Source organism: Cricetulus griseus, assembly GCF_003668045.3.
Source record: "Cricetulus griseus strain 17A/GY chromosome 1 unlocalized genomic scaffold, alternate assembly CriGri-PICRH-1.0 chr1_0, whole genome shotgun sequence".
NCBI lineage: Eukaryota > Metazoa > Chordata > Mammalia > Rodentia > Cricetidae > Cricetulus > Cricetulus griseus.
The window spans coordinates 100,986,651-101,130,829 of NW_023276806.1; the positions used below are offsets into that span (position 1 = coordinate 100,986,651).

Sequence of the window (144,179 nt, forward strand, 5' to 3'; positions counted from 1 at the left end):
GGGTGACTGAGGACGTGTGTCATTGCCATTTTGTTTCTCTCCTATGAATAAGGTTGAGTATGTTTTCATAGGTATAAGTGCTAATTTTCTATTGTGTTGTTTGTCGTTTACTTATTGCCTTGTGTCTGTATTATAACTGTCAACTTGACACAGCCTAGAGTCATCTGAGAAGGTTAACTCATTTGAGGAATTGTCTGGTTTAGGTCAGAATATGACACCTTTGTGAGGGACAGTCTGGGTTCTTAACTGATAGAGTATGTCCATCTCACTGTGGGAAGCATCACTCTCTGGATGGGTGATACAGGACTGTATAAGAAAACTGTCTAAGCATGAAGCTATAAGCAAGCCAGCAAGCAGCAATTCCCCATGGTTTCTGCTTCAAGCTCCTGCCTTGACTTTCTTGTCTCAATGTTAAACTATATCTTGTAAGCAAAATAAGATTTAAAAATAATATGTTTCCTTCCCCTCACCTACTTTTTGCCATGGTATTTGCCATAACAGCAGAATGGAATGAGAACACTTTGTGTGACTTAAAGAGACTAGAAACTTTTGACTGTGTTTCTAAGTGTATCATTCCTGTTTTATATCTTACTTGTTTTGTTATATGGATTTAGAATAAAACATGGCAAACTTACTTTTTCTGAGAGTTTGTTGGTTAGATAAATCTGCACTATATATTCTAAGAGGACACCACCATGTTTTATGATTTCATTTTTAAATTGATATACCATGATTTTATGTCTATTGTATATGTGCATTGATTCAATTTTATTTTTACATCAAAGCTCATCCATGTTTCTCCACATCATTACATTTTCATGCTTTAGTTCTATTGTTTAATTTAAATGGCTAGTCAGTGAACACATATACTATGTTTAAGGACAATATTGACCGTGGATTTGTCTTACTGCTGATATTAAAGGCATTGCCTTTAGTACTCCCAAATAAAGGGACTTCACACAGGCATACATCCTGTGTAAGTCAATTCTGTTCTCATTCTTTCTAGGTGAAAGTCTTTGAAATAGTAACACCACAGCCTATCAAGAGCTGGCAACAATCCTTTGTGAGTCGGGCATGATTGCCAAGTGACCAGAATGTGAGTAAACCTGTGCCCCTTACCTTAGCAGATGCATTTTCAACAATCCCAATAGCAACTACCTTGAACAGTATTCTCTATGAAAAGACAATAAGATGAGGAATCAAATAAAAAAAGATTTGCTTAGGAAAATCTTCCAGGATTGCCAGTTAGGAGTGGAGGAACCAGGAGAGGCAGGAGAGAGAATGGAGAGGGTAAAAGGAGACAAAAAAAATGTCTAATTACATCAGTGAGATTCTGCAAGATGAACTCACATAGTAAAGGTTGTCTTAAATTTTATCTCCATTCAAGAGTATTAGATTTTCCCAACCTCAGGTCAGGAAATCATTGGCTAGTGTTTTCCTAGCTATTTTGAAATTCTACTTCCATAGGAATAATGGCTCCAACAGTCCAAGTTGGTCCTCAGAGAAGATCTAACATATGGCAGGGGCAAAGCAGACCATAAATTAGAGAATAAGAAGAAAAGGGTGGGGCTGGATGAGAAGAGATGTGGTGCAGACAAGAACTTTGCTGCAATCCATAACTGTTTTTCTCATTGTTTTAATGAATGTGAGGGCAATGTAAGGAGTGCTGTAGTTGTAATCATGAACCACTTGTAATTCTGTCATGTTTGTTCCTTAATGCGTAAAGATTTTTTTCTGACTCTTTTCCTCCCTGACAATTTTTGACGAGATTACCTTGTTTAACTTCATGGTTTTTTTTTTTTTTAACTAGAACCTAGGTGGATAATGGAAAAAAAAAAACATGTAGTTTATTCCTTATACTGGGTGAATGTAACTCATTTAACTATACTAGTATATGATTTATATATTTGGCTACTGGTTTGAGTAATTTTAAATCTTGCTTTGCTTTTTTCTAACCTCTTTTATTAACATTCCTGATTATAAATTAGAATTATTGAGGTTTTTAGTATTATTTTTTCTTTTTTATGGCTTAGGAGTCATGAATTTCTTTGGTTTACTTTTTTCTTCTTTCTTCCCTCCTCCTTCTCTTTTTCTTTTCCTCCCCATCTCCCCCCCTTTTCCTCCTTCCACTGCTTTTTCTTTTTCTTTCATCTGCCTTCTCTCCCCCTCTCATTTCTTGGGCTCTTCTTTCTGTCCCTCCCTCCTTCCCTCCCTCCTTCCCTCCCTCTCTCCCTCCTTCCCTCCCTCTCTCCCTCTCTCCCTCCCTCCCTCCTCCTCCCTCCCTCCCTCCCTCCCTCCCTCCCTTTTCTGTCATTCTTTTCCTCTCATTCCTTATTGCTCCTTCCCCCTTACACCCTTCCTCCTCCCCTGCCCTCCTCTTTCCCTTCCTTTCCGCGGCATCTTCTGTCCCTCTCTCCTCTCTCCCTTTTTCTTTCCATTTAGTGATTTATCTTCAATTGTTAATGCAGATAAATAACCTCACCTCTCATTTCTCCAAATAAAAGGGCCTTAGAAACCACCATGACCACTTTTTAGTTTTATGTTATTTTGTCTTACTTTCCAGCACACTCTGTTTTTGTGTTATTTGTTGTCAATCAGTTAGAACATGGTATTCTAATAGGATTAAGAAATGAACAGATGTCCTTGCTTTTTATCATTCCCCAGGAGTGCTCCTTCTTGTTCCTCAGGGACAAAAGTTTTTCTTCCTGGGTTGATATTACCCCTCCTGATGTTTATCTCCAAATCTCTAAATAATATTCTTCTATATTTATAGTTTTCATTTCTGTGTATTACATATCAACCTTTTAGCACGGCCAGTTATAACTTAGCTCTTTCACTTCCCCACCCTGTCCCAGAGTCCCACATTTTCCTTTCCCATTATAGACACATCCCATTTCCACTTTGGGGTCCACTCATCTCTTTTGCAATGGGCCAGCTGTTGAGACATGAAAGAAGCTTTAGAAATAGATTAGTGAGTGGCTATGGTGTATTTTGATAAAACTTTGTCTACAAAAACTCTTACTACAAGCCATTTTAATGGCTTTGTATCGTTTCATCTTAATAACAGTAAGATGCTGAAAACTATAGAGAAGCTAAAAATGAGCTTTACCTTTTTAAAACATTATAACACCTGTGCACACATACATGCATACATATGTGAGAAGCGACATATAGAGACAAAGAGTGAGCATAAAGCCTAAAATATTTATTAATTGTCTGTTACAGGGAAAAATTATTAGCTTCTGTACTAAGGTTAGATGTATGTGAATTAGTTGAGCTTTTCTCTCTGCTCAGCACACTCATTTTTTTAGTCTTTGAAGTATCAAGAGTGGTTTTTTGTTCCAAACATAACAAAACAAATATATGTCTCATCTATCTTATATTGAAGACTGTCCAAACTTTCACCAACTATATAATCTCTTTCTTATGGAAGTCATTTTATAGAGCATTAGATTTAAACACATTTCCAGAACTGGTAACAACATTGGGCTAATGGCTATCACAAGGGGCAACCAGCTTCTAGAATCTTTAATGAGGAGCTTTCACATTCATTCCCACCATCCATGTGTGACTGATATTCGTGTGGAGTACCAGTTAGCACTCCTAGTAAGGCACCCCAGTAGCTAATAGGATCAATGGGAGATCTTCAGGTCCAGCACCAATCTGGTCTTCTTGGTCATGAAGACATAGTACCGTGATACTGGGACTGTAAATATATCCATGGGGGTCTTTTCAACACAGCCAGAGACATGTCTGCCAGTTGATGTCCTTGTCATTACAACTGCCAACAAATAAGAAATGGTAATTCTAGTTCTATTTAGAAATATGGTAGCTCAGATTGAATTCTAATACACTGCAACTGGAAAAATAATTATGTGTTTGGCTATGCCTAGGTTTTTACAGCTATATTTATACACATGGGGCTGACATCTTTAGTGTAACCTGTTAGCTACCATAATACATGAGAAGATTTTAGGGACTAGGGCCATCCTTGAGCAGAGTAAACATTAAGTAAGTGTTAATGAACAGTCTCTAAAATGCTCAGAATAACACCAAAAGCAGGAGAAAGACAATAAACCTATTTGCTTTGAATTTATTTTTATGATGTACACATACTTGAAAACCAACCAAATTCTTGGATTATAAGGTTAACTCTGATAATTAAAGGTAATTCACCACTTTCTTTGAAACCTGTAGTTTTTTGTAAATTTGTGAGTGGTTCAAAGAGATATACTGAGGTTTTTATTAACTGTGTGCAGTTTTGAAGAAAACTTCAGTCTTAGTCCCATGTGGGAGAGTACCCTCTTCTTGGCTATTAGGATAACTTCAGAATTTTTTCTCCATGAATACCTATTAAAATTGCTAAGGAGCAGAATGTTATTTAAAATTTGAAGAATACTTTTTCTTCCTTTAAAATACTTCCAACATCCTGTCTGAATAGTACCCTAGTTTTACTAGTCCAATCATTTATAATTTAGTCACCAAAGTGTGGTGGCTTGGCAGGGACAGAACACAGTTGCCCCGGGGCTTTGTGCTTTATTTTAAACTCTTATTTCTTTAGAATTAATGTTTCCCTTTGAGGAGACAATAGACTCCCCTCCCTGTTTCTGTTCATTAATCAGGAGAGTTATGGGAGTGGAGATCAGGGCAAGAACAGGAGAAGTGGAGCAGAGGGGAGGAGAGCCTTTCCTTTCTGAGGGATTTGTACAAGATTTAATGAGAACCATTTCCCATTTATTATGTTTTGAAATACATAATAGTATTTCAGCTGAGTAAAGGTATTAATGTCGGCTTTATAAAAATGCCAATTGGGATATCCAAAGCAAATTATACAGAACTTGGGTAGGTCATGTAAAAGGGAAATCATGTGGCCTCAGTTATTTGTGTGATAAGGCCATCATGTCATAAACATTTTCTCAGGTAAGGACCAACAGAGGGTTCTGGCACTTTCCAGAATTCCTTTCCAATGTTTATTTCCTGTTTCTGTCACCCGCCCAACCTCTCTCTCTTGCTCCTCCCTTCCCTCCCCTCTAGCCAGGTTATTTCCTGCCTCTGTTACCCCCCCACCCCTCTCCCCTTCTCTCACTCCCCTGCAGCCAACTTTCCTTCCACAGAGATTTTCTGTTTGTTTTTATTCTGAGATTCTAAAGCATATTTGATCATGGGTCTGAATGTAGCTTCAGGATAATGATGGCATGGGATTCTTCTCATTAAATTCAAACCACAGGGACCCAGAGCCAAAGATGATATAGTTGAGATTCCTTTTCTCTTGGTATTTATTTGGCTTTTATAAGACACTTGGTTAGAAGCAGAAACTTTCAGGTTTAAGTGTTTACTTTTGATCTTTTTAATGTAAAAATTTTAACCCTGGTTTGCAATCTTAATATACTTTTATATGTTTAAATTTCTTTTTAACTGACAGACCAAAAAGGAAAGCTGTGTATATAATAGGGTGTTAGGTTTCAGTACATGTGCACACTGTAGAGCACAAAATCAGATTAAATCCCTTCATCTCCTCAAAATTTCATTATTTCCTAATGTCAAAAAAAAAAAAATCCTGTGACTTTTATGAAATGGACACTGTACTTCTGTTACAGTCACTGAAAACTTATGGCTTTGAGCTAACTAAAACTTAGAATTTGTTGATTTTAATACATTTTAAATTATAATCATAATAGATTATAGATCCAAAAATATGCACCACATTCCCCTTCCTTTCTCCAACTATTACATTGTGAATTCCTTCTCAAGCTTTTGCTCTATGTGTACCTTCATGCCATTGTAAGTATTGCCTAAGATTCCAAGTAGAGTCTTTTTAATTTGATGGAGCAACATGCAAATGAAGGAGTCCTCTACTTAGTTCAGGAAACCACTCCGAGCTGACAAGAATCAGAAAAGGACTATTTTCTCCAGTCACTGGGATCTTTGAACTTCTCAAACGCAGATGGCGATCTTAAACACAGCATATTACAGGTCTTAAGAAACAATTACTCCCGTTCATGTGGAGCTGTGCAGTAGCCTCGGCTCTAGTGTGCAGAAACTTTCTAGCTTTGTAAATATTAGATTTGACAGTGTTGCTAGGAAACACCCGGGGAAGTAAGTAGAATACAAATTATAAAGTCTAAACTTTGCTGTTGAAAACAATGCAGCCCTAAGGCACTTTTCTATTCTCAAAACAGTTGTGCATACAACATTTTATGCACATGTTAAAGTTAAGAAGCAACTCCTTAAAATGAAATAATCGTTTCCTGTTTCATTTTCCATTTTCTTTCTCTCTGAGAGCTGAGTTGCTTACAGTCACCACGACGACAATATCTGTTCCTGTTTTACTTCTTTTGGATTGGTTAAGCCCCTCTTTAATTGTACGCTTTGTTCAGGGAAATGCTTTGGGTCAGTTGAGCAACACGCCCACTACTGTAAAAAAAAAAAAAAAAAAAAAAGCTGAGTAATGTTGGCGCTTTCCCAAGGTGGAGCTTTCTCATGTGGCTGATGCAAACCTGGAGAATTTGCATCATCATTGTAGCCCAGTAAGTTGGTGTGACAGGCGGTAGCATAAATACGAGCCCACGAGGAAGCTGAGCTGGTGTGTAATGATAGGGCAGCAGCTGCGGCTGCTGCAAACTGACTGCGCCTGGAGCCGGTGGCACACAGGTGCTCCGGAGGAGCAAGAGGAGTAGTTAGATAGCTGCTAAGGCTAAAGCACACCCCAGAGTTTTCACCTGTGGACAAAATAGTGCAGAGCCAGTCAGTGAAAGCAAAGAGAAAGCCGAGTCTGAACAGTGATCAGTCACGTCTAGAGAAACCAAAGTTGAAAGTTGTTTGTTTGTTTTTTCCCTGTTTTCTTTTTCACTCCCCTCGCTTGGTGGGACACTACCATGGTCAGAAAGCCAGTTGTGACCACCATCTCGAAAGGAGGTTACCTGCAGGGCAATGTGAGCGGGAGGCTGCCCTCCATGGGGGACCAAGAGGCACCTGGGCAGGAGAAAGTGGTTCTGAAAAAGAAGATCACTTTGCTGAGGGGGGTCTCCATCATCATCGGCACCGTCATCGGATCTGGCATCTTCATCTCCCCCAAGGGCATACTCCAGAACACAGGCAGCGTGGGCATGTCCCTGGTGTTCTGGTCTGCCTGTGGAGTACTGTCACTTTTTGGTGAGTGCACTTCTTCTCTGGGGGTGTGGCTGTGTGGCTCTCTGGGAAAGCAAAGGGTTATTTCTGAGGAGTAGATGAATGACAAATACTACAGGAAATGTTTTGAAGTTTTGTTGCTGTTGTTCAGGTATGTGCACAACCCAAACACACGGTCCACTGTTGGCATCAGACCGAATGCTCTCAGAGTCTTTCCTTGAGGCTATACTCTCCTTTCCTGCCGGGGACTCTTCTCTGACTTTTCTCTGGTGTGAGAAGAGCAAAAACTAACTTTGATGACCCCCAAAAGCCAGACAAGCCTTCTCTGCTGAGGGTTTGGGTTTTGCGAGGCATGCCTAGAGCATCGTGGCAGCTGGCTCGCTGGATGAAACACCTGTGAGGTGCAGCCTGCATGGCCTATTTACATGCAGAACCGGATGTTCAGAGCAGTATCGCTGACATTTTATTAGCTTAACAAATGGGTGGCACTCTCTGCCTTTTTTAATATTTTTAATTCATAGGCTTCTCTGTTCCTAATAGTATGCTTTCATAAGTCCTTGGAGAGACAAGTGTTTGATGTGATTCGGGCTCTGTGAGTGGCACAAAGGCAATGACTTGGACTTTCTCCCCTTATTATTCTGTTTTGTAACACCTTTGAGAACGTTTCTCAGTATGAGTTTCCAGGCTTCACTTGGGTGTCAGTCTTCTCTCCATGCCTGGATCTGTTTTCATCATCTGTGATTTACGTGGTCTCTGGGGAAACAGATCATTTCTCACTGAAGTTCCTCTGACCAGAACTGGTATTTACTATGGTTATTATTTTTTCTCTTCAGAATTTATGTTTCTCTGATTGGTTTGAGGATTAATACTGAAGAGGAAATAATTGATCCTTGATCAGGAGGGCAAATCAATATAAAATTCTTCATGTCCATTGTAAAGATGACAAAAACTGGTGAATGATCCATTTTTTTTTTTAAATTGGATTTATCCTTTGATCCCAAAGTAGACCACACTTTAAAGTTACTTCATTTACCTGAGACCAAGCTACTCTGGGTCCAAGTGCTCTAACTCTTGCTCCACTCATTCTTTCTGTTTAAGTCTTGTGATATTTGAAATCACTATTTGGGAAGAGTTACCTACCCAGAGAACTTAAATATCTGTTTTTAGGATGGAGACATTTCAAGTAATTTTGAAAGCACACTTATTATAGAAAGATCCATGGAGAAATTACTTGAATCTGGAAAACTTGGTGACATCATTTATGTGACTAGATTATGCTTTATGAAATGTTTGGTGACAGCTGTGTGTTACCCCTTTCCAGTTCTCTTCATTGTTTGGAGTAATGCAGTTATTGAAAGTTCCAGTAGAATCTTTACCATTGTTAATATTAAAGTGGTTCTGGCATATGCAGGTACTGATAAGCAAAGAGAAGCTCAATTGTTGATCTTAAGTGACAGCGTACTCCCAGGTTTTAAATGTCTTACAATACTTGATATATTTAGAATAAATCAATATCTAATCAGAAAAACTACAACCAGTTTCTTGGACTTCAAATACTTAAATACAGGCAGCTCCCACGGTATGATTTGATTTTCACACACAATCAATGGTTATTCAGATGCTCTAAAATAAATTACTTGGTTGAGCTAGTTAAAGACACACTGGCTTGTATGGAGGAAATATGTTTGTATGTAAGTCTGCCATCTTTGGTGGAAACTCAGGAAATTACAGAGAGCAACTGAGGGGGTGTGATGTGAGCCACAGTGGATGCTTGAGCTGTTAACTTCAGACATGTGCCCTCATAATATTTCCACCTAAATTACTGGGAACTTTCTGGACACAGAGTCTTCACAAATAGGAAGCAAGCAAGATACAAGGAGAAGATTCTTCTGTTACTTGAAGCTCTAGAACTCAGGGAATGTAAGTCAAGAATGTGGACCAACAGAGTCCCCAATTTAAGGTGGTTTGGCACATGATGTTTTAACCTTCCAGTGCTGGGTGATAAGAATTTGTTATTCAGTAAATTACTTGACATATTTTAACACTTGTAAAATGAACTTTTTGTAGGGTGCTTTTGTCTAACTCAAGGCAAATGTGCAGGACAGTCCCTAGGCTATGTATGGTCAGTGAAATTCTCACTGACTAGTGTTTTGAATGTTTTTTTTGGGGGGGGGTGGAGAGGAGCAAAGTCACAGTCTGTAAGGAGAGGAGCACCTGTATTTGATTTGTAACTTTTTGAATTCTAAGGTCAACATATGGACTTTTATAGCCAGCTTTGAACTTCTTTTCATCTGGGTACATAGTTATGGAGCTTGAGACCTTTAAATGAAAATTCCATTCTCTCAGAACTCAATTTAAACCTGGGGCAAAGTGTACAGGGGTCTGGCTGGGTATTGATTCCCGGACAGTAAATTGCAAGTTACTTAAGACTCTTTTTAATAACTAGGTCATATTGGTTGCTTTTCTGGATAACCTACCAACATGGTGATTACTTTTTCAAAAGAAGTTCACTATAACTAGTTACCTTTAGTTCTACATTAATGAAATACTCCAAACTTCTTTTGCAGCTAGCTACCTGCAAGCTCGTTTAACATTAAATAGCATCAGAGCTGCTTGGATTGTTCTTTGGGGTGAAGTCTGGACTCTGACAGAGTAGAGGGTGTGTTCCCAGAGTCTTTCCTCCTTTGTTCACTCTTAAAAAAATATTCTCCAAGTGACTCTGAGATAATCCTGGATTTGGGAATCAGAGAAGTGTACTCAGACTTCAGGAGACATTACTGATTAGTAATTACATTCCACACTTGGAGCCTCCTCAGGTGGTGTTTGGACAGAAACTTTGTTACCTTTGAGCACTGAGCAATGTCAGAGGCTTTTTTTGATAAAAATGTATTTTTTTATGTCCATCATGATTAACTATGAACTAGTAGGTGAGTATATTCATGTCATGTGGTGTTTACAGTGTCAGAATCAGTCCTACTCTTTATCACCTTTATATATGCAAGTCTTTTACGAGATGAAAGTTCATTTCTTTCACTTCAAATGGGGTGAAAAGTACCATTTGGGGAGTTTAAATAGCTTCCCCAATCCCATCTTAGTATTACTTCTAAACACAACTTAGTTTATAACTGATTTTACATTACATACATGACGGTACACATGGAATCTCATTGTAAAACAGCTCTTCTTTCAACTTCCTTAATGTACATTTTGAAAACATCCATAATAACAATTTCTAGCCACAGAACAACTGAATCGCGATTCATTTTGCTGACAAAACATATTCTACCAGTTAACTAACGTCTCACAAGATGTGTAATCCATTCTTCCCCAAGACAGATAACCCATATTTTGATATGCCACAGAAACAATATTTATTAAAATGTACTAAAATGCCGAAGTGAGGTAAGTTTGAGCGTATAACTTGTCTTAGCATGAAATGGTATTGTTATTCAAAGGCCAGGTCAGGACCTTTGATATCTGCTGCCTTGTCTTTTTCCTCTGCCCTCTGGTTTCTGACCACAGATTCTCAAGTATGTTTGTAGATACCATTCCAAACAAAATTTCTTTCCTTACATTTATTTTCATTTCATTTTATTTGGTTCTTATGTATATGGGTACTTTTCCTGTGTGCGCATGTCTATGCACAATGCACATGCCTGGTGCTCGAGGAGGCCAGAGGAGGGCACTGGATCACCTGGAACCAGAGATACAGATGGTTGTGAGTCACCACATGGAAGCTGAGAATCGAGTTTGGGTCTTCTGGAGAGCAGCCAGTGCTCTTAACTGCTGAGTCATCTTTCCAGTCCTTGGCTTGTATTTTTCTTTCTTTCTTTCTTCTTCCTTCCTTCCTTCCTTCCTTCCTTTCTTTCTTTCTTTCTTTCTTCCTTTCTTTCTTCATTTTTTCTTTCTTATTAGGCAGGTCTCAAGTGTAAGGAAGTTAAAAGAGGAACTTGGTAAATCTCAGTTATGAGATGACTGTTGTCATGAAGAAGGAAGGCCATTCTGGCTAAAAGAAGTAGCCATATGGCATGCAACCCAAACAATGCTATATGGATTCTGTTACAAGACAATTTGATTGTGTGTCAAATTTGTACCTTTTTTATTATAACCTTTCACAGGAGCCTTGTCCTATGCTGAATTGGGTACGAGCATAAAGAAATCTGGTGGTCATTACACATACATTCTGGAGGTCTTTGGTCCTTTGCTAGCTTTTGTCCGAGTCTGGGTGGAACTGCTCATAATACGGTAAGGATGTGGAAACAATTAAGGGAGAATAAGCCTATTCATTTCATCACTTCTCAGGATCTTCTTGACTCTTTTTAACTAATTACAAATGTGTGTCATGTGACTGTTGGAAACATGAAGACCCTGAGGTATGAAAGGTTTCCTTACACTTCAAGTTTAATTCATGTTTTTCTAGGGAGGGTATTTATTAGAGAGGAGGTGAAACTTCAAAATCCACCTTGATAAACTACACCTTTGACTGACCAGACACAATTATAATATGCCAGGAATTAGAGTTTTTTCTTATTATCGATTATGTCATCAGACCACTTAAGTTCCCTTTTGTGACTAAGAAATGTCTCTGCCAAACAACTTAGTGTATTATCAAGTCTTATGCTTTACAGAAAGAAAAAAAAAAGTAAGTTTACACACCACGAGTGATTCATTTCCTTACATTAAACAAACCAGCAATCTGCAGTTGCGAAAATCTTTTGATTGTGCTGCTGTGAGATTCCACCCCCCCCACCTTCCTGATTCTCTTGGCACTAAATAGCGCCAAGTCACTCTGAATAGCAAATTTCCTTCAGCATCGTGGGGCCTCTGTGATGTCACATGCATAGCTGGTGTCACAGGTGTTTTGTGCTAACTGCTTCGCAGGATGTGACTTGCACTTTCTGATCACAGAATTCAGTTGGAATCATCAGGGAACCTTGCTCCCCTGTAAATGTAAATGCTGAACTCTCAGGTGAGTTTTCATTCTGCCATTAACACGAGTGACAATGGCAGAGCTCTTAGGTGTTCATTAACAGGAATGATTGTTGTGGTGGTTAATAACAAACTTCAGAGTAGTGTATGATTCATTGGTGAAGACAGTTCTTTACTGCTTAGAAATTGATAGGATTAAATGATGATAAAAGACTATTTTTATTGTTTCCCTAAGATCTCCCTATCTGGGATGTACTTGTGACTTGTGTATCCTCTGTCAACTTAGTCATATGTACTCTTCCAAGTTTACCTTTACACTTCTTTTTTTTTCAGTTAATTTCTGGTTTATCCCCTCAATTTGTGGCATTTCTTTCATCTCTGTCTCTGTCTCTGTCTCTGTCTCTCTCTCTCTCTCTCTCTCTCTCTCTCTCTCTCTCTCTCTCTCTCTCTCTCTCTCTCTCTGGCTTTTCAAGACAGGCTTTCTCTGTGTAGCTTTGTAGACCAGGCTCACCTCAAACTTACAGAGATCTACCTGCCTCTGCCTCCCAGTGCTGGGATTAAAGGTGTGTGCCACCACTGCCCAGCTTTCTTTCATGTCTTAATTCTTTGGGAAAACAAAAGTAGCCTCTACATCCCATTTGACATTGAACTTATTACCATGTCTTTTATTTAATACTTTAGCTACCTGTGTTGTATTTTTCCCATTTCAAGTATATGAAAACAAGTCTTAACACCTTTTTATAACTTTCATACTATTTAGATCAGCACCCTGTATATCCTGGATATGAATTCTTATTTTGAATGTAACAAACTCAGCATTGAAATAGGAACACTTTGAATGCTGGCCTGTCAGGCTGTTGAGCTACCCAGACTGATGTCTTTCGACTTCACTCCATCTTCATCCATTCATTGGTTGTGTAACTTTATCTAATTACCAGTGTTTCTATGAGTGTGATCATTCCATTTGCAGTGGACAGATATGGTGCCCATTCATTAACTTATTCTTTCCACAAATTGTTGCAAATGGCAAATGCAAGATAAAGAGATCTAAATTGGAATGAACCACAATTCCTGCTCCTAAACAGCTGATAATCAGATGTTGCCTTAATTTAGGAAGAACTATTTTAGTGTGTGTGTGTGTGTGTGTGTGTGTGTGTGTGTGTGTGTGTGAGTGTGTGTGTGTAGCCAAATTACCTAAATAAATTCCAGAAACTTGTAAATACATTTGTATTCCTTTTTGTCATACTGGACTCACACTGTTGGAGTAGTCTTTCAAACACACAAAATAACATATGACATGAAAAAGGACATGATCCCCTAAGTACATAAATGTTTCTTTTCTATTAGTACTACTCATGACATCTAAATAGTAATAGATGCAGTCTCTAAGGTTAAAGGTGTACTTTCAAAATAAGTCTGTATTGCCAGAAATAACCTTCAAAATGAATTCAAACACAGTCACCCAACAGAACATGATGGGGGCTTCAAAGTTAAGTTCACTCATTCATAATATGTTCAATAACTATTGAATTTCTACTGTATGACAGATACTGTGCTAGCCAGTGCACTGGGATAAAATTCTGATTAGTGATAGACACAGTCTTGTTCTCATAGACTTCAAAGTCAAGTGGAAGTAGAGAGTTTCAATCTGGGAATCACCTTAAGAAGAATAAAAAAACTGCTGTGATAAGCAGTGTGGAAGGGACAAATGTGGTGCTGTGTAGGAAAACACTTGGACAGACTCAGGCAAAGGGTTGAAGACACTTCTCTGGACCAAGACTGAACCCAGATGCAAGGTATAAAAAGTAACTATTTGATGTTGCCCTACATGTGCCATTCATGGCAGAAGCAAAAGCAGCTATTTGAAAAAGCTCTGGGCAGAAGTGATTGAGATCTTGATCCTGAGAGAAAGGCAAAAGAATTAGGAGAAGCTTGGACCGGAGTGTCAAAGCATGGTTTAAGGGTACCGAAACCACACGACCAGACTTCATTTTACAAACCAAATGATAGAAAATGGCAAGAATATCCTCTTTGGAGAAAAGAGAAAGGGTTCTTTAGGAAGAGAAGAAAGTTACAATGTTTGTGGTGGTGACTGAAGGTAGGAGACCCAGGCTGGAGACAGGTGATGGTGGTTGGTTTCTGGTAATCCAGGGATGAGGCCTGGGTGTTAGGTAACCACAAGGAGGAAGAGAAGCTGTAAGAGACTCATGAGATGTTAAGCAATTCTGTGGGTTTCCTTGTGTGTGGCAACAATATGCACTCATATTGAAGATGAAATGAAACACTCTTTTTTTCCTTTGAAGAACTAAAGTGGGATGACTTATTGTCTGGGTTTTCTTCTCCTCAGGCTGGGATTTTTTGTCTTCTTATTTAGTGGTTCTCTCTATATAAATATTCTTAAGAAATTAAGAATATTCTTGTGGCTTAGAGATTTCTTTTTACTAGCAAATTAAGAGTCAACATTAAATATTTAGACACATTTTGGCAATGAACTCTTAGTAGTACTAATTTTCACAGAGATTTTTTTTTAAAAAATAGCCATTACTTATATAGACAATATTTCATTTGGAATGTATGGCAACTTAATGAAATATGAAGTTCTAAGACTTCCTTGTTAGTTAGGTTCCACCTGTCAGGTAGTAAGACCTAAAGATAAAAAGTTTTAGTGAAACTGTTACTTAGTGTTACCTGAAGTTAACCTTAATACATTATTTCTTAGCCCTGGAGCTACCGCTGTGATATCCCTGGCATTTGGACGATACATTCTGGAACCATTTTTTATTCAATGTGAAATTCCTGAACTTGCAATCAAGCTCGTAACAGCTGTGGGCATCAGTGAGTATTGTAGCTATAACAGAAAAGAAGAATGTAATGTAACAATGTGATTAGAGGCAAATTTTCTTTAGCATTTTTGGGGGGGGGACATAGTATTTCCCAAATTGTCTTCTCTGTGCTTATGGTTTCAAATCTGTGTAGGAAACTAGAGGCAAGAACAGAAGATTTGAAGTGGCCTCTTCTATTACAGTGTGTGCTAACTGTATACAGGGTTCACAAGTGTGGGGCCTGAGCTTTTAAAGTAGACAAAGACTCCTTCCTGGGTAAAATATTGAATGGATGGTGGATCAAAAGACAGTCTCACAGATGACGAATTCTGAGGAATTGCTTTTTAAACTAGAAATAACCCTATGCCAGTGATATGTGAAATTATTACTCACCAGTAGTCCTTGGGCTATGTTTATATGTTGGGTGTGCATATTGTGTTTGTATTGTTTATAGTGATATTGACTGTCACCCTCACTGTTATCATTTTTCTCTGCCTATTTTTGGTCATGATAAGAATTTTCTCTCAAGATTTGATAACCAGTAGCCTTTCTCAGCTGGAATATTTGTTTATGGGCTATAAATTAGGAAGTTGTTTATTTTTTTATTAATTGGCATAGACATTTGGAAATTGAAGAAACAGATAAAATGAAAAGAGGAACATATACAAGATTCCATAAGCAATTGTTGTTTGTTTTTTACTCTTTTCTCTTTGGGGGGCCCAACACCCAGTTTCTACATAAATCATACAAGCCTTACCTTGGCTTGTTTCTAGGCAACTTTTCTTAACTTAAACTATCCCAGTCTACCACCAGGCTTTTTCCTTTTCTTACTTCTGTGTATCTTTTTTTCTTTTACATTTGTTTTTTTTTTTTCATTTTTCATACCAACCACAGTTCCCCTCCCTCCCCTCCTCCTGCCCATGCCAACCTTCCCCTCAATCAACCCCCCACTCACTCCTTAGTAAGGGTGAGGCCTCCCATGGGAAGTCAACAAAGTATGGCATATCAAGTTTAGACAGGATCAAGCCCCTCCCTCCTGCATGGAGGCTGTGCAAGGTATCCCTCCCTAGGGAATGGGCTCCAAAAGTCAGTTCATACTTTAGGGATAAATCCTGGTCCTACCACCAGTGGCTCCACAGACAGCCCAAGTCACAGAACTGTCATCCATATTCAGAAGGCCTAGTTCAGTCCTATACAGATTCCCCAGGACCCTAAGAGAGACATGCAGGGATGCCCCTGGGAAGGGGAAATAGATAAGATCTTCTGAGTAAAATGGGAGGGGTGTGAAAACATGAGGGAATGAGATGGTTGAGTTTGAGGAGAGATAGAAAGAGCAAGGAAATAGAAATCCCCATAGAGGGAGCCATTATGGAGTTAGGGAGAGTTCTGTTGCTAGAGAAACTCCCAGGAATCCACAAGGAGGACCCCAGCTAAGACTCCTAGCAATAGTTGAGAGGGTGCCTGAACTGACCTTCTCTTGTGATCAAACTGATGACCACACTAACTGTCATCATAGCACCTTCGTCTAGAAACTGATGGAAGTAGATGTAGAGATCCACAGCTAAGCACTGGGCCAACCTCCTAGAGTCCAGCTGATGAGAGGGAAAAGGGATTATATGAGCAAAGGGTCAAGATCATGATGGGGAAACCCACAGAGACAGCTGACCTGAGCAAGTGGGAGCTCACTGACACTTCTGTTTATCTTACTTTCACTCTTACTCTGTGGCTGGCTAGAGGACTGGCTGGGGGCCTGGCTGGGGTCTGGCCCCTGCCATTCTCCTCCCTTGTTCTCTTGTTCCTTCCTCCATTTTTTTCTCCATCTCCTCCTATTTATTTTCTCTGCCTGCCAGCCCTGCTTATCCTTTCTCCTGCCTTGCTATTGGCCGTTCGGCTCTTTATTAGACCGTTAGGTGTTTTTGACAGGCAAAGAATCACAGCTTCACATAGTTAAACAAATGCAGCACAAAAGAATACAACACATCTTTGTATCATCAAAACAAATGTTCCACACATAAGCAAATGTAACACACCTTAAAATAATATTCTACAACAAGCCAAATCCGGTGGTCATTTTGTATAACATTCTAGAATATCATGGAAATGGATAATAATTGCTATTTAAATCATGTTTTGCTGAATCCTTACGATCATAGATAGTTGACTAAGTTAAACAACCCAGAGAATGGTACACAGGAATAACTGAATTGTATACTCCAGGAAGACTGCTTAGAGGGTTGCTCCACAGTGGCTTAATAGAATAACATAAAACTCAATGCACTTTTGACAGCAGATGCCCTAAGGACTTTTCTGTGACAGAGTGTGAGTGATTCTATGTAAAACCATCTCTGGTACGACATACATGGATTTCTTAACTAAACAGCTTAATCCTAAACACACAGTTGTTTTGTGACGTCTCTGGAAAGACAAAGAAAATGACTCAAAAGTAGACATTTTGGAGTTCTGGGAATTAAGATGTAGCTGCCTATGAAGTTCTTCATTTATAGACACTACAGACAGGAAACCTAGGAGCAATTGAACTTACATCACTGCACCTCAGTATTGTCATGAGATAATTATGCCAGTGTTGTGGGGGCTATGAGGACTCAATGTGTGTAGAGTATTTGTGATGATGCGTGCAACTTATTACGAATGCAGGGCAAGTGATGAATATTTATACTTCTGTGGAGAAATGCCACTGGAATTCCTCTGGGACCAGGGGGCCTGCACAAGGCTTCATCCCCAGACACCCAGCAGCTCTTAGGTTGCTTGTTCATGCTCAGAAGCTGTCTGTTACTGATTGACTTTATGAGAAAAAGTCTAAGGAAGTTTTCTTTTAAAACCTAGCAGAAATACTTGTAGTTTGTAACCTGTTAAACTTAAGTTTTAGGAAGCTTCAGTTCTCAGGAAGCAAGGAGATTAGTGGAGAGCAACCGTCTGCTAGCAAGATGTTCTGGCACCATGAGCTTTTGTGAGGTGAATCATCTTATACAATGGTTATAATTACTAGAGACCAACAAGCTGGAGTTGGGACAAAGTGTCCTGGTTTCTTGTTATTTGATCTTGGTTTAAACTTATTTATGCTTCTGTTTGTTGGTTGATAAAATGCCTTTGATATAACAATGTGTGTTGAATGGCTATAGAAATGTAAGATATTTAAGACTTTGAAGAGTTCCTCTAGCATGGAAAGTTCTTGATGCCTCTGATGTTACACTGAAGGGTTAGACTAGCAGACATTTTTACATCCGTCATATCCTTTTTCCCTGAATGAGACAAAATCACATGTTATTAACTAAAAAGCATAAGCCAAGATCTTAAAGCAAATCCTTATGTATAGATAGTTAAAAATTCACAGCTTGCTTTGACTATGAAATTAAATAAATGATGATGTTTGTATTTTTATTTTATGTCTGAATGACTTTTTTTTTTTTTTTTTTTTTTTTGGTTTTTCGAAACAGGGTTTCCCTGTGGCTTTGGAGGCTGTCCTGGAACTAGCTCTTGTAGACCAGGCTAGTCTCGAACTCACAGTGATCCGCCTGTTTCTGTCTCCTGAGTGCTGGCATTAAAGGCATGTGCCACCACTGCCCGGCTTGAATGACTCTTATTAATCCCAATTTTAAACTTTTTAAATGCAGACATTTATATTTTAGAGAATTCAAAATTTCAGATCTCCCCCCAAATTTAAAACAATTTCAAGAAAGGATCGGGCGGCTGTGTGTGGGCTCACAGATTTGTAGTTGAGTTTGGTGGAGGAATGGTTAGAGCCTGAAGGATTGATGGAACCTCGATATTTCATCTTATTTTTGATAGTAGCTACAGTATTAGTTTGTAAATTCTGACATAAACTACAGATGCTGATCAGGAACCAAGTTCCTAACCTCGGAGGTACTGAAAGAAAACTAGAATATGCTCATGAATCAGTGGGACGTAATTTAAGTCAAAGGCTTAATTGGAAAAGTCAAAGTGCCTTTAAAAGGAATTTAGCTTTAATGGAACAACAGGGGTGAAGACAAAGATAAAGAGTAATTTACCTGGGGGCAAATCTCTCAAATTATTTTTCAAAGTGAATATAGGTGATGTTCTGTCTGTTACAGGGGGAAGGTTGTGGAAATGTAGAAAGTGCAGTTTAATTGCATGAATTACCTCCCAAGTTCCTAGAGAGAAATGAGGAATCTAAATCTCTAGTTAAGTAGAGAAAAAGGTCAAACTTCAAAAGCATTTCAACTTTTGTGAAATATTAACCAACCATTTGAAAAATAATAGCAGAGCAGGGGAGGGATTTATTAAATCCTAATATACCCACAGTTTTCAAAGTACCCCACTTCTGGCAAATAATAAAGATGAGACACTTGTGTTTATCCAAAATCCTGTCCATTTTAGCAAAAATGTTAGGCACAGTGAAGTGTAATGGAAAATCTTTTAAGTTCACTTCAGCTTATGTCCCTAAGTTCAATTCTGACATGATCACTTATGAAAGATCACAAGTTCCACTTCTCTTACAGTTCAAAGGAACTAGGATGTGTGTTCAGTATACAAAATATCAAGCCGATGGCTCTGGTCCTTAAAGCTGCACCCTAAAGAAGCATGTTCTCAGGTGGAATATTATCATAACAGTGCTTTCTCCTTATGTTGTGGGTTGTACTCACATCCACCCTAACACATCTCTCTCAGTCTCAGAACCTTTGATGGTTTACTTTATATAGACGAGAGCCATGTTGTACACTTGAACCTTGTGGAAGTAACTGGGAGCGACAAAGAAAACAGTATTTCTACATGATTGTGAAGCATAGCTAGCGGCTGAGAAGATGATCCAGTAGGTAAAGAGTCTGCTGAGCGGGCATGAAGACCTGAGTTTCAGCCCCAGCCTGTAATTCTAGGACTGAAGAATTAGGAACTGGACGACCTCCAGGGATAAATCAGTGATCTTTGGGTTCAATGAGAAATCCCACTCAGAAATAAAGAGGACAGCAACTGAGAAAGATGGTCATCATCTGTCCCTGGCCTCTTAATGTGTATACACACATGCACACCTGCCCACACTCACGCAAACACAGGAAAACATGTACATACAGAGAAAGACAAAATCAAACCAGCCAGTGCTACAAATACAGTACTGTCATTTCTGTGTTTCTGGCACCTTCAACTTATATTGAAAATATATGAGTAGCCTGTGTTGGCATTTCAATCACAGTGTGTGTTTGTGGATCTCTTTAAATCTGAAGCCTAGGTATCCTTACTCCTTTTCTCCAGTAGCTAAACTACAGCACAATAAAGTTGACTCTTCCGTAGTTATGTGCAGCAAGATATACATATACCAAGGAACAGCAGCCATATCCTTCAGAAGGATGATACATAAAATGTGGAATTCAAGTGCCCTGAGATCCTAAGACAGACACGAACCCTCCCAGAGAACTAAGAAAAAGAGATGTCACAAGTTTGTCAAAAAACTGGTTGTATCAGTGAGTTCACACATTTCTTTTGAGCTATTTCCTCGTTGCTGCACCTGTGAGCTGGTGGTGAAGGCTTGAGCTCAGGAGTTTGCCTTCCTACCTTCTAATCTTATCTTACCACGCACTGCCTGTATATGAACACCAGCAAATTAAACAGAGCCTGGAGTTTTACCCGCTTATATGAAATACATGACTGATAATAGCAGCCATGTCATAGAAATGTGCAGATTAACAAGTGTTATCCATGGAAGTCTCTGCACTATGTCTGATATAAGATAATAGTTTACATTTTTGCGGTCCTGGCTCTGTTTATTCCCAACAGTGAGATCATAGATACAGAGTTGGCCATCTGCCTTCTAAAGGTACTTTCTGAGATCAGTGCATCTCGGAAATGGATGCTAAGAGATAAAGAAACTCAGCAGCTGCTGCAGGAAACAGTGGAGGCACCCACTTTATCTCATCATATAGCATTCATATATAGCATCTGTATGTTTTACGGGTTTAGCACAAAGTGCTCTAAAGGCAGAAGCCTGAAGGAATATGACTCTGAGAGACAATCCAATAATCTGTAACTTTTTTTCAAAATGAAAGACAGAGGTAAATGATGGAGTGTGCAGAAAGAAATACTTGCTAGTCCTTGAATCATAGATAGCATCAGTCCTCAAGATTTCCCTAAACATCCCTTTTAAATACAACTCCTTTCAAAAATGGGTTTCTTATCTGTAGGATTTATGGATATAGCTTTTCCTGCTACATATTGGTTTCTAGGAAACTGCAATAAATAAGTAAATAAAAGTCCATGTGTTGCTGAATTTTCATTTTGCTAAAAAGTTGAAGCCCCCCCCCCCCCAGTTTCCTCATGTGTGAAATTAACTGTTACTCAAAGGGGTTAAACCTCAGACCAGAGTGCTGGCTCAGACTCTTTTGTATGCGTAGATGGTACACATTTAAGAAGCAGCTAGGGTTTATGTCAGAAACTCAGAACACGCCTGTGTTTACTGAATCCCAAATCGCTATTCAATACTGTTGGGTAAGTAGCACACTTTGCAGCCTTAAATCCTTCTGTGTAGACACAGGATGAAGCAGCAGCTTTAGCAGCCTGAGAACATCTTCTGGCTGCCCCATAGGCAGCCTCGTTAGTCACTAGACTGTATTCCAGGGTCACTGAGGCACACCTGGAATGTGGTGTAGCTTCTACCAATGAGGGGATATTAGATGCTCAGATAAAGCTGACTTTGGAGAAGAGTTTGAGAGGGAATGCAGTCTCACTAAGCATTCTTCCTCAGCTAAGAGGAAGAAAGCAAGGTGAAAGGATCAATTCCTGATGTTTGTTTGATTGATTTGTGTCTTCCATTTGTCTCAGAAAAGTTTACAAAAAGGAATAATATTCCGATCCTCATTGTTTTCCATGTTCCAGGGGGCATCGAGCATTTAGAAGGCAGCGGACTCTCTCTTCTCAAATATGCAGTGGTCAGGTGTTCTTCAAAGGAGACTATTTCTTCTTTCCCAGTGTGTCTGTCTCTTTATTTCCCTCTTTCTCCCAGGGCCTCTCTTCTACTTTGTACCACCTGAGATAGGGCAAACACAGTGCTCCCTTGCTGCTGATGACACAACGGAGGCCAAGTTGTTTTTTTTTTTTCTCCACTTTCCTGTCAAAGTTGGGCCTCTTTAGTTAAAAAAATTATCATCATCATGTGATGATCCATTAATTATATAGGAATTTGCATAGAGAAATGCATATTCATTTGATAAAATGGAGAGAAGCAGGGTTGTGTCTGATTATTTCTGATATGTAACTTCTCTATGTATTGGAGACAGAAAATTACTTTATTTTTCATAATTCCTGATGAAACAATGTCTTTGAGCACTGACAGAAGACCTGTTTATTTCCTCATGTAGTCAGCTTCAAAGATAGCTGAATTATGATGTGTCCCCCCCCCTCGGGCCTTTCTGACCATTTGTATCATTATTTCTGTGACATACTTCGTTACTGCTCCATTACGCTTTTAGTGGACTCTTCTGATCCCTCATCTTTGTCTTTTTCTCAGCAAGACTTTACCTGCTGCTTTATTTACTTATTAAAATGTCTACGTTTACTGAGATATATTTTGCCAATAAAATTGCATTATTTTAGTATGTGTAATGTGGTGACAATCTGCCTATGCCATGTGAACTGTTTCCTAGTGAAAGTTTGCTCCTGTTGCTGTCACCTCACCCCAATACCTCTTTAGTTTGGGTTGTAAGCACATTTATGTGCATGGTTCATTCACTGACTGCTGTCATTAAAATTCTAATCTTCCACAAAATGTGGTGAAATGTTGCTGTAACCTAAATTTCAAATTTGAAAAATTTTGATGTTCTGTCTTTTTAGATACTGGATATTATTTTATAAATATTTCTTCAGGCATCCTGTTTTCCTCTATCTCTGAGTTTATCATCTCCTCATGCACACATTAATGACTGTTTAACCTACTGTGTGGGTCAGTAGCATGCCATAAACACCTTTTCATGTAATACATTATTGATTATATATTGATTTTAGATGGCTGTCCAAAACCATTAAAAGACTGTACATTAGTTAGGCTCTGTTTGGATATAGATTGTTTTAATTTTTCCCATTAGTTATTGTATATTGATTATACTTCAGCAATTCCTAATTAGGGAACTGAAGTAATGATTATATTATACAAGGGAAACATGGTGACAACTCCCGACTGCACAATTCCAATTTGAATGGTAAGAATTTTGCTAGTGGTTTTTTTTTTTAATTTTCTGAGATACATTTTTAAAATCTTTGCTTAGGGAGAACACATCTTTACAAAAAGAAAGATTATTGATGAAAACCATAGGTGTGTAATAGCTGCTACCTGCTTTTAGCTACACTGTGCCTATGTTTTTGTCAAGAATATAAAGTTGAAATTCACTGTGTAGAATAACCATATAAGAAAATGAAAGCCTACATTATCACCATTAAAACTGTTCCTTAGCATTTTTAAGAACCTACTTCACCCATTCATTTACTCACACAACAGAAATATGTTAGTTATCTCCCTAGCCAGGAATAGAGATGATAACTGCAATGCCCAAATGAACAGCCATTGTTCTGTCCTTGATGTGGCTGCTTGGGAAACTGTCAACAGTATCAGTAAGAAGAGGGAAGTCTCCTGGCTTCAGACCCACTATGCATACTGAGTTGAAAAGTCCAAGATTTTTATTTGATCAAATAGCCAAACACACATTGGAAGCTGACACTTGCATGGTAGTTAAAACTCACCCTTCATCATCTATTTGGAAAGCAGGGAGGAAGTCCAAGAAGAGCACTGAGTAGGGCTGGTCCTGATGGAGAAGAACAAGACCTCAGAATCAGCACTTCTTACCCTTTCCTGAGTCAAATGCAGCACCATCATGATCCACTAGATGACTTCAGGATTAATCCAACACTATCATGACCCATTAGATGACTTCAAGATGAAGATATTTTACTTTATTGTTATTGCACAGCAATGTATGTTCATTTCTTACCAATGTGCAAAGAACAAAACAGGCTCTCTGACTGTGCAGGAGCTTTATGTAAGCTTTTCAGGCTTGAATGTATATCAAAGAGCAGTCTTAATGGGGGAGAGACTAGATCTGGGGAAGAGCCTGGGATTCTGCACTGCTTTGGTCCTGGTAGTTCATGCCAGCACTGCAGGATTATAGATCACATTTCGACTGACAAGGACCTAAGACATCATTGTGCTCATGGGGGTTTGCCTTTTGTAACTTTGTCTGTTTGTTTACAGCTGTGGTGATGGTCCTGAATAGCATGAGTGTCAGCTGGAGTGCCCGGATCCAGATTTTCCTAACCTTCTGCAAGCTCACAGCAATCCTGATAATTATAGTCCCTGGAGTTATACAGCTAATTAAAGGTATGGACTGAAAAGTAAATGCGCTTTAAACTGCGTATCTGCTTCTGGTCTCTTCTAACACTGACTTTCGCTTGTCTAGCAGAATCCTTAATTAGTCTTTGCTTGTGGAACTTAAACTCTGTACTGTCATCTAATTGATTTGAAAGGCTACACTGAGGGTAAGTTAGTATTTATAGTTGAATGGCAGCAAGAGAATTAAGAGGAGACCAAGCAACAAAAATAAGGTATCTAAGAATTCTTTTGGTATAAATTAAAATTACTAGGAGTCAAAACCCAAAGTGAAAAAGAAAAAAACACCTCCCCACTACACACACACACACACACACACACACACACACACACACACACACACACACATGAATTTGCTATATAGCTTTAAGTACAGATCAATATATCCTTTGTTTGCACTGCAGAACTTTTCAATAATAGCAACAAATATGATAAAATAGTTCTTGAAAATAATGGAAAATGACTAACAAGTCTTTATTTTCTCATTTGCATTTCCTTATTCTGAGACAATTACCCCACAGAAGAGCAGTGGGGTTTAAGAATAACATTCCAAAAAACAGGATCCTTATGTGACAATAAAAGAGTTGAAAAAACTTAGCTCTAATTGTTACACTATTTTTCTCTGTAAAATTTGTATTTCTGAATGGGGAAGCTTCTGGATTTATCAGTCATGGAGCTTCCTATTTAATAAGATAAGAATGTGAGGGATGCTACCACAGAGTTAGGGTTGGCCTGGTAATGTGTGTTGGCTTAGATTTGGTGGAAATGGCTGGAAGAGACAGAGAGTCCAAGGGTTTACTGAATTTGCAACAGGAAATAACGAGAAATGATTAGAGCAAATCAATTAAAAACTGATATATCATGTGGGCATGGTAAATATATATTGTTTACATTGACATCGTCAGTTCCAAGAAAAGGAATTTATAGAGAAATTTAATGACTCCACAGGAGGAGAATTCCAATACACAAGGAAGTGACGAAGTTCAGGAAAACCCTTGCCATTGGTAGAGGCACCAAACACTGAGAACTTGGTTACTCTATCTGGGAGAGGGAACTGTTCTTGTCCATTTAATCAGCCTAGTGGGCAATCTTAGAGTCCTGCCAGTAAAATGCTTTCACCAAATCCCAAAACTTCAGTCTCTGAATAAACACAATGTGCCATTTGAACAGTAGAGCTGGTGTATGAGAAGATGTGGGCTTGCTGTCCCAATTCACCATGGTATCCACAGAGCTGGCCTGCTCACATTCCACTCTGAAAGGAGGCAAAATTGTTCACACTCTCAGAGCTTTCATCTCCTGAGCTGACTTTCTAGTCTTCTGTAGAGAGCCTTTGAGATTCTGGAAAGTAACGGAAGGGTGAATCCCTAGCCCTTCTAGACTTGGCTGTTTTCTGGCTTTTCCTGTTGGTATAATGCCGGCTATGATATGTAGTTATAGTCTGTAGCTGGTTCTGACCCCTCATCTATGTATGTTTAGCATGTAATGGAGCATGGTTAGCAGTTGCTATTGCATCACAAATTACTTGAGAACAGAGACCATGGTGAAACTCCTGAATCTTTCTTGTCAGTTACAATACAGTGCTATTTTAATTATTGCTTATGGTATCCAGAACATAAACCCACCCCAATTCTTGCTTCTCACACAACAGAGAAATTCCCTGAGGATATTACTGCATTTGGAGCATTTTTTAGTACTTTGGAGACCAGTCATATTTTCTTTATTACTATGAAATTTTATAAAATTGAGATTTTAAATTTGTAATACAACCATTTAATTTTTCCACATTTCTCTGAGACCCCAGGAAGAAAAAGACTTCACCAATAAGTGTGATGTGTTTAATTCTACTCTAATCAGATCCTAATTGTAGCTGGATATTGTGCATTTACTTATGAGGCTTGGAACTTCCCTTTGAATGTTACTTTCATCTTCCTAAGGCCTCTGTTATGCATCCAAAATGTTCCTGAAGTTCAGAAACAATGTGCCTCTTTGCAACACTCTCAAAGTGGCTCATTTGAAGAACTGTAGCCCAGTCTTTACAGTTTAGATATTTTCTCTTATTAATTACTAATTGCTACACTCTAAAGGATATTTTCTTTTTAGGCTAAGGAGACCACAGATCATAGAAGAACACTCGATAGGTGTTTTTTTTCTTTTAAACAATATTTTATTTTTAGATGTGTGTTTGTGTGTGTACATGTTTGTGTGTGTGTGTGTGTGTGTGTGTGTGTGTGTGTGTGTGTGTGTGTGTGTATGTGTGTGCGCGCACACACATTTGTATGCCTGCAAATGATGATGTGCACATAAGCACAGGTGCTTACAAAGGCAAGAAGAGGGCATCAGATACCCTGAAGCTGGAGCAACACATGGTTTGTATGGATGCTGGGAGCTGAACTCAGATCCTCTGTTTTTAGGTGCAGAGCATCCTCTCAAGTCCCAACAGATCTCAGTGTGCATAATTTCCTTCTATTAAGGCATAGAAATGTTTCAGGAAAATGGGCATTTTTGATTCACCTTGTCAAGTTTTCATAAAACTATATTTAGAAGTTGATTGCTTTGAGAAAAAAATATTGTTCTTTATGTAACACAACCATGTCCATCTTGGCTCCCATCCTCATATTCTATCACTATGAATACTTGGTCTCATGATGTGGGCAATAGCTGATATTTGACTTAAAAGAGAGTGTTGTATATACATCCTCTTCCTTTTCTCTTCTTGGCCCCCTTTTATTGAACTAAAGGTCAGTTTTAAAACATGTTCCTTTCCTATTTGAGTAATCTCATTTGCTGTTTTCCTTGGGGGTGGTGGATGACACAGATAATTTTTTGGTTAGTTTTGAATCTGTGCTTACTAACACAAATCTGGTTTTGTAATCTACCCAAAAGATTCAAAGGAAAAGATACCCGCTCTCCACAACATAGAGGGGGAGGGGGTGTGATGGACAAAAGTGTTCAGTCTGCATGTTGATGCCAACGTTGGTAAAACTTGGTTTGAGGTTTGGTACAATTTCTTATTCATATTTTTAGAAGAAAATGGTGGGATGGGCCAATACAGTGTCAATAAGTTACCTCTACAAAGAGTGGGCATGGGAACCTTGATATGAACCTTTATATGAACAAGCCTTTTGGGTTTTGACAGTGAGTTTTGTCTGCAGCCTTCCCTGCTTTAGGAGGCAGGTGTCCAATGTACTCCAGGGATAAACAGCAGGGTGTTAAGTGATGTGATGTGGGAGGCAGGACAAGCATTTCTTGATGCCTCCTCAGTCAAGGCAGACTCTGAGATTTCTTTTCATCCCTACTATGCCATTCATTATCTTCTAAGAATTTTGACAAACTTAAAACTTCAATTAATAGGAGAAGCTTTAGTCTACTATCCTGGTTAAAATAGAGGACACTCAAACAATGGAAATGATATCACCTATTTTAAGTGCCACTTTCATCCTGCTCGTCATCTACAAAAGAACTTTAAAATGGTCTAGGTGACAACAAGTGTGCATTTGAGACTCCTGCCCTAGCGTGGTTGCAGTATCAATAGAGTTGGCTGTGAACAGAGAGTCAGAACAGGGCAGCTCACCTCCCAACCATGTCAGGGTTGGAACAAATAATAGAAAATTCTTTGCAAAGCTCTAAAAATCCTTGCATCCTAATTGCAGGTCATACACAGCACTTTGAAGATGCATTTTCAGGAAGAGATGCAAATCTAATGGGGTTGCCCTTGGCTTTTTATTATGGGATGTATGCATATGCTGGTTGGTAAGTGGATATCTCCAGATACTTCATTAAATTGCTTCATTTGCCTTTTCTCTTGTTAATCTGTCTTTTATCATAGGAGTGTCAGCTTTGACCCCAGTAACGGATGAGGAAGCACATCACACATTTCTTCCCCAACTAGATTTTCATTATGTCAGGTACACAGTGATTATTTAGTCAAAGTTTCAAATAACATGGAATTCTCAGAAATGAAGACCTATAAAGCCAGGAAAAGTAATTTTCATGGCCAAAAGATATAGTGCAATGGTAATAGACTGGAGGGAAACTAAGTGACGTGTTGGTTCAGATTCTTCTTGACTTTTTTGTGTAACATTTCTTCCCCCTGGGAGAGAATAGAACCTCTCTCAACCAAGGCTCTTACGATGTATTATGAGACAAAGTGGAGCATAGAACAGTGCAGCTGCTTTCCACAGAAAGGCAGGAGGAAGTGTGAGACATATTTCTAGGTTTTACAGTTGCCTTTGTGGGAGATAGGTTCTAGTTTATGGGAACACTTAGGTAAGACTGATTATCTTCTGCAGCTTACCCTGGGAGAAAGAGAAGCATGAAGGGAAGGTGGGAGGATACTTGAAACTGATCCTTCTTCAGAGGTCCTTCCAGTTTCCTGCAGTGTGGCAAAGCTTCAAACTTATACAGTTAGGAGTCCCTGATGAGTCAGGGTTGTTATTAGATTCAGCTCAGTGGCATAAAAATAAACAAACAAACAGATGCTGGTTTTCAACAGTCAGTATACATTACTTCTAATTATTCATCAGTTAGGATGAAATAGTGCCATGGGATACTTGGATTAGTACCCTCCCTGTCAAAAGGCCTTTGTGCTAGAGTACCATGGATATTTATAAATAGTGGTTAATGACTTTTTGTCTACCCTGTTATGAGGAAGAAACAATTCAGATGTAGAAATGAGATGGTCTCAGGAGATCAAAATGGTTCGTATGATAAAGACAGGATAGGAGAAATCAAAGTAATAAAAATCAAATAGTATACAGCATATTCACGGGCCTTTACATATTTCATCTAAATGCTTCCAGTAGCTGAAAGCACAAACAGGCAGCAAATGTGATTGGCACCACGATGCCATGGATGCGTTTATTTCCTTCATGCTTGTCTGCCTGTGATTCCTCCCTGCCCTGGCGCAGCACTGTTTTGTTGAGGAGCATGAGTCACAGTAATCAAATATTAGAGAGGAACTTCCTGTAACTAAATTGTATTGACCTTCTAAGTTGAAATGACTATTTCAAGAGAGCCCACTAGGTGAAACGATATTGTTGAAACACTAAAATCATTGCAGGACGATTAATTTTCATTGTTTTGGAGTAAATAATGGTAATAGTTCTTTTTCCATATTTATAAAACCAATAGTTAAAGCTGTGACAATACTCCTAAAAATACTATCTAGAAACTTCAGTATCTCAACAATTATGTGAATGTGAATATGTATATAACATGAATACAATTTTTCTCTTCTTTATTCCTTCTTTTTTGTTTATGTTTTTGGATCTTATCTTTTAGGGAATATACAAATGCATTCCAAAATCAATAGAATATGTACCCTATTAATCTCACAAATTGTGAAAATACGGCATTAGAAGAGAATCAGCAGAGTGTAGCTACATGGGTTTAGCATAGCTTTGAAGCAAAATGTGTTTGAAGGCTGTTGGGTTATAGCATAAGAAGATCAGTGTAAAATATTTGTATACCCGAAGAAGATTTTCTTGCAGCCATTGTGTGCACGCTTTAGTTTTGAATCTCAATGGTTTTGAAGTCTTTTCACTTTTGTTCAAAGCACAATGTGGTGCTAAGCAGAGAAAAGAACTGAGTGTGATCACAGTGTTAGGAGCAGAATCAACTCCTCTATGTCTTTTGAGCCTGAATCAGGGCGCCATGCCCTGGGGCAGCAGCCAAGCCACAGTGAGGGTCCCTGGGAGCCCCAGAGCAAAGCAGGGGAGGGAACAAGAGCTTTCAGCTCCAGCTGGGTGCTGGGAGCCTGTTGTACTCTGTCAAGAATGTGGAATGTGGTGATCTTCACAAGGCAGATTTGATTAATTCTGTTGAATGGAGTTTCTTTTGCCTGGGAGCACCATGCATCTGTTCCCACGGAATATTAAAGCATTTCTACCCTCTCTCCACCACCACCCGGCACTGAATATTCAGGTCACCTGCTTCATGTACAGCCAATTTTCTCCACTTCTGAGGGTTTTGAGGAGTGCTGGAATTTTTTGTGGAAAAAGACTCTCTTCATCTTGACTTATCTTATTAATATTGTATTTTACTGATGCTGAGTCCGAAGTGCCACTGTTTTCACCTCTAATGGAGGTTTACCGAAAACTTGATATATACTCCCCGCCCTCTGCCCCCCCCCCCCAGTAATCCTTGTGTCTTAACCCTAGCTTGAAGAGCCAGGAACCATAATTTCATTTTTGTGTGTGTGTGTGTGTGTGTGTGTGTGTGTATGTGTGTTTGAGGGTTCAGTCACACTATTGGAAAGTAAGTCTAGGATTGTAAATGAGATGTTATCTGATCCAAGTGGCTTAGCTGGGGAATGATAGGGAACTATTTTGCTTCATGGGTTATTATGCTGGCTTAATGCTGCTTTGGAAAGAGGAGGAATGATCTGGTTATGAATCTATGGCCCTCGGTCTTAGAAAAAAAAGCACAAGTACAAGAAAGAATCTTTGGGCTCAGTACTCCATAGATGTAGATATTTCCATGTAAATGTATCAAGGTGGAGTCTGAAATGGGTCTCAAAGATGGGAGCATTGTAAGAAAAACCTTTGCTATCTGAATCCTCCATCTTTTACCTTGTGAGTGCAAAACTGGCTTGCACACTTGTAAATTGGGACTGTAAATGGCTACCATTCCCTGCATTGCTGTAGAATAATGTTTATTTAAGTGGGGAAAGAAAAGGAAGAAATAAACCCAATGTGGAGACATTGTAATGAGACAGAAACAAAGCAGTTATGGTCAGGAATTGCAAGCCAGGCTGCTACCTGTTTGGATGGGAAGCATGCTAGCCCTCTGTTGTCCTGGATACCTTACTCTAAGAGCAGTCACCTCCAGCTGTTAGGCTGAATAGGAAGAAGATACCAGCAACCCTTGGGGATCCTGAATGGAGTAAAGTTTTGGCTCCGAGGAGCACAGAACCTATCCAGAATGATGAAAACTCCTTCACTGAAACATGATTAGGGGGAAAGAAATCATTAACTCAGTCAGGTCACGGAGTCAGGTCAGAACAACTTTCATATTATTGCCAATGTCCGTATTCAGAGAAATACATCTGCCAGTCCTCTGGTGGCCTTGGGGAAGTCAACCAATTTCAATCCTGTATCTAGGTCCAGAGCTAAGCACAGTGTGGTGAGACTTTTTTTTTTTTTTTCTCTTTTTTCACTGTGTGATAGAAAATTGGTTTTCAGTGTCTTTTGTCGCCCTCTTTAATCGGATCCTCAATGGATTTAGTCTCCCTGAAGCACCAGCAAAGATTATTGTATGCCTTTGTGTCAAATCTCACCTAAAGAATCTGCTTCCTTTAAAAGTCATGTACAAGGTTGGGTGCTACAATGCAGGGCCAACCATAGCATTTTCTGCACAGTCATAGAAAATCTGGGACAATACACCTTGTGAGTGTTCTCCAGGGGCCTTCAGAAGTAAACCAGGGGAAAGGGACCGCTGTGGCCTTCATTCCATACTGAGACCAGACAACTGTCCCAGTTTATTTCCCACAGTGCATGGACTTTGGCTTTGAAATGATCTGCTGTCCTCTCCCCCCCAAAATTGTCCCCAAGCACTTTCTTTTTCTCTATTCTCTAAGAAAAAAATATTTGAAGTTGCATTCTTTTTCAGAAATAGTCCTCTCCTTGCCTTAAGGTTGTTGAGAAAGACCAGTTCATCAACTATTAAAAAGCAACTGGCTATCTCTGACATGCAAAACCAAGCACTATTCCTTAATTCACGTGATTTATTCAGTTTTGGTTGTTATTAATGTATTTGCTTACTTATTTTTATTTGTTCCCCATACTTCCTGTTGCCTCAGGCTTATAACGAACATGTCAAATCTGTCTCAAATAGCACATTCCACAGCACTGTCTCTGGTACATTTAATGCAAGAATAGTAGCTCATTTATAGTCCACACTTTCAATTCTTCCAGCTTGCATTATATGGTGAAAGATGGGGTGTGCACATAGCAAGGGTCACAATGACTGTTGCTTTTCCTATAATAACAACATTATATGCAGTCTGCTATATGTGCACCTTTCTAGGGCAACAACAACTGCTGTTTTTAGAAATTTAACTTTTTGGTTGTTAAAATGTATCACCAGTTTTATATGTATGTGTGTACACTTTTTATATCACCCTTATTGCTACCATATTTTCAGTCAATGAATTTCTAATATTGATTTATAACTTAGTTATTAAAGCTGTAGCCATCTTCTTCTTGAACATCAACTGACTAGTGAATTCAGTTAGGACCAGCTTCCTCTCCTTTCTTCTAGGGTGTGAGATGATTGAAGCATGTGGCAGGCGATGGGCTAATATTCTGGATATTTGTATTTAGAGAGAAGACAATTTGACTTTCAGACCTATGATTCCATGTGCCATTTTAGGTTATTTTAGCGTCTAAGGAACAATAAGATAACTGTAGAAGGGTTAGGGTTAAGGTTAGGGTTTAGGGTTAGGGTTTAGGGTTTAGGGTTTAGGGTTAGGGTTAGGGTTAGGGTTAGGGTTAGGGTTAGGGTTAGGGTTAGGGTTAGGGTTTCACTCTGGGAGAGTTCCCTGAGTTTATGGAATGAAGATATAGGTAGTTCTTGTTACTATGTTCAGTTGTTCTCATGAGAAATCTTAATTTTCTTCAACCTTTCTTTGAGGATACTTAGGAAGAACTTCATGGGGCTTAAAGGGCCTCCAGCAGCCCCTTTTAGTTGGAAAATGAAGTCCAGGATGAAAGGCATTAGCCATGTCTGTATGGGCTTGGTAGTAGCTCACTGTGAAGAAAGCAATAAGAATTTCTCAGGCCCTGACATTAGGGTAAGAATATGAGATCCCGTTGGCATTGAAAGTGAAATACTTTCTGCCTAAAATGCTTCTTTTCACGTATGATTTCCAGAAAAGTATTATGGACTTGAGAAGTGTTCAAAATTCCCTGCTTTTTTGTTCTTGATGGACAGTGTAGTAAGTAACAATGTGCTTACAGTTAACTACCTGAACATACCCGAGACCTCCTTCCCTGTAGGCTTGTGAATCAGGTTATAAAGGGTAAACACTGGCAGTGAATTTGAAGAAGAAGTGTGAATGGAAGGTTTAATACTTTTATTTTAGTTTGAAATTATAAATTGGCAAATCGTATACATTTCTGAGGTAAAAATATGAGGTTATGATTTATGAATGCAACATGAAATAATTAAACCAAAGTAATTAACATTCCATAACAAAGTATAGTTTTTATTTTTGTGGCAAAACATTTGAAACTTTATCTTCTTGAAAATTTGAGATATATAATAAATTATCATTCCTACAAGTTTTGGTCCCTGTTTATGCAGTGTGTTCTGTGTAGGAAATCGATAGCAGTTCCCTACAAGGTTGATCTCATATAATTTGGATTTTCCTGTTTCTAACTCTAAATTTAGAGTTACAGGAAACTCAGGCCACCTTCAACTTAATTTCTCCTTCCATACTTTCTTTCCCACTGGCAGAATACTATAGCATTCCTTCTTTCCCTGTATATAACCATTGTTTCACACCTCTGTGCTCTGGACCAACCTCAGCCTGGAATGGCAGCTCAATATGGGAAATGCTGTGCGTTCTTGAAGGTCCAGGTTGGGGGGAACTTCCTCTGGAAATGCTTCCCCCACCTTAGTTTGGGGCTGCCTCTACTCTTCTAGCTTCTGTGCCCTTTGCTGGCATTGCATCCTGTTGTTCTGAGCTGTCCTGTAAACTGTGAGCTTGGCATACAGATTATGCGGTTTCCACTCTCCTCGCCATTGTGTCTGACACATTTTAATGCCCCCACTACGATTTAGTAGAAAATGTGCTATTGAAGTTCTTACTGGTTTCCTATTTACATCTCCCTGCATGCACTTTTATGTAATTTTCACGATTCTTAGTTTGATTTTAAAATGTTTAACATGTGGTGGTAAAACATACTAATAGTTATTTTTTTTAATTTAAATTACAGGTTTTACCTCAACTTTATTACTGAAGAAGTAGAAAATCCTGAAAAGTAAGTAACCTCATTTCCTGTGAGATTTTCGTTAAAATAAAATTTGAACTTTCTAATTGAATAATAGGCTTGAAGAGGAAACCCAGTGTGTGCCAGTTAATTTCACTGTTGTTGCTATCATTGTTCTGTTAGATAAACCCACCTAAATTTTCACTATAAATGACCCCCCACAAATATATATTATATACTAATATATTAGATATATTATATATAATCATGTGCTATATTTAATCCTAAATTGCCTTACAGTCTCAACATAGGAAAGAATAATGATATGTTTTATATAACCTATTTTACATATATACATATAACCTAACACAGACTCTTTATAAGTGTAGTTTGAACTAAAAAAGTTAATTATTTCCACATGTACCTTAAAAAAACTATGCAATTAGAGAGAATAGTATAATGAATGGAAACTTGGTGAAGTAAATGAAAGATGTTATAGAAACTTGTAAATTTGGGAGCTCAGTTAATTTTTTTAACATTTTCTTCATTAAAATATTGATAGGAGATTTGATGTTAGTTAAACAATGGGTCAAAATAGGCTGCAAAATTAATTATTTTCATGATTTTTGAATAAAATTTTGACTTTACATAGAAAAAATAAATATCAATTAAAGAAGGAAAATTTAAGAAATATAAAATATAATGATATTTAACTCATTTTGCCTTTATTCAGCATAGGCTATCTTCTAACTATTGTGTAAGCACCTCTTTCAGGATGAATGAGTCTTATCTGCAACCATTTTATTGTGTTTTCCCTGAATGGAAGTATGGAAACAAAAGCTTAATAGTGTGACTGACACCACAGCAGAGTGTTATCTACCAAAGAGAAAATGGGATGTTCTTAACTTTATCCTAGGACATGTTGCTCATCAAGAGTGCCCCAAGGGAGAGAGAGAGAGAGAGAGAGAGAGAGAGAGAGAGAGAGAGAGAGAGAGAGAGAGAGAGAGAGAGAACTTTACCTGTGGGAAAAAGCAGAAGTATTGAAGTGAGAAAGTACATCATTGTGAAACAGGTTGGAATCAGAGAGTGTGCCTAAGGGCTGACTGTTGAAAGTAAGATGAACTATCAAATTATGGCCCCGGGTGTCTTTGGAGATGGTTAGCTGATTGCATTTGGCCAAATATCAGAGATATCAGAGTTTAGAACATAAGAGTCAACAATGGGAGTTAACGTGGTGCCTCATAGTATCTGATTAAACTGTTCTGTAAATCAATGTGTAATTTCAACATGAAGAAGACCAATTTATTAAGAAATATGGTCAATTTATAAGAATGTTTTCATATTTGTCACTGAAATTAAAGAGAAAGGGAATGTTTACAAGGAAGCAATTCTTACATTTCTTGGAAATGATAAGCAAACTACCTAGTGGCTGTAACCACACTGATAATAGAAATAAATAGGTGGAACTGTGATTTTAGTTTTGTAGACTCCTTAGTGTGGTGCGGTGACCCAGAGAAAGGGCATTTTATACTATATGTTATGTTAAACATTGATTGAATTCTGATTTTGGGAAATGAGTGACTAAGGCTAAGTATCGCATTTAAAGCTGAAATATTTTAAAGACACTGATTGCTAAATGCAATGTAAAAGAATATTTATTATGAAAAATAGTAAGTAATGGTTTATGGACATGTTCTAGATCACAATATCAGTGCTGTAGAAGCACTGTTCTAGGTGGAGTTGTTTAACAGTTTAGACAGATGTGTTTGCTAGATACATGCTGCTATTGTGTGCATATGTATGTGTGTCTGTCTTTAAGTGTTTCATACCGCTGTTACATGTTTCTGACACATGGCCCTGGAATGGCTCTTGGTTGAAGAAGTCTGTTCCTTAATGGTATTTCATCTCTTAGTTTCAGACACAGACTAAGCCCATGCTTCAGTGTTTATAAACACTAAGGAACAGTGACTGTGATATGTTGATTCAGTGAATTTTTTCACTGAAAAGAATTTTCTTTTTTTCAGACAGGGTTTCTCTGTGTAGCTTTGGAGCCTGTCCTGGAACTCTGTAGAGCAGGCTGGCCTCCAATTCACAGATATCCTCCTGCCTTTACCTCTGCCTCTGCAGTGCTGTGATGAAAGGCGTGTGCCACCACCACCCAGAAAGAGATTTTTTTTCTTAACTAAAAAGAAAAAGAAATGAAAATGGAGTTGCAGAGGACTGGAGTTCAATTCCCAGCACCCACATCACTTGCTTACAACTGTCTCTGACTCCAAATCCAAGGGATCCTGTGCTTTTGGCTTTCATAGGCACCTGTACCCATGTACACATACCACCACACAGAGATGCAAACACACACATAGTCTTCAAAGATAAATCTGAAAAGTGAAAATAATAATAGTATATGCCTTATTGGTGTGCTAAGGAGTTAGCACATATATTTAGATTAGTGATGATTATTTTTTAATCTCCACATAATTGATTGTTGCTACCATTATTGTTGTATCCTTACTTTAGAGCAAGGTAAACCGTTACTCATTTAAGAGTGTTTTTCTAGGTTTCAGCATCCCAAGCAAGTTTGTTTTCTCAGTCATTTTTGAAATGAGTATGAAAAATCACCACATCATATTGAATCCAGCTCCTGCAATTTTCAGGGCTGGAGTTGAATATTTGTTTCATGATTAGTCTTATTTGTGTGCAGAGAATTCATTGAGGTTTTATATTGATAGGTAGTAAGGCTACTTATAATGGAAAAAAACAAAATACAACTTTTATAATAAATAAAAACTCACTTGGTTCTGTAGAGATGGCTCAACAGTTAAGGTTACTTGTTGCTCTTCCAGAGGATGTGAGTGAGTTTCCCAACACCCACACCAGACAGCTCACAACCACCTGTAACTCCAAGCACCCTTAGTTTCTTTCAGCACCTACACACCAGTGGTATGCACGAACACACATAGACACATACACATAGAAAAAATAAATCTTTAAAAGCAATTATGAAACAGTCTTAGAATATTATTACATTATTGCATATGTATTACAATAAAAATTAGAGTTTTGAGGGACATGAATGTCTATAGTTTCAATCATGAAGCTCACAGGATCCTAAGTAATACTAGAATTTTAAAATATTGGATCGAATACTTTCAATTTCTGGAAGTGTTGATTTTGATACATTCTTCACTAAACTTATATAGAACACCTAATTCAATATCTAATTTTTGAGATTTTTATTTTATTGTTTAAAACTTTGTGTGTGTGTGTGTCCGTGTGTGTGTGTGTGTGTGTGTGTGTGTGTGTGTGTGTGTGTGTATGTGTGTACATGAGTGCAGGTGTCTGCAGAGGCCAATGTGTTAGATCCCCTTGAGTTATAGGTAGTTGAGAGCCTCCTGACTTGGGTGCTAGTATTGGAAATTGGATCCTTTGGAAAAACATGCTTTCTTTAAATTAAATTTTTTGTTATTTAGAAGCATTTTAAAATTTAAACATATTTTGATCATATTTTTCCTCTCCTCAAAGTCCCTTCATATCCTTTCTTCCTCCCTACCCACCGAAATTTAAGTTCTTCCTTAAAAAGAAACAAAACCGCTGGGCGTTGGTGGCATACACCTTTAATCCCAGCACTTGGGAGGTAGAGGCAGGCGGATCTCTTCAAGTTTGAGGCCAGCCTGGTCTACAGAGCGAGTTCCAGGGCAGGCTCAAAAGCAATACAGAGAAACCCTGTCTCAAAATAAAAGCAATAAATAAATAAATAAATAAGACAAAAAGAAACAAAAAAGAAAAGAAACAAAACCCCAGTATAACAACAAAACCCCTCAAAACCAAGAAAACAAAATAAAGCCAGTTCCCCCTGACGACCCCCCCCCCCCGCAACTGTAACAAAATAAAAGCACACACACACACAAAACAATGGCATTCGATCAGCTACTCCTGAACATCAGACCTGTCCTGGAGTGCTTGATATACTTACTATCACTCTATTTGAGAAAACTGATTTGCCCTCTCCCAGCAGGTATCATCACCAGTTCAGTTGTTAACCTTTACCCTAGTGGCTTGTTTTTCATTCATTCATTCATTCATTCATTCATTCATTCATTCATTCATTCACTTTTACATATAACAGAATAAAGTAAATAAGATAAAATAAAAAACTATCACATCAAAATTGGACAAGAGAAACCAATAGACAGAAAATAGAAGTCACCAGAGTCAGACCCACTTTGTTCACACAGTCAGGAATCTCATCAAAATGCTAAACTGGAAGCCATAATATATACGTAAAGGACTTTGTGCAGACCTGTGCAGGCCCTGTGCATGCTGCCTGAGTCTCTGTGAGTCCATATCAGCTTTGATCACGTTGATTTAGAGGGCCTTGTTTTCTTAGTGTCTTCCATTCCCTCTGGCTGATACACTCATTCTAACTCCTCTTCCATTGTGTTCCCTGAGCTCTGAATGGAGGAATTTGATGAAGACATCCCATCTAGGGCTGAGTGTTCCAAGGTCTCTCACTTTATATGAAATGTCTGGCTCTGGGTCTCTGTTTCTGTTGCAGGCGGAAGCTTCACTGATGATGACTGAGCAAGGCACACTGATTTATGAGGATAGCAGAATATCAATAGAAGTCATTTTATCAGTACATTTTGATTTTTATTTGGTTTTACTCTAGATTCCTGGACTATCTACCCTCAGGTTCTTGGTCACCAAAGTAGTTGGGTGTGGGTTCCATCTTGTGGAGTGGGCCTTAGGTTAAATTAGATGTTTCCTCCCACAAGCTTTGTGTGACCATTGCCCTCATGTATCCTGCAGTCAATACACCACTGTAGATAAAGGGTTTGTGAGTAGGTTGATGTTTTTGTTTCTCTTTTGACAGTGTGTAGAGTACCTTCCTGTCTTAAGGATGCTGTAATGTAGGGGTGAAGGCTCTGTGTAGGCACTGGCTTAACCTCTTCATGTTCGATTAATTGTGTAGGTGTTATCTTCAGCAATGGGCTTGCTGTCAGTGTGGAGAGCAACCTATATCTTGGCAACAACCTGGTTTGCTTGGGGATTCCCATAGGACCCCTTTGGTCAACAACTCAATTAGATGTAACCCAACATGCTATTAACTGCTATGAAATCTCTCTAGTCCCCTAATACAACATCCTACTTTAAGGTCTTAATATATGGGATTTCTCAGTATAGGTTAAGAGTCTCCAGAATTTTGAGGTCATTATAATGAGACAAGTTGAAGAACAAAAGCTTTGATTCCTTTTTCTTCTTTCACATGGGACACTTAAGTCAGTTCTCATTTAGAGGGCTCTGAAAAACTTAGCCAATATATTCATTTTCTCCAAATTAAAACATGATAAATCCACAGAATTTCCTAAGTACACAGTGAAGGTTAATGTCATGTTCTGTATTTATCAACCAAAGAAACTCTGAGTTTTGATCATTTTCATTAGTGTTAGGTTTTAAATTGATATCTTCTGACCATTTTAACAGTTAACGTAGGTCTTTTCAAACTGCATTTTATTTTTAGAACACAAGAGTGATTTGGGAAATATTTAGAGCTAAGTATCAAGAACAGATGGCACAATTACATGGATCGGGTCCAAAAGCGTACTTTCTATTATTTTGTAGGTGGACACAGGTTCCAGAATGCGTTTCATTACAGGGGAGAGTAATTACAGTTGTGTCTCCTTTGTGATGCACCAAGATAAATGTGTTTCCTAATCAGTCACTGGTGCATGTATCCAGGTGTGCCGAGACATGCAACTCGCTGGCAGCTGGTGCGATGAATCATCAGCCAAGGGTATAACCCTTTTACTGCCTCCTTCATGTGAGCAATCAGATCTTTCCCAAACTAATGGAAAGAAGGTGGTAATTAATTTAAGCCAGTGAAAATAGCCATGCGATTTTACGGAGGTGGAATGAAGAGTGAAATTTCATGACATCAACCAACTACTCTTCTCATGTAATCTCATTTTGAGGCATCTCCTAGATTACCTAACATGACACTATGAACTCATTTCTGAACTATCATAGGCATGCCTCATAAAATAGTTCTTAGGTGCTGTAACAAGGGAGAGAACAGCCTGACAATAATATCTATGCTTGCATTTACATTATGTTATAGTTAAGAAATTTTCTCATGACCTTTTTTCTTTAACCATACTTCCTCCTCTATAAATATTAGTGCTGGTGTGTATGCACCTGTGTGTATGCATGCATACGGAGACCAGAGATCCCTGTTGAATGTCTTCCCTAATCCCTCTCAACCTTCCCTAGTCCATCTCATCCTTGAGACAGGTCTCTCACTGAACCTGGGAGCTCACCAATTGGCTAGACTTCCTGGCTAGTGAGCTCTCTACCTTGTCAGCATTGCAATTACAAACACCACCACACAAGAATTTTATACAGATGCTGGGGATCTGAACTCAGCTCCTCAGGCTTGTGTGGCAGGCACTTTACCACCTGAGCCATCTATCAAACTCCACTAAATTTTATAACAACACAAGAAATACTTTTTTTTACATTGTCTTTAATAATTATCTATAGATTTAAATATAAATTTAAATCATCAACCAACTTCACAAATAAATGTATTAGAATAAGAGGACTATTTTCAGGGATGTTAGTGTGTAATATTTGTACTATGAAGGGCACAGAATTCCAAGGAATCTAGTTTGGAAATATAATCTCCCCAAATGGCATGTGGAGTAATAATGACAGATGACATATTCAGGGTTTTTTTTTAATGTGTTTTGGGAAATATAATGAGTTTTGCTCATGACATTACTTTTGTAGGGAATATATCACACAATCTATCTTTGTTCAAAAAGTTACACAGTACAAAGAACATATCATTTAGATGTATAATGTTTGAAACACTGTTCATCGATTGATAAATCATGTCTTGTGTTGATGAAAGCTAAGAAACAGATTGCTTTGGTTTGACCTTGGGGGTCTGAGATTAGTCAGTCTGTCTATTAGACTTGTTCTCATGTTCTTCTCACATCATTTGTTCCTTCTGTTCTGAAGTGTTGGAAACCACAGATATAGAGGGAGTCACTAAAGCTTGATGCCATCCATCATTTTTGAAGAACAAGCCATCACCGTGCTCTGAATGATCAACTTAAATAGAAGGTTTAAATAATCAGAGTGTCACGTTTAATTAATATCTCTCCTGCTCCCAATTTATATTAATTGGCATCTCAAAGTCATCACTCCTTGTATCACTGATAACTTAGAAGAGGAACTTGCTTTGGGGAAAGTACTCTGAGATCACTGAGGCAGTACAATCCCTCTAACTGGCTCACAGTGGCCCTCCAAACAATCTTGATGTTTAAATTTGGTTCAGATGTTACACTCTTAAATTTTTAAGATAGGCATTTAATTTCTCACCAACTGTTTTATTTCTTATTACACTTTTATATATGGCCTGTAAGTACAAGGTTATATAAAACCATCAATCTGATTAAAGATAGCAAAACAAAACAAGCAAGCAAAAAAAAAAATCTTGCCTTAATGTTTAATAATGAAATTGCATGAGCAAAGACTGAAGCTGGGCTTGGAATTAGTTTTATCTTTCATTTTGGCACTTTTAGATTCAGCCTTCCATGAGCTAAATCTTCCTCTTTATGTGTTCAATTAGAAGATTTCAACTCATTAGAAAATAACAGCATTTTGTGTGTGTGTGTGTGTGTGTGTGTGTGTGTGTGTGTGTGTGTGTGTGTGTGTGTTATGGTAATGTTTGTGAAACTATTTACTAAAAATTACTCTAATTTTATAATCCTAGAATATATTCAAATTTTTATTATATATACTCATGTTTGATGGTTTTTGGTTATATAAACTGTTTTTTTCATAGAAAATTAACTTACTCTAAATAAATTTATAGAAAAATCCTATATTATTAAACCAATTTAACTTACAAACATATTTGCCAAGTAATTCTCTTAAAATATGAAGTTTCTTAATAGAGGAGTTTAAGGACTCCACCCCATGATGAGACATTTTGAATCTTTGTTTACTACTTTTAAATGGATGGCAATTATCCCAATATTACAGTTCTCATAAGTAAGAAATACTTTAAAAATTTAAATTGTAATGAGCTTGAAAAGTAATACAAATTGCAAAACTGAATTTACATCCAAGTCTACAAAGGTCTTCCCTTTGGCAAAATGAAACTTTATTCTGTTTCAATATCAACATATATCATTAGATTTATCTTAAATCAGGACACTGCTGCTCTTCAGTTTTGAAATAACTAACATCTAAATTAAAATGTTCCCGTGTTGCGCTTTCCAGGGAATAAGCACAAAGTTTTGTAGCTGGTTCCACTGTGTTTCACAATAGAAATATAATGACATAGTTGGGGCCGCTGAGGCAGTCAGAGGCCAGCATGTGACCACAGGGCAAGAAGAGAAGGTTGTACCTTTGGTCAAAAGGTTGCTCTTCCTTGCTGTTGCTCAGTCTGAAACTTTCTCCCAATAACTTGGGATCAGAATTCTTGCATTTCTCAGCTTCACATATGCATAAAAATTACATTTGGCTCCAAGACCCATTGTTCATATAAGGCTGAAGTATCTAATAAGTGATGAAGAAATTAAAATTATAGGATTATATTATAATATTTTTGTCATGGGGTATTCAAGTGCTTTGTGGAAGGTACAGTACTTTTTTTTTTTTTTTATTCTAACCACATCAAAAGGCAGAGTTTTGAAGGGGAATGCTTTTGAATGTTCTTACTTCCTTTCAGTTCAGTCATTTCTGAGTTCTATTTTTAATCTCATTGAAGTTTATATTTGACATCTAGAATAAAAGAAGTCATGTTTTGAGATCAATAACAGTGGTTAATTTATCTTCACCCAGTTTCTGTTTCTTTTAGAGAAAGAAATAAGAGACCACGACTGGTAGAGTGGATAGAGTGACAGGATGGAAGGTCTTGGGATCATGGGGGAAGGTGGAGAGTTTCTGACTTAGCTTAGAAACCTAAGCATGAATCTATTCTATCTGAGACAGCAGCAAGCTGTAAGCGACAGAATGAGCAACTGACTATTGTGTCTTTAAAACAGTCTACCTTAATAATATTTATTATTATCAGAGTTGGGGGGGTCTCACAATGTAGCTCTGGTAGTGTGGAACTCATTATGCACACCAGGATGGCCATGAAGTCACAGAGATCCATCTATCCCTGTTTCCAGAGTTCTGGGAAGAAGGCCTGGGCCATCACATCTATGCCTTTTTGTTTTACATGTGCATGCTGAGTAGCAACTTTGTCATTTACAACCATTTCTAGTTTGGATAAATTATTGTGTGAATGGGATAAGCAGGGTGGTTGTTGATGTCTGATCACAGTAGATATTACCCAAGTGAGGAGCAAAATATCTCACACTTCCACAGACACTCATGCTATAATAACATTCAAGCATCTGCTCTGGTTCCCATCGACTCATCTACATGGATATTCCTTGCATATTTAGAAGTACAGAGTCAGCTATTAGTTTGTCTCCCAATTTTGAGGTCACATGTTCACAATACCCCTCATCCATATTTTCATTTATGCAGATAATCAACCCTTACTCTTTGCTCTGTCTGCACTTGAAATTCAAATAACTGTGCCAAAATATGACGTAGAAGTAAGTTTTACAGTCTGGTTTGTAGTCAATGAAAAACTCATTGGAACTGTAAGCTCCAGTCTATGGTCTGTTGCTGCTTAGGCAATCACACTGACCCACTTCTGCTTAAGATTCTCACTTGAGTAGAACAAACTTTCATGTGATTCTTTATGGGTAGATGCAAGATATGTTATCATGTCTCTAGGTCATGACATAAGAAAGTCTTTATGTCCACACACATCATGCCTCAAAATGTTTTGATCATTTTTTCCAGTCATTCAAACACTGACTCCGTTTATCATTCTACTTAGGAAAATTAACAACCCTTGTGTTTGTACAGGCACAACTGAGATCTAATCCTAGGTTAAATTTGAAAGAAACCAAAGGAAGTTAAGACTATCCAGGGAAGAAGAGGAATTCCTTTAATGTTAGGAACTGTATTTGCTTAGAGTCATTGCAAATAGTGCTGGTTCAGAAAATCAAAATTCAAGCCCTATCTGGCCTTAACCGGCTGTTTGACCTCATATATACCTCACATTGCTTGATTAGCTTTTGTTTGCCTCTTTAATATGGAAGTAATAATCCTCTATTTTGCTCTTCTTGGGGTTGTGGGAATGAATATGTAAGATTTGAAAATGTTAGTGAGCTCAACAAGTAATATGCAAACACCAGCTGCAACCCAAACCTATATTCTTGGAGGATTAGAATATTTTATAAGCATAAGCTCTGAAAAAATTAAAGGATTAACATAATTGTTTCATGAACAGGGGGTGCCTTTTCTGCTCATGTGACCCAATAATCAGCTTGGAATGTTGCCTGCACCACCAGCAAATCACCTACTTATTAGCAGTTAGAAGGCTGAGGGGAAGGCAACACCAGGCTCACCCAGATGAGTCAGAAGGAATTTCTTGGAAGACATTTTTTTTCCTTTTGTGATAAATGTTAGTATGATTTCATCTGGATGGCCATTGTCACACATTTGATTGATAATGCAGATAGAATGGGTAGACTGCTTATATTTTAACTAGAGTTACCTATTTTGAGATTGACTATCTTATCAAGAAATAGTTTTAAGAAATCTGTGAAATAAGGTCTTTGTCAGAGTGGCTTTCACCATGTATTTTAAACATTTTATTATGACTTTTTCCAGTAAAGAAGATAGTACAATGCATGAGAATGTAAGCTAAAGTCTTATGAGTTTTTATATAATTTAAAGATCTAAAATCTTGTTTTGTATATATAGTTTTATTTATTTATTTATTTATCATGTATATAGTATTCTACCTGCATGTATGACTACAGGCCAGAAGTGGGCACCAGATTTCATTATAGATGGTTGTGAGCCACCATGTGATTGCTGGGAATTGAACTCAGGACCTCTGGAAGAACAGCCAGTGCTCTTAAACATTGAGCTATCTCTCCAGCCCTCATATATAGGTTTATTTTGAGACAGGTCTCATTATATCATCTAGGCTGGCCTTGCATTCCCTTGGTAGCCCAGGTTGGCCTTGTATTCAGGGCAATACTTCTGCCTTAGTCTTCCAAGTTTAGGAATAATAGGTGTGTGCTACCATACCTGCTTGAAAAATAGTTCTTTATTAAATGTGTAAACAGCATTTTAATCTGGCTCATAGGTGGGTCTCAGGACTTAGTAGCTCAGATGACTTTTTCATAGCTTAATATGTGTCTGGTGCAGAGAAGAAAGATGAAGCTCAAAGGTGTGATGGAATTCATTCTAAGGTCTTGCAGTTGACCAGTGAGAAGATTAGGATGGTAATCCACATTTTTCTAGCACCAGAGCTCAGAGTCTTTCTAACACACTGCTAATCTTTGGGGGACAAAAGACAGAAGTGATCCTTGTCCTAAATAAGGATGAAATTTTGCTGAAAAAGAGGAAGTGAAAAGCAGAAGAGAGAAATGAAGGTGTGTGAGACAGTGACTAGGCAGGCACAAGGTTGTGGAAGAATGATGGATTTCAGAGAATAATGTGTAATACACTCTGCGTAGGACATAGTGTGGGTGTTGGGCTGCAATAAGCATAAGCTTCCTTTAGAAGGCTCTGGGACTGCATGACAGTGACCTTCACAGTCATGCTGTGTTCATAGATCCACATGGATCAGATGGCCAAGGTTCTAGATTTTTCTGCCTTTTTTTTTCCTTTTTTCTGGGATAGGGTCTCAGCATGTAACCCAGGATGGTCTTGAACTTACAGTGTAGCTGCTTCAGCCTCCCAGCACTGTGATTATAGACTCTGGGCTGCCATACCATCCAAAACACTATTCCGATTCTGGGGATATTTAGCTTTGTGGCTTAGCACTATCTATGTTCCTTATCCTTTCTCACCATCTTGCTTATTAGGGAAGGATGCTTGGTAGCTGACTGTGCCTGTCCTTTAAATCCTAGCATACCCTGTGTAGATGGCACATGATGCCAAGTGTGAGTAGAAGGGTAGGTCATCATGGGAGCTACACCAAGAGGTGAGATAGAAGAAACCTTACCACAGTGATCACAGCTTAGTTTCAGAAGACAGTTGAATGGAGAAAATGAACTAATCTATTAGAACTTAAAACAGAGGACCACATCCTGGAATCTAACTCAGTGAGGATACCTCAAAGCAGGGCTCATGATCTATGAGTGTGCCAGTAGGAACCACTTGTGAGGAAATTGATAATGCTGTGTGATGAGGAATCCCTGGTTATATTTACTTTATCATATATTCTCATAGGAGTCAAACAGTTCCTGGTAAACCTTGGTGGTCCAGAAGGCTTTTCGTTAGTATTTTTCTATGTGCTTTTTTGGATTTCTTCAAAGCATAATTATAAGCAGGTAAAGATCTTTGAAGAAGTCTCCTGAGTTACTGAAGATGTTTTCAATAACCCAGTTGGAATCTTATTATTTATTTGCATCAGGTGGCATAATAGAAGAAGAGAGCCCTTCGTCTTAATTTTCATAAGTATTTACAATCTTGACTTTTAAAAGTACTAACCTGCTAATTGTATGCTCTGACTCTCACCAAATACAGTTGTTATCGGAACTAAGGATAATATATCAGTATGTTTGACAGTGCCATTCTTTTTAAATTTTTTTTTGCATTCCAATCCCAGTTCCCCCTCCCTCCTCTTCTCTCACTCCCCCCACTCCTCCCCATCTCCCATCTGTTCCTCAGAGAGGGTAAGGCCTCCATTAGGAAGTCTATTAAGTCTGTCCCATCCCATCATCTCCTTGAGGTAGGACCAAGAAACCTCTCTACCCCACACACCCTATCTCTCTAAATAGAATGGGCTCTACTAAGTCAATTTGTGCATTAGTGTTGGATTTTGGACCCACTGCCAGTGGCCTCATATATTGTCCCTGTATATACCATTGTCCCCTATATAAAGGGAGTCTAGTTTGGTCTTATGCAGCCTCCTCATTTGTCAGACCTGAGACAGTGATCTCTCACTAGCTTAGGCCCACTGATTCTGTGGGTTTCCCTATCATGTTCTTGACTCCTTTGTTCATATTTTTGCTCCTTCTTTACTTTGATTGTACTCCAGGAGCTTGGTTCAATGGTTAGTTGTGGATTTCTGTATCTGCTTCCATCTGTTTCTGGAAGAGGGTTCTAGATTCTCTGGGGTTATGGATTGTAGGCTGTGTATCTTTTGCTTTATGTCTGGTATCCACTTATGAGTGAGTACATACTATATTTGTCTTTCTGGTTTTGGGTTACCTCACTCAGGATGATTTTTTTCTAGTTCTGTCTGACAGTGTCATTCTTAATGTAGACACTTACTTCTTGATACACTATCTGATTTTTCTTCTTTCTTTCTTTCTTTCTTTCTTTCTTTCTTTCTTTCTTTCTTTCTTTCTTTCTTTCTCTCTTCCTTTTTACTTCTTTTTTGGTGGGGGTGCTTTTGAGACAAGGTCTCCCTTGTATGCAGCCCTGCCTGCCCTAGAATTCAATCTGTAAACCAGGCTGTCCTATACTCACAGAGATTCACCTGCCTCTGCCTTCCAAATGCCAGGATTAAAGATGTGCATCATCACACCAGACTTGATTTTTACTTTTCTTCACAACATGATTCTGTTAGCTATTTACAACTCTCAGGGATTACCAGGTCTGTGGTTGTACACATGATGAGCCCTTTCTTTCTTTCTTCCTTCCTTCCTTCCTTCCTTCCTTCCTTCCTTCCTTCCTTCCTTCCTTCCTTCCTTCCTTCCTTTCTTTCTTTCTTTCTTTCTTTCTTTCTTTCTTTCTTCTCCTTTGCCTTAACTTAGTGTTCAATTTGCTCATTATCTTCAGGTAAATGCTACCCTTGTTTGAAACACCACTCTCTCTGAAGCAGAATTTATCTCATTTTGAGTTAAGCATTTGTAATCTTTGACATGGAGGCTATTTTACAAAATCGTAGCTTATTTTTGTGCTTGGTTTTCTAAGGAAATAGGTTTATGGTTCTTTGAATTTGCTGGCCATTGCTTCTGTGCTGTATTTTCTTTCTTTCATTTATGTTCTTTCTTTTTTCTTTATAGAGGTAAAGTAGATAGTTCTACCTACAAGAAAGGCCCACCAGCTCTCAGCCTTGGTATACATTAGTTGTGAATGCTATAATTAAACACCTTCGTATTTTGTAGAGGTGGGAAATTGGTTTTGAGTTTAATTTTAAAGCACAACATTCAAAGATGCATTAATATGTGAACAGCTGAAACTGAACTGATGTACTCTTCATGCACAAAATGAAGATAGCAGGTTAGAATGCATGATGCTGTAAGTGAAGTAGGCTTGAGTTGTCTATATATCACTGGGCTTCTATAAGCAGCCAGGTTCTGCCTTTCCAAAGTATCAGTTCTATTGATTTTTTCATGATGCCATTTCTCCTTCTGATTTTGGTGTGAAACTTTCCCTATTCTCTCTGGAAAAAAAAATAGCAATGTCTCAATTTTTTCATATTATCACCATGTACTAATAGTTCTATTCTTACTTATCTTTCTTTACATGTCTTTACATTATTTTCCATTGGCATGTCCTGCATGCCTTAGTTTATTAAATATCCCCTTGCTGTAGTTCAACCACAATAAATTTGACTTGAGAAAATAAGTCACACAGGTCTATAATATGGCTATGGCAAGACTTTTGTCTTGATATTAGTTGGTGAGGAAATATCACCATTAGACATGTCCTGTGCGGCATTTAATAGAACTGCTCTTAAAACAGTAAAATCAGCAGCTTTGTCATGCAGCTTTCTAAAATTAGTCTGCAAGTGGATAATGCATGTGGTTTCTAGACTAGTAGAAGTAACTAATCTATTCCAAGTCATTTAGGAAAGATTATGAGATTAGAAGATTAAAAAAGAAATATTATGAAGAGAAGATGGCGTAGTTTCAGGATATTGTAAAGGAATAGCTGCTTTTATTGTCTCTAGTATCTTCACATGTACCCTAGCTCTTAGATTCTTGGTATCTCTGAGTGGCTATATTTAATTTCTCTGTTATTGATACTGTCAAACAGTCAAACTTCCACTTTCTGTATTTTGTACTGGGAGAAGAAACAGATAAATTGATACAGAAGACACGGTTAACTTTTGTTGTCTGTCTGAAAATGACAAAAGCAGTAAGTGAGCTGAACAGTGAGTAGAGGTCTAAGATCTGAGGTGCTATTCAGTAGCTGTGTAGGCCTTTAGGTAAGAAAGGTTAAACATTTCCTTTCTTGATCATATGCAAGTTTTTATTTACTTGAACCCTCTGATACAGTATCCTCTTGTCACGGAGAGATGACCAAGTGATTGGGCTGTGAGAAAGCAAGTATGCACTAAACTCAGAGATGCAATGCTTTGAGTCATGGGGGTTTTCTATATATATTAATCACAAGCTGAGCTGTAAGTCAGCATGGTAGAAAGCTCCACTCTGGGTATCTAGGTGGTTTTTAAACCTTCAAGTTGATGATACAAATCCATGACTAAGCAGAGTAGCGGACTCCCTGTTCTCTAAAGGTGGTGTCAAATGAAGCCATTTCTACAGAGACAAATGTGTGGAAATTCCAGAACTCTAAACCCTGCCTGTCCACTCTACCCTTCTGAATAGAGACACTTAAATACCCAGATCACCCTGATTATCTTGTTTCTGAATTCTCCTAATGAGAACATGTTATTTATCTCATTTTAAAGTAGCTGGGACTCAAAAAAAGCAGTTGGAATCCAATAATCCACTTAGTGAGATGATGATCAATTTTTCATATATTTTATACTCTGCTAGAAGAGTGAAAGTAACATTTTCAATAGCAGTGAAAATGATTTTCATTGGATTTCCAAGATGGTAATATGCACTCTTTCTCTTTAATAATAACAGATGGCCAAATTTTAAAATTCCAACAAATTATGAAAGAGAAATGTAGAGCCACGAGTAGTCTGTGAATCACACTGAATCAAAATAGTACTCACTTGGATAATTTTGGTCCTCCGTTTTCCCATCCCTGTGTGTGTGTGTATCACATGTACTGGATTGTTTCACTTGGATAAAGATACATATAAATTTGTCTTTGAAACTTGGGCATTCTGTTATTTTTGTGTATTTATTGTCTCTTTCCCCAGGGTGTTGTTTACCTCCATTAATGTCCCATTCCCAGTCTCACCTCAGAGACCTCCTATGTCCCACACTCTGCTTTTTCTACTCATGTGGCTACCGATCTGCCCCAGTTTTTTTTTTTTTTTTAATCTCACACTATTCCATTTGATTTCTGTATCCTTCACTTCTTAGTGGGCACCATTTTAATGGTGGATGGTATACCTCTGTTTTCTCTTTTTCTTTTTGGATGGTGAAAACATTTCAATTTTTCTGTGATGCAATAATGCTAGATATAGATTTCCTATGTGTCTGTACATGAGATTAGGATTGACTACTGGGTCATGTCTACTTTTAGTATGCAATGAGCACTTAAAGGTCACTGTGTTGCCAAATGCCTTTTAAAGGAGAGTCACTGCTTCCCTGTTACCAGCACCAGGGGTCACTACTTTCTGTTATTGGTTCCACTGTTCTTCCTCTGCAGTTCTAGGGCCTGGACTCACAGCCTAGTGGTATAGTTATTTTGTCATTTTTCCCCCATGTCACTCTTGTTTTGTTTGTTTGAGTTGTCAGCTTGCAGAACTTTTGCAGTTGTATGTAAATACAATAAGCATTTTCATTTATGTATATTGCTTTTGTGGTCATAGCCTTTTGTATAGAGCATTTAAATCTCTCTTTCATACACACATTATTTTGGGAGTAAATCTATAGCACACATACATACATGTATACACATATTTATACACAAACACACACATACAGACACAGGCACACACACACACATATATATATGTAAAGTAATAATACCCCTAATTTTATGAAGCTGACAAATTATGGCACTTCTCATGATATGATAATATACATTAAATTTTATGTCCTATACTAAGATATTTTCAGGTAATTTATTCCACTTCATTTATCATTCTGTTGATATAACAGCCAATTACTATACAATTTTATTATTAAAAAATTTCAAAATCTCTTTCTATTTTGGAGAGAAAAGCTGCTTAAAATATTACTCAATTACTCTAAACAAATCCATATTGAGTATAACTTATGTTTGCATGAAATTTTCTGTTCAGCTTTTCCTATATATGGAAATAATATGAATAATGCTTTGGAATTTAAAGCCTATGACTTTTCAAGTTATCTTGAAGGCATTATTTCTTATAATAATGCCCCCACACTATAATTTTGTGGCAGATATATTTCTCCATATGTTTCTTTCTCCATGTGCCATGCTTAATTATTAAGCTTCCTTCTTTTTGTCCTTTCTGATTAAAAGAAAATTAATGAATGAAAGTAGTTGTGACTGGCATTAATCTTTTTTTCTTTTTGGCCTTCTTAAGTCTCTGAAATCACTAAAACAGCACTTTTAAAACATGATTTTCTATTTTCAGAATACTTTTAACAAGCTAACATGCTAAAATATTAACAGAAGTACCAATGGTAACACAAAGAAATATTGCTTATGATATTTACAATTACTAACATTGCTCACTGAGGATTAAATATTAGTTACGTTTATTATATATAAATACTTCAAAACTCTTTGGGTTCATAGTCATGAGAAGTAATATTTTGTCCCATGTTGGAAAAATAATAAATGTATTTTCTAAGTAATTACATAGATTCTATTCTACATTAAAAAGAATACTACATACTTTTCTTCTTGGCATATTTCTTTTCTTTTGAAGGAATGCACCCACCAAAGAAACATGGAAACCATATTTTTCAGTGTTTGCTACTTTTCTTACAAAGTGGTTGTTATGATAATGTGAGTGGGGGACCTTGGAGGATTCCATGGCAAGCCTGGGTGTCTGAGACAGGGGACAAGCATGCCAGACAGACAGAGCTTAGTGAGAAGTTTTATTAGAAAGGGAAATGGGAGGAAGAAAAGAGAAAAGAGGGAAAGAGACACTGAGACAGAGACAAAGACAGAAACAGAGATAGGACGGAAGAGAAGAGGGAGACAGTTAAAGGAAAATGGCCTGTCTGCCCCAGGGAACAGCTAGAAATAGAGAGGGAAAAAGAGAGAAGGGGGGGATGTCTTTCTTTTAAAGGGGTCCTTTGCACCTACGTGCATACTACTCAACCATTGAAGTCTGGGCTGACCAGGGTACTGCCTGAGTGCATACTGCCAGATGACAGGGGCAGGCCAGCATAATGCCTGAATCCTTACAGTGGTGATATTGGCTTATTTTATCACCAGCGTATTTCCCCGTGGTGGTTCCAGGGTATTTGGTATATGTAAATTATACATTAGAAAAAAATTAAACACAAACAAATGCAGTTGTGATGTCTATGCAATCGCACACTGTTTTGACAGGGAGCCTTGCAGAGGTGTAACATATCCTTGATCCAGCATTGGTTTCCAGGCAGTCTGTGTTTTAAGGAAAAATGTTTGTGTGTGACTGCTGCATGAATCCAGGAGGTTTCTGCTTTTTATTAAAATTGAGTGGTGTTATTCTGTTTATAAATCAGGTGTTCTGAGAGATTTTATAACTTGGGATCCACACAACACTTTGGTGGGATGAAAATTCCCCCGTTGCTTTCATTTACTTTTCTGGAATCTTCTTTTGGGATCTTTGCTGACTTATCACATGGTTGTGAAAGTCATGTAAGAAAGAGTATGAATTAAAAGAATGGCATCATTTTCTTGAAGTGACTTAAATTTGCTCTCTTTTGTGTCTTCTGGCTACTATAAAACTTAGTTTTATTTCAATTGATTAAAAAAAGTCTAAGTTTTAGCTTCTGATGGAGTAACTGTCTCTTCCTGTTTTAATAAGATTTTTTTTCTTATAGGAGATGTCCTAGAAAGAAAATACAAAAAAGTTTACAATTTAACACATACCAGGGTTGTAGAGATTACTTAGCAGTTAAGAACACCTATATACATAGAATATTTTTTAAAAATTAAGAGAAACCATAGAATACAAAAGTCTTTTTCATAAAAGTAAGTTATATTTGGGCTAGAGAAATAGCTCATCTTGGTTTGCAAATGTGAGAAACTAAACTTCATTCCTAGACTCCATGGTGTGTGACCTGGTCATAACGATTTGTCATTCTTAGGTTTCTATTGCTATGATGAACATATGACCAAAAGCAACTTTTTGAGAAGAAAGGGTTTAGTTTATTTTTTAGCTCTCAGGCCACACTCCATCACTGAGAGAAGTCAGGGCAGGAATTCAAGGCAATAATGGAAACTGAGGCTATAAAGGAATACTGCTTATTGGCTTGCTTTTTGTGTGTTGCTTAGTTTGCTTTCTAATACAGTCCAGTACCATGTGCCTAGGGGTAGAATCACCCACAACTATCCAGGCCCTCCCATATTATTCAGCAATCAATAATTCAATCAATTTTTCAGGTGTTGGTGGAGGTTTTTTTTTAGGGGGGAATCTCAATCAGCTGTGTTCCACCAACCCTTTCCAAACAACCACTCAGAGATTTATTATTAATTATAAATGTTTGGTTCATAGCCCAGGCTTATTACTAACTACTTCCTATAGCTTAAATTAGCCCATTTCTATCCATCTATGTGCTGCCCCAAGCTCATGGCTTTTACCTGTCCTGCATATGCTGCTTCCTTTTGGTCTGGCTGCTGGCTGGTGACTCCTGGCTTCACTCTTTTTCCCAGCATTCTCTCTGCCCAGAAAATTCTGCACAGCCATTGGCCAGTCAGCTTTTTATTAACAATGAGAGCAATGCATCTTTATAGTATACAAATATTGCTCCACAGCACACAGGCTTGTCTACCTACAGGTAATCTAATAGAAATGGTTTCTCAATCACATATAACTCTAGCTTGTGTTGGTCAAATTGCCCAAACAAACAAACAAACAAATAAAAAACAAACCCAAACCCCCAAAGGAAAACAGAACAGGAAAGAAACATACTCTTGTAGATGTAAGAGACAGACAGACCCCTGGCAGTTGGTTGGCTACTTGGAGAAGTTCCAGCCTAAGAGAGGCACCATATCAAATAAAAGATGGAAGGCACCTGTGAAACTACCCAAACTACCCAAGGCTGTCCTCTGGTCTTTGCAGGTACGAGCACGCACATGTGCAATTTCTCTCTCTCTCTCTCTCTCTCTCTCTCTCTCTCTCTCTCTCTCTCTCTCTCTCTCTCTCTCCATGTGTGTGTGTGAGATGAGAGATGAGAGATGAGAGATGAGAGAGAGAGAGAGAGAGAGAGAGAGAGAAGCACAAATCAGTTATACTTGAGAGGGACAAACTGTCCTGAAAATGCCCTTCAAAGATGTTTTCATTGGAGACTTAGAGGAAATCCTTGGGGTGCTTTAAAATACTCAGGAAACACTTATTTCCTTAGTGGAATTTGTCTAGTGCTAACTAACACATAAAGAAAGACTTCAAAACACTGTTCTGAGACCTACCTAGAAAAAGGGGGAAAGGGTCTCTGAGGGTGTGTGTGTGTGGGGGGGTATACTTTGATGAACCAGAATCTGAAAATCCAGGATAAACTGTCTTTTAAGGGGGATAGGCTCCTACCTCAGTCCTATTTGAATTTTAGATTCCACCACTGAATTTCTGTAAATTTGATATTTGAATCACTCTACTTATAATAATTAGCAAATAGAAGATATGTGGAAAAGTTGGTCAAGTCCATGAGCTTGGTGTCAGTTAGCTTGCTAGATACAGTTGGCAGTTACCTTTATAGTATTGTTGTGTATACTCTCCTGAAATTCAGGTGTTAATAATGGATACAATTAAGTTTTGATAAATGCCAACATTATAAAATCCAGTGACTTATGAAGCCTCACTGTGAGTGTTTATGGTGGTGTGATCCATGGTCCGTGATTTGATCACATAGAGTCTGTGTAGAATCAGGAGGGTGGACAACTCACTTATCCACTAAATTATCTTCTGTGATGGTCGTTTTTCTTTCAGTCAGGCTGGCACTTTTAGATGGTGATGATGGAAAGTGCTCTGATGTGCTGTGTGCCTGCTGAGGACAGCAACACATCTTTAGAGGACAGAGGAGATTGGAAAGTTGGTGCCTCTTCTGTCCTCTGAGAGACAAAAAAAGAAGAGGCAAAACTACATTCTGGTACTCTGGTTTAAGAGCAATTACTTCCCTGCCTCAGTGAATCCTCTAGGATGCTTTTTTCAAAAATTGTGGAGGAATGATCATTCTAGGAAGTGGGTTCTAGACTCCATCAATCCAATATTCTTGTGTTTCTGCTAGTGATGGACCTGTGACTGAGGCCCAACTTTCAGACTGGAATGTAGAGACTTCCTAATCATCCCATGAAATCAAGTTGACTAAATATCAAAGTAAGAGTTGGGGTGACATTTAAAGATCCTCCAAACTATTTACATTAAGATTGTATATTTGGAAATTTTTAGTTCTGGGGATATGAGAGAAAAGATGAGGGAAATTATGGAAGAGAAAGGGCATGAGGGATCAATGATTTTGTGCATCCCCCTCTGTTTCCTTTGGGTAGTGTGTCACCGAGTCATCAGGCAGTATGTTTGCCTTGATAATATTTTCCCTTCAGAGAGAGGTTTGCTTGTGCAACTGTGACCTAAGAAAAGATATTAGTAAATATAAGATGAATGCATGAAAGTGTAGTTTTCAAAAGGTTTACTTTTTGCTGAAAGAGAAAAGATCACAGCATTCCACTTCCTGTGGGAACATTAATCTTGATAGCTGGACAGCTTGAGAAGAGGAAAGGGAGGGCTTGACCAGGCTCGGCCATTCTGTGGGCCTCTGTGACCTTTTCAGGCAGCTGTCAACTCTTCTAGCCAGGAGTCTCCATCCTCACTTTCTTGACAATGACATATTATCTCTCCAAACTGGCAGGGTGCTTAGCCCATCAACTCTAGTTTTTCGCTTTCCCACATTCCCCTAAACTGCTATGTCATGTGCCCTGCAACAGGGGGTTTGCCACCTTGACTAAAGCCAGACCATAGCTACTGGCTCCTTCATCTACTTAATGCTTTTTTTCTTGCTCAGATTAGCTTTTTCTACTAAAATTTTCCTCAATTACTATAGTATTAAAATTATTTTGAACTTTACAGGCTCAGATATACACAAATTATGTAATTATCTATATACAGACACTTTTTAAGCCTAATTTTTATATTTAAGATATTCCTTAGAAAGTCATAGTTGAAACCAAAATATTAAGTAAGGCATAAAAGAACTTTTTAGGGCCATAATTGTAAAATTACCTTAAAATTCAGGATCACGGCATTCTTTTAAAGAGGGTTCTGCTAATTAAGTGACAAAAGTAGATTTAACTGGTTGAACTAACTTAAGAGTACTCCATCATTTTGTTCACTGTCTTCCTTATATCCTGATGCCTAGAGATCCAATTTGACTACCAGGTGTGAAAGTTAAAAAGATTGCTATTAATTTGACCTGACATCATTGGTCAGAGATATTGGAGGCAACTTTGGTGGCAGAAGCAATAGTTTGTTTGTCAAATTGAATGGCCATGTGTCTATCTGCACCATTTCTCATTGTCTGTCAGAAATGTGATTGGCCTAGTTTATGTGTGCAACATGTTGTCAGTTCCTACAAACTGTACATTACAGGTTGAAGATTTTTTTATCATTTTTTTATTTGAATTACAAACAAGATTGAATTACAGGAAAATCCCAGTTCCCTTCTCCCTCCCTTCCTCCCCTACCACCCCCCAACTCAGCTTGAAGATTTTTGACACCAATTCGTCTATATCACCCAGCAGTAGGCAGACACAGTACATGCCACCTTGCTTTCATCATTGGAGTTTGTTTAATTTTGCATCCTTGGGGAGAAAAGTGGATAATTGTGTTTTTCTCTTTGTTAGATTGGTGGAAATTTTCAGGAGTTCAAGAGACTCGTATTACTTAAAAATAGCAAACCATAAGAGGTGTCTGCTATTTCTGGGAAAATTGAATAATGATTGATTTTCTCTAATTTGTTTAGATAAATATCCACTTTGATTTGACATTGTCATTTAGTTCATAAAGAATTTTATGCCAATTGCTCATCTTTGGAACTCGATAATATATTATACAATATTACTTAATGAGGTTATGTTTTCAGCCTTATCTACACTAATTAAAATCTATAAATATAAAGAAATGGATACATACAAAGGAAGTCCTTTATTCTTTGATTATTTTGGTTAATGCTTCTTGAACTAACAGTCAATCCACATAATGCCTGTGGCTTTCAACCACCGAAAGGTTACTTCTTAAATTTTAGAGCTTCCTATTTTGGGTGTGTCTGGCTCCCTGGTAGGCTTTTGTCTGTGTTAATTCTGCAATTCAGATTTCCTCCCATGGTTTGGTTTTTTCAGGAAATAGTCTTGCTTCAGTTTTCAGGATAAATTCCTCTCCCCCACAATGGACAGAAATAAAGATGTGGTCCAAGTGTGGTACTATTAGGAGGTGATGTAATCATTAAGAGGTGTGGCTTTATTGTGAGACACTATTCCTGGGAAGACAAAATGTAGGGAACTGACAATAGACTAAAACGTGGATTCTAGCAGAGTATAACTTGATGAACCAATAAACTCATTGGGGTTACTTTTAGGAGTATAGGTAAGAGGTTAATTACAGGAGCAAAATGACTCAAAGACTAGCCTGTCACCAAAAGCCTCATTCTAGCTCAGGGTTTTCAGAAAACCTGGGAACCTGGCACAAGTACACTGCAGAATTTGCAGGCAGCTCAGCATTTGTAGAGGCATCTCAGCTGGTCTCTGTCTCTTAGAGGTAGCTGGACATGCTTGAGCATGTCTCTCAATAGTCCTTACTGGATATAGATGAAGACTGGAGGGACTTCCTGAAGCCTTGAGTTGTTTTCTTTCTGAGTTTTAAGGGATTTCCCTGAAGGATGGAATTTCCACCTCTCCTTAGAACATCCGGAGTCTTACTGGAGCTTCCCTTCAGGACAGAGCTCTTTATCTAGGAGAAAACTGCTCCACAGACCTCCTGGGAGGTCTTTGAGTCAATGGAAGTTTACCTTTGAAGGAGATTATGTGACCGTGTTCCCTTCTTTTACCTCAGTTTTGCTCTTTGGCCATAACATGAGAGGAAAGGTTTTGTCCTATTACACACTCCAGCCGTGTAGTGCAGCCTTGTCACAGCCTCAAGCAACAGGGTCAGGTGACATCAAAACAATGAGAGGACACTCATTTATTCAGATATTTACTCTCTTGGGGGCGGGCGGAGGTTTCACTACAGTGATGGAGCATTGACTAACAAAAACCAGCTCCCAGGTAGGACAGGGTAGTAGCCATCTTAGCTTTTAACTCACTCATCTACTCAGTTCCCATTGTTAAAAATGAGTCACATTCCCTCCTACATATGAGGAAGTCTGGTAACTGGGCTTTTCCCTAGGTGGCAACCTCTCAGGAATAATGTAGTTTTGAAAGAGGAACACAAACTGGTGTGTAGTTACATGCCTTATTCATAAATCTGAGTTTTTGGAACACTGTTGTAAAAAGTGGTTCACTGAGACCACAGTATACTTTGGGTCAGATAATGAGGAAAATAATGAAATGGTAAGAGAAATATTATAAGCATGTCATAACAAAATTAAGAACTAACCACTACTGTGGAATTTAATTTATTACTATTAAGATATTTCATCCTATGATTTAATTGCTAGCATTTAATTTAAAGCAGTTTTGTCTTAACTTGCCTAAAATATGCTTGTGTTTGTTCATGATAAATATAGATAACAATAATGTATCCAGAGGACACACACTAAATCTTCAGAAAATGAGAAAAAATGAGATGCACACAATGCGGAGTTTTTGAGACTGTATAAAGTGGAAACAAATGAAAATTTATGCTCATGCTACATTTTGCTGCATAATTTTATTTAGTCATGAGTTTATTTCAGGGAGTGGGACAAAAAATAAAGTGTTTGCAGGATAAAATGCTTATATTTATGTTTGTGCTTGCTTATTACCCTATGTTTCTGAGTTGTAAATTTATGTTTCTCTTCACTTGTCCTGTGAGGTTTTGGGGGAAACTTGATCCTTTTTTTTTTTTTGACCTTTTTCTTTGTCTTTTTTTCTGTGCTCCCCTTTAGGCATTCCTATATATGTGTGTTTTCTCCTGAGCCTCTTGTGGGCCTCCAATCTTAAGCTGTGTCTATTCATTTCTCACATCTCCTCCCAGGTCTGTCTGTCTTCTCTTTCTGTTTCTGGACCTCTTCATCTGTGGAGACAGAGAATGGTGAGATTTAGATGAGACAATGGTACTGTATTTGGAATGTGTCAGCACAACTACCCATAGTCTTGCTGTGCTCCGTGAGAAGTGGGGGATGGAGCCTGAACTCAGTGCTATCTTTGTTTGCACTTACGTCACAGTCACAATATGCTTCTTGTGTCAGTATGTTCAACTGTGCTCCAGAATGGTCATTAGGCACCAACACAGATCCTTTAAGAACTTTAAGAACGTTAAACAGGTTCATCTGGTTTTTCCTTCCTCTTAATATGTTTTTTTTTTCTTTTATTGTCAAACTACACCTTCTCCTCAGTTGCTTTCTGCATGTCCTCAAATGTGTTTCTTTTGTATGTTTTAATATCTTATTCCCACTCTTAATGGAAAACTAGAGATGTGGCAACACTACCATAAATGACACTGAGGCAAAAATCCCTGAAAACAAATAGGAGTTGCATATGAACAGAACCACAGAAAATTGTCACTAATAGTTATAACCTCCCTCCCATTGCTAAAAGTGAGTGAGTACATGACCACATGGGACAGTCCAACCTCTGGGATTGCTGAAGATAGTGCTATGAGCAAGGCTCAGGAAGCATGAATAACATGTGTGGACATAAAGTCATGTGCATAAAATGTGTGAAGCCTTTTTTTGAAATAAGCTTATTAATATTTGGTCTGTCATACACAACCATAGTCTGAAAATTTAAAAAATTAATAGCAGTGATAATGAAAGAAAGGAAGTTGTTGAATCCAAAAGAGAGAGTTAATGATGTTTGATTATTTCCTGGTCAAATTTGTGAAAAAAAAAAGATAAACCTTTCAAAGTCATTATAGAGAAAATCTGAAACATGTATGTCTCTAAAATAAATAGTTAGAATTGGAAGGTACTTAATATAATTATAGATACTTTATGCTGCAATGAAGCAAGGCTGCATTTCAGGAACATAATCCCTAAGCCCCCTGTTTCCCAGCAGACTTTTAAAAATCTTTGAAAAATGCTAGTTTTCCTTTACTTACTTACTTTTTGCTTTTTACATTAAGAAGTTTGCTGGGTTTTGTTCTTCTTGATCACAACATTTTTGTCCTTTCTTTCCCATTAATACATTGAAATAATAATGCATTCTAAATAGAAAGTTGAAACATGAACCACTTAGAAGGTTCCAGAGTATATAAGAGCAGGTTGTATGTGTGTTTATTTGTTTGTTTTGTTTTTTAATAGCTTAATTGTCTACTACTATGTCTGGGCTCATATCTCATTTCAAACATAAAGCACATCCCTAGGGTTTAGTGAGTTCTAGGTCCTCATCGTGACTGAGGAGATAACGGGGGATGATGAGTTCTAGATCATCATGGTGACTGAGGAGATAATATGGGGGGCAGTGAGTTCTAGGTCATCATGGTGACTGAGGGGATAAAATGGGGGCAATGATTTCTAAGTCATCATGGTGACTCAGGAGATTAAAAGGCTTGGGTCACAACAGTCTTCAGGCATTTTTTTCATGTTATAAACAATCTTGGACTATCCTAAATTCAAATGATTAGGGCTTTACTCTGGTCATCTGAGTTGCAAAACTCCCATTAATTTTGATGTTTCCTTGAAGGACTACAGCATCAAGCTGGGTTTACTCATTCTGATTTTACAACAGTAGCTCCTTCTGCCCAAACTGAAATTCTGGAAAAAATCTTTCTGGTGGTTAATACTAGCATACTTAGCAGATTCTCCACTTTGAGTGGCTGTTGGATTCATAGTCACACATGCATGGCATCAGATATGGAATAGAACAATTGGCCTGATAATGGATTTTTTTTTAACATAAACACCATGTGCATCTGTTGACATACCAGGACCTCATGGATCTTGAACTTGAGAAAAAAGTCAGCACTAAACAGTCAAGATGAGGAGTTCAAAGCACCTGGGAGGTTGGCTTTGAGTTCCAGCTCTCTACTCACTGCTTCTGGGCCTTTGATCCAGTTCACTAACCCCTGTCAGCCTGGGCTTCTCTGTTTAAAAAAATATGGGAGTTACCTCCTACTTAAACATATGATTGTGCATTTTATTTAATCATTTTATGTATCATTTCACAATGGTCGGAAATGCAGCACATCTACTTCAGTATCAAGTGTCTTTGTGGGGGCTAGGCAGATTCTTAAAAGACAAATACCCTTCCATCACTTTTGGAAAACAAGCCATCACCCATAACAAAAAGAAATGGAAAAGGAGCTCCTGAGCAGACATTTCAGACTTTCAGTTTAGTAGTTTCCAAGAATAAAACATTCTTCCTTGTGTGCCAGAATGGCTGGAGATGCCAATTTAAATTAAGAAGTAGGAAGACTATCTGAGACATTTTTGAAGACAATTTTCAGCTAATAAAAGTATCATACACACACTCATTACCTGTTAATCGGAAAAGGCATACGTAATGACGGAAGGCTCTTGAGGATGAGGGACCTCTTCTCACTAAATTTGTGTTTTGTTCATCATAGCAAACATATTCAAACACTTGAGAAAGAGGAGGGTTTACAGGTGTCTCATTTGTGTTCATCAAAAAGCTAATGCTTTTGTTACCATTTAGGATGGGTGTCTGCCTCTCAGTAATTTGAGAGCTTTGAAACACCCCTGGCCTCTGTGCTCCTTCCTCTAATTCCTTTCATTTCCTGTGCCACTGGCCTTCCTCTTGGGTTCCTAACAGTGCTTATCTGCCCTCTGTATATAAAGCATCCAGAAAGATCACTCTGGCATGGTCAAATAGCTTTTATCAGCTCACACAGTGTTTCATAGGCTTTGATACTTGTAAACAGAACTTAACCACATAGCGCCGAGCCCCGATCAGGCCAGCTACTTGCTTTAGAAAATTGATGCTGTTTACAGCAAGGCAACCACAGAATCTGCCCCATACTTTCCCCTTCCTTCAAATTGGAAAGGAACATGGAGATGGTCAGCAATGCTAGTGGCTCTGTAGCCACAGTGTCTCTTAATTCCTATGGCTTCATTTTATCTAATTAGAGAGGATCATGGCTTATTGTACTCCACAATATACCATCTCACTCTTCGGATTTCATATTTCAGTTGCCTGTGGTTGCCCCTCCCAAGGGCTACCTACCATATTTGGCTCCACAGCACATTTGTTAATAACTCATTACAATTTATTTGACAAGCATGTAGACTCTTTCCCCTTTTGTATACAAACATGTTTGGGGAAATTCATCAAGTGAACATTTTTTCTTTTAAATAATAGTAACAACCACAATAATAATAGCAATAAATAATCAGTTCCATAAAATGATAACATATCTGAGGACACCCTTCTGACACTACAATTTGTGCTGTACAGAAACATGATAAAAATCATTGAATGTTTCCCCTTCCTTTACACGTATTCTCCAAGAAATATAGTTTTGATGAGACTTCCCCAACTCACTTAATATTCTATGGCTTAATTTCCATGAACTTAATAGAGCTAAGGGAGCCACACTTGTGTGAGGGAGTACATACTTTAGGGTTAAAAATGCCCTGATTTCAGGTTAGGTCATGCACACTGGATTTCACTCACCAGCTAGGTATCCTTGAACAGTTATTTAAACTCAAAAGATGCTATTCTTCATCAATAAAATAGTGCTGATGTTTCCAGCTTACAGGAATTTCCAAGGACAAAATGAGGCAGATATGTAGAATATTTCATAGAATGTTGGGGCCAGTAACAGCCCAATAGCTATAACTGCTGCTGTTACGTTTGTTAGTGGCAACCTGAGAAAGAAGGACAATAACCTAGAAGGCTGGGTTAACTAAGCCTGCCCTCTGCAAAGATGGTAATGAAAGCCCCACTGAGATACATACTGAGAAATGGACCCTGCAGGGGTCTAGCTTTGAGATACAGGGCTAGGAAACTCAGTTTTTGCTGGGAGGACCATAGTCAAAAGTTTCAGATGTGTTTTTCTGTTATTTTTCTGCATTATATGGTATGACTTGTAGGCAGTTTTCCTGTCCTGACCGGCTGCTCCCAAATAAACAGCAGCCACTTGCTAAATAACTGACTGGGAGACTTCATATATATTATAAATGCTTGGTCGATAGCTCAGGCTTGTTACTAATCAGATCTTACATTAAATTAACCCATATTTCTTATCTATGCTTGTTACCTCATCTTCTACATGTCCTGCTTCCTTGGCAGCTGGCTTGTGTCTCCTCTGACTTCACGCTTCATTCTCCTAGTTTGGTTGTCCCTCCTATCATTCCTGCCTGGCTACCTGCCAATTGGCTTTTTATTAAACCAATCTGAGTGGCAAATCTTCACTGCACAAAAGGATTATTCCACATCGATGACCATATTCCTTATCTTGTGAAAGTTAGTCACCCCACTGCACTGAGCAATATCACCTCAGTTTTTTTAATAGAATCTTAACATATCTTAATCAGTCATGTGCTTGGAAGGAATGGAGGGTCTGTATCTCCCCTTCTTTGTATCTCCATCTTCCTTTACCCAAAGCATGTAGTCTCCAGGTGGGGCTATTATACCAGCTGAAATAACCCAAGTTCCACATAAGTCAATGAATGACTGAGAAGGGGAATATATAACTCATCTCTTCCTGCTTACCCCTTTGCAATGTCATCCAGACTTTCAGAGAAACAGAATTCATCTTTAATTGCACCACCCCCTTGTATTTCATTGGCCAGGTGGATTTTTTTTTTAATTTCGACTTAAATTTAGCACATATCAATTACAGCTAGCAAGGCCTGTCATGGTGCTCACAGGAAATTCCACGGGACCTTCTTCACACTGGGGATAGAGAACATCTGCTACTTTCATGTTCAGATGCCAGGATTTAGAGGTCAAGGCTGAAGGCTTTGGGGATCAGGGCAAGTGTCAGGCTGCAAGCAGCATAATGAATGGCAGTTGCTGACTAGCTCCTTTTGCCTGTTCTCGACAGGGAATATTGCCATTCAGTATAATGAGCTGGGACTCAGTGTGTTAAACACATCTAGCTTGGCCAGTAAGGCCGGCTATGCCTTTCCCCTCCTAGTTCAGAACAGCATTTTCATCTTGGAAAAAATTATATTGAGGTCTTCATTAGTGGCACCCAGCAGGGGGAAGCATCTATGAGGGCTGATAGCAGGATGGCTAGAAAAAAAAAATGACCAGCTTTTGTGCAGGGAGTTGAAGGTTTAAGTTGTCTGAACTGGAAAGGGTCTGAAGAGGCGATTATGTTAAGCAAGTAATGTGTATCGGTAACATGGAATCAAATTATGAGGGTCAGTAGCTTTCTGGCTTTCCCACTGCATTAAATGAAGACATAATATTGCATTTGTGCTGGGTACTTCTCGAGGCCACACAGTGTCAACACTGTCCAGTCGTCCATACTTCACAGCATGTCACCTCTAATTTCATGGGATTATCTGCACGGCTGCTTTATTAGATGCTTATGATCTTGAGAGTCCTCTGAACTCACAGCAGGGCCATGCAGAGTAGTCATTATTGTGAACACTTCTCTTACATACAAAACTCCTATTGCCATCATGTCATGAAGATAGATGCACCTCACTCTCTTGCTTCCGAAAGTCTTCACTTGTTGGCACCACAAGCTGCCTAAGGGGAAAACACTGAATATGAAAGATGCATTGGAGGACTCTGTTTAAAAAGCTGTCAGGAGACCTCAGAAATCTATGGGGCCCCTTGTAGTGTAGATTATTACTTAACCCTAGCATAGGAATGGACTTTGGGAGCCCATCCCACATAGAGGGATACTCCCTGAGCCTAGGCACAAGGGGGTGGGCCTAGGCCCTATCCCAAAGGATATGACAGACTCAGAAGACCCCCTTATGGAAGGCCTCACCCTTCCTGGGGAGCAGAAAGGGTACAGGATAGGTAGGGTGTTAGTTGGCAGGGGGAGGCCGTGGAGGAGGGGAGGGAGAAGGAATTGGAATTGGAATTGACATGTGAAACAATCTTGTTTCTAATTCAAATAAGAAAATTCAAAAATAAGGAGCTGTCAGTACAGTGGATTAATATCAGAAAGGTATGTGGTCCCCAGTGAGCAGCATCAGGGTCTCCTAGCAACATAGGAGTGATACTGATCCCATTGAATCAGAAACTCGGGGATAGGCTCAGTGGCCTGTGCTTTAACAAGCCTTCCAGGTGACTGTGAGGTTAGTAGAAGCATGGTGATCACATTCATGGAACAAAGAAAGGGACAGACCTATATATTTGGGGATGAGGCAATAGACAAGTTATACAAAATACCCGCCTCCATTGAATCTCATTAAATTGCAAAGATATTTTGTTCTGATAAAATGTCCCTCCATATGCCAGCAGAGCCTTCAATCATGGCCAAGGCCATGACATCCTTCACTGGAACCAGTCTTTTATATTCTTTGGTAGCAGAGAATTCATAATGTCTCATGAGTGATGTCTGTGTATTACAGAAACATCCCCCTTGCGATCTGCATTTCCATGGCCATCATCACAGTTGGCTATGTGTTAACAAATGTGGCCTATTTTACGACTATCAGTGCTGAGGAGTTGTTGCTATCCAATGCTGTGGCAGTGGTAAGTCCACATTAAAATCATGCCAGTTCAAATTTAGGTTAATGAGTTGATGGAGCTTTGTAGTGATTCCCTTGAGGAGAACGGGTTTTGGAAGTCAGTGATTTTTTCTTGACCTGAATGATAATATTCTGAAAATTTTGAGCACACCTTACTTAGGGTATATCCTATGATACAGCTAACCTCTGCCATAGATCCTCTTTGTTTTGATTTTAATCTCCTAGAAAACATTTCCACATATAGCTGCCTAAAACTCCACCAAGGCTTCCTTAGAATAAGGAATTATTTCCCCAGCATGTCTCTAAGGACAGGTGGACTGTTACTGAATGTAAATAAATGCAGGTTTTGATTTCCAAAGTGAGACCCACTCTTCTCATTTCTGGGTATAAACTTTTCAGATGTTGACTTGAATTCTCTCTTCAAATTATCATTCTTGAAATTTCAGGTGGACCATGGCTATCTATTTCTAGCATAACCTTGGAATAGTGGCGTTGGGGTACTCATAAATTTGGGAACAACTAGTCAATTAGATGTTAAAGACATGTTGCTGTAATACTTGAAGATGCCAGTGTGCATTGTAGCTCCATAAGAAATATATACATATAATTCTAAAGAATTCCCCCCAATTTATTTGACCACAGGATCATACTTGTTTCCGAAAATCATGTTATGAGACTGCTGTTATGTCACACAGACTTTTATTTTGCTCGAACGGTTTAGCTTGTAAGAAAGAATTCACTCATTAACTCAAAAGCAGGAAGGGTGAAAAAAAATAAAAGCATCCAATGACATTCCCATTCATGAATGTCAGTCAGTTCCTTTTAAAATAGGATCGCTTCCTATCAACACCACCCACAGGGGATAATTATCTCATTTTGTGTGAACCAATGTATGGGTTCACTGTATGAAAAGGGCTTTGTCCACTGCCAGGCGTACTATCGGGCAGTGACGTGTATAAAGCTTCTGGGTGTCTGGTCAGTTGCCTCACCTTTCTAGGCAAAGGGCAGCACTAATTTTTGGAGAGCATAATGGGGTCTGTTAATTGCATAGCCCCAGCTGCATCAAGAAATAATGAAAAAAATCATACATAAAAAAATATAAAGTGTATCCTTCATAGAAATGTACAGGGTGGCATGTGTGACAGCCCACAGGAAATCTCAGAACTTTTTCTACCTTTTATATTTCCTGTCACTTGTCAGGATTGGAATTGTGTTCTAGCTTTTTACAGGAAACCCTGGAAGGAAATGACAGCTTCCTAGGGTGGGGGAGGGCCAACTCCTTAAACAGGTTCAGCTGGTATGACTGTACTGGGGGAAAGAACGGTGCAGACGGGCTCATTCGCACGCCATAAATGATCAGCTTGTCGATTGTCTTGTTTTACCGTCTAGCACCAGGGTTGGTATGTGAAACAAATACCTGTAACTCTTGTGAGGGCGAATCTATACCCCGATCATAAATAGGAGGCTTTCTGGGCTAAAGGGCAGGTATTGTGCAGAACCATCTCTGTCTCTAAAAGTAGAATTCCCGAATTGAGCCTCTTCCTCTGATCAGAGCCAGAGACGTTATACATCATAGCTGATAAAGATTCAGTAAATGGATCGTTGCTTTGAGGAGAGAGAGGAGGCGACTGTTTAGACCTTTGTCCACAGGTCCGAGACAAGCAATGCCATGGTACCCGCTTCTGATGATTGTCTGTGGAGTCAGTTTGACCCTAACCAAAAAGCAGGATTATAAAACATTCACGTAGCACCAGGCTAATAGAAAGTCAAAGAGCAAGTTTGGCCTAAATTGTTTCATTTTATTCCACTTTCTGGGAAAGCATTAATTTGCTTCGTTCTTTCTTTCCCCAGACCTTCTCCGAGCGGCTGCTGGGAAATTTCTCATTAGCAGTCCCGATCTTTGTTGCCCTCTCCTGCTTCGGCTCCATGAACGGTGGCGTGTTCGCTGTCTCCAGGTGAGCGAGTTCATGTATTTTCAGAAACACATTTCTGTTTTAGAGATTGGATGTGATAAGGATAACTTTTAAAGAGAAAAGCAATAGTGCTTCCGAACCTGTTGTTTTTAAAGGGATATGCAAGTTTGTAGCAGATACAAGTGAAGCATGTTTGATTCTGTCCAGTAGAGGGCGCTGCGTGTCTACACATAGCTCACTCTGAGCATTTTTTAGAGTCTGTCTACAGAGTCTAATAACAGCTTTTATTTCTGGCGATAAAGTCTTTTGTTTTCCTGAAGGTGCCACGAAAAAGAGTAAAGTAGAAAGCAGAAATAACCACTCCGCAATCTGTAACCCTTTTGCTTTGTTTGATGGTACGAAAATCTCTTTTGTTTCCTTATGTTACAATCTAAATCAGATAGATATGAATGCCACATGCATGTACATGTGTGTGCAAAACACGTGTGCTAGATTGGATTGACACTAGCAATCTAGAACTGACTTTGCCAACAGCTCTTCGTTTGTAGGAAAAGCTCTACTCAGTGAGATGCTGCCATGCTTTTCCTCAAAGCATAAAAGGGTATGCCCCAGGTATTGTACGTCTTAAAATGAGACTTAGGATGAAATCTGCCCTTTGTCTGCAAATGACCAGCTAAGAATGCCAACATGTTGAGTGTGAGAAAGATGCATACATATTGCATTGGGGGTTTCAGCATATTACCTCTTTGAATGATTGATTCTATATAGTCAACACCTCCCATGTTTTTCTCCCACCAGGTTATTTTATGTTGCCTCCCGAGAAGGGCACCTTCCAGAAATCCTCTCCATGATTCATGTCCACAAGCACACTCCTCTGCCAGCTGTTATTGTTTTGGTAATGCACATTAACACGTATATTTAGACTGAGCCTCACAAAGCCTTTAGCAAAAGAGGGAATGGGAACAGGCATCTTAATTCAGCACTCAGTTGGTGCTCAGTGTAACTCAGGTGGTATCATGTTTGTAAGGCCAGAGATTTTGCCCTGGCTTCCTGTGACTCTGTGTTTCTGATGTGTATGGGATGCCCTGGGTATGCTTCATCTCACTTCTCTTTCACCTTGGAAAAAATTTGCAAGCTTTATAATGGGAAGTGAGGGATGTGGCTTCTTTCCTTGGCAGAGGAAAGGAAAGAAGGGGAAAACCGTAAGGACACAGTCTCACCTACTGACCAGAGCTCAGCTAAAAGCAGACTGTGCAGGCATTACCCGTTGTCTCCTCCTGGACCCGTCATAATGAAACACACACAACAGAATAAAAGCGTAGATGAAACACTAAGCAGTGAAATGGTTCTCTGATTGTAACTGAGACCTGTGAGAGTCAACCTTACAGAGAAGAAAGGGAAAGCCCACATGTAAATTGAAGCTGTGGAATTCTCTATGCCGGGAACAATATTTGTGAAATGTGGGATACAAAAGACTGTAAAAGGTGTAAGAGCCCTCAAATACCCATTGGCAATGCTATAGTCATTTTTATTTTAGTAACATTTTTTTTCTCAACTGGAATGTGCTGTCGAGAGTGCCCTAGGAAGCACTGAACACTTTTTTCTTCTCTGTGCATTTAATTTGTTTCAGAATGTCTCCCTGAAATTTCTTTTTAAAGTGTGCACACACTCAGGGAGGAATCTAGAGGCTAATGTCACTTGTGGCAACAGGATGTATTATTCCATGAAGAGGGCTTTCATTGAAGCCTCTGCTATCAGTCGAGCCATCCTTGGCTGTTTCACTGCAGAGGATTACTGGCCTACTCTCTAGGCTTCCTTCTTTCCTGGTCTTGAGGGTCACATGCAGTTAGCACAAGGGGAGAGTTGACCTGGAGCAGGAAAAGGTCAATGTTTTGCATTCAGTAACCAAAACATTCACCTCCACGTAGTTGTTTCCCGTGTATGGATCCCTAGAGCATCTCAGAAATCACCTCAGAGCATCCTTTAAGTTTTCTAGTGGAGTCCGCATTTAATATTTATGATGGGAACTTACTAATAATTGATTCTACATTGATCTTGAATGACTGAATGTCTTTTTTTCTCTTTTTATTCTTTGGAAACACATTGTCTAGAGTAAGGTGAAGCTTGTATACTGTGCTAGCCTTGACAGCTTGAGAACCTGAGTTTAGTCCCCCCAGAACCACATTTTTAAAATTGCTGGCATAGTGGCTTGTGTTCATAATCCCAGTGCTGGGGAGGCAGAGACAGGGAGATCCCTGGAGATCACTGGCCTGCCAGCCACCCTAGCCTATCTGGCCAGTTCTAGGCCAATGAGAGACCCCCATCTCACAGGGTAGTTACTTGAGGAATGACAGGCTGAGAACAATAGCCAAGTTTGTCCTCTGGCCTCCACATGCATTTATAAACATACCTGCATTTATGTACATGCATATAGATGAACACACATGTACACAAAACCTAAACAGCAACAGAAAATACTTTTGCTCCTTGTCAGTGAAAAGAAAGGAACTGACAAAGTAACAAAACAGCAGATTCACATAAAGTTCCAACTGAAACTGGGGTGATGACAGCACCCTCCAGCTGAGGCTTAGTTGCAGAACACAATATGGAAAAGAAGTTTGTGGAATCTAGGTTTCCATCAGGATGGTGACTTCTGTTATAAATAACCATTGGAAGGACACTTATAATGTTGTTGCTTGGAATTGCCGCCTCCTTCTCAGTTCTGGGCACTTACTTTGTCTCCTCTCCTCCACTGCCAGCATCCTTTGACGATGATAATGCTCTTCTCCGGAGATCTCTACAGTCTTCTGAATTTCCTCAGTTTTGCCAGGTGGCTTTTTATGGGGCTGGCAGTTGCTGGGTTGATTTATCTTCGATACAAACGTCCAGATATGCATCGTCCTTTCAAGGTAACCTCAACCATCTTGATGGGTTTACATAAATCTCTCTCTTAATACCTAGACCTCTTTTTGTCAGAACCTGGTGATGGGGAGGTTGGGGTGGGGTGGGGTCCTTCAGTGTAAAATATTTAACTCTTGCAGGAAGCACTTGCTAATATGCTTTGCTTACGGAAAGTATATGTATTTTGAAGTATGATATAGTGAACTCATCACAGATTTTTAACTGTTTAGAACAGTTAGTGTTAAGAGGTTTTTCATTGGGTTTTCATGCATGGCATTGTGTGTTCAGAGGGTGGGATACTCCTGTCTGTCTTCAGAACCAGTTGTTGACACAGCTGGGCTGTGAAAGAAAGTACTTCATTAGTTGTAACTGGGAAGGGGTGCTGCTTTACAGATTAGTAAGTGTTTTAACTTGTTAACCTTGTAGTAGAGCAGCTTCCCCCATATACTCTAAAGCAATGGTTCTCAACCTGGGGAACCTGGAGGCCGACTGACCTTTCACATGGGTCTCCTAAGACAGTCGGAAAACTCTGATAATTACATTACGAGTCATAACAGTAGCAAAATTACAGTTATGAAGTAGCAACGAAGAAACCTTATGGTTTGGGTCACCATAACGTGAGGAACTGTATAAAAGGGTCTCAGCATTGGGAAGGTTGAGAACCACTGAACTAAAAAATATGAAATAACAAAGGAAGAGCTTGCTTGTTGCCAAGCAGGACACCCATTTACCGTAACCACCATTTTCCTGTGGGAGGGCAAGAGAGCAGTCTTGTCATCTTCTTAGCCCCAGCTGTCCATGGGTCAGTGCTTGCTTTTAAGACATAGCACTGATAATGCTGCCAGCCATGTTACCAGGATCTGTTTCTAATTGCATTCATCGCCACATGCTTGCAGCATCTTTATTAGCTGTTGACTAGGAGTTGGCCTGTTTTATTCCCATCAGGTCAGAGTGTGAGTCTCAACAGGAAATCAATATTCACAGGGAGGTGTTAACATGGAGCATGGCCACTGGTGCTCTTGACTCCTTGTGAAAATGGGTTCTAATCATAATTATCAAACCACCAATCTTTTAAGATGACAACTGTAAATTATAAGGATACACTGCTAGTTAAAGAATTTGAATAGATGATCCACTAGCAAACACCTTTTCCTAGCCTGAGACTTAGTTCAAACATTCTAAACCAAGTTAAAGTTAAGAAACCACACCTAATATATGCTCTGTGCTGCTTGGAGAGGTTTTGCTGCTTAAATGAGTTGGGGCCTACTGGCTGGTAATGTAACTAATGCCCTCCATCCCTGGTCTCTTGAGCTTTATGTGAAGCTGTTTCTTTTGGCTGTGTTCCAGGTGCCTCTGTTCATCCCAGCATTGTTTTCCTTCACCTGCCTCTTCATGGTTGTCCTCTCCCTTTATTCAGACCCATTTAGCACCGGGGTCGGCTTCCTTATTACATTGACTGGAGTCCCTGCATATTATCTCTTCATTGTATGGGACAAGAAACCCAAGTGGTTCAGACAATTGTCAGGTAAGATGTTTAAGCATCTTGGACCCATCAAGAGACTATGTTATAGGAAACCCATAAAAGTGCACACATCCAATATGCAAACTCTTAAAGTTTAAAGCTACATGAGGTACAATTGTTATTAAAGTGAATTACAGCGTTTTAATTGCCGCTCCAAGGAGAAAGACAGGCAGGTCATTCAGAGTGCAGCCCCTATTGAATCCTGTTGGGTATTTAATTTGGGTGGTTGTAATCATGGACATTTTAGAGAATAACTTCTTTAGGCAGAGGGTTTTTTTTTTCAGAACTGTAAACAGCCTCAACTCCTCTTTTAAATCCCCTAGTGATACAATGATTGCTTTCCTGGGTTGAGTGAAGTCTAGTGCTCAATGATGTGAGATTTCTTGGTGAGTGAGATGGGTACCTTCAAATGTCTTAAACATCATGGCTACAATACTACCTTGTTAGGAAAAGGGAGCTGCAGAGGGTACTGGTAACAGCAAAAACCGTGAAGAGAATAACAGCTTTCATTTCTTGTTTAGTTTCTACATGCTTGCATGTGTGTGACCACTGTCAGTCCTAACAACCATCTGAAGTCATTGCCCCTATTATGTAGATATTGAGTTATGTCACCAGAGAATTCATGTCACTCTTACAAGTCATGTGGATGTAAGTAAAAGAGCAAGGGCTCAAACTCAGACGGTTGCCTTTGATGAAGCAATGCCTGCTACTGAGTATGGAGGAGAGAAGGTTGAGGCTGAAGACAGAGAACAGGACATGGGTGGTTTCTTCAGTGATAGTGATGAGGACATTAGCAGGACCAAGAGGAAGTTAAAAGCACTAAGGAGGAAAAGCTGGCTCAACTGGTAGTCAGTTAAGACGTGGAGGAGAAAATGCACAAGATCAACTGGCCAGAAGGGTGCTTTGGAAGAGCCTTGGGTTTAGGGGAGCTTGTGATCCCTTTCCCTGCTTCAGGCTCTCAGATCAATCACCAAGGACCCATGTCCAAGATTCTGTTTCCACCAGGTAAGGAAGCCAGGGCTCAGCAAGAGGGAGAATTTAGAAACAAGAATACAGAATCTTAAGCCTTACAGCCAGAATTTGAACTCTCATTTGCTGGACATCAATACCCACTGTGTTAGAATTTCATCACTATGACAAAATATAAGATCAGGAACAATTTAGAGGAAGAAAAACTTAGTTGGGCTCATGGCTTCAAAAGTTTCAGTCCACGTGCCTTCATGGTTTGTTGCCCTTTTCCGTTCTGGGACACTTCAGTCCTGGGACTGGCTTCATTCTGCTCTGATGGTGATGGTTCTATTGCTTCTAGAGGCCAGGGAGCACCTGATGAGGTGAAGCTACAGGTGGGATGCAGAGGACTCCATAGAACAAGAGACTAAGGTTAAAAAATACCTTTTTAAATGCAGTCCTCAGTCATATAATTGTTCCAAACAAACCCAGTTTCAAGTGACAAATTCAGCTAAATACCCATCAATGGATTAATCCCCGTGACCCTTGACACAGGAAAGGCACATTAGGGTAAATAAAATTTTCCTCATTTAAGTTGTTTTAAGTTTTGTGATACTGACATTGGTTAAGTCACATTAAATATATTTTCAAAACCAGAAATGCTGTTGTTTATATGTTCGGTGAGTTTAGAATACAAATTCCTTTTTTGTTTGTTTTCTATTTGGTCTTAATTTACTTAGTTTACCATGGCTAATCTTAAAAGTCAAAGGGAGGACAGGAATTTGAAGCTCTACATCTATGAAATCCCAACAATATGGTCACCTGAATAAGAACTGCAGAATGACAACACAGGGTGACATGCCAAAGTGATAGAGGAAATCTCACAAGGCCCCATCCACAGATGAAGAGCAACAGGCAAACAGTGACTGACCAGAGAGGGAGGATTGGTCTTCTCCCAGGCCAAGCCCCAATCCCAGGTGGCCATCCCAGCCCTATACACATCTACAAACCATCAATACACAATGGACTCAGCATGTTAACATACATGTGTATATAAAAAGAACAATTAAATAAATCATAAATTTAAAAGAGAATTGTGACATGGTAGGAGTTGGTGGTTAGAGAGGGAGAAATAATGTAAATACAATACTCATATATGAAGTTCCCAAAAATATAAAAACCCAAACTAGAAGTCTAGTGATTGATGGGAAATTTTTCAACAAGGGAGTGTTGGTACAAAATAACAAGAAAAACATTTATTTCTCTACTCTCTAATATATTCCAAGAATACATTCAGAAACCAGCCATTTTAAAGTATTGTCATGACTCCTTACCAACTGAATTGGCATTTGGCTACTTCAGATTTTCTACCACTCTTTCTATTCCGATTTAACTTTCTAGCTGGCAACACTATTCTGGAAAGAAATGCTGCTATGTAAATTAGGATTTCAAGGCTAAGGGAAATACGCTGATTCCCAGAGTACTTGTATAGTTCTGTATCCTGCAAAGCTGTATTTATTTTTCTGTAGGACATATTTAGTTAGGTTTTCTCTATTGGAGACACTGGACTATAGATCTGAAGGGAGACAAGTTCTGTTAAAATATTTAGGATTAGTGTCACTTGGCTTCTTGCTACAGTTGAGGATTGAGCTGGGAGACTGAAGTACACAAAGAGACCTTGAGCACGAAAGAAAGTCCAACCCCTAGAAGAAAGAGCCAGCAGCCTTTGAGAGGAAGAGAACATGGAGTGAAGAAAGGGCAAGTTCGCCATTTTGTCCCACCTAGAAGGTTTTCTGTCCTTCCCTGCTCAGTCAGCCAGTTCTAGCTGGTCTCTCTACCGCAGGTGTGCTAGCAGCCACTCGGTCAGTTTAGATGCATCATTTTCATACATGATTTTTCTTTGTTGCCATTCTGCTCCTGTCATTTTGGAGTTCTTGCTATTTTTTTTTCTGCCTCTAATATTGTTTTGAACATCTCCAAGGCCACTGAAGTTAGTGTCAGTCATTTGTGAAATGAACGGCGGTGGAGGAGACCCACAATGGTGGTTCGGTTCTCGGGGATGCTCTGACTTTTTGCCAGGAACACAGCCGTTCTACTTTAAACTGTAATCATCACTGCAAATCTTTATCTTTATAGACACCTTGAAAGGAAGTAGGAAAAAACAACAGTCCTCTGTAATTCTGTTTGATTTTCCTCTTAGGCAGCGTTCTTGTAGTAAAATAAAGAAAATTTATAATATTTATTGCTGTAGTGGCAAGTATTTTTGTAGCCGTTGGCCAAAACAAAATACACAGACTCGAAGCAAGAGCCTCTTGCAGCAGTACTAGACCCTTCCTCTAAAGACATACTTTCTGTTAGAGAGAAAACTGCATGTGAGCTTGGAGGCAGGAGAGCCTTGCTTGAAGCAATTTGTGCAGTCGTTTGATATCATGTTGCTTTGCTTGGTAAATTGTCTAGATTTTATGTTATGCTTTTTTATCTGATTACATGTGAATGGATTAACCCTGGGAAAATGTGACAGTCTAACAAAATGCACCTGGTCAGGACTATCTCCAGAAATTGCAACCAGACATCATTCAGAAACTGGTACAAGGCTAGTTGGCACAGATAGCCAGGGAATGTTTCTAGCTTCTTAGCCCAAGGATGTGAGATTTCTAGAGATTTGATGAATACCTCTGGCCACAGGATGCCAGTATTGAACCACTTTTTAGGTTATAGCATTTCCAGAGCTAGAATGAAGCATTCTCTTAAGGGGGTGGTCAGATATGCAGAAAGCTTTCTCCCTGTCTGGAAGACAGCAGTTAATTCTACTGCTTGGATGTTTATATGATTTATTTATCTACAGAAAGGCAAACTTCCCAGGGAAGGAAAAGGGAGGCAGGTTCTACCCCGATGTGTACAGATACACAGAGGTACTAGTACAGCCCTGGTAACCCAGGCCAGGGCTAATGACAGCCATTGAACTTGGTAGCCTCTAGCTATCCATTCAACCTGATCACAGCTGAGAGCCAGTGGGCTGCCTAACACCTGGCCCCTCTTGCTCAGGTAGAGATAGGGAGGCAGGTATATTTAAACAAAATCTTTGATTGTAAAAACAAGCAAACAACAAAACCCAATGTGGCTGACATGAGCCGAAAGCCTACAATCTGTCTTTGTGGACAGCAGGCTTGCAACTCCAGAGCTTAAAAGCATGTGTTGCCCAAAGTGTATCAAGATAGCTTTATCTGGGACAGACCATTGAAAGCTGGTTAATGCCTTTGCAGATTTTCCCAAAAGATTAGAGTGCACCTTTTTCATTCATTAAGTTTGCCTGTATTTCTTAGGGGCTCAGAAGATTCTCCACATAATAAATATTATGCATATGAAAGCTTTTAAAAACCCTTCTTAAGAAAACATACTATGATTTTTAATATAAGTGCTGGGGCAGAGTGGCTTGGCACTGCTTCCCAAGCTCACTCAATCTTGGCTGCTACTCCCCTATGGATACCAGGTGTGATGGGGTGAGTGAGATTTTGCCAAGTCAGTTGTTATTCCAGTTTATTTCAGGAATAGCAAGGGAACATGAAAAAATAAAACTGAAACCACACCATGGCATTGCTTTAAGTCCTGTAGGTTGTAATTATGGAAAACTCCAGCTGTAGGTCATTGGCTCACCTTTGTTTAGAGAGGCAGTAATATTATTATTGTAGGGCCACTAATCTTATCGTGAGTGTGAATAGAATATATGGCACTCCAAAGCCAAATGTTCTGCAGTGTTTTTAGAAGCTCCCTTGCCTCCACTGAACACCCTGTGCCAGACCCAGTGTTGTAGGACAGACAGCCTAGAAGGAAAAGTTGGGGAACCAATGAGTACCTGAGGCCAATGCCAATCTGTTTACTGAACACTCAACCATTATACAAATTATGCCACTCCCAGAATCCAAAAGGGAGAATTTAGAAATGCCAGGGGGGATAGTCAGCAGGGCTGAGGAGGCAGAACCTTATGATTTGGGCCTCTGCCTAGCCCTGCTGAAAGAAGAATACAAGCTGCGCTTTCAGAAGGACACATGCAAACATGGGCATCCCAGCTGCTTCCATGGCTCTGGAATGGTTGTAAGTTCCCACACCAGCAAGAGATCTAAGAAGGCAACAGTTGGAAACTCACATTATTGGAAGGTACTAGGAAAAGCTTTGCTGTCAGGTTTGGAGGACCAGGGATGAGTGAGAAGACAAGGATGTAGAGATTAACTTGGGGAGCTAAGCAGGGATGTGTTGAAACACGTACTTGAGGCCATGTTTCTTTAACTCCATTGATTTTCTTTACAACTCTTGTTTTTCTTTTACCTTGTAGCCTACTATCATATGGCTTGGCTCCTTGTCTGCCTGGAAAAGACACTTTCCCCATACTGTTGACAGATAATTTTTCCATAAGCCTAGTTTAATAGGATAATTCTGTAAATATGGCGTTTGATTGTTGCTCTCATGGCAGAGTGGACTGTTAAAAAATACAATTTATTTAAGAATTATATAAGGTTTAATTAATTTGAAAATACTATACATAAACCCTTTACAATAAACACAGGATTAAAAAATAATAATGTGCCCAGAAAACTTCCTTAGGGACTATGACTATATTTGTTACTTTTCTTTGTGCTGTGACAACATACTTGAGAAGAGGCAACTTAAGGGAGGAGGGGTTGCTCTGGCTCACAGTTTGAGTGACTACAGCCCATCATAGCAGAAAAGGCAAGACTGCAATGGTTTGTGAGTGGCTGATCACACTGTCTGCAGTGAGGGGGCAGAAACCATGTAACAACCTATAGAAGTAAGGCTGGGTTATAGAGTCTCCATGTCAGCCCTCACATTCTTCAGTGAAGCTGCACCCCTTAAACTTTTCACAGTTTTCCTAAACAGTACCAATGGATGGGAACTAGTGTTCAAATACATGAGCCTCTGGGGGACATTTAGCATTGAAACCACAAAAATCAGAGAACAAAAGGTGAAAACAGCTTTTTACAATATTGTTTGAAAGGCCTGTTAGAATAATGAGTCATTGGAAAGGAGAAAGAATACCTGGGCAAGAGATTATTTGCTTCTGAATCCTTTAAGAGGACAGAGCCTGGGGTTTCCAAGATTGGGGGGCTTCTGAAGATGTTCTATGGGGGTTGGTGACAATAACTAAGAAAGAATGTACCTGAAATCATCACCACAGAGCTTGGCACTCTAGGGCAGTGGGTAAAAAGTGTCCTTAGATGTAATACAACTCAGGTATTTTTATATTTTAGTGTCTGTTACAGTGACCTCTTGCTGGGTTAAGCCTTCAGCTTCTAAATTGGAGACTAATGATTAAAATTGGAGCAAATTTGGAATTGTGGACGATGCTTAATGTAACTTGTCTAAGGATCAGACCTTAATGACCCAGATAAATCCAAGGTTCTCAATCTATTTATGAGATAAACAAGGCCTTGATAAACATGGTAATTTGCTCAACAATACTACAAATTAGACACTGGAAATAATACTCTTCTCCTGACTGTCCTGAGAAATTGGTTATCATCTCCTATGTGAAAAAAGAACAAACCCATTTTGAGCTGAACATGAAGCATATTTGTAAACATCTATTTGTATCTTGGTCCCATTGTCTCAAAATATTTTCAGCCTCCTGGTTCATAAATAAGTGTTCTTATTTGAATACAAAATATTAATATATTCTTACTGAGGAAGCATCATGGGAAGTTGTAGAAGTGACAAGTAAATTAATTGAGCCTGATAAGATTGTAATGAAGTAAATAATTCTTGAAAGTGCACTACAAAGAAGGTGGCTGTGCACTCTCAGTATTCATCCCCAAATAATTCACATTTTGCTATTTTTATGCCGTTTTGATTTTCATGCATTTTAATCTTTCCTTATCTCTTTGTAGAGAGAATAACCAGAACATTACAGATTATACTAGAAGTTGTACCAGAAGACTCTAAAGAATTATGAACTTCATGAATCGAAATCTTGGCCATCTGCCCAGGACTGAGATACAAAATGGATCTTTATTTCAAGAAAACACAGCTTTGGTGATGGACTAGAGGAACCAGTTATTTCTATTCATATCTTCTAGTGTATTCAAACTAATTTCTGAGCAGTTTACTGGTAACTCAGTGTATTTATAGAAAGCTAATATGCAAATCACACAGTGAGGCAAGCTCAGTTCTTGAGTCTGGTGCTTACCCATTGAGGTAAGAGAAAAAGACAAAGGGCATTGGCAACTGGGATATGATTCTCTGCAACATTTCTTATAGTGACTGAGAACCTTCAAATGGAAGACCAAAGGGTTTTCTGTATATAGGGCATCTGTAAACATAGCTTTACCTACTGGGGCATCTATACTGTGAAAAGAGTTTTCTACTTTTCTGAAAAAAAGAAGTCATTATTGTGGCAAAGGGGCCAGAAATAACTTTATCTCACATAGACCTTGGATTGTTTTCCTTTAGTGACCAACATGGCTGTCACTTATCTTTCAATGAGTTATACTCAGAGCATCAGAACAAAAGATGGGGTAGTAGTGTGTGTGTGTGTGTGTGTGTGTGTGTGTGTGTGTGTGTGTGTGTGTAGGTTGAGATTGAACTCAGGGCTTTGCAAAAGCCAGGCAAGCACTCTACCATTGAGCTACATCCTCAAACCTTAATGTTCTTGATTGCTTTAAAGAAGCATTTCTTTTTTTTTTCTTTGTTGTTGTTTTCATTAGTTCAAATTAGGCACAAGCTTGTTTCACATGCCAATCCCTTCTCCCTCTCCCTCCCATCATCCCCACATCTCCTCCCCCACCCCTGACCTACCCCCCACCCCATCTACCCTCCACTCCCCAGGCAGGGTAGGGTCTTGAGGCTATTATTTATGAGGCAATCCTAGGAACTGAGTTTGAATAAAAATCATGGAGAATTTGTTAGGTTAAATATGATTTCACTTATTGTTGGGAGGTTTGGTGTTTGGAATGTCACTTTGTTTTCATCCTGGTTCCTTAGTTCTGGAAAATGTGTACTTTTTGGTATGACATCCATTGATGAGCTGCCTCTTCGGAAATTTTAATCTCTACAATACAATATGAACCTGGGAGAAATTGCCCAGGAAACTCTAAATATGGAGTTTTATCTCTATAACCACATTCATATACAGTGTTAGTAATTCTAATCACTTTTCCTTTTACTTTGTGGCTATTTTTACATGGTGATGATTTCTGACAATGTGTACATTCCCTTTACAGTTCTGCTAAAATATGTCTCTGAATAAAACTATCTGGATCAATTAGGAAAAGCACAGATTTACATAAAAACTATGGAAGAAATGTCACTGCTTAGTAAGATGTTCAACTGATCTCTTAAAACATTTCTACTTATAAATCTAGGCTTTTCCAATCATTTCTTCACTTTAGTTACAATTCAACTTGCAAAAGAGGTAATTGCGAACAAACCTATTAGAAGGGGAGTCTTCAGTATGTGTGTTCAGCTGGATGATGCAGGGTCAGAGTTAGAGAACACTGGACAATTTTTAATGGGGATTAATGTAATGATGGGATTTTTAAACTCTTATTTCTAACATCCAAAGATTAAATGCTCAGCATGGCCACAGTAAGTTTCATCCCTTACATTCTGACCACTTAAAAATGAGACATTTAAAAATTATCCAAATTAACAAAACCATTGAGTTCATAGTCAATTGCCCAAAGTACAAATGATGATTTTAATCCAGAACAGTTCACCAATCCAGGTTTTTAAAGCCCCAATGACATTTAATATATACCCAAAGTTGACTTTTTTTTTCAAAAGGCTAAACAAGTGTTTATTTTCCTAAGTGAACTTGTAACAATTCCTTCTGTTTTTCCTAACATGGGCTTTCCAAACCTTTTGTATGGTTTCTAGAACCAAAATAGTATTGCTTTGTTGCCATCTATATCTAGCAGATGTTGCTGGAGGTACATATTTTTATATTGTTATTTTTACACCAGACCCATAAGATTTAACATGGAGGAGTCTTCTTAGCTATGAGATGGAGTAAAGCCATGGAGAGGGTCCTGCGAGTCTTGGTTCTTCCTGAGACTAATGTGCTCTTGGGCTGGTTGGTCTCATAGCAATATCTATTTGTCTTTCCTTGTGTGAGCTAGTCAGGGTACACTTTATCATCCCTCCTCTCTTTACAAAGATTCTTTTTGTAGTATTAAATTTATAATGCCATTGTAATACATTTTAAACAAGCATAAAAAAATCAGTATTTCTTTAAAATACCGTCCATGGAGTTGCATTTTGTCTTATTTTGAAGTTATATTCTAAAAGAACACATTTCTTTAATCATGGAATTCATGTTCATAATTGTTTTATTGAGAACTTGTAAAACAGACTTTTTATTTAGAAATTCTCCTGCACACTTGTAATATATAGTTTTATACAAAGTAAAATTTTCTCATATTTTAGGATAATGTGTGTATATACACATTAGTGTTAGTGTGTTAGTGTTTGTGCTGGTGTACATATTTGAATGTTTATATAAAATTATGATTTGATTACTATAACCCAAAGCTGGATGCAGCCTGAACAGCTTAAGATATACAGTACTCTATTTTGAAATATTCTCTGTTTAGTATATAAAGCCTTGAACATGGAATTTTTAAAGCATGTTGATTTCTAAATTTTAGGTGCAATTTTATTCTCCTCACATAATTATATTTCCACTGATTGACATTCTAACAGTGCTATTTTGTCTCTTTTGAAGCATTCAATTCTCCCCTTTGACTTCAAGTGGCTCTTATAAATGGTGGGTTTGCTTAGCTTCAGGAAGACCACCATTTGTCTTTCTTCAGGCGATTGGCCATGTGTCCTAGCAAACATGGCTGCGCCCACTTCCACTTGTAAGATCACAGGTGTATACCCACAATCTGCATGTGTGTTTGGCTTCCCTGCCCCGCCTAGCTCTGTGGGTGCAGGGTCCGGCCAGTTGACAGAGTTTTGATCCCAGTGCTCTGCAGTCTCAATAACACTAAAGTATGCATTTAGAAACATTTTTTAATTTTTCAGTTTGCCTTATGTGTCTGCTTAAATTGTTTCCTCAACTGCCATTGGAACAACAACAGATGGTTTTCATGAAGACAATTGTGTAGCAGAAGTCCTCACAAGCTGGTATTAGCCTTTGGCAAACTTACTGTTTTCTCTCAATTTACAGGTGAATGGGATGCAAAGAAAGCAAGCATCTCTCACTTTTGTGGATGTCTTGTAACTGAGGTGTGAAAAGACAACTCAGGGACAGGATAAGAGGAGATTTCAGGGTGCCTGTGATTAGCAGTAACCATGGTTCACTGTCCTACAACAAAGTCAGAGAAACATCAAAGCTTATCTGTTGAATGTAAATGAGTACCCTGAGAAGCTAATTAAGCAGGAGCTTTGGTGTCTCCAGTACACCCAAGCTTCTTCCAAGGTCCCAGTGCTACTTTAGGAAGATTGTGATTTTTAAAAAGGAAGACCCAGAATTTGGGCTGGAGAATTTGGGCTTGGCTTCTGGGAACATTTACTGCTCCTGCAGAGGACCTGAGTTCAATTCCCATCTATGGTGACTCACAACCATGGGTGACTGCAGTTCCAGAGGATTCAATACCCTCTTCTGACATCCAATACCCTCTTCTGCTATTCCTTGCGTACTTGGTGTACAGATAAACATGCAGACAAAACACCCATATATTTAAAATAAAATAAATGTATGTAAAAATTTTAAAGACCAGGAAAATTGCATATATAATATACACTGTGGTATCCACATTTTTTTATGAATAAGATAGAAATTATTCTGAACCAAAGGTAAATAACCAGCATCTCCCTCATCACTTATAAACTTAGAAACTCTGGGAAATTGAATGTGCAAAATGGAAAGTTTTAGCTGTTCTGTACATTTTTAATTGGAATCTTAAATAGGAATAAAAGTTCTGAAAGGCCAGTTTAACCTCATGCCCTTTATCTGATTTGTGAACCTGCATTTAAAAACATGATTCAGGAAACAGTAAGAATATTTTAAAGAAAGTAATTTTCACTCTATGCCTATAAAATGAGTTTTCAGTTGACGACTTTATTTTTGATGGTATTATTTTTGTTGGTATAACAAAATTAATGTAAGAAAAATATTTTCCTTTTATTTGAATATTGAATACTAACAAATTATTAAAACATTAGAGGAAGTGAAAGGTTTTGAAGTTTAGCAAAATAGAGTATTCAAGTCTCTGAAATTTTAATATGGTGAGTCTTAGACCTTCAGACTTTAAGTGACAGTATCTAAATTATTCTTATTTGTCACACATGATGCTTCTGCTGGCCATAAGCAGATAACCTAAAATTAGAACTATTTATGTGACATGAATAGCCTGTGTTTTAAAAATTAAATATTTTATATAAAAATCATTCCTATTATTTTTCATTAAAATAGTCATAGAATATTGGTAAACCTATTTTAAAATATTTAAATGCTACATTAGTTGAAATGTACACATAAAGAATATTAGTGGCTTTCTCATAAGGTCTATGTGGTATGGAAGACAATGGTTTCCATTGTGTTTTGTTGTGAATAGTAGAAAAACCATGAATGAAGTTTTATTTGTAGCTCTTTTTCTTATTTTGGAAAGAAATAGATTTGAGATTCCAATGAAAATGACTCAAAAAAACTTGTTTTATTTGAATATCATTTGCTTTATAACAAGCCTTGTGTTGGTGCTGATTGAGTGCAGGATGGTGTTTTATGTCCCTAATCAATCAAGCCAGGAATTAAGTCATGCCATTGTGTAATGGCAAGAAGCTCATAGAAGATATAAATTAGAGAAGATAATGAGTCATCTGCATAGCTTCTGTTTACATTATATATGGGTAAAAGAATTACTGCCAGCATATGTAGTTTAGCTAAATTTTCCCATAAATAGTATTTCAAAAGTCTATCTCAAAATATTTAATAGTTGAAAGTGTGACCTCCAGGTAGGCCACCGATTGTTAATACTGTACTTTATAATAGGTGAGTTAACAGCCAATTTTTTATAAGCAATCCTTTATTTTTATCAAATTTTAAAATTATTTCTATCTAAAAATAAATGCTGATTTATGTCATGTATTAGTGCAAACCATATAGAAAGTTCACCATTTCTTTGTTTTATGAGACACTGCCCTTCTTTACCAACTCATGGCAATACTGTTAGTGTTACTTTTTCTTTCCTTTTCTAAAAACTATTTCTGTTTCATTTACATAAAGTAACAGTTCCATGTGTTTCAGTTTTTGAAACTATGCCTTCAAGATGATAACTATAGAAATATTCACTTCCCAAGATTTTCTTAGTGAAAAATCTGCCACTTTTATTTAATTTCTTGGGATTACCCCCTGCTTTTCCTTATTTCCACTTGACTGGAAATGTAGAGGGTGGTTTCAGCCTCCAAACAGCTGCCTGCTGTGTGTGTATTTAAGTCTGTTTGGATCAAAGGTACGTTTATAGTATCAATAACTGCCCACACATTTTATAGGTAATACTTCTAAAGAAATGGTGACTCATTAGGCGTCTGAGAGCCACGTGGATGGCTGCTGCCACTCAGCATTAAACACACTAGCTCACTTTAGCATACACGCTACTGATTTTTAAACTGAATTAATTGTTGTTTGAAAGACCTGCCTTGCTACATCCTTGTTACCTCTTGATGAAGCCAATAAAGGCAGTGTTGAAGGCCAGGGGTAGGAGAAGACTAAGGCTCAGTTACCTCTTTGCAGCAACAACTGTATTTTAATCTGTAGTGGTATTTTGCACAGCATCTTGTGGGAAAATGAGTTAGATCTTTCTGTGTTACAGCTCTAAGTGGATTTTGTGTGTTCTGACTAAAAGGCACAATTTGAAGGTAGACCTCACATGTCCTTACTAATGACCCTTAGTAACCACAGACTCAGAACAACAGTCATATATTCCAGGAGACAAGGCATTATGGGTTCCAGCTCCAAGGAATGAAGGGTCTTGTTTTAAGGAATTTACAAATTAATCTTTATTCTACTTACTAAATAATATAATCAAATATTATCTTCAAGTAGAAAAGTACTTTATAGAAATAAAACAAGAACCAACCACATTGTTTGCCATGGATGAATGTTTATAGCAACGAGAAATCGCTTCCTTTGCATTCTTATTATTTCAGATACTAGTCAACAGCACTTTTTATTACTCTGAAAGCAAAAAAAAATCCTGTATTATTAAACCTATATTTTCCTATATATATGTAGATATATGGTAGTGATTATTTGACAAACCATCAGAATTCTCTTATGATTCTGAGTTACTCACCCATCTTCTTGGAGAGACTTGCTAGCCAACCCTTGTCTCTGAGAATTTCATTACTGCTGCTGTAAAATCTGCAACTAAGTTATTAACTAGGTTCTTCTTGATATTATCCATGTTCAGAGGGTTTCACCTTTAAAAAGTTCCTACAATCAGTAGCAATAGCTTGTTTCAGAAGCTTGTGTACTTTGAATGCAGACATTGGCCCGGAATTCCTGTTTCTGTCCATGGGTTTTAGTACAATAGTAATGAGAGTCAACATGTGTTTTTCAACATGTGGGAATTTTCAGATATATTTTCTACCTGTGTCAAACAGGATGAAAAAATGAAGTTATGTCTCTCTAGTGCTGTGCTGGTTGCCTGTGGTTTTATACTAAACATATTCCAGAGAATGCACTATGACTGGCCTCTTGTGCTGGATGCTTGGAGAACTTAATTTGTCTTCTCTCTCTGATAAAACTCAATCCCTGAATTTCATAGTGCATAGTTTTTATCGTAGTGGGACTTACATGGTAGCCGTGCACTGGGAAGGGAAAGTTTTAGTTATTAATTCAGTATACTGTCGTTCTGCATGCCTCTTTATTTTAGTATATCTGGACTTACTTTGCTAAAATATGGGGTTATAAATTTTATCTAAATATTTTTTCATACTATCTTTTTCTTCTTTCATCAGGGAGTAGAGAAATTCTTATGTGTGTTGGTTTGTTCATATTAAGATATTAGACACTGTCGACAAATGTGTTTAACACCCCTTCCATTCTTCTGCAAACATCATCAAGTGGTTCTGGTGGAATAGCTTTAGTCTAGCAGTAGTCAGGGTAACAACTATAATTTGATCTGTGCTCCAGTTGTAATTTACAAGCACGCTAAGACCTATGTTGGATCTAGACTGTGTTTCTCATGGCCTTGGAGCACTGTCCACATGGCAGGAACATGGTAGCTTTGTTCTGGTGATATTAATACCAAATAAGAAGCATGCTGAGAAGACAGAATGGTGTCCTGTGTTCTTTGCACTCCTCATCTCTGGCAGAGTTCTTTACTCTGGCATTGTGATGATGAATCTTGGTGAAGGTGATGACTATAGTTTGCACAAACTTCACAAAATGCCTTATATTGAGTAGCAAATAAAGGGTACGATAGTTTTGCTACAAAATGCTGAATAATAAATTGTGAGCAGTGCAGAGGAACTATTTGTGGATCATGTGGTGTCTTTGAATTCCTTGGTGCTGGTGTTGTAACACGCGATATGTGAAATAAAGTGGGTTCCTCTACAGCTAAATGACTTCCCCCTAGGGAGAGCTGTGCTATAGCAAACTCATTGCTGAATGGTGTGTTCATAGGCTATTTGTATAAGTGGGAAAGCATGGGGAAAGGTATGCTGTCTGATGGAAATGCTTCTTGTCTGTCTTTTCATATGGAATGCATTTTGGTGCATTATGACGTCACTCCAATTCACAATATTGAATTATATTTCAGTTGTATTTGTGGAGCTGCCCACGTGTTATGCTTCTAGCTGCTTATATCTTTATATGTCTGTCTTATACATATTTTCACTTGAAAATAAGTGGACATTTAAATAAATATTTGATAGTTTACATATTAAACATGATGCTTTACTTACTTTTCGGTAATAAATACTGATTTAAACTGAAGTTTCTGTTTTTTATGATTGAATTTGTCTCACTGATTATGTGCATATGTTGAAGCTTCTCTTGACATTAATTTACACCTCATACCAAATCTGTTGTTATTTAGATAAGACACACATGGCCAAGATTAAACATCCTACTGTAGCCATCCCTTCGACCTTTAGGTCTTATGACTTAGTAAGAATAGTTTTGAACTCTATGACCTAGAGCCAAGATGAAGTGGAGCCATCTTTATTGGCCCCAACAATTCTCAGTGGTGTCAGATCCTATCCCTGCAACATCTTCATGGACCATGTTGGTCTGGCTTATGCTCTGACCTGATGTCTTGTTTTCTTATGTGGGACAAAGTCTTTTCATTTGTTAGCTTCATAAGAGAATTGTCTCTTGTTTCCATCTAATTCAAAATCACGTGTTTCACTAGAATAGTCTTGGTAAAACTGAAATCAGGTCACATTTTCAAAACAATTTCTCACTTGTTTGTTTCTGGAAAAAACCTTAAACTCCTTCATATAGAGTATAGAGTTTTCCATAGTGTGTAGAGATTTCTATAGTGTATAGGGTTTCCCATAATGTACATACCTTTCCACAAAATACAGGGTTTTCTATAGTGTATATGATTTTCTGTAGTGTGTAGGGCTTTCCATTGTGTTTAGGACCTTTCATAATACATCGTTTTTTTTTTTTTTTTCATAGTGTATGGGGTTTCCCATAGTGTGTAGGGTTTTCTGTAATGTGTAGGACTTTCCATAGTGTATAGGGCTTTCCATATTCTGTTTTTACTCCACCTCCAAAAGTCTCTGTTACCATATGAAATATCTTTTCAGAGTTTTCAATGAAGAATGAACTTCAGTATTACTGTTACTTAATGCAATCTCTTACAAGGAATTATATGTTAATTCCAAACACCCATATTCTTTTTCATACAAAGCAATCCTCTATTCAACATTGCACACTTAGTTAAAAAAATGGTCTCATCCAGAAGTCCTCAGGAAGTTGGTTTAGGACCTGGTTCCTGATCTTCATCATTTTGTGTGTCTCTCTTTAGAGCTCACTAAGCTACTGTAATTGATTGATTGGACACCTTTTCTCTGGCTGGATTTCCCCACTTTGTCTTTCATGGAATAAAGGAAGGCTTCATATTTTTCCATTGGAAACTACATTCCATTTATACTACATTATCTTACACAATTTTAAGTATAAAGCTCAATAAAATAGGTATGTTAATGAAATTTTTACTGGTAATTTTTTTCAAAAAATGTATGATTTTACAACTTATTAAAGATGAATGTAAACTTGCATGCTAATAAAGTAGACATGCTTATTTATATTTACATAAAGAATTTAATATTGCCTATGTATTTGATATTTCAGGATGTAGAATATCTTTCATGTTTTTCAGAGTTGGCTGACAGTTTGGTTTTTACAAATATCAATGCTGAGAATGCCATTTTACACAAATACATATGACTACAAGGTAGTCACTTTGGAAATTCTAGCTTAATCCCAAGCAGATAGTACTAATTTTTGAAAAATAAAAATTCAAGCCTACAATTTTAAAAATCAAACATTTAAATACAAAAGTTTAACCTTCCATAATGAAGCCATTATGTGTTGTGTATATAGTAAAAGCACTGCACTTCATAGCATAGAGCAATGGCTATTCTGAGCTGAATGTTTTCAGAAAGCAGTGGCTGCTGGTACATATCATGATGGAATGCCCAGTGCAAAGTGCATAAGTGTTCATAACCAAGGCTGCAGGGAAGTTGTGTTATACAGCATGGGGATACTGCCCAAACCACAATGCAATGGATTCATTGTGCATTTGATTTTGAATCTTTTCTTTTATAGTGTAATCAGAAAACTTTTACCAAATTTCCCTATAACCATCACATCTAGTTATGTCTCCTTATATGGAATTGCAACCACAGTTTAAGAAATTGAGGTGGAAAGCATAGGCAATACTGAATTGTGTTTATTTAATATATAAAAATAAAAACATTGTCAGCTGCTCCATTTAAGAATGCTTCAACATAAACAAACTGATAATGTGATATTTAAAAATTGAGATACTTAATTTCAAATCATTTGTTCATGTGAGTAGATGCAGAAAAGACCTTTTGTAAAACCCAACATCACTTCATGATAAAAAAAATCATGGAGATATGGAGATACTAGGTATAGAGACTATATTTCAGCTTAGCCAAAGTTGTTTGCAATAATCCTATAGCCAGCACTGGGTTAAGTGGAGAAAAATCTTAAAGCATTTCCACTAAGTTTAGGAAGAAGACAAGAATGTCCACCTTCTTCTTCTGTGCAGTAAAGTGCCTGAAGTATTGCCTATAGCACGTAGACAAGAGACAGAAATAAAAAGAATAAATAGGAAAAGAAGTAATGGTATCCATATGAAATGATATTATGATTCTGTCCACTTAAGTTTCCTGACAAAGACTCTTAAGAGTTGATAAATGCTTTTTATCAATGTAGACAAAGGTTACTCTGAGCCATAATCAGAGACATGAGTAGAAGAAAGGTATTTGTAGGGAAGAAGGCAGGTACACAGGCATGGTAGGGAGAAGAGGATGGGGGTTGAGAGTGGTCACTATGTATTTTGTACATGTATAAAATTGTCAAAGAGCAACCTAATTAATAAACAAAGCATGAATGGATTTTTGAAATGTACTCTTACAACTCTAAAGTTTTGTTTCTATGGTGACAATATGTATGAAATCTCTTATATTAAGAACAAAAACAATGGACTACTAAGAAGTTTGAGCTTTCTTCTCCCCTTCCCCCAATCCCCCCTCCCTCCCCTTTCTTTCTTCCCTTTGCCACTTTTCCTTTCCATCCCTCCTCCTCCCCCCACTCTCTTTTCTGGCTTTCCCTTCCACCTCCTCCTTTCCCCTCTCTATCCCCTTGCTTTCTTCTAGTTCCATTTCACTTTTCTTTTTCTCTTTTCTATTTTTTTCTTTCTGTAGATAAGAAGATACTGTCAGTCAAGAATATACTATGAATTTTTTCTGTGTATATAAATGTAGGGGTTATTTTTGGGTATCCTGTCCATGTATATAATAAAACACTATATATTTTAATCATAATAACTTGAAAAACATTATGGTCTGAAGTGTAGAACAGAAGAAAGCCTAAATTGTGGGTGATCAGACTTCATTCTGAAGATAAGAAGCTTTGTTAAGGGAAAACATTACTAAAGGAATCTAATAATTTTGTTACCTTCCAAATTTACAAAATTTTACATTTTAAAAATAAATGCAAACTATGTGATATTAGTCATGTGGGTGGGGTAATATGAGAGTGTTTAGTGTGTTCATGTTTGAAATCATCAAAAAAACCCAAATTTAATTAATAAGATGATGAAACCATGAATGAAGTTGTACAATGTTTTTATACATATTTAATGTTAAGTAATTCCTTGATGCTATAGCATCAGTGTGTTCTTACTTTAAAACAGGGATTCTTATTGAATGTGGGATTATTGAAGATCCATAACAGCCAGCATTCTGTTTGGGGACTCTTGGCAGTCTTTTTTTTCCTATTCATGTGGCCTGTAAAGTCAGACATCTTTTTTTCCATTTATTTATTTAGCTCATAAATAAAGTCATGCACAATTATGATACACAGTACAGTATGTTCACAATGGCATGGCTAAATTAAACCAATTAACATGTTATATCACACATATTCATCATTTTTGTTTTGAGAACACTTAAAGTATATTATCTCACAACTTTTAAAATATAGCGTATTGTTATCAACCATATTTATCATGCTCTTAGTAGACCTCAAGCCTTCACAGAGTCCATGCCTCTTGTCCAACTGCAGTTTTATATCCTTAAAGCAATCGTTTCCCCATTGTTAAAAGACCCACATTGAAGCCTAATAGTCACAGTTCTGCTCTCTGTTTCATAAGTTCATCATTTCTAGGTTACACATAAAATTGAAATTGTGTGACATTTGTCTTCCAGTGTGTCAATTTTTTTTGGCAAGCATATAACTTTATTACTTACTAAAGATGAAATCAAATTTGCATGCACAGGTGAGCACTCTCTGAAACACCTTGGATTCATCACATATTTGAGTTTCAATTAGCATATATATATATATATATATATATATATATATAGAGAGAGAGAGAGAGAGAGAGAGAGAGAGCAATAATGGCAATATGTTATGCATCAATAGCAGCAACAGCATTTCCAGGTTCTATAGTCATTTGAACAAAATTGTAGAGACATCCAGCACAGGATAGCCAAAACATCCCTATACAATAAAGGAACTTCTGGAGGCATCACCATCCCTGACTTCAAGCTCTATTACAGAGCTATAGTCCTGAAAACAGCTTGGTATTGGCACAAAAATAGACAGGTATGCCAGTGGAATAGAATTGAAAACCCTGATATTACCCTACACACCTATGAACACCTGATTTTTGACAAACAATCCAAATTTACACGATGGAACAAAGAGAACATCTTCAACAAATGGTGCTGGCATAACTGGTTGCAGACATGTAGAAGACTGCAGTTAGACCCAAGCCTATCGCCTTGCACAAAACTTAAGTCAAAATGGATCAAAGATCTCAACATAAATCCAACTACACTAAACCTATTAGAACACAAAGTGGGAAATACCCTTGAATTAATCGGTACAGGAAACTGCTTCCTGAACATTACACCAGTAGTACAGACACTGAGATCAACAATTGATAAATGGGACCTCCTGAAACTGAGAAGCTTCTGTAAGGCAAAGGACACAGTCAGCAAGATAAAATGGCAGCCCACATATTGGGAAAATATATTCACCAACCCCACATCTGACAGAGGGCTGATCTCCAAAATATACAATGAACTCAAGAAGCTAGTCCCCCAAACACCAAACAATCCAATTAAAATGTGGGCTACAGAACTAAATAGACAATTCTCAATAGAGGAATCTAAAATGGCTGAAAGACACATGAGAAAGTGCTCAACATCCTTAGTCATCAGGGAAATGCAAATCAAAACAACTCTGAGATACCATCTTACTCCTGTCAGAATGGCTAAAATCAAAAATACTAATGACAGTTTATGCTGGAGAGGATGCAGAGAAAGAGGAACACTCCTCCACTGCTGGTGGGAGTGCCAACTTGTACAGCCACTGTGGAAATCAGTATGGCGGACTCCTCAAGAAATTGGGAATGAGTCTACCACAAGATACAGCAATTCCACTCCTAGGCATATACCCAAAAGAAGCACAAACATATAACAAGGACATATGTTCAACCATGTTCATAGCAGGATTATTTGCAATAGCCAGAAACTGGAAGCAGCCTAGATGCCCCTCAACCGAAGAATGGATAGAGAAATTGTGGTACATTTACACTGGAGTACTACTTAGCAGAAAAAATCTTGGCAGTCTTTTGGATATGCTGTTTCAGGCTTCCAGAGTCTTCTGCAAGTGGACTTCATTTCATGATTTGGACTTGAATTGTAGGTTTCATCTAATGAATAAGGGCTTGAGCCGATTGTGTACGGGCAGGTGTTGGGTAAGTAAATGAACCCTTACTTTTGTTTCCACATCTTAACATTTCATTTTCAGGCTTGCTGGAACTCTGACTTTGAAGGTTGAACCTTCACAGCACTCTTATTGGTTCTTATGGTCTTAATTTTAAAACACCTGGTCACCAGCTGACAGTGGCTAAAACTATGGTCTAAGAAATGTTTGATGTTTAAAGAATTCTGAAATAAAAAATAATTAGGATTCAAGTTCCTTTAAATTTTATTAATTCAGAAAGACTTGAATGAGGATTTTCTGATATAGGCTAAGCACTACAAAAGGTGAAATAAATTCCAGCAACAGTAAAAACTTAATAAGTGATTATAATCCTGTATAAGAATCATGTTGCATACTAGTTATTTCCCCCTACTTAATTTTTCTTAAAAATAAGAATATTAACCTTATTTTTATCATACTAATTAGCACAGAACTTATACAACATCATTTTTGTGTGTTTTTAATTTCCTGAAATCTAAAGCCATTCTATTTTCATCATGTTCTAAATTCTGCTTTAAACTCGCTTATGGCTATTTCTTATTCCCACACTGCTAGATTATCTTTATAGTTTTCTATTCAATGAGTTATAGTGAAAGATTAGCTGTTTGCATTTTGATTTAGCAAAAATCACCAAGTCCCTGACATGCAGTCCACATGATTGGTACCAGAGCTCAGTGCTTAACAGTTTAGGTATTGTTTCTGCTTCATGAACATAAATATTTGGGGAAACAGTGTTTCTTAATGACACTAATTAGCATTTCTGTTAATCAGAGTAAATCTCAGGTGCTTTAAGTCAGTATAACTAGGTGAAAATAACTTGGTCTTGGAATCTCCAGAGCTGAGTTGACACTGAAGGATGGGTGCCTGTCATCAGATAGCAAGTAGAAGGTTAAGGAAGGGATGCTTCCAGCAAAGTATGTGGCAGAGACCCTATGCCAGAGAAATAGAGAAATTGCTTAAAGAGATTCACGAGCTAGAGGGTGGGCGGTGTGTTCCACCTTTGCCTAGCATGCTCAAGACTGGATGTGAACCCCAGTACTATAGAAAACAAAGGAACAACAACAGACAATATTTAGAAAGTCATAAAAACTTTAAAGGCCAATATGGGTCAGACTGTGTTATCTTTTGTACCAAGAAATAACTGCAATTCCAGTGCAGCTAGAGCTCTGGGACAAGGTATAGGATGTGCCTATAAGAGGAGCTATCATAAAGGACTTATGAGAAAATGCTCCAGACCCGAGCCTGTATCTGGCATAAGGCGAGAAGCCAGGGAGGATGAAATTCACATGCAATACAGATGCTGAACTTCTTCAGAACTTCACAGGCAGATTGGGGCATGTGGAGATGAGAGATGGGGATCAGGTGAGTGGTGGGGTGGGGTAGAGGGAGAGAGTGTTGAGAGAGACAGCTAGAATTGGGAGGCCTTGGGAGGGGTGGAAAACTAGTGCAGTGGAAACTTTCTTGGAATCTTTGAAGGTTGTCCTAATGAGGACTCCTAGTAATGGTGGATAGAGTCTCAAATGGCCATCTCTTATTGCCAGTCAAGGCTTCCAGTGGTGGAACTGGGTTGGCCAAGGGGGTCTCATGGAAATTCCCAAACAACCCAGGCCATTGCTAAGACAAAAGGTCACTCTCAACAAACTGACAACAAGGCCCCATTGCTGAGAACAACACTAACACAACTCATTGAACTAGAAGTCAAATTGATGTCTACATGGAGCCTTCCCCGCCCCGCCCCCCGCCCCCCGCCCCCCCGCCCCCCGCCCTGTTTCTAGTCTCTTTGGTGAGGGGAAGATACTCCATAAGCTACCAAGAGAGAAACATGGACATGAACACAGCCACAAAAATCTGTGACCTACAATCTGTCCTGCTTGCAAGATGTGCTAAGGTAATGGTGGCATAGAACTTGTGGGAATAGCCAACCAATGTCTGATTTGACTTAAGGCTCACTCCACAAGAAGGAACCCATACCTGACACTGTTTGGGTAACCAAGAACCAGAGACTAGATAGCCCAGAGACCTAGGGTAAAACCAAAAATTTCACACACACACACACACACACACACACACACACAGAGAGAGAGAGAGAGAGAGAGAGAGAGAGAGAGAGAGAGAGAGAGAGAGAGAGAGAGAGAGAGAAAGAGAAGAGAAGAGAGTTAGGAGTCATAGATTGGTGCCTTATTCAGTCATCATCAGATGAGAACAGACGCAAAGATCCACAGCCAGACATTACATGAAAAGGGATTCAAAATGGGGGTCTCCATTAAATTCCTCTCCTCAGAGCTCAAGGAATCCTGCAGAAGAGCAGGTGGAAAGATTATAAGAGCCAGAGAGAGTGAAGGACACCAGGAGAACACTGCCCTCTGGATCAACTAAGCAAGGCTCAGGTGAACTCACAGAGACTGAAGCAGCAAGCACAGGGACTCCATGGGTCTGTATCATGTCCCCTGAGTGTATATTGTAGCTAATAGCTCAGTATTTCTATGAGATTTTGACTGTAAGGATGAGAGAATCTCTGACTCTTTTGCCTGCTTTTGGGATTCTTTCCCTCCTGTTGGGCTGCTGTGTCCGACTTCAATATGAAATTTATTATATTTCTTTTTCTCATGTTTGGTTGCTGTCTCTTGGAAGTCTGTTATTTTATAATGAGAGACAGAAAGGGAGTGGATCCAGAGGGGAAGGTAGGTGGGGAGGGCCTCGAGGAGTGGCGAGAGCAGAAACTACAATCAGGATATATTATATGAGAAAAGAATCTATTTTCAATAAAAGGGAAGAAACTTCATATCTTTGTCTTTCCCAATGCCTCTAGATAGAATTATTTAAAAAAAAAAGATTTGAGGCTTACTTCATTTTTTATCACTCCTACGTTTTGGTTGATTAGTTCACACTGTCAAAAATGTTTATAAACTGTAATAGGCTTTAAGATATGCATTTGACAGTGGGTTTAACCAGAAGAATTACAAAACCCACAACTGTGGGTAATCTGCTTTCCAGATGTTTACAGCTGTCTCTGTTGGCACATTTGCCTTCTTCCTTCCAGGTCAGGTGATTTTAATTGACTTTATTGAGCACTCACCAACTATCTCTCTAGAAATAATCATCTGATGCCTTGTTAAGCCTCATCCTAACTTCCAAAATCTACTCAGTCTTAGGACTTTTGATTTATCACAAGAGATCATTACTTGACAAGTGCTTTTAAATAAACAGTTTTGAGGTAATGAAGTCATTTAATAGAATTTACTTTTTGGTTTTTTTTCCCTTAGAAATATAAAAAAATATTTGGTTTGGAAATTCACAGAAAAAGAAAATTAACTTCTCTGACAAGAAAACAGGAATTTTGCCTAAAGAAATTATGGAAATAATTAAGGAAAATACTATTTGAGATTGGTTAAAATGTTATTCCATCAAAATCAGCTCAGCAGATTAAAGTTCTTAGAATTTCTGATATCACGTGTTAAAACAGATTTCTCTCATCTGAAGCTCATTAGCAGCTGTTTTCTATGCACTTACAGTGATGTATTGATTTCTTTAAAAGAATAATTTCATGCCATCCAGGTGTACCTAATGATAAGAAAAGGTTAATGCAGGAAGCCGATGGTTATTAGTAAAACATTTCATCAGATTAAAGTTCTCAAATTTCAGTGAGGGAGAACTGAATCAAAGCACCGAAAGGGCAGTAGAAATTGAACAATGGTTCAATTTTATAATGGACATTATTTATCATTTTTATTAAACTTTGTATTAGCCGTGTGCCTTGCATCGACTAGAATACTCCTCACCACTCTCTGTGAGTAAGACAGATGACAAGCCTTACTTCCATTTTTGGATTAAGAAAATGAATACAAAATCACTAAAAGGGCCCGCCTGGAGCAATAGAGAAAGTCAAAGAGGTCAGAATAGAATTTCTGATGATTAAATTTCTCTGAAATTTCATAGTCCTGAACCAAGCTATCATTTAGATGAAGACAGTTACTTTGTTTTTATTTATAAGTCAATTAATCATTAAATTTTTTTACAGCCACTGTGTGATCATCAGTGAGTTTTATGATGTGGGATGCAGGCCCTGGTTCTTCGGCTATGGAAACTCACAATACTACATACAGGGCGACGATGAGGCTCTAATAAACCACAGGAACACTCAATTTCATATAGTGTATGATTAACTGAAAACCTGCATTGCAGCTATAAAACTAGCATTCAAGGATGGGATGCTGAGCTTCCCATCTGCCCTTAAATAGTTGGAGGAGTTAGGCAGAGTGGAGAGGCTGCTTGGAGTGATGATGTGTGGGTAGATTACAACTTGAGCAAAGCCATATAGTAGAAACATTGCTTCATAAATAGTTCATTCTGTAGAACAGGATTAGTTGCTTCCCTGTCTTTGACTAAGATTGAGTGCAGAAGATAACACATACAGCAGAATGGATAAATACTGTGTGACTTTTCCTATGACAATGTAAACAAACATCTTCTCACACCAGTCAGGGTACTGATAACTGACCAAGGAAATGATTCCACCTTAGCTTATCTGACTGGACTGGTGAGCTTACTAGGGTTCCTGTCAGGCAAACAGGCCAGGAGTAATTCAGGAGGCTCAAAGGCAACTGCATGACCAAAAAGCCCACCCCAGCATGAGAGCTGACTGATGAAAGCTGTATCTCTGGAGCTCCATGTCTGGTTTGCAGGCTGCTCTACAGTTTGGAGTATCTTGTCTCCCCATCAAAGGTCATTGCTTGTCTACATTTTGGGAAGGACCTCTACATTTTTCAACCTTCAGTGACATTTTGAGACTGGTGATTTTTGTTTACTTTCCAGGCCTTCTAGGTCTCATTCACTTCTAATTTTAAGAAGCTTCCATCTTGAATCTTTAGAAGGCCACACCCTGAAGGGAATGCTTCAGTTCAGAGGAAACATGGTTTATTTCCATATCCAGAAGTGTTTTTATATAAGGAAAAAAGGATTTGATTTGGAGATGGCAGCCACTAACAGATATTTGGAAGGGAATGATGTAGTCAAAGTGGCATCTGGAATCTGAAAATATCTAGCTTGTGAGATGGGTGTGTGTGTGACATGCAGACGTCTAAATAGGAACTAATGTTACATTACTTTACAAGTACAGATAGATGTAATAGTATCATCAGTGACTTGGGTTCCAATCCTGAAAGCTTTGATAAGTAAGGTGTTTTGGCTAAACCAGAAATGCCTGGTGTCAACTTCCATTTCTCTTTCATGCAGAGATTGGATACTTCTATTTCTGAAGTGCTGAACTTGAGGTGGTGATTAGTTCATGTGATACAAGTACTTGTTATTGGATGACAGGGCAAGGTCTTGGGTGGGAGGGCGGGGGGGGGGGGCTTGAGAAATGCATTGCTTATACACTTAAGTCAACTTTCATTAATGTTCTCTTCCTTATTCAAATTATAAATCAGTTAAGACATATGTCAACATTGCTTGGTAGACAGGAGAAAAACCACAGCACCCTTATTGCTGATACACAAGACGGGAGAATGTGATGATGTTTCGGGCAAGAAAGTGTCCTAAGAGTGAATTCTAGGATTAAGATTTCAGACTTTTTCTGTCACAGGAAGCTGCTTGCAATCAGGCCTCTTCCCATAGATTCCCAACCCACTGAACCTTATGCCATGTCCTATCTCAGTGAAACAAAGGACCAGGACTGCTTCTGGGGGCAAGAACCACTTGGATACTTTGTTTGACTGTCTTCCAAAGTCACTAACACAATTAAGATGCTGTTATTCTAGAAAGAAGTCAAGGGATGCACCTGTTCTACATGGAAGTAGATACCACATTCAAAACCATCTTTTCCTCTCACCTCATCATGTGTATGAGAACCCCTGTATAGAAGTGGATTTAGCTTCAGAACTGTATATTCTACCTATTGTAATTCCAACTTAATTCAAGCATTGTTCCTGGAGATACTAATGACTTGAGAAGCGATTCTGTTTACTGTAGTAAATGAAATTGGTAGTTGACTGTGAACTGATGGCTTTCCATTGCTGAGAGTGTAAAAAGAACACACGTTCATCACCAAGTTCGAATGCACCAGGGAGGAAATAGAATGGCCCAAACGAACTAAAAGGGGAAAGGGTAGAGAGTTCCTTTGGCTCTAGGATAAATGGCTCTTCCCAATAATGACAGAATTTACTGCAACTTGAAAAACTGCCATTGATGTCTTTTCTCGAATTTTGTTCAAGTTGGATGGATGGTAGTTATCCAGGCTTTGTAGTTCAGGTATGTGTTAAACGTAAAAGACATGGTGAGAACTGATGACTGATCATCTTCTGATCTCAGAAGTGGTCAAGACACATTTCTCAGTTGTAACAAGTTTGCCATGATAGCTGTATACTTTAGATGTTTTACTTTGGGGGTTCAAACTAAGTACTTGGGATTATGATGGCAGAATTTGAGTTCTTGGGTCTTTTTCTTGATTGGCATTGTGTAGAGAAAGTAAAACATGTGAACATGGAAATATACATGCATTTACATGTACAGTGTAAATGCAAATCAACTCAAGGAATTAAAGGAAAAGAGGGAAGTCTTCAGGATGTAGTTATGTCTTCAAGACCCATAAGCAATGCAGGCTGGCCTGGGGAAGGGCTCCAAATCTAGAAATAGGAACCAGGCAACAGTCTCTTTCTCTACTTATCTTTATGTCTCTGTGTGATTCTATTATATTTTCATTTTCACATGTTTTACTTTCTCTACACAATGCCAATCAAGAAAAAGATCCAAAAACTCAAATTCTGCTGTCATAATTCCAAGTACTTAGTTTGAACCCCCAAAGTAAAACAACTAAAGTTGCTATACAAATAGCTGTGTGGATGGTTTTGAAGAGTTTAAATCTTGTTCTCTTACATACATACACTTAATATTCATTTTATTCATAAATCTTGGAAGTTTTTGCTAGTGTGCAATAGCAGAAGAAGCGTTAATAAATGATAAGATTTATAGTGACCTCCTGACTGGGTAGACATGAATTGGTCCCAGGACATGTCAGTGTTTACCAGGGTGTTACCTCATGCAGATCTGGGGGATATGGGAGATGGAATTGTAATCCAGGAGGTTTTTTTCACATCAGGAAGTCGAGATCAAATTATAGGTTTCATTTTCATTCCCCAACAATGAAACCATAGCTTACAAAATTGACTTAATTTCTAATGAGCAATTCTAATGTCTTCAGTTTCTCATTTTCTTTGATAGTAAGTGTAAGTAGGAGGAAGAAGTGGTGAGAATAATGGGGAGGTTGGAATGTATTACCCATTTTAACTCGAGATTCTAACACTTCTCAGAAATGATTCAGATCAAACTGACAAAACGCAGAAATGCAAAATGTTTAACTGTGCGTCCACACATATTTAATTAAGTGTACCAATACATGGCATATATAGTTAATATTCAATTAAACATAATTTTAGTATCCATAGGCCAGTTATAAAAAATATTTTTTAAGGGCTACCTAGGTGTGTTGACAGCTTTCTTCTTGCTATCACAAAACACCTGACCAAATAGCTTATGAAAGGAAGGGATTATTTTGGCTCCTGGTTTGAGATCATGTGTCCATCATGCAGAACAAGCACTGTGACTGCTGTGTAAGGCTACTGATCACTTTGTAGCCATAGTCAGAAAACAGACTGAGATTAACACTTAAATTATTATTGTTTTCCTTTATTTCAGCCCAGGATCCTAGCCCATAGAATGGAACCACCCACAGTCATAATGGGTCCTTCCTTGTCCCCTAAACCTCTCTGGAAACATCTTCATAAACACACTCAAAAGGCATATCTCTTGTGTGATTCTAAATCAAGTTAAGTTGATAATTCTGGTTAACTATCAAGGCAGGAATCTAGCAGGTATATTACTGTCTAAACCGGAAGCTTATACAAGAATTGTGCTGAGGGTTTGATATAGAATGCCAATGATCTGATATTATGGAGAATGTGGCAGAAATATAGCAGAATTATAAATGCAGTATAAAAGGATGGCTTAAATTCTTGCAGGTCTACACATTTTTAAATAATTGTTAGGAAAGTTATAGGGGGAAGCGAACACCTAAGTATTTAGAAATAGATAACAATGAAGGAAATGGCAACCTTCCATGTTTAAGCTATAGTTAGAACTGTTTGCACAGGAAATTTTGGAAGGCATAGAGACGGAGGTGTGGTTATGGGGAAAAGAACAATGGCGACAACACAGTAGAGAGACTGAATAAGTTCATCAAGAGGAAGGGCTATGGGCTGAGGGACGGCTGGGTAGTATTTTTAATACTTTAAAGACAATTGACTGGAAGGAACTGAGCTGTATGCATTAACTGCACCGCATCAATGCCAGGTTTTAGACAGGAAGGGAGAGCATTTAACAGGGAAAGAGGATATCACTGAGCAGCTAGAAATGTGTGTGTGCTAATGGAAACAGCTTCAAAACCTTGCAAATAACCGTACCTCTTCAGTTGTCTGGGAACCTCAGGTCTGAAAAAGAAAGCGGGGGAAATAAAGAAAAAGAGCTAAGATGCTTAGTCTGCTGTTTTAGCAAAAATTCTATCTCACAAGTAGAATACTGCAAGTCCCTGCCTCCCTGTTCAGGGAATTTACTAGTGTTTTCTGGGTTGTAGAGAAAAGCCAAGTGTATAGCTTAGTCCTGCTCATATCCCAGCTTTTCTGGTAGGATCTATGGCCTAATAATCTGCAGCACCCAGGTAGAGTAATTTTCAAGTAAGATATCTCTCACAATTTATTTCTAGCTCTCCAGTAAATGAAGCAACAAAAATAAGTCTCAAGAAGGTCCTATTAACCTTTTAGCCATATGATACGATGAATTTGGCAATGGGAGATCATTATGGAGAGTTTCAGTGAATTCCAATAATGAATGCAGATTTTAAACTATGCATTATCCTGCTACATCTTTCCCCTTCATTTGCTAAATCTTGCCAGCATCAAATAGACACAATCTCTCTCTCTCTCTCTCTCTCTCTCTCTCTCTCTCTCTCTCTCTCTCTCTCTCTCTGTGTGTGTGTGTGTGTGTGTGTGTGTGTGTGTCTGTGTGTGTGTCTGTGTGTGTGTCTGTGTCTGTATGATATGTAGTATATGCATGTGCATACATGTGCAAAGACCAGAGGGATGGCCGTTTTGTATGGAACATGGACCTTGCCATTTTGACTAGACTAACTGGCCTGTGTGCTCCATGGATCCTCTTTTTCTGCCATCACCCAGGGAATGAGAAACAGGTTCTCACTACCACACTCAGCTTTTACAAGGATGTTTGGTGGGATCTGAACTCAGGTCCTTATACCTGTTGAGTCTTTTACCCACTGAGCCATCTCCCCAGCCTATTTATTTGTATTTTTTAACTTAAAATCCATCACTGAATCCTGATTCCTTTTCTACTATTCCTTGTTGTGCAGAGGTTTACCAGGATATAAATGACAGAATGAATTGTGACATTTTATAGCACACATGAAAACTTATTTCCCTAGGGACAGATATGTCTATCACAGCTTCTCAGTATTATTTCATTTAAGTGTTAAACAATCTCCCTTCCTTTATTAGAAACTAATCTTTGAAGGGATACACAATCCTACATAGTTTAATTCAATAATTTAGCTCATTTCAACATATAACATGTAACTATTATGTGTCAAGATTATGCCATGCAACCACAGATAATTGTCACTTCCTTCCCTTAGTAATCATTTCATCATATCTTAAAAAAATGATGACAGACAGACCCATGAATCGATGTGTCCAAAGTACATGGTGAAGGGTCTAAAGATGGATAGATGGACACATCCAGTAGTTACAGCTCATGACATCTAAGAAACCAAGAGGTGGCACTCTGGAGGGATAATTATTCATCAAGGCCTTGGAGACTCTCTGTGAAAAGGTGTGTGGAGGGTTGCATTTTGGGAAAATCCTAGCTATGGGTTGCACCACTTGGAAAGTCAAAGAGGGACATGTATGTGTTTGCAAGCAAGACTGGAAGATACAGATTGTTGAGAGAGGTAAAGGAAGGTCATCATGAGGAAATTTTATGATTGCTTGGGGTGGGATACAAGAGAAAGTGTTCAGGAGTCCTTTGCTGAGGAGACTACTGATTATAGAGAAACTACTGTTAAGTAGGCTAAGAAGTGGTCTAGTAGGGCTGAAGAGATAGCTGTCTCAGCTGTCAAAATCATTTGCTTTCTCCAAGGTTCTAGGTTCAATTCCTAGTATCCACATGACAGTTTACAGCCATATGTAACTTCCATGTTCTCTTCTGGCCTCTGCAGTTACCAGGCATGCATGTGGAATATAGACATACATTCAGAGAAAATACTCATACACATAAAATAAATAAACAAATCATTTTTAAAAGGAAGGAATGCAGTAAAAAGACTGGCAGGTGTTTTGGGAAAGACAGACTATAACCAGGGCTGTGGACACAGAAACTAACATGAGGGGATATATTCCTTTCTTGTTGTCTTGATAATAAATTACCATATGTTAAATGGCTTGAGGCAGGTCTGACTTACTATCTTGCAATTCTGGGCTCAGAAGTCTGAAGTAAGTCCATGGACTAGAATCAATGATTCAGTGGATTAGTGCTTCTTCTGTTTGCTGGCTGTTTTCCCAGTTTCTCCATTCCTTGGCTTATGACCTCATCCTTACATCACTCTGGCCTGTTTATGTGATCACATTTCTTTCTCTGACTGATTCTTCTTCTTCTCTCAATACTGAGTTGTGCTCACCCACCTGGACTTCAAATATTCCTGATCTCAACAGCTTGAACTTAATGAATTGCATCTGTAGAGCCTTTTGCTGTTCAAGGTAACACACTAATAGCATTAAGTGATGAGAGTGCAAATACCTTTGGTGGACCAATATGATATCTATCAAAAATCATGAGCTGAAAAAATATCTTGGAGGGTTTAGTAATTTACATATGAGGTATTGGCTGATTAAGATGGAAAGTAAATGCAAATGAACTAACAAAAATCGCTTGCTGGTATTTGATTTCATTGACTTCAAGAATGGTTGTGGGGCTGGAGAGATGGCTCAGAGGTTAAGAGCACTGGCTGCTCTCCCAGAGGTCCCCAAGTTCAATTCCCAGCAACCACATAGTAGCTCATAACCACCTCTAGTGGGATCTGATGCCCTCTTCTGGACTGCAGGCATTCATGCAGACAGAACACTGTATCCACAGCAAATAAATAAATCTTTAAAAAAGCAAAAAGACTACTACTTAAAAAAAGAAAAAAATGGCAGTCCATCGGATAATCACAATGTGTGGAGAAAAATGATTTACAGTTGAGGACTGTGAGATAGGGGGGCAGTAAAGAGTGAAGGTCTAGGCAGGTAAGGCCAGAGCAGTGATTTGAAACCATGTTTCCCAAAGCCTTCTTTGGGATACCTACATTTGGTAACAGCAGAGAATAAGAATAATCTCTTAACAAAGGGAAAGATGCTCTGTTTTTATTTTAGTTATCAGCATGTATTTTATAACACTTTTAATTGCTGAGTTTTATAGCAAAATTATATTTACATTTTAAAAACTTCTGAGCATTGCTTCTCAGTAAATAGAACCCATTCTTATGAAAGAGGTCCCATGTGCTTTTGCAAAATTCTGTTATTATGCTTATTCCAGATATTTCCTCCTTAGACCCTTATCCTAAGCATTGTCAGTATATAGTCTGTACAGAAATAATTGTTTTACATTCTGCCTTGGACTGTTTTGGGGATCTGGTCTCTGCAACATTAAAACTTTATAACATAGATAATTTGCATTGAATATTAAGATTTTATTTAAGGGCTCCTTTGTGATTGATGGTGGACTTAGATCAAACAGTGAGCTTTATCTTGAATGACAATCAGAAACACATTCTCCCCATTAAAGTCTAACAGTGGTTGCTTTAACCTAACACCAGTGGACATGGTTTCTCAAGTCAGAAGAAAAAAGGTAAGCATCAGGTCCTCAATTCACTTCTCTTTCTTTGTCTATGAAATGCCTCCGAGGGGAGAAAAAAATGTGAGTTTTTTTGAGTCTTCTCATCAAAATAAGCTTTCAAATTATTGACTTATTTATTTATGGTAACTCTATGTAGCAATGGCAGAAGTTTGCCTATGAACTACTTTGAACATGTGCTGCTAAAATGGTGTGCTCATGTGTGCTTTGATAATTCATATGAAGTAAATGAATCCTATGAAAGTATGTTTAACTGTTTGATTGCAAATAAGCTCTGGCTATTAAGTAAGTATGTAGTACCTAGCAGAGGGAAGGCACTTTATCTTCAGGGCCCATGACTTTGTTTTTTATGTTCATGGTCTATTTTGACCGTATTCACCCCATTATCCTTTCTTACCCACTGCCAGTAATCCTCTTTGTCTTCCAACTAGTAGCCTCCCTTCTACATTCATGACTATTTGTTTTGAGAATTTTAGATATTAGCACTACATTTAAATCATTTCTCCTTTCTTTCTTCCTCCAACTCCACCTATGTTGCCCCCTCTCATAGTCATAGCCTCTTTTTCTTTAATTATTATTGTCACACACACACACACACACACACACACACACACATACACACACACACAAATTAGCTGTCTTCCTTTAGTGTTGCTCATATGCACATATATTTGCATCTGAACACTTGGGATGCCTTAAATAAGGGCCATTAACCACATGGAATGATTTAAATTTAATTTGTTACAAATTCAGTGCTTCACTTGCACTAGCCCACATTTCAAATGCCTTGTGTCTGTTGTGTGTTTGAGAGGAATATAAATCACTGTTCATCTCAGAAGGTCCCATTGAAAACTCCTGCCCTAGAGATTAGAGCTTGAACTTGGTGCTATCAACTAGAAAGAAGACTTTATTTCCAGTTTGAGCATTCTAGTGAAATACAGCAGACATGTCAGATTTGAAATTAAGAAAGCAATTTGATTGGTCTTGAAAGAGAAGGAATAATGAGGGAAAGGAGAAGGGTGGAATAGACAGAGATAGAGAATGTAAAATATGGGAGAAAGCTGGACATCCTGCCAAAATATTACATTTATGTTTATATACATATTCAACAGCATTACTGAAATAGAGATAGGGCAGAGATGTGTTCATTTCCTATTAAAGAAACAATTTTCTTTTTGGATGGATCTGTAAGTATTGATGACACTGAGAGACAGTAAGTCTTTGGAATTACATCAATGGTGGAATAGCATTGGCATTTTTTCTAGTTTTTTAGGATTTGCAACTCAAGTCATATAGCTACTTCCCTAAGATATACAGGGAAGATGAACTTGAATTTTTGGGCTACTAGTTTATGATAAGGTATCTGAAATAAAACAGAAATGTAATTAAATGGTAAAATGTATTACCTACAGAATTTCTTAAAGCATGTTCATTCACAGACATTTGCTTTTTAGAAATGAATATGAGAAGACCATCTTTGACATGTTTTGATTTTATGATGACAGGGTAAGTTTGGATCAACCCCAATTCTCATTGCTTCATCTTTAGAAGCTGAAAGGTGGGTCAGCCTGTCTGAAGGCCTCTTAACCTTCAGAAGTTCATAGTATTTATTTGCTTTAGATTTATTGCTGTACTCAAAACTCCAGCATTAATCCTCAGCACATCTTCATGGAGCAAACCCAATAAATTTTACAGGACTTTGCAGACAACCATGGCATTGAGAAAAATATAAAACACTTATGACAGGAAGATTCTGACCATTCTAATATGCCCAACAAATACAATGCTGGAAGGATATTTGACTAAGACTTTTAGCCCAGAAGCACAAGGGCTGAGATTTGACTTAAATTTGTTCTGTCTGGACAATGGGTCAGATTCAGTATTTCTGGCCTGTATAAGGACTTCATTAAGTTGGCTTTCACTCTACTTAAGGATTTGTCATTTCCTTCCATGTTTAAGTGAAAATAACACATAAGAAATCCTCACTGACAGGCCTAGAATTTGTCTTCTAGTATTTATTGTGATACTTCTCTCCACCCACCATTACACTCTAACAAGTCAAATACCAGTTAAAGGGATGTTTACGACCTTGTAATTCACAGCACAGTGTCTGTTTTGACTATATTTAATGGCCAGCACTTCCTCCAAATGAGTTAAAGCATGTTATTGTGTAAGCATTCATTTTCACTACTTCAGTGTCTCAGTAAAACATTTCCATTTCTCCTCTGGTTTTCTCTTCCCTTGGAAATTTAAATCACAGAATGGAACAAGTTAATAAATGGTATTAGCACTGCACCAACTGGCTTGGTAAGTGTATGACATTATCCCTGCACTTACAGACACACAAACAAATATATACATATCAATTCCCACATCTGATTTTTCTTCTGACTTCCACCTTTATATGAGACTCTGGCCTTTCAATTCAAGTCTCTCTACTTGTTCTTTCTCTCATACTAGTATTTGTCTCATTGCACAAGCCAGAAATTTGGCTATTTGCTCCACTACTCTCCTTTATCCTTATATGACTTTATCCTTATATGACCGTTTGTAAATTTGGAATTTAGTTATACTGCATCACTTGAGTGATGTTAATATTTCTCCCTTTACCCATTTTCACAATCATCTAGATATATGCATGAAAATTTATCATCTATACATGAATTATGGGTGTTTTGTTTTTCTTTGATCCCTAGTATTTTTCACAATTAGGTCAGTGTGGTGCTTTGAGAACAGTCCCCATAGACTCCTATGTTAGTCACCAGAGAGTGGATATCTTTGATAAGACTAGAAAGATTAGGAGGTGTGGCCTTGTTGGAAGAGATATAGCCTTGGAGGAAATATATCATTTTGTGGTGGGATTTGAGATTTCAAAAGTCCATGCCAGGCTCCAGCTCTTCAAGCCTGCCCATCAGTGTGTAGTTCTCAACTACTCTAATACCCTGCCTGCCATGCCTGCCACCGTGCTTCCTGCCTTAATGGTAATTGACTAAGCCTCTGAAACTGTAAGCAAGCCCCAAATCAAAAAAAAAAAAAAAAAAAAAAAAAAAAAAAAAACCATTCTCTTTTAATAGTTGCCATCATCAAGTTTTCTCTTCCCACCAATAAGATAATGACTAAGACAATAAGTCATAATTTTGACTTGTAAAATTGCATTGCACTTAGGAGTTTTATTTCTTGGATATGGAAGGAAAAAATTAATTTGGATATATTAAAACATTGGTTCTTGACATTTTCTTTCATTGTCTCTTAATGAACACTGAAGAAAGCCTGGCCGTCTATGTCAAATGAAATTTGACACATTAGACTTAGGTTTCTTTTTTCTTTTTTTTTTTTTTATTTAGTTCCAGTTAGGGAACAAGCTTATTTCAAGTCCCTTCTCCCTCTCCCTCCCCTCACCCCCAAACTTCCTCCCCCACCCCCACCCCCCCCACCCCATCCACCCACCACTCCCCAGGCAGGGTAGGGCCCTCAACGGGGGCTCTGCAAAGTCCACCAAGTCTTCCTATGCTGGTCCTGGGCCCTTCCCCATGTGTCCAGGGCCAGAGTGTAACCCTTCATATGGGATGGGCTCTCAAAGTCCCTTCTTGCACCAGGGAAAAATACTAATCCACCACCAGAGGCTCCCTGGAGTGCAGAGGCCTCCTTATTGACATCCATGTTCAGGGGTCTGGATCAGTCTTGTACGGACCTCCTGGACAGCATCTGGGGTCGATGTGCTCTCCCTTGTTCAGGTCAACTATTCCTGCGGGTTTCTCCACCTTGATACAGACCCCTTCATTCTTCATTCCTCCCTCTCTTCAACTAAATTCCCGATTTCGGCTCATTGTATATCTGTGGATGTCTGTCTCTGTTTCCATCCGCCACTGGATGAGGGCTCTAGGATGGCATAAAGAGAAGTCATCAATCTAATTTTAGGGGGAGGGCTTTTAGGTTATCCTCTCCACCATTGCCTGGATTATCAGATCGTGTCAACCTTGTAGGTCTCTGGAGATCTCCCTGGTTCCAGATCCCTTCTCGGGCCTATAGTGGCTCCCTCTGATATCGTATCTCTCATCTTGCTCTCTTTCCTCTATTCTTCCCCCAACTCAATGTTTCTGCCCCTCTGTTTCCTCTCCTCTTCTCCTCTTCTCTTGCTCTTATTGTAGCAGCTCCTTTCCCCCCCACCCTCATGCCCCCAATTAGTTCGGGAGTTCATGCCACTTCCATTCCTGGGGACCATTTATCCCTTAGAGTCCTTCATGTTTCCTAGTTTCTTTGGTGAAGAGCATTATATACTGGTAATCTTTTGCTCTATGTCTAAAATTCATATATCAGTAAGTACATACCATGTTTGTCTTTTTGTGACTGGGTTACCTCACTCAGGATGGTTTCCTTTAGTTCCATCCATTTGCCTGTGGATTTCAAGATTCCATTGCTTTTTTCTGCTGAGTAGTGCTCCATTGTATAGATGTGCCACATTTTCTCAATCCATTATTCAGTAGAGGGGCATCTAGGTTGCTTCCAGGTTCTGGCTATTACAAACAATGCTGCTATGAGCATGGTTGAACATATGTCCTTGTTGTAAGTACATGCCCTATTTGGGTATATACCCAAGAGAGTAATTGCTGGATCTTGAGGTAGACTGATTCCCATTTTTCTGAGCAACCACCATACTGTTTTCCAGAGTGGTCTTACAAGTTCGCACTCCCACCAGCAATGGAGGAGTGTTCCTTTTTCTCCACATCCTCTCCAGCATAGATTGTCATTGGTATTTTTTATTTTAGCCATTCTGACAGGCTGAGATGGTATCTCAGAGTTGTTTTGAGTTGCATTTCTCTGATGGCCAATGATTTTGAGCACTTTGTTAAGTGTCTTTCAGCCATTTCAGATTCCTCTGTTGAGAATTCCCTATTTAGTTCTGCACCCCACTTTTTAATTTCATTGTTTGGTGTTTTGGTGGCTAGCTTCTTGAGCTCCTTATATATTTTGGAAATCAGTCCTCTGTCAGATGTGGGATCAGTGAAGATCTTTTCCCATTCTGTGGGTGGTCGTTTTATCCTACTGACTGTTTCCTTTGCCTTGCAGAAGCTTCTCAGTTTCAGGAGGTCCCATTTATTAATTGCAGACCTCAATGTCTGTGCTCTGGCGTAATGTTCAGGAAGTGGTCTCCTGTGCCAATTTGTTCAAGGGTAGTTCCCACTTTCTCTTCTAGAAGATTCAGTGTGGCTGGATTTATGCTGAGATCTTTGATCCATTTGCACTTAAGTTTTGTGCATGGTGACAGGTATGGATCTATCTGTAATTTTCTGCATGTCCGAATCCAATTGTACCAGCACCATTTGTTGAAGATGCTGTCTTTTTTCCATTGTATAGATTTAGTACCTTTGTCAAAGATAAGGTATCCATAGGTGCGTGGGTCAATGTCAGGGTTTTCAATTCGATTCAGGGATGGTGATGCCTCCAGAAGATCCTTTATTGTAAAGAGTTGTTTTGGCTATCCTGGGCTTTTTGTTTTTCCATATAAAGTTGAGTATTGTTCTTTCAATGTCTGTGAAAAACTGTGTTGGGATTTTGATGGGGATTGCATTGAATCTGTAGATTGCTTTTGGCAGGATTGCCATTTTTACTATGTTAATTCTACCTATCCAAGAGCATGGGAGATCTTTCCATTTTCTGGTATCTTCTTTAATTTCTTTCTTTAAAGTCTCAAAGTTCTTATTGTACAGATCTTTTACTTTTTTGGTTAGTGTTACCCCAAGATATTTTATGTTGCTTGTGGATATTGTGAAAGGTGATGTTTCCCTGATTTCTTTCTCATTGGATTTATCATCTGTATATAGTAGGGCTACTGATTTTTTTGAGTTAATTTTGTATCCTGCTACCTTGCTGAAGGTGTTTATCAGCCGTAGGAGTTCCCTGGTAGAGTTTTTCAGGTCACTAATGTAGACTATCATGTCGTCTGCAAATAGTGAAAGTTTTACTTCATCCTTTCCAATTTGTATCCCTTTGATCCCCTTTTCTTGTCTTATTGCTCTAGCCAGAACTTCAAGTACAATATTGAAGAGATATGGAGAGAGTGGACAGCCTTGTCTTGTTCCTGATTTTAGAGGAAACGCTTTGAGTTTCTCTCCATTTACTTTGATGTTGGCTATTGGTTTGGTGTATATTGCGTTGATCATGTTTAGATATGTTCCTGTTATTCCTGTTCTCTCCAAGATCTTTATCATGAAGGGATGTTGGATTTTGTCAAAGGCTTTTTCAGCATCTAGTGAGATGATCATGTGGTTTTTCTTTTTCAGTTTGTTTATATGGTGGATTACATTGATGGTTTTTCGTATATTGAACCATCCTTGCATCCCTGGGATGAAGCCCACTTGATCGTGGTGGATGATTTTTCTGATATGTTCTTGGATTCGATTAGCCAATATTTTATTGAGTATTTTAGCATCAATGTTCATGAGGGATATTGGTCTGTAGTTCTCTTTCTTAGTCTTATCTTTGTGTGGCTTGGGTATCAAAGTGATTGTAGCCTCATAGAAAGAGTTTGGCAATATCCCATCTGCTTCTATTGTGCGGAACAGTTTGAGGAGTACTGGAATTAGCTCTTGTTTGAATTTCTGGTAGAATTCTGCAGTGAAGCCATCTGGCCCTGGGCTTTTTTTGGTTGGGAGGCTTTTGATTACTGCTTCTATCTCATTAGGGGTTATAGTTCGATTTAAACTGTTTATCTGATCTTGATTTAATTTTGGTAAGTGATATTTATCCAGAAAGTTGTCCATTTCCTTTAGATTTTCCAATTTTGTGGAATACAGGTTTTCAAAGTATGACCTAAAGATTCTCTGGATTTCCTCAGTGTCCGTTGTTATATCTCCCTTTTCATTTCTGATTTTGTTAATTAGCATGCTCTCTCTCTGCCTTTTGGTTAGTTTGGCTAGAGGTTTGTCTATCTTATTGATCTTCTCAAAGAACCAACTCTTTGTTTCATTGATTCTTTGTACTGTTTTCCTAGTTTCTACTTTGTTGATTTCGGCTCTCAGGTTGATTATTTCCTGGCGTCTACTCCTCCTTGGTGTGTTTGCTTCTTCTTGCTCTAAAGCTTTTAGTTGTTCTGTCAATTCTCTAATGTGACTTTCCTCCAGTTTCTTCATGTGAGCACTTAGTGCTATGAACTTCCCTCTTAGCACTGCTTTCAGGGTGTCCCATAAGTTCGGGTATGTTGTGTCTACATTCTCATTAAATTCTAGGAAGTCTTTAATTTCTTTTTTTATTTCTTCCTCAACCCAGGAATGGAGTTATTCATTTTCCACGCAAATGTAGGTTTTCTGCATTTCGTATTGCTGTTGAATTCTAGCTTAATGCATGGTGGTCTGATAAGATACAGGGGGTTATTTCAATACTTTTGTACCTGTGGAGGTTTGCTTTGCTGCCAACTATGTGGTCAATTTTTGAGAAGGTTCCATGTGGCGCTGAGAAGAAGGTATATTCTTTTGTGTTTGGATGGAATGTTCTATAGATATCTGTTAAACCCAGTTGTGTCATAACTTCTTTCAGATCCTTTGTTTCTTTGTTAAGTTTCTGTCTAGTAGTTCTGTCCAATGGTGTAAGGGGGGTGTTGAAGTCTCCTACTATAAGTGTGTGTGGTTTTATGTGTGGTTTGAGCTTCAGTTATGTTTCTTTTACAAATGGGGGTGCCTTCATATTTGGGGCAAAGATGTTCAGGATTGAGACTTCATCTTGATGGACTTTTCCTGTGATGAGTATGAAATGCCCTTCTTTATCTCTTTTGATTGCTTTCAGTTTAAAGTCTAATTTGTTAGATATTAGGATTGCTACCCCAGCTTGTTTCTTGAGCCCATTTGATTGGAAAATTTTTTCCCATCCTTTTACTCTGAGGTATCGCCTGTCTTTGAAGTTGAGGTGTGTTTCTTGTAAACAGCAGAAGGATGGATTCTGTCTTCGTATCCATTCTGTTAGCCTATATCTTTTTATGGGTAAGTTAAGACCATTGACATTTAGGGATATTAATGTCCATTGTTCATTGGTTCTTCTTTGTTTTGGATTTATTGTTGGTGGTATCATTGCATGTGGATTTTGCCCTCCTGTTTCTTTTTGTGTTTGGTGAAATTAGATTAACTACTGCCAGTGTTTTTGTGAGTGTAGTTATGTTCGTTGGGTTGGAATTTTCCTTCCAGAGCCTTCTGTAGTGCTGGATTTGTTGATATGTATTGTTTAAATCTGTTTTTGTCATGGAATATCTTGTTTTCTCCATCTATAGTGATTGAGAGTTTTGCTGGGTACAGTAGTCTGGGTTCACATCCATGCTACCTTAGTGCTTGTAGGGTATCTATCCAAGACCTTCTGGCTTTCAGAGTTTCCATTAGAAGTCGGGTGTGATTCTGATTGGTTTGCCTTTATATGTTACTTGGCCTTTTTCCTTTGCTGCTCTTAATATTTTCTCTTTACTCTGTAGATTTGGTGTTTTGATTATTATGTGTCGGGGGGACTTCTTTTTGTGGTCCAGTCTGTTTGGTGTCCTGTAAGCTTCTTGTACTTTCATAGGCATATCCTTCTGTAGGTTGGGGAAGTTTTCTTCTATGATTTTGTTGAATATGTTTTCTGTACCTTTGAGCAGTGTTTCTTCACCTTCTTTTTTTTTCTCTCTCTCTCTTTTTATTATTATTAATTCAAGTTAGGGAACAGGCTTGTTTCACATGTAATTCCCCTCTCCCTCTCCCTCCCTTCACCCCCATTCCTTCTCCCCCACCTCCAACCTACCCCCCACCCCATCCACCCACCACTCCCCAGGCAGGGTAGGGCCCCCAACCGGGGCTCCACCAAGTCCACCAAATCTTCCTGTGCTGGGCCTGGGTCCCTCCCCATGTGTTCAGAGACAGAGTGCATGGGCTCTTCAAGTGGGATGGGCTCTCGAAGTCCCCCACATACACCAGGGCAAAAAGCCAGTCCACCTCCGGAGGCTCCCAGGAGTGCAGGGGCCTCCCCGATGGCATCCATGGTCAGGGGGCTGGATTAGTCCCGTACTGGCCTCCCAAAGAGCGTCTGGGGTCGATATGCTTTCCCTTTTTCAGGCCAACTGTTTATGTGGGTTTCTCCAACCTGGTACAGACCCCTTCATTCTTCATTCCTCCCTCTCTTCAACTAGGTTCCAGAATTCAGCTCAGTGTATTTCTGTGTATGTCTGTCTCTGCTTCCATCAGCCACTGGATGAGGACTCTAGGATAGCATAGAGAGTAGTCATCACTCTCATTCTAGGGGAGGGGCTTCTAGGCCATCCTCTCCTCCACTGCCCGGACTGTCAGATCGTGTCATCCTTGTAGGTCTCTGGGGATCTTCACCTTCTTCTACACCTATTATTCTTAGGTTTGGCCTTTTTACGGTGTCCCATATTTCCTGGATATTTTGTGTTAGAGTTTTGTTGGACTTGAGGTTCTCTTTGGTTGATGAATGTATATCCTCTAGCGAGTCTTCAGTAGCTGAGATTCTCTCTTCCATCTCTTGAATCCTGTTGGATATACTTACATCTTTAGTTCCTGATCGTTTATCCAACCTTTCCATTTCCAACATGGTCTCATTCTGTGTTTTCTTTATTGTGTGTATTTCAGCTTTCATGCTTTGAACTATTTCAAGAGCTTCCTTCACTTGCTTGGATGTTTTTTCTTGGCTTTCTTTAGATTCTTTAAGAGATTTATTTATTTCTTGAATTTTTTGGTTTGTCTTTTCCTCCAATTCATTTAATTTTTTGTTTGCTTTCTCTTCTATTTCTTTAAGGGATTTTCTTGTTTCCTCTTTAAAGGTCTCTATCAACTTGCTGAGATAATTTTTGAGGTCCATCTCATCTTCATGCTCTGTGTTGGGCTTTTCAGCTCTTGCTGGAGTGGAGTCCCTAGATTCTGGTGGTGTCATATTGGTCTTTCTGTTGTTGAGTGAAATCTTATTCTGTCTTCTCCCCATATCTTCTTTTAGTGGGTGCAGGTGGGTTCTCTCTATCTCCTCTTGTGGCCCAATGGTGTGTGGGGGCTAGGAATTCAATGTCCACAACTCTAGATGATCTAGACGCTCCTCGTGGTCTCCTCACTAGTTCCTAGTTCCTCGGTCGTTCGGTGGAATGGAAGAGTGGGGTGTTAGCAGATTTGGGGCACAGGGAGCTCCTCCCTGCCTGGGCGTGTCTGGCCCAAGCCCGCAGGCACAGGCAGGGGTGGGGGGATGGGGGTGGTAGGGGTGTTCTGGCCGGGGTCGGGAGCAGGCAGGAACTCACTCACCTAGTTCCAGGTCAGTCGGCGGTGGCGGAATCTAGACTTAGGTTTCTTACAGATAGAATGTAAACATTAATGCAATTGACATTCAGAAATTATTCTATCTTCTATCTGTCAATTACTTCCTTAAGAGTCAGAGAAAATATATGTGTGAGACACTTGCAGTTGACTAGTACAATTACTGTTAGCTCTGTGCAGTGTACCATAGTAAATATGGAAGGATAGCAACAGAAAATAATCAAGCTTCAAGCTAATTCAAAGGGTGGTACAAAAAGTTGCTTTAAAAACTATAAAATTTATAACCAACTAAACTTCTAAGATGATACATTAAAAACCTGGTTATCAAAGTGAAGAAAAGTTTTACAGTTTCATTGATAGAGATAAATTAATTGCCAATGGTGTAATAATAAGCAATAATAAATAAAAAATAAAGTTATTAAAATAACAATTTACAAAATGTTTAAAACATGAACCAGATAAGAAAAAAAAAAGACCCAATGTTTGCTTATAGCTTCCTGACATTCTCTTTTCAACCTCACATAGAAAACTACTTCTCTTAACTCTCTTTCATAGTGTGGATCTTACAGCTCTAGCAGGCACTTCTTGTTGTCATCATATGTTACATGGTCCATCAGTTGGTGAAAGCTGTGGCAAGGGTAGATTTGCCTGAATAGGTTTTGCCACATTAAAGGTGAATGGCCCTAAAATCATATTGACTTATGATAACAAAAGTTTCTCTCTTGTGAATGTTCTCAGTAATTAGTTCTGGCTATTCTCCATGGCTAGTCCCTACAGTATTTCCTCAGAGTGATGTGGCCATTACCTCTGGAACTTTGTCACTGCAGAGAGAAGAAACATAGATCACTCCAAAGGCAAGCCAGTAAAAATGCCTAAATACTAACAGAAGTACTGTAGATGTTTCTAAAGACCACACTATAGTGAAGAATTCCTAAATTACTTTCAGCTGAAGAATGGGGACTATTTGGAAACACTACATATATTTTTGGACTGAAAATCACTAATCTGGAAGCCATAATACATATGAAAAAGGACCTGTAGTATAAAAAAGAGGAAAATATATATAAATGAAATAAAAAATAAGATTTTTTAAAAGCCCTGACACAGTATTATGAAACAAGGAACTGCCAAAGGTGTTCTTGAGTTCATTTTCTGTAGTTATCTATTGCTGGGCATGAAGCCTACCCTTAAGAGTAGATTCTTTCCCCATGAGACTCCCTTGGAAAAAACTAAACTTATATTTGCAAGTAGTTATCCATTAGAGATTGCTTTTGTGTTCAGGATGGAGGCATGGGTGCACATCTCCTTTCAGTTCTAGAACCCCACCTGTTGCAGATACTTGCCTGCCTGCATGTCCTGCCTCAGTCTCTGTGAGTTCATATGTGCATCATTCCCTGTTGATTTAGAGGACCTTGTTTTCTTGGGAAACACAGACATATGCTCAACCTTGACTGTTTATTTCATATGTTTTCTTGGACAGAGAAGCTTACAACTTTGGGGCCTATTTTCCTAACTGAAGTAAGATTTAGAGAGTGTGTCAAAGACCAAAGAGCAATGATAGCACAGAGAATGATGTGTGTGTGTGGGGGGGGGGTGGTTAATGGTTTGCATTCAAGTGCATTCACTGGCCCAGGGTTGACAAGATATTTCAGAATCTGAGCATTCTGTGGTAATACCCTTGCCCTCCATTGGAGAAGTGAAGCTTCCTTGTATATTCTAGAGCCAACACTTGATACTGCTGTTGAATGTTGAAGAAATGGAGACTTTTAATATTTCAAATGGGGAGGAAACAGATAGAGGTTTTCTTTCTTGGAGAAATGCTATCTTGAACCTTAATTCATCACCACATTAAATCTTTACTCCAAAATAGTGTCATGATGGTCACGAATTTTTCATGCATAAATTCCTTTAGGGAATATTAGTAAGTTAGAATATATAATATATTCAAAAGCATAAACATAAATTATCAAACTAGTCAATATAAAATAGGCAAAGCAAGCATTTCCAACAAGAAGGCTTCTGCTATATTAACATGTTTCTTATTATTTATATTATCTTACAAGTAACTTCTAGGGATACCATGGTTTCCTAAGACAATACAAGTCTCATGGCTTCTTTAGCGTCTCCAAAGTTCTCTCTTGAAAACACTTCCAAGTAGAGTCAAATTTTACAAATTGAGACAGTTCTAAATTCAGATCTGAACACTTAAGATATGAATAAAGTTTTGTGGAAGTAGAAAAGTGAAAGCTGTCTTCATGAGTTTAAAAGGGGAACACGTTTGTGTGCAGAGAAAGAATTCTTTACTACCTTAATCCATTATTAAAGGTGACCATTCATCCTTGGTAATCAGATCAATTTGTGCTGAGAATTTAACTCCATATGTGTGAATTGGAAGTGATTTTATTAGTGTTCTACTACATCAAGTTTGATAAAATCCCCAATCCATTTCGGTTAAGTTTCTATTGATCCACTTAAGAGATCAATTTGGACTTGTTCGATTCTTTTGTCAGGGGATTTCATCTGGTTTGAGTCTAACGTTATGAAATAAATGTGATTTACAAAGGTAAGGGGGAATGAAAAAGAGTTCAGATGATTGTTGACAATTGTTTGAATATAAGTGTTTGCATGTGAGCATTTGCAGGGGCAACGCCATTTTGAAGTGAACCAGGAAGCAGGACAGTGGTTACAGCATGACTTTCAGGGGGATTCCTGGTCACATCTTCCCTTGCTGCAGTAGTAAGCACAGTTTCACTGTTATTTAACTTTTGGGTGGTCAAAATATAGCTTATTTTTATCCTTAACTATTTCATATGCATTCTTGTATTGTAGTCAAGTCTTCCTCTCATTCTTACTTTGCAGTTTTCTGTTGCTTTCTGTGTTTTAAGGTAAGTTTTCCTAGGAGACAAAGATTGGATTTGAAAATCTCTGGTGGACCCTGGGCAGTTACCTGCTAGCCATTCTCTCTACCTTCTTCTGGAACAGTTTTAGGAGTGGTCTTAGAGGTAGAACTGCCCAGAAATATCTTTCTTTCTCCTGGAATTCTATCTTGTTGACAGGATAAAGATCTCTCACCCACCCAGCCCCCCAGAAGGCAGGGTTTGAGACTGTGGCATTTTTTTCTGGTGAAGAATGGATGTATAGATTGGCAGCCTTGCTGTATTTGTCTACTATATTGTAGAAGTTAAGACTAAAGGATAATTTTAAAAACTACTTTTCATGTTCATTTATTTATCAGAAGAAAACCTGAACCAACTAGGTTTCCTAGCAAAAGGAATTAGCCAATGTTTCTTTTGCTGTACTTCATTCCTTCTTGAGAGGCATTTTTTACTTCAGCCATTGAACAGGTTTCACACTTTAAAGCATTTTGATCTTACAAATAGCCTTATTGACATTTATTTTAACAAGTCCAGTTTTCACAGAATCCTCCCTAGAAACTGGATAGCTTCTAGCCTCCCCAGAGACTATGCTATGAGAGGAACATGGCAAAATACACCTCACTTCATCCTTATAATAAAGGAATACTCATTGTTACTGAACTTCTCTCTATAAAGTCCCAGAACCCATGAGGGCTGGCAGCAGAGAGCAGTGACAGCCTCTGATCATAGAGAGACAGCAGCTTTATTTGACTTCACTGAAATATTTTGTTTTCTTAGGTATTCAGCTACCCTCACATCAACTTTGTAATGATCGAAATGCTTGCTAAAGAGATGATATTAAACATTCGGCTTATATTTATTCTTGTAACCAGAAATATGGTGTAGAAAAATAGAGAAATAAAGTAATTTTTCTCAAAGATGCATAGCAATAGTGGAGAATGATAGCAAAACTTTTAAAATTGGATCACATTATGAGCCAAAGTCTACATAAAATTCACAATTTAAAATCAAACTCTGCTGGTGCCTTAATAAAAATGGGAAATGCTCAGGTTTCTGTTCTATCAGATAGGGCCTGCTTTGCTTTCCATTTTCAGGGAATTCCTAAGACTGCCTGAATTACAAGCAAATTTAGCCATGTTTGTTGATTCTGTTTTTGTTCTTACTTGCTTATGACAGGTAATGTATGTAGTAAGCTGCTGATGCCGTTGATTAATGGTCATGGGAACACTTGGGAGCATAATCAATCTTCAGAACAATTTATTGTTTGTACAGTTTACTGCCAATGCTGCAAGAAAAATTTTTCTTTTCATACATTTGAAATTACAGGAAAATTGCCTTCTTTCAAAGTGGTGGGATGTTCCTGTTCCTGAAAGAAGATAGTGGGAGTGAGTTACGGCCAGACTTTTAGCGAGCTACTGAAGAAGGCAGAGCTTGTGGTCTAGTAGGTAGGTGGCCATTTTACCACCCTGTTTCTTAGACAGGAGAAGGATTGGAAACAAGGTGTGTTTAAGCAAATGAAAATGTAAGCAATGGTTTACATATAGCATTGATTTGTAGGTTGCAGTTATTGAAGAGAGAGCTAGCTGAGAAGGAGAAGGTGATGAATGCGGGCTGCACATAAATGGCCACATTGAAACCCAGGTATCTCCTGAATCTGATTGCTAAAAATCCCACAGCAGAAGTGACCTCAGGATGCACTGCACCTGGGCTTGTACACATCCTTATTTCATTCAGTGACTCAGGTTCCTAGGTTCTGTCTAGGGAGAGAAGATTGACAAGTTCAGGGTTATAACTTCAGTGTAGGCTGGTGCTAAGGCTTTGGCTGCTTTCCTGAAAGGACAAGTTCAGGAAGAGAAAGCAGGAAGAATGCCATGCCTTCCCTCATGCAAAAGAAGCAGGCCACCATCTTGGTGATTTGAGGGACTTCGTGAGGTCTTCCTTCTGGGTCTGTACTACACAGATTTTTTCCATGTTCCTTTCTACCAGCTGTCATGGAGAATAAAAGAAGTCAAGTTGGTTGGACCATATGTGATTCTTCTGTCCTCTTGAAAGCATCCATTTCACTGAACTTACAAATGCCCTGGGTGAGATTCAGGTGTGATAAAACGATATGGAAATATAACCCACAAGAAAGAATATTTACAGAGATTCTGACATTTATTATAAAGAAATAGAAGGACAGGATAACATCAACCCATGATGACTAGGATGCTGATCAACCAACTCACAGGTTGTGAAATAAAGCCTGCGAACCAGTGAAAGAGTACAAGGAAGATATAGGGACCCTAAATGCTATTGTGCCTTCTCTTGGTGAGGAAAGACAGTATTCACTGTATTCCACAGGTTAATTCATATATAAACTTATACATTAATTCACATAATCACAGTTTTGAAAATTTGTTTTTAAGTCAATAAATAGCATTTGCATATGTTTCTGAGCTATAAGAAAATGCTTTATGTGTATGTTTTATTTAAAAAAAGGGCATAAAGACCAAATAACACACTTACCACCTGAACAGCCCATCACTTTTTATTTAATAAATTATTGGTGAATGCTAAAGCTCTACTCTTCTATCACTCTGAAATGTATACCACATTGTGTCAATTATGTACTATAGACGACTAATGCTTATTCTTAGAGAGTGGGTTAGATTTTATGCTGTTTGGTCAAATTTCCACTTTCTCTACCCCACTCTAATGCCCAGCCTCTGTTAACCTTCTACTCTATATCCTTGCAATCAAAATTATAGATTTCTGCTTAAGTGGGATCTCCTGGTATCTGCCTTCTCCCTTTACTTATTTCCCTTTGAACAAAATTCTCCAGGTGTATTTATGGTGTTACATATGATTCCATTTCTCCTTTATGAGTGAATAGAGTATACCGGGTTCCACTGAGCACACTAAGCACATTGCTAAGTCTGCTTATCTACCTGTGGTCACTTTGACAACTTCCATATCTTAGCTATTGTGAATGAAATCACACAAGGGTGTAGATATTTTGTATGTATGAATTGTGATTCCTTTGGATATATACCAAGATGGGGATGCAACAACTATTTTAAGATTCCTTTCCCAGGATGTCCTATTCCACAAATTGTCTTCTGTTTCTCCTGCTTGGTGGCCCTTCTACTACACACTTCCTCAAACACATTCATCGCTTCTCATGTACTTACAGCCTTTTATCTGATATATTGATTTAACTATTGGTTTTAGGAAAACCCTGAGATCCTCAAACACATGTGTCAAATTCTTTTGATATTTTTATGATAAAATCTACCACAGTGCTGCATGTACTACTAGTGGCTGAATAAACATTTTTTAGAAGACTGAAAGAAGGTCATTAGAGACATAGATAGCTTTATTTGCTATTTTCTGACATGACTTCTTGTTGTATTCATGAATACACAAAAGCTAAGGCTATTTTATAGTTAACTTTTTTGAAGAAACAGTACACTCTGAAATGATGATAAACAATATATAGAAAATGCAAAACCCATAAGCGCAATTATTTGTTATTGTCATGAGTCATTGTTATATGTAATTGTACTACTGTGTTTCTATACATATTCCAGTGGGTGGGTAGTTTACTTCTGCATCACTAAGGACTCAAAGAATGTGTTGCGACACCTGCTGCCATGTCCACAATGCCATTGAATGTTGGGGATTATAATACTATGGGAATACCATAACATTTGAGGTCTGTCATTGACCAAATATTGACATGGTGTGTATAACTATGCTTAATGTTTAGTAATCAAAGAGAACTTAAATAAAAAACAAAAAAACAAAATAAAACAAAACAAAAACCAGAATGTGAGGACATCGGCACTGTCTACCCTCACTGTGTGATCTATTGTGTTTTCAAATCCAGTGCACAACCAGGGTTATCATAGAACTGAAACGAAAACACATCTCTTCAAACTCCTAGGATGCAAATAGTTTGAAGAATACATTTGCAGTTGGAAATAGACCCACAGGAATGGATGAGTTCCTTTCTTCAATATGTATTTTTTTACAACCATCATAATTATTTCCTCCATGTGACAAGTTCTAACCTTGCTATTTGGAAATATCTTTTCTGTCCTTACTGTGAGAACAGATGACATTATAACCTTTAATTAAAAATACACAACGAGCTGGGCATTGGTGGTACACGCCTTTTATCCCAGCACCCAGAGAGCAGAGGCAGGCAGCGCTCTGTGACTTTGAGGCCTTGTCTACATATGAGTTGTTCTTGTCTACATAGTGAGTGACAGGATAGGCTCCAAAGCTAAGAGAAACTCTTGAAAACCAAACAACAAAAGACAAAACAAAAGAACCAGAAGGTTGGAGTGATACCTCTTGCAAAGGACCCAGATTAGGTTCCTAGTATCCACATGGTGGCTCACAACCATCTGAAACTCTCCTTCCAAGGGATCTGATGTTCTCTTTTTACCTCTGGGGGCAAAAGACACATACATGATGGATGTGCATGTATACATAAATGCAAAATACTCATACACATAAATGGAAATAAATAAATATTAAGAGAGAGAGAAATTGAGTAAAAAGTTGACTCTGAAGTTTGTTTTCAACACTGTGTCTCTTCACTGATGTCTCCATTTTCTGCTTTCACATTGTTCACAATTCTAATTGAGCAGGAAAATGCCAAAAGACTCCATAAAAATGCAAGGAAGGCAATGGGCTTTTTGTGCTGAAGTAAAAAGGCTACTTTACGGAAATCAGACTCTGCAGGTGCCCAGTTATTGTTGTAAGAGACTGGCTCGTGATAGTTACCACCAGATGACTGAAAGCACTACTTGCCATATTTGTTCAAGTTTAGTGATGGACTCAGCATCAGTAACTGGTTTATTAAAGAAGTTTCTATGCCAAGAGTCATTGCATCCAGCCATGAAGGGATATGACGCCCTTGGTGGATAACTGTGCCCTGTATGTTCTATGTTAGTAGACTGTCCACCTCTTCCTGATCCAGCTAGGCAACAGAGCAGAATGGTGATAACTTATGAGGTGAGTCTCACATGAGACACTTTCCTCACTTCTGGAATCACTCCAATGCCCTCTGTTTCTACAGCAAATTGTAGGGGAAGCTGTAGCCACGCCTACTTAGGGGCTGGCTATAGGTGTGCCTGACCATGCTTGCAAGGGCGTGGTCAGGGTGATGTGGAGTGACTGCATTTTCTCTTTCGGTTTCACTTTGGTACTTGCTGGACAGACTGCTGCCATGCCGGCTGGCTAGGTCACTCTGTAAGTAAGGCTTTTCCTTATTAAATACCCTTATATTTCTACCTGACTCCGTATTGGTAATTTCCCACTATATCTGGTGTCAGGATCGGGATATTGGAAATCTACACCCCATTTGGGACAGGCTGTGGGTTCCACCGGGCCTTCGGCCTAGGCCAGGAAAGCGCCCTCTCTCCACAGGTGCTCCCGGCTAGCAGCCGACCCGCTGCAGCCGAGCTGCTCAGAACCATCCACCCAGCTCGGAGACAGTTTCTAGCTGCCTAGAGTTGGGGTAGGCCTCGGCTTTCAGCAGAGGCTTCCCCTGGCCACTGCTGCTCCAGTAAAGCCACATCTATTTCAGTGGTTGCTGCCGCAAGGCCGTATACTCTCTAAGATAAGCACAGCCGCTTTTGTGACCTCTCTCCACCACTGACCGACTGCTGCCAAACGCCGCAGACTAACTGAACGCCGGTGCTACCTGCTGGTCAAATATAGTTACTGCATCTGGAGTAGAAATAAGATAAAATTATGGCGGAATATTTATCATTTGCTAAAATTGGTAATATTTTTGCTTATTATGTGAATTCACTGTTTGAGGAGGATGCTAACCTGCCAATTACCAGCCTATATACCGTAATGGCATTTAGCTTGCTGGTACAAATAATATGACTAGCCAGAGTACTCAGGAATAGGGATAAGGATAACCTCACCACCTACTTACAGGAAATAACAGCTTTACACAGTGAGGTTTTGGAGAACAGATTAGGTCAGACCACAATTGTGCAGCAAGTGGAACAGAAATTGGATGATAAGCTTGGCTCTGTGTCCAATACACTAAAGGCAGAGCTGTCTGATGAGATGCAGCGTATTTATGATAAGATAAACACAGAGAGATCCTCCATGTCTGAGGCCTTAGAGGCTAGGCTGTCAGAAGACCACGAGGAGCTAGAGAATATATGTAGCCAGATAGAAACTCAGATAGGCAATGTTACCCAGCAACTAGATGCAACGGTGCAAAATAGCCAGGATAGGGTTGAAGAATTGGACAATGCCATTCAATCAATTATTGAAGCATCCAAGGTAGCAGATCACAAATTTGAGTCTAGATTTGAATGTTTGGAAGATAATTTACAGTACAGGGCTGACAGATTACATAGGTCCATACGGTCGACTGCTGAGGATTCAAAATCAGCAAATCATGACCTCGAATCTAGACTCGAATACATAGAAGGCAGTTTCCATGCCATCCAGATGCTGCCTAAGGATGATCATATTAAAGACCTAGAAAAACATGTAAATGAGCAGTTAGAGCAATTTACAGATTCACTAACATGCTTGGAATCTTTTATGATTAAGGAGATTGAAACTTTTCAAAAGGATATCATTACTAGGCTTAAAGATCATTGGGATGCCTCAGAAGCAGAATCACACCAATCCCAGGCACCTACTCCACCCAGGTATTGTGACTATTCTTCTAAGGTTGTTACTCGTACACCATTAGTGTACCCAGCTACCATGGTAGAAAAGCCAGCTTCTAAGAAACACACTCATGGATGGATGGCTTATGAATGGCAACCTATACAGCTGAAGGATCTTAAGAATATTAATCAGTTGTCTCATATGGTCTCCATAGCCCATACGTAAAACAGCTATTACATTCATGGGCAACCTTTAACAGGGTGACACCCACAGATTGGGAACGATTAGCAGCAGTCTGTCCAGCAAGTACCAAAGTGAACCTGAAAGAGAAAACGCAGTCATTCTACATCACCCTGACCACGCCCTCGCAAGCATGGTCAGGCACACCTGTAGCCAGCCCCTAAGTAGGCGTGGCTACAGCTTCCCCTACAGCAAATGCTTCATTTGAGTCAGGAGTAGCACTGGCTAACTTCATTTCATAAACAGCTTCATGGAAAGATCTGCACATTAAAAAGAGGAGGGACTTCATGTTCCAGCACTTCTTATTTAGTGTAAGATTATTACTTCTCATTTGCAGTACAATGCTAATTTTGGTACATTCTAATTAGAAATGAAAATATGCCAATAAATACTAAATAATTAGCCAGGTGGTGATAGTGCACTATTTTAATGCTAGCACTTGTGAAGCAGAGGAAGTCCAGTCTCTGTGAGTTTGAGACCTGCCTGACCTACAAAGTGAGTTCCAGGATAGTCAGGGCTACACAGAGAAACTCTGTCTCAATGCCCACCCCCCCCCCGCAAAAAAAACCCTAAATAATTTATATGAATATATCTCATACTGACAAAAAGAAAATAGGTTAAGATTTTACAATAATTTGGAGCTTCAAACTCTGACTTTTCAACATATTTTAATGAAAGAATTATGCATTTTAAAGTGGGGTTTCAAGGAGAGTCTGTTGAGCATTGAGTGGTCCACTGTGAATCATATTTGTGGTTTATTTCCTTGATGCATTCCTTTGGCCTTGGAGAGTAGCATCCTTAATGAACAGGAGCTCTTTGGATTCTTGTACTCTTATCGCTCTGTAAATATTAACAGGTATTTGAAAACCAGGTTTCCTCACCTTTTTACTTTATTAGAGAATTGCCAAATGAGGTGGATGGTGAGATGAAAGTTTTATTTACTACACCTTTTAGAAAACAAAATGAGAGGTAAAAGTAAATGACTTGCCTTGACGTTAAAGAATAAAACAAGGGATCTAGCAATACAGAGTTTTCTTGAGTCCTCATTTAGTTTTGAAATCATTTTACTTTCAAGAGGCAAAAGCAGTCATTTATTTCCTCTTTGGATTGTATTATATTTCAATGCAAACTATTTGACTTTAGGATATTGAGGTATAAATAAGAACAGATCGCTTGAGTTTTGTGTTTATTAGTGTTATTTTATAGTTTTATATTTATATTCATTAAATGTATGCCATTTAGGTATTTATATAAGCTTATAGAATACCAATCTTTAAGAAATTGGAGAAATGGAAATTAACCAGAAAAAAATAGTCAAACTTAATATTAAATCATAAAATGTATTTCACAGTGTCTAATAGATTGGCTGAAAACTTAACCTTAGTTTTCTTAGTAGTTAACAAAGAGAACATTGAAGAAATATTTTACTTCTAATATTGAAGATTTTTCCTGTGTATTCCACCATGAAATTAGATTGCTTACATATTCTAATATATACTTCCAAAATGGTGCATTTAATTCATGGCTAAGATAGCAAGAAAAGATTGCTAAATCAACTATGGAAATAAGCTATATTTTAATCTAACTAGAAAGTCAATTAACCTTGGAGTCAATAATTTTTTTTGGAATAATATGGTCTCCTGGTTGTGCCAAGAACACTTGAAGAGAAAATGGAAGTGAATTTTGTTGTTGTTGTTTTATGATATTGTGTATCCAACATTCCTTTTATGCCTTGAGATGGTAGTGAATAATTTTGTCACTATAAATTATCATATTCATTGACCAGGTCATTGGTGAATTGCAAGTGAATATTCAATATAAGCCAAACAAATCGAGTTATCTCTATGGAACATATTGGAGAATGTCTAACAATATTGGCTAACTGGGAGAGCATCCAAGGGATATATTTGGATCTTGGCACCTTTTTTGCCTGATCAACAGAGTATGGAAATATTTGCTCTTCCCAGATGTCAAAATCATAGTAGCCATATTTGTCGAGTGGCAGTTATATGCCATAATATGTAGTTGCAATAATATTAAGATAGCACATCCACAAAATGTATTAAAAGTGCCACAGTGAAGGCCTGGGACAAATGACTGTAACCCACAATGTATTAAGGAAAGCCATCAAGAAGTTCTAGAACTGTTGGGTTGCTTGTGGAAGAGGAAAGTCTGGACTCTTTTGATGTGATAGGTAAAGATTTCTAGGAAGAATTGTTACTAGGGGGTTCTTGAGGAACTAATAGAATTGGACCTGGAAGATGAAGGCACTCCATGCAGACAATGTTTTGTGGGTGTAAGCACATGGTTGTCTTCTGGTCCTTTCTTGTCTTTGGTTTCATTCTTGCCTACCAGAAGTCATTTCACTTCTCCTGTCTGCACACTCTCAGAGGGGTGCTCAGATCCTGCTAATCAATACACGACTGTCTCCTCAGGTTGCATTATGGAATTCTTAAGACACTCGCTGAAGTGCTCTGTCCACATAGAATCTTGGCATAATTTTTCTCTTCAGTGATGAAAGAGGTGTGCAGATTCTTCCCTCAGTTCTACCCTGCCACCCATTGATAAGGTTCGATTAGAGGGACACTTATCTGTTTCTTTTCTCTTGTTGCCTATCCGGGCTAGCAGGGCTCAATTCTCTGCAAATCCCGGGAATGAGAGCACAGGGCAGGAAGGCACGGGGAGGGTTGGGGAGTCTGGGGGTGGCAGGAACACTGAGCAATTTTGTTTACTAGGAATATGAGGCACATATAGGAAACTGGTAAAACATAGATTTGAAAGTCTAGCCTCATCTTGTATAGGTATTTGACAAGCTGCGAAAATCACATTTGATTTGATTAGAAATGAATATTTGACAGAGTTTTTTTTTTTCAGTACAGAGGTTTACTGTCTGCATTCACCCCCAACCCCACACACACCTGTTCTCCTCTTTTACTACTGTGTACATACACATGTCCATAAGGGTGTTTCCCATAGCATATTGTTATAAGAAAAATATAGGGGGTATTGTTTTATCTTCTCATGGTGCCATCACAGCTCTAGGAATGTGAGAAGGGCTGCATGAAGAAGAAAACTGAGAATGAAAGTTGGGAAATCTTCTCAGAGTGTCCTTTAGACTGTCATGTTTAAAAGGGACTCAAACATCTTTCAGAGGGAGATGTACTACTTTTGACAAAGAAAGTAGACAACACCATTAAAACTGGGACTCTGAACTTGTCCCTTGGAAGTCTTTCTTTGAACTGGCAGAGACTAGATGGAAGCTAAAACAAATCTCAAAGCTTCATGCTTTGCTGACAGCAGAGAGGTGGTTTAGCTAGCTTCTAGCCAAGTGTTTAAGGGACTCTGAAACGCTTCCAGTTTGCAGTACATTTGGAAGCTCTCTGGTGGATAATCTTTCTTTTTTTTTTTAATGTGTATTCTATTTGGAAGTGAACTCTACACCAGTTACTTTAAGTAGCACTTAAAAAAAATCTGTTGCTGTGTTAATTATAGCGGGGACAACAGCAACACAATCACAGACTGATGCGAATGTTTTATTCAATGAACCAAAGAAATATCCACCAGGGCTGTATAGAAATGGCAGTGGACTGAAAATAATCAAATATGAATGAGTCTAGGTAGCCAATGGCACTGACAGCTTATGAAGCTGAACACTAGGAATTCTTCCCAGCTACAGTTTATGTGAGAGTCACTGAAGAAAGCAACCCCTGGCATGATTATATTTTCTTGTGGAATGTAACTAATTTCACAGTGGAATAATTTTGACAAGAGTTCTTAGTTTCTTCCCATATGTTTTATTTCATTTACTTGAAAAGTGGTCCTTGCCCTGGCACATTTGGTTGCTATAGAGCACTGTAGGAAAAATGTTTACTTTTTGTGCAATCATCAGTAACTTAAAAAAGGAGGTGAGTCATGGCACATTGCTTTTACGTAATTGTGTGTAGGCAGAGACTGCAAGACCAAACAAAGCAAGACACCGTCTTGGCTTCTCTGCAAGACCTGAGGCAAACAGAAAACTGAAAATTATAGGTGAACATGTAAACTGGGTTTCCATAATCCTCCTGCCTATGACTGTATCTATGAGAGAAACCACTTTGTTCTCATTTTAAAGCAGAAACACTTTAGAAGTAATAGCATAATTGGCTAATGTTCTAAGATACTTGATGTTTACATTTTCCTTTTAAAAGATATTCTACAAATGTTTTAGTGAATATATACAAAAGAAACTAAAGAGTACACAAAAGTTATACTGACTGCTGTTGGATTTACTGAGAGGCAATTTCTTACTTCAAAGTTAGTGCGTGTGTGTGTGTGTGTGTGTGTGTGTGTGTGTGTGTGTGTGTGTGTGTGTGTCTTTCAGGCATAGATGTTGGCACCAACTCTTGATTATCTTTTAGAAGGGTATGCTTTGCACTTAGTTTTTTTTATAGATTAAGAAAGACACCAACATTTAAATGCTTTATGTTAGCTTAGCTGTTCTAACTCCAGCCCATATACACAAAGATACACACAAGTATGTATATATTCATGTACACTTCCCCTACACCCATACACCTATATTCCCACACATACATATCCCACACACTTTTATCTTCCTCACACCTATATATCCTCACTTACACACTCCCCACCACTATATACATCCATATCCTTTTTCTTGAAGAAATTTAAGAAGTTATACTGTAATAAAAACCAGTCTGTCAAAAAAGTTTGTTAGTTATGGGATGAAAATTATTTTGATCTCTATCCTTTCAGAATTCTCAGCCAAGATGTCCCATAATTAAATATAGATTAATAAGTGAAGGACAAACAGAAGTTAATTACTGTCTACTCCTCATGTATTTATGGGAGATACTTAGAGATAAAAGTAAATCTTCAGAGGTAGATAGAGTTCAAGCTTTTGCTTAACACTCAAAATAACTTATTGCAAAGACATGTTTGGGAGTAGCATTTTATGCTCTCCCAATCATATTCTGATCTACAGTATTCATTATTTGAATATCTGAAAAATAGATGAAATGGAGCTATAAGGAAGTTAAATTTTCCCCTCTACTCTCTGGTAAAAACATGTTAGACAGACTAACAGGAGAAGTCATATTAATTTATCATGGGCCTATGCACAGGAGACTGGCAAATATAAGACTGGAAGAAAAACCAGATGTTTAGAACATGAACAGTGTCCAAATCTGTATCGGGTGGAAGATTTTAGAGTTTCTGGAAATGGTGACAAGTTATTGGAGAATATGAGGGAATGCGCCTGGTATTTAGTCAGATAGGACATTAAGTTTAAAGAAAGTTCCACATTATAGTTTGGGGAAGAAAGAGGTGCCAGAGATAAGAAGTCAGGACCTGAATTCAGGAGCTTGACCTCCTGTCTCAAGATAAAAAAAAAAAAAAAAAAAAAAAAAAGTACCTAAACAACAATTCTAAGTTCCAGTGGAAGAGTGAGATGTTAACAAGATGGCTGTCATTTAGGTGAGATATGCTAGCACCAGTGGAATTGCTTTGTAACCATTCTGGCAGGAACGAAGATATTCAAAAGAGATACTTCTTCCTCTGGCTGTCAGACATTTAAATAATGGAGTCCATGAAGTTGGTATTTCCCAGGAGTCTTATGCTGAGGAATAAAACAGTTGGGACTGTGGTGCCAGTTAGAGGAGAAACTTGTCTTCCAGACAGTTATTTTGCACATTTCCAACAACTTGTCAGACTACACTGAGATGATGATGATGGACAGAGCTGCTTGACTCTCGATTCTACTGCCCAAGACAAACTCAGTAGTCGCTGGATTCAGTTATTTGTTTCTCTCCTCATTATGACTACACTGAGTCAATCATCTCATTGAATCAATCATCTTCCTGCTCTTAGCTATTACTCATCTTTTTAATTGGCCTATTGAGAATGGGTGGCCAGGGTCCAAACTCCGACCTCAAATCTCCCAGAACAATTGCAATGTAGCACCAGTTTACAATCCAAAGGAAAATAGAAAAACAATGATTCATTCAAAGATAATTGAGTGCTGTCATTTTTAACACCTGACATAATGTTAATGTGCAAAAGGCATAAACAGCTGAACAAGATGATACCATTTCTTGTTTTTTTCAAGGTAGAGTAGCAAATTCACTAACAGTTTTGACATACTATGATACGTTCTGTAATAAAATAATAGTTCGTAGGTCATGCTAGAATTCATGATACATTACAACACAAAGCACAACAGAATATGCTAGTCTAAAACATACCTCTAGAGCATGTTGAATATGAGAGTCATATTTGGAGTTAACTATTTTTAAGAGAAATTGCTATCTAGAGAGGATATCTCCACTGTATGTGTTTGTGTGTGTGCTCCTTTGAGTGCAGGTGCTTATACATGTGTGAATGTGGAGACCAGAGGTTGCTGTCAGCTGTCTTCTTTGATCTTTTTCCACATTATCATCAACAACATCATCATCATAATTATTTTCAAACAGAGACTCCCACCGAACCTGGAGCTCCCTAATTCAGTTGGAGTGGCTGACCAGCAAACCTCAAGGATCCCCGCTTCTGTGTCTGGCTCCTCTGTGTTGGCTTTAGATGTAGGGGATCAAACCTCAGCACAGCACTTACTGAATAAGCCATCTCTCCAACTTTGGAATTTTGTTTTGACAAAGTTACTGTTCTCTGAAACCCCTGCAGAGGATGGTGAACTGGAGAAGAGGTTGTCTTAGATCTGTGGAAAGGAGCCTGCCTTTGTCTAAGGCATGAATGCCCCTGTCATCTAATCCTTCCTGGCCTTTCCCTCAATCCTTTCTTTGTTTCAGAGAACAATGCTATTTAAGACTGTAGTTTAAATGTTTCCTTTGAGATTGAGTCTAGAGTCTATACTCCCTGGATTCTCCTATGTACTTAAGAAAACACATGAGCTAATTGACCTGAACTGATTTGTTTCTCTTACTCATTTGTCATTTGTTACACAGAGTTTCAGATTAGAAACACAAAGGACACAGGAAGCTAACTCCCCTACCCCTTCACAACTACAGAATGTGAATAATTAGAAGAGTCCCAAGCCCAAAAGCTCACACTAAGAAGCTTGCTGTTTTATACCAACAACAGCAGCAAAATCTAACTCACCGTCAGCAAAGCTCTCCTTTAAATGCACAGAACTAATTATCTCACAGAACAAAAGTGATGGCAAAACAGATAGTTCACTAAAAGGATATATGTGTAACTCCTAAAATATGAAAAAGACTCAACCTCAATCATAAAAGGACAATTATATGAACGTTGAAACTCTTCCCTACTTAAACTAAATGGATTGCTGTTTCATATACCATGGAGCCAAAAATGTGGGGAAAGGAAGCTCTCCCAAGTCTTAGCATTGTTCACCCCTTTGTGAGGTATCCATTGGCTTTTGCTAGCACTCTTAACTCTGGAGAAGCTACACTAAAATGGGCAAGATGTTAATTGCTAATCCCATCATTTGTCGAGTGGAGACAGCAGAACCTTAAGGTCAGCCTCAGCTACTTAGCAGTGATCTTGTCACAAAAACAAAACCCAAACCCATAGCAGAAACAAACAAGGAAGACAAAACCAAACAGACAACTGCTAACTGTTAATTTATTTCTCTCTAATGTCACACACACACACACACACACACATACACACACGCACACACACACACACACTGGAGAGTTGGCTCAGCAGTTAAGAAAGTGTGCTTGGTGTTCATACAGAGGATCAGAGATCAGTTTCCAGTGCCTACATCCATAAGGCTGCTCACAACTACTTGTTACTCCAGGTCCAGGAAATCCTACTCTTTCCTCTGGCCTTTTTGGGCACCTGCATGCATGTGGACAGATACAGAAAAGCAAGCATACCCATACACATGAATAGAAATAAATCAAAACTGAAACACATAAAAGTAGAAAGAAGGCAGACCCAACAATGGCCTGCATGTTAGGCTCTGCATACAGTTTCCTTTGCAGTCCTCTGGACTTCCTTTCTTTTCCCATGAAAGCCTGCCTTTCTGAGATGCCTGAGTTCCCAACCTTGCCTTTGTGGAGAAGGCTTGTCTTCTTTGGGTGCTTAGCCATGAGTAAAACAGATTTCCTTCCTATTTGTTCTCCTTTTCTGAGTATTGGCTTTGGAACCTTATAAAGTCTCAGGTTTAGTAACAACATTGCTAGAAAATTAGTACAACATGTATGAAGAAAAATCGAAAATTTATTAAAATGTTATACTTCGCAAAGAAAAATTTCTATTTAATAATGGAGGCATATTATTATATGTTTGCAAGGTGGCATGTGCATAATGCTGTTCATTTCATGAGTGCTTATAATAGTAAAATTTAGGAACCATCTGAGTTGCATTGGTAACAAAGTGATTAAATACAACATGCTATTATGCTACAGTAGGGAACTACATAGTTGCCAGGGAATGATATGGAAACAACCCCCTCTTAAACATATAATTAAGTGAAAACAGAAATGTATAGAACATACTTTGTCACACCCTATCAATTACATTAAAGCAGAGGGAAAATATGCTTATCTCTGCTTATTTATGTATAAATATCTTTGGGAGTACACATACAAAATTAGTTGATGAGAAAGGAAACTGGGTTACATTAAAAATAGGGCAAAAGAAACTTTTCACATGAAAAATTAAATATATCTATTTAAAAAGAAGCAAGAAAGAAACAAATAATTCCAACCTGGATTCCTTTAAACAGGAAATTTTATTTAAACTGAGTCTTGGAAGATGAGTATTTCAAGCAGAGAGGAAGAAAGAAAGAAATGCCATGAAAAAAATGTAGGAAACACACGAAAATCTTTGGGGGGTCAGCAAAACCACAAAATGCCACTTAGCAGGAATGTTCAAAGAGGTAAGAAAAGAGCCATGATACATAAAACAAAGGGAACAGAAAGTTCCAGAAGGAAGATCTGATCATTAGCGGTAAGCACAGCAGGGAGGTCATGCAAGGCTGCAGCTCTCCCGTGGTTATCTGGTGTTGATGCCCTCTCTCTGCTCTTCACTCTTTGCCTCTGGGCCCGGAGGTTAAGGGTGTTAGTTTTATTTCTAGCTTCACTAGCCAGTGATTTTCAGATTGTTTGCCACACACATGTCTCTTTGTTAGGTACAAGGGGAATACAAAAGTATCAGATAACGTAGGATGGGATTTCAACATTTTTAAATCTACTCTGTGAGGGAAATCGTGTATACTGAGGAACAATTGTACCTAAAGTGCAGAGTTCAGTCACATTCCTGATGTTCACAAAGTCAGTATATTAAGATACTTGTAGGATGGAATTCAGAGAGTTCATGTACATTCTAACAACAGGTTGTCAGAGATAATACAGCATAGTCTACAGGCAGACAATGACACGGTTCTCATAATAATAATAATGGTGACCCCAACTTAAGATCAGTGCTTAACCAGTGCTTATGTCTTGTCTCTCCTACTGAATTCAGTTTCTTCATGCATGCTTCTCTGAATATCCTACAATTTGGTGTATATAGGGATGAATGAGGCATGGATTCCAAAAGGGATCCATAGATTTAAGCTGGGAAATGTGAGCAGGAAACTTAGCAAGAAAAGAGGACATGGGTGATGCTGGCAAAAGGAGCAGAGTTGGACTCTTCTGAAAGCATGTGACCCATTCTGACCTCACTGAGCAGGAAGACTGCAACTCTGACCTGAAACTAGATAAGCAGTAGCAACCGAATCAGGTCACCCCTCCCAGCAAGTTGCTGACTTGCCCATAAGTAACAAGAGCCACAAATTGTTTTTACTTCATTGCTAGAAGCAAAATGCTGTTCTCTGAAAGAAGCCAGGGCTACAGGGCAAACACATAAAGCTGGAGCACGAGTTATGGAGGCTGAGCAGGAGTGGTCATCTGTTCTGCTATCCTTTGAGGTAATCTCTGAAGAAAGTGCCACAGTGTAGCGAACAACTGTATCAAATCGCATTAGGGTCCCTTCATGTGCTAATCTTTTAATTGGCTTTAATATTCCAAGAGTCGTACAGAGATGACTAGCCTAAAGATGAGATTATTCTAGAAAGCTTTTCTCAGGGTTTTTAATAATAATTCTTGAATAATAATTCCAGTAATGCAATAACATGCTTCTGATAAACTGTATGACCAAATATTACCATTGGGATTCATAAATGTTTGCAAGAGACAAATAAGTACTATATGTTTCCTTCTGAAAAGCCTGTCATGCCACTCCAACAACCAATATTTTAACAATTCTTAAAGAACAAAATTTGAAAAAAACAAAAATAAAAGAACAAAATTTGTACACAGTAGTTCCCCAACTCTGGATTATGACAGGGCCTGGTATATTAGATTGATTCAAATAGCCATCATAAAATATCTGACATAGCATATGAAATGGAGATGTTCACTCTCGCCCAAGGTTCTGAAGGTCAGGGTCAAGATTGGGCATCCTCATTTGCTTGGATCTCTTAGAGGGACACCCTTTGTAATTGGAGTATGCCCCAGAGCAAGAACAAACAACATGAGCTACAATAGACTCTTTCTTACAGTTGCTGAAAACAAAAAAGCCAAATCATATCCCAAGGAAATCATAGACCTCAGTTTGCCAGACTTGTGGACATCAGAAGAGAGCCTGCATTGTTGTGTCCTCATGCTTCCAATGGCTACAATTCAGTTAGATTTCCCTCAGTTCTGTCCCCAGAGTAGCACACTTACCTGGATACCAGGGACAGCCTGGCAGACCTGAGCGATATGTTACTCATCAATTACATGGCATGAATCCTCCTTCCTATGACACCTGTAGGAAGGGGATCCCTCTCTGCCTCGTGGACCAGAACTCTCATCATACCTTCCCATCATGTTGCCATCTATGGCATTAACAACTTTTTAAATTAATCTCTTACCCCAAAGTACAATCCACCTCAGTATTCTCCTTGGGACTCAAGCCAGAAACTATTCATTGAGGACCAGAAGCTATGCAGATTTCAAAAGCAAACACAATGTGAGCCAAGTCATCAAAAACAATCCCAATATCAATTTATACCTATGATGTTGTTAGTCTCCTACATTACATTTACAGGAAAAGACATAATTTGAAACAGGAACAGTGTATCCCAAAGTTAATTTTCCTCACAGCAGGCATGGATACATCTCAATGTGTCACTGATTATGCGCTGCATACGTTGAGGGATCATTGTATTAGTTGGAGTCCCCCAGGAAGCAGACCCAATAACATACACATATATCAATTACAAACAATGAAATTTTTATAAGGAATAGACTCACTTGATTATACACACTGAATAGCTCCATGATCTGCTGTCTGCACACTGAAGACCCAGGAAAGCTACTGTGGGTTCAAAGGCATGAGAGATCAACAGCTGATAGTTTTAATTCTAGGCCACATTGGTAGGCACACCAAGTGCAGTTGATCCATGTCTCAGATCAGCAGTCAGGTGGAGAGGTGACTCAACCTTCCTCCATCTTTTTGTTCATCTGTGGAACTTCTGGATGGTGCTACCCTCTTTGAATCAGTTTAGCTACTTACTTAGCTCATCAAGTGCAAATCTCTTTTGAAATCCTGTTCACATATACGTTAAATATTATGGCATTTATTTACCCAGTGTTCTGGGAGTCAGTTGACCCAGCTAAGCTGACAGGTGACATTAACTGTCAGTGATGTGAAGTTCAAAGCTTTAGTGGGCTGAGCTAAATGCTTACTAGATGATGATGTCACTTCTAAGGATTAGTTGATATATGTTTCTGAACCCTTGTCATCTGTGTGTTGCCGTGTGTGTGTGTGTGTGTGTGTGTGTGTGTGTGTGTGTGTGTGTGTGCATATGGACGCGCACATAGAAGATAGCCTTAGGATTCTTGAGTGCCATGCACCTTTTTTTGAAAACACAGGGTCCCTTCATTGGCCACTTTTAACATTATTTTTACATTTTATTAGTATTTTGTGTGTTCATATATGTGTATGTATGTGGACATGCATGCCATGGTGCATGTGTGGAAGTCAGAGGACAGTTTTCTTTCTATCATGTGGGTTCAAGGAATTGAATTCACATCTTTAGACTTGGAATCAGGCATCTTTCCCATCTGATGCATCTCAGTGACCTGTAACTGGTATCTTAATTTTAACTTGCCAATTAGTCTACTTTCTTCACATCTGCCAAAAATTCAGAGGCAGCTATTGTCACTATGGGCATCACTCACCAGCAGTTAACACTTCTGACTCAGTGTTATTGAATAAAAAAATTGTTGGACACTCTGATTTGTTCTAAACTATCTATGTTTGCCTCAGAAAACTTCCAGTCTACCAATCCAGCTCTGGTACTACAAGTGTGCACCACACAAGCCAGCTTTTCACACAGGTACTAGGAGTTGAGCTCAGGTCCTCATGCTTGCCAGGCAAGCAGTTGGTGAACTGAGCCATCTCTCTAAGCCCAACTCTTCATGATTCATAACCTCTTGCTTTCCAGAAAAATGTACCCTAACTGAAATTACTCATTATTTTCAAACTGTTAACATGGACTAGTTTGAACAAATCACCATGACCAAATCTCACTTTATTCAATGACGTTGATTCAAAAGGGTTAACTGTTGATAAGTAAGGACCATGGTGACTGTACCTGCTTGATTGGGTAGATGTATATCAGCTCACTTTGTCTTGTACTGAGGAATCAAGAATGTCACCTTCTATGAATGCCCATAGCTAGCTTCTGTTGCTGGACCCAGCACGGGGAGATGTTGTACAAACCTTGCTGCCTCTAGCAAGCACTGGGCATGATTGGCAGTACTGTAGAAAGAAGCAGCTGGCTAGGAGACAGAAGGGAAGGCAAGAATGATATCAATAGCCTCCACAGGGATTTATTTTAAAGCCTGCCATCTTGTCAACATTGTTTCAATACGACAGCTGAGCCTTTCACCAAGTATTGAACATTTGACCCCATTTGGCTTGTCACTTTAAGCTGTGCCTTATTCTAAATGGAAGGGCTGACCCTCTGAGAAGCCACAGTCTGAATCTGAGTTTGGTTCGTCACCAAGTTCAAGATGATTATCTGAAGTTTGTTTGAACCTCGAGGGAGAATAAAATTGAACTGAAAAAAATCTCACCCTAGCAAATTTCTCCAGTGATTTTTGGCCTTTCAGCTTCTGCTTAGAAACGACATGAAAGCAGCTTTTGTCCTCTAGCCATTTGGGACTAGACTGCAGATTCTCCACGTATCATATGCCATTCCAGTGAGAATTGAACAGGGGAAAAATAGTCAATCATGTTTTAAAATAAGAAGTAGGATTCAAGAATTTAATATCAGACTTAAACATTGTTTCCTCATGTTTCTTAAACTGATACTTAACAGTTTATACATGTCAACTCTCACAAATTAAGTTTTGTTAATAAAACTTCAATAGCTAAAACAAATAAAATCACTAGTTTCAGAAATAGTCAATAGGAGACAGTGGCTGGAGAGATGGCTTAGAAGTTAAGGGAGTACACTCCTCCTGCAGAGTACCTAAGTTTGGATGCCAGCCCCCATGTCTGGTGGCTCCTAACTGCCTTTAACTCCATCTCCAGAGGACCTGATGCCCTGTTCCGGACTTTATGTGAACTACATTGACATGTGCATTCTCCTACACAGGCATTCTCTTATACATAAAATTAAAAACAAAACACAACTCTAAAAAAGACTCAAAAAAAATCGTAGAACAATGGTTCCCAAAGTATAAGTCCCAGCATCAGCAGCATCACTTGAAATTAAGAACTCCTAATTCTTTAGCCTACTTCTAGACCTACTGAGTTTGAAACTCTGAAGGGTCGGGCCTAGCAATGTAGGAGAATGTGCCACACAGTGAGAACCAACATCATAGAGCATTTACAGTCTATGTGGATCAGTTTTGTTTTGTTTTTTTTCACATTGACACAAACTAGAGTCACCTGGGAAGAGGGAGCTTCAATTAAAGAACAGCTTCTCTAAGATTGGCATGTGGGCATGTTGGTGGGTCATTTTCTCCATCCCTGTTTGATGTAAGAGAACTCAGCCCACTGTGGGTGCTACCATCGCTAGGCAGGTGAGCATGGGTTGTGTAAAAAGGGGATTTGAACAAGCCAGTAAGCAGCTTTCCTCCTAGTTCCTGCCTCTGCTCCTCCTTGAATTCCTTCCCTGATGTTCCTCAGTGATGGTCTGTGATCAGTACATGGAAGTCAAATAACACCTTCCCCCAAAAAAGAGTCAACATGAGTAAGATTTGTAAATTTTGGCTCTTATCCTTAACCAAGAAGTTATTAATCTCTCTGAACTTCAGTTTACTAATCTTGAAAACATGTTTGGCAATGTCTCCCTCACATGCATTAACTGAAGATCATGTAACCTCTAAAAGATCATGACACCTTTTCCAAACATAGTAATAATTTCCATCACAATAAAGCATACAGTAGATGTGTAATGCACACAGTTATTTTACAAGCTAGCTTTACTCATGTTTGCCAACATCCTTTCTAAAGGCATGAGGGAATATTGAAAACAATAATTATGGGAATACTGTGATAACCTACTCAGGGATTGTTTTACTACATATCACCATTACCTATCTAAATGTTTACAAGAAAGGAATTTTGTCCCTTTTCATCACTGTTTGTTGGCCATATTGCCATTCCAGTAGCCAGGACTTTAAAAATTCTTAACGATTTTAAAAGAATTCTTAAAAGTACAACAATTTTATTCATAATGATAAAAAAATGAAATTCTCAATTTTGAGTTTGGAGGTTACCCAAGTTGTGTAGTTCTGATCATCAAGTTCTTGCCTTCTTAAGCAGAGAAGCATTACCATTCTTTGAATTGCAAACAACTACGCCAAGTGTGATTAACAACTAGTTCCAAGATAACTGCAGAGTTTGGACTAGTATTGAGCTGGTGAGAGTGGCATTTATGAGCCCAAATGTGTTAACTAAGATGTGATATTTCATCTGAACTGTGTAGGCACTTTCCTTCCTAAGTATTTATCTAGTGGTAACAGGCAGCCTTGTGTCTGAGTCAGTAGCAAAACAAGAGTGGACTGGTGGGTTCATTGGTTTATTCCAGTTGTCTCTGTAGAACATCATGATGCAAATTTTTCAATGTTTGTACTTAATTTAAAATTTTATTTTTACTGCTATTATGAGTGCTCTCTCTTTCTCTCTTTCTCTCCCCCTCTCTTCGAATGTACATATAAGAACACGAGTGCCAAAGAGTTTTACCCTCTGAACAATCTTACTGGCTTATGTCTGTGTTTAGATTGGTGGTTCTAAATACAGAAATATATATATATATACATATATATATATACATATATATATATCAACTTAATTGAATGCTGCTATTAATGAAATGAGGAGACATCAAATATTTTGAGTAAGGAATACTAATTTTGAGTAAAAAATACTAATTGTAATGTGACAAAAGAAGAAGCAGGATCTATCTTATAACAGATTACATGTGTCTGCTTTGTGAATGTGGAAATGCATACGATGTTGACTCTGAAAGTTGTATTTTCAAAATACTTAGAAGAAAGTTATCATTGGAGTAATTACTTGCTTGGGAAGGTTAAATGAAGAAAACTACCCATATAAATTAGAGGTAGTTGTTTGTTTTGTTTTTGTTTGTTTTATTCCTTTTTCTATTTTTTTGTTTGTTTCTCAAGACAAGTATTCTCTGAGTAGCCCTGGCTATCCTAGAACTCATCTATAGACCAGGATGTCCTGGAACTCACAGAGATCCACCTACCTCTGTCCACCTAATGCTGGGATTTAAGGTGTAGGCTACCACCTCTAGGCTTGAGGTAGTTTTAAAGTATACCGGTTCTATTTCTTTGTCATTTACAAATCATGCTGTTTCTTTCACTGAAGAACTTGGTTTCTTCCTGCATACCAGCCTGTGCTGCCCACTTTCCTGTGTCTTCATTAGAAAACTGAAAATTCTAAGATAAAGTGCTAGAAATTCTTTTAAGTTCCCTGTCAAAAGACAAAAAAAAATCTCTGTAATTAGTAGCTAGTGATTATGTCTTCCCAGTCCCTCATAAACACCAACTTTCATAGGAAAATAACACAGTACATGCTTTGATTGTTTTAGTTCTCTACAAACAGGCATTTAATTTCTTCAAGAGAAAAAAGAACATGTTTTTCTCTCTAAAGTTGACTCATTAAATGTAGGAGTAATCAAAGTACCCAACTCTGGGAAAAAAAGACCATGCTGTGATTTGGCCCATTTAATGAGTGTATGCATCTATTTCTATACTGTATTACACGGCGCATGCTAGGACAGGTCATCATGAATAGGCCCATAAGAAGAGTGGCATGAAAGTGTATGAAGCTGATGGTAGTGCATCTTTTATAAAGACTGGAAGAATGGAGAGTGTCTTTTCAATTCTGTGTATTTTCTTAGATCTAACTTTAGTGTAATATTATCATTTTGCACGTGTTCATGCGTTAGAATGCATGTATGTGGAAACCAAATGTCTACATTGGGTGCCTTACTCAACTGCTTCTCCATCTTATTCATTCATTCATTCATTCATTCATTCATTCATTCATTCATTCTCTTATTCATATTATATATATATATGTGTGTGTGTGTGTGTGTGTGTGCATGTGTGTGTGTGTGTGTGTGTGTGTGTGTGTGTGTGTGTGTATGTGTGTGTAGTCGAACTTTCCTTTGGGCCAACAGCTCACAAATAATAACATGGAAAGTTATTAATTATGAAAGCTTGGGCTTAGCTTTGCCTTTTTTTTCTGAATTAGCTCTTATAACTTAATTAACCTGTTTCTATTTATCTGCATTCTATCATGTTTCTCAATTAACTTTCTTCTGTCTCATATGTCTGATTTGTTCCATTGTTATTTCCCATGTGCCTCAATTATCTCCTCTTTCTCTCTCTGCACAGAAGTCCTGCCTATCTCTCCTGCCCAGCTTGGCTGCTCAGCTTTTTATTACACCAATCACAGTAACACATCTTCACACCGTGTACAAATATTCCAATATTCCAATATATATATATATATATATATATATATATATCATGCATGTTTATATGCTTGTGTACATGTGGGGTGCGTGTGCATATGTGTGTATGCATACATGTGAAAAAGCAAGACTGATGTCACGTGTATTCATCTTCAATATGTCACCTTAATTTTTGAGACAGTGTCTCTCACTCAGCCCAGAGCTGTCTGATTTGGCCTTACTGTCTGGTCAAAGATTCTGGGAGTCCACCTGTCTCAGCTTTCACAGCAATGGGATTATGGCTTTACACTGGCACACCTAGACATTTTACATGTGTGTGGACAGTAGAAAAGAAAGTCCTCCTACTTTCCTGGCAAGCATGTTACCTACTGAGCTATCTCCCCAATGTATGTTCTTAGGAATTCTGAAAACAGATTGGTCATTTCCTGTTGAAGACTTTGGCTCCATGCTTGATATTCAACCCCTTCCCCTGTATCTCAATATTATATCTCTACCCATTCTCTGGATCTTCCATGACTTGAAAATAAAATGTCCATAGTGCTTTTCCAAATTTCCAATACTTTCTCATTTACCTGTCCACAGAAAGGTGCTGACATTCAGTAGCAAAATGTTTTCTTTGCTCTTATTCTTCACAGGCAGTTCAGTGTTGGTCTTGCTGTTTTTAACAACAGTGTGTGCCTTGTTTGTAATTATTTATTTTAGACTTAAGAATCCAAAACAGTTTCTCCTTTCACCTTGCCTCTGCATGATTGTTCTGCTAGTTTACAGTTTCTTTTCCACTTAACTCAGTGCTATTCCCAATGCCCACATACACTGGACAGTGAGGTACTTGAAAAGTTAAAAAACCTAAAGAGACTGATTTGATGATAAGGAAAGCTTCTCTGGATGTTTTATTCTTTTCACTCCTTAGTAGTTATATAGTTTTCTCTCAGAAGAGGATTGTCTAACCTCTCATTAAAAGACAGTTGATTTTTAAAAAGTAATAAACTCTATTACTCTTTAATATTCATGTGCCATATCTCACACAACTAGTTTAGTCTTTAATGTCTGGCATGCTTTCTAGTTTACTCTCAGTATTGTGAACACAGAGGCAAAGGCCATGGCTTTCATAAGCCACTGTGAAGCACAGCTAGTGGCCACAGAGTGCACACACAGTTCTGAATGGCTTGTACTTCCTAAAATTCTTTTTCTGAGAAAGGTCCTGTTCATATAATGTGGGAGCTTCATGCTGAATTTTCTTTCCACATATTCCTGTAATTCTTTGTATTTCCCATTACTAATGCGCACTCGGTGTCTTTAGGTGAGGCACTGTGATACTTTTTGCCACCAGATGTCTTGGTATCTTCCCCTTCATCTTTTCTCTTGGTAAGAGTTCAAGTTCTCAACTGAACTCAGACCCAGGTGAAGAGGTAATTGCCACCATAGGCTTTTAATAGCTGTTCAATGCCCCCTCTTTTGCTCAGTGATCTCTCTCTACCTGGGTTGTCTTTAGAAACTATCATTCTGTTTCTTGTGCTTCTACTCTGAAAGAACAGATGTTGCTTGTCAAGTTCAAATCCCTTGTCTAAACTTTTAAAGTGGCAATCTGAATGTAATTTAAGTGGCCATCTTCCCCCTTGAAAATAGACCATTAGAGAAAATAAGGAAATGATCAGTTTTTAAAAAAAACAAACAAACAATAACAAAACCAGGGTCATATTTAATCAAATATTTTTGAACCATTAAACTAAAAATAAGAAATTTAAGTAAAAGAATGTTTTTCAATTTAGAAAGAGAGGTTCATACTATAGATCTAGAGAAATTCCTCTTAAAATAGTGCAGCGGCTGGAAAATATATAATTATTTCTCTACTCTAAAAATGATTTATGATTGAAACAACAGAGTAATCCTGGGAAAAAACCCAAAATTACTTCCATTACAACCCAGCTTTGTTGTGATGAGCCATCTCCCTCTCCAGCAGCCAAAGGGCTATTAACTTACTGGGGAATTTTGAAGTGTCCTAAATACCAGATTCTGTGAACAGCATATACTACACATTAAGTGAAATTTCAACAACCCAACATACAGCCTTCATATCTTCCCACGAGGGAATGGTAATTGACAGAATTAATGAGAGTATCAGATTACACACGGCAATATTCATCAAGGCTAGAGCATGCCACTAACCATGAGTCTCATTGTAATGGAGGCCCTCTCAGAAGGAAGGCAGGCTCTTGATTTATTGAAACTAATCTTGAAATCGTGGTACCATACCTGCTGACTACTGTAGAAATAATTTACAAACATTAATTGCAGGAAAGAGTGGAGCCATTTGCTTCAAAGAGCCCATCAGCAAGCTGTCCTTCCTGTTTTATCAGTAGGCAAAGCTGAGAGCAAATAACAGATGGAAGTGTCCCTTGGTGGCGGCACA

General features: G+C 38.4%; 1 protein-coding gene across 5 annotated transcripts; it reads left to right on the top strand.

Annotated features, from left to right (window-relative positions):
- The first annotated feature begins 6,536 nt into the window (after positions 1–6,536).
- Slc7a11 (solute carrier family 7 member 11) lies at positions 6,537–87,227 on the top strand. 5 transcript variants are annotated; one of them, XR_004772197.1, is made up of 12 exons: positions 6,539–7,152; positions 11,247–11,373; positions 14,777–14,892; positions 24,109–24,234; positions 27,894–27,993; positions 34,182–34,226; positions 65,918–66,041; positions 67,889–67,992; positions 68,749–68,845; positions 70,710–70,859; positions 72,269–72,376; positions 79,222–87,227. XR_004772197.1 is itself a non-coding variant. In XM_027394925.2 (12 exons), exons 1-12 carry the CDS (start codon positions 6,876–6,878, stop codon positions 79,284–79,286), a joined length of 1,509 nt encoding a protein of 502 aa, XP_027250726.1. In that variant the 5' UTR covers positions 6,541–6,875; the 3' UTR covers positions 79,287–87,227. The 5 variants fall into 5 exon arrangements, 4 of the variants coding, with proteins under 4 accessions (XP_027250728.1, XP_035307949.1, XP_027250726.1 ...); XM_027394925.2 differs by having other exon boundaries at positions 6,541–7,152; positions 72,199–72,376; XM_027394926.2 differs by lacking the exon at positions 6,539–7,152 and adding an exon at positions 7,198–7,279 and having other exon boundaries at positions 72,199–72,376.
- Positions 87,228–144,179: the final 56,952 nt, after the last annotated feature.

Excerpts from the sequence above, each read along its gene's own strand:
- Slc7a11 (XM_027394925.2), top strand. The coding sequence starts at position 6,876 with ATGGTCAGAAAGCCAGTTGTGACCACCATCTCGAAAGGAGGTTACCTG. Across the intron at positions 7,153-11,246 it reads TGGAGTACTGTCACTTTTTG|GAGCCTTGTCCTATGCTGAA; the intron begins GTGAGTGCACTT and ends AACCTTTCACAG. Across the intron at positions 34,227-65,917 it reads GAAGTAGAAAATCCTGAAAA|AAACATCCCCCTTGCGATCT; the intron begins GTAAGTAACCTC and ends TGTGTATTACAG.